The sequence below is a fragment of the Engystomops pustulosus genome, chromosome 5, assembly GCF_040894005.1.
Source record: "Engystomops pustulosus chromosome 5, aEngPut4.maternal, whole genome shotgun sequence".
NCBI lineage: Eukaryota > Metazoa > Chordata > Amphibia > Anura > Leptodactylidae > Engystomops > Engystomops pustulosus.
Genome location: NC_092415.1, coordinates 150,413,966 through 150,518,075, shown reverse-complemented (window position 1 = coordinate 150,518,075; position 104,110 = coordinate 150,413,966). Strand labels below are relative to the sequence as shown.

At 42.6% G+C, this 104,110-nt stretch overlaps 3 protein-coding genes across 7 annotated transcripts; 1 reads left to right on the top strand and 2 right to left on the bottom strand.

The window, feature by feature from the left end:
* Positions 1–628: 628 nt before the first annotated feature.
* On the top strand, positions 629–27,941 carry EZH2 (enhancer of zeste 2 polycomb repressive complex 2 subunit). 5 transcript variants are annotated; one of them, XM_072153389.1, is made up of 20 exons: positions 629–812; positions 10,570–10,693; positions 12,099–12,227; positions 13,435–13,551; positions 16,638–16,770; positions 18,508–18,654; positions 18,738–18,840; positions 18,939–19,102; positions 20,496–20,587; positions 20,670–20,910; positions 21,007–21,176; positions 21,258–21,352; positions 21,807–21,847; positions 21,972–22,109; positions 22,220–22,398; positions 24,739–24,834; positions 25,967–26,048; positions 26,420–26,500; positions 26,593–26,677; positions 27,625–27,941. In XM_072153389.1, exons 2-20 carry the CDS (start codon positions 10,577–10,579, stop codon positions 27,683–27,685), a joined length of 2,271 nt encoding a protein of 756 aa, XP_072009490.1. In that variant the 5' UTR covers positions 629–812; positions 10,570–10,576; the 3' UTR covers positions 27,686–27,941. The 5 variants fall into 5 exon arrangements, with proteins under 5 accessions (XP_072009490.1, XP_072009493.1, XP_072009492.1 ...); XM_072153392.1 differs by having other exon boundaries at positions 630–812; positions 16,638–16,758; XM_072153391.1 differs by having other exon boundaries at positions 630–812; positions 21,972–22,097.
* A 4,326-nt stretch (positions 27,942–32,267) lies between these two features.
* On the bottom strand, positions 32,268–88,923 carry CUL1 (cullin 1). Its single transcript, XM_072153388.1, has 22 exons — positions 88,770–88,923; positions 57,190–57,482; positions 53,092–53,266; positions 52,829–52,996; positions 52,385–52,435; positions 51,708–51,798; positions 49,640–49,803; positions 46,993–47,155; positions 46,398–46,528; positions 44,846–44,953; positions 44,454–44,560; positions 44,317–44,365; positions 44,043–44,174; positions 43,123–43,240; positions 41,362–41,438; positions 40,811–40,942; positions 40,641–40,733; positions 38,715–38,762; positions 38,437–38,519; positions 38,195–38,300; positions 33,383–33,496; positions 32,268–32,858 (listed from the first exon to the last, which is right to left on the bottom strand). Exons 2-22 carry the CDS (start codon positions 57,327–57,329, stop codon positions 32,778–32,780), a joined length of 2,331 nt encoding a protein of 776 aa, XP_072009489.1. The 5' UTR covers positions 57,330–57,482; positions 88,770–88,923; the 3' UTR covers positions 32,268–32,777.
* LOC140134209 (uncharacterized) lies at positions 75,774–77,763 on the bottom strand. Its single transcript, XM_072154815.1, has 2 exons — positions 77,071–77,763; positions 75,774–76,772 (listed from the first exon to the last, which is right to left on the bottom strand). The coding sequence occupies exons 1-2, from the start codon at positions 77,142–77,144 to the stop codon at positions 75,827–75,829; spliced, it is 1,020 nt and encodes a 339-aa protein (XP_072010916.1). The 5' UTR covers positions 77,145–77,763; the 3' UTR covers positions 75,774–75,826.
* Positions 88,924–104,110: the final 15,187 nt, after the last annotated feature.

Sequence of the window (104,110 nt, the reverse complement as noted above, 5' to 3'; positions counted from 1 at the left end):
TTAGACTAATGTAACAGCAGCGGCTCGAGGCTTCTTCTACCCAACAGCGGTCAATCTGCAGCTCTAAAGTACAACAGACACCGGTAGTAAACGTCACCACTGCGTATGGAGTCACGTGTCCGCTGCTGACCCGCCCACACTGTAACAGTAAACGTTAATGCGGTCAACGGCCAGGTCAGAAATTCAAACTTTTGCCGCCCGCCTCCTTCCTCCCGCCAACGGCGAGTCCGCGCCAAATCTTCACTGACTGAGAAAAAGGCGAAAGGAATCGCGCTCTATCCACTACTTAAAGTTTATTATGAGCTACGTGGCCGCTCCACACAGATATGCTGGAAACTCTGAGGAAAATTTCTCAGAGAAACATTGCCGCAACTCTGCAGCGGGCGGCTATAACCCGTTCATGAGCCATTTCATTGACCCGTGTGTAAGCGTAGACAACCGTGAGGTGTAAGGAGCCGGCATGAAAGAAGTAGTAACGCGCGCCCCCGCCGCACCCGACACAGGAAAAGCAGAACAAAGGATCCGGAGAGCGCGGCTGGGAGCGGGGGGAACTGCTGGCGCCGGCTTCGTTTCCCTCTCTGCGCTCTCATTGGCTCTTCTTACTTAGAGCGCCGCTCGCACGGCCAATGAGGAGAGGGTGGTTAGGCTCTGGAGTGGGCGTGGTTAGAGCCGGGGAGAGGAGGATCAGGGAGGTTAGTTTGGCGCCCGGGACCGGTGCTGCTCTGTGAGCGGGGTTGTCACATAGTCCTGTAGGGGGAAGGAGGAGAAGCGGCGGAAGAGTCGGACGGGCGGAGGAGACAGCCACTTATACGGTAATTCCCGCGTGTCCCGTGCGCTGGTGAGAGCGGCTTATACTATGGGCCCTGTGTGAGTGCAGGCGAGGACAAAGGGGCCGCCCCCAGCTTGTGAGAGGGAGGGGCTCCCGGCTATAGGGCGCTGGGGATATAGGTGCAGGGTCAGTATGGGCACAGGTGCTGCACAGGCTGATGGGAAGTTTCCTCAGAGTGCAGCGCTGTGCGGGGGAGGCGGCTGTACCGGTGCGGCAAGTTTCCTTGTGTGACTGTCACCCAATGAATGGAGAGCAGTGCGCGGTGTCTTCCTGACATATGTCTGACTCACTGCAGTAGTGAGTGGGAGCTGTGAAGGTGATGGCAGCTACATCACAACTTTACCGCATGTTATAAAAGTTCTCCCTGCAGGGATAAAGCGGGTGCGTTTGCTGCCTCTATAGCTTGTTGCTGTCACAAGGCTGCGGTATACCTACCGCTCCATACACACCATGGTAACACTATGTCATGTACTGACCGGCCCGGATGGCTGTGTACATATGCACAGAGCGGACATCTACCACACACTGTCCACACTTACATGCTGCTCTTCTGATTAGTTGTCCTTATCTTATTACCTGGTGCATATGCACAGCGTTTCCATATATATGGTTTTGAACAGACCTTTTCAAATAAAATACGAGAAATGATTGAGCCAAAATGTTATTGCTCATGTCATGTAGACTCAACCTAATGGAGAAAAATGTTCATGTGTCTGCCTTGTGGACAGTAAGCAAAACACTTTGGCAAGAAGGGATGCAATCACTGTTACTATTACATTAGCTCATTTATCTCTTTTTGGACATTATCTGCAAGACCCAGAGCTGTAGTACAGGTCCTTTGTCCCTGAATGGTTCTCGTACAGCTGATATCTTGGTCTATGTCTGACAGCAGTCTTGTAGAACTCATTGATGGCCTATTCTTCTCTTTGGTGAGGAAATCGCAGCACATCCACTCCGATCCCAGTCTAAACTTGCTCATTGAACTAAGGTGGTGTGTGGGAAAAAAGCCAGCATTCAGACATCATCCTAGTGCAGTTAGTTTCTCAGGCTTGTGTTGCTAGGTGCAATGAATGTACGACTACAAAAATGGGAAGACGGATAGTACTAGGACTGTATTCACATTAAAATTAGAGAACTAATGCTGATTGTTTGTCTAACAACTTCATGCGGCTCCTTATAATAATAGTAATTCCTTTATTCATACAGTGCAGCACAGAGCTTTCCAAATCAGTCCCTGTCCCCAATGAGGCTCACAATCTAATCAACTTGCCAGTATGTTTTGGAGTCAACCTTTTTATGGAGTCAGTAAAACTACATATTTGTTAAATGATTGGCCAGTCCCATCGATATCCGGGGGTTTTGTTGACATTCATAGTATCATAGTATATAAGGCTGGAAAAAGACGCAAGTCCATCAAGTCCAACCTTTAAGAATTAAATAAATGTTTTATCCCCATAACCCGTGATATTTTTGCTCGCCAGAAGGCATCCAGGCCTCTCTTGAACATGTACATAGAGTCCGCCATAACAACCTCCTGCGGCAGAGAGTTCCATAGTCTCACTGCTCTTACAGTAAAGAACCTTTGTCTATGTTGATGGTAAAATCGCCTCTCCTCTAGGCGTAGAGGATGCCCCCTTGTCCTGGTCACAGGCCTAGGTATAAAAAGATCTTTGGAGAGATCCTTGTACTGTCCATTCAGGTATTTGTACATTGTAATGAGGTCTCCCCTCAGTCGTCTTTTTTCTAAACTGAATAATCCCAAATTTTGTAATCTGTCATTGTATTCTAATCCCCCCATTCTCCTAATAATCCTGGTTGCTCTCCTCTGCACCCGTTCCAGCTCTACTATATCCTTTTTATACACTGGTGCCCAAAACTGTACACAATATTCCATGTGTGGTCTGACCAGCGATTTGTATAAGGGCAAAACTATGTCTTTATCATGAGAATCTATTCCTCTCTTGATACATCCCATAATTTTATTTGCTTTGGCAGCAGCCGCCTGGCTCTGGTCACTAAAATTAAGTTTACCATCCACCAATACCCCCAAGTCCTTTTCAGCTCCAGTTTTCCAAGTAATTGACCGTTTAGAACTTAATTATACTTTTTGTTTCCATGGCCCAAGTGCATAACTTTACATTTATCTACATTAAACCTCATCAACCATTTCTCTGCCCACTCCTCAAGCTTCCACAAATCCCTCTGTAATGCTAAACTATCGACCTCAGTATTTATTACTTTACACAGCTTAGTATCATCTGTAAATATTGAAACTTGACTGTGTAAACCCACTACAAGGTCATTAATAAAAATATTAAAAAGAAGTGGCCCCAATACTGACCCCTTTGGCACTACACTGGTAACCTCAACCCAATCTGAGAATGTGCCATTAATGACCACCCTCTGTTTTCTATCACTAAGCCAATTACTTACCCAAATACACAGATTTTCTCCTATTCCCAGCAGTCTCATTTTATATACCAACCTTTTATGTGGCACGGTGTCAAATGCCTTTGAAAAGTCCAGATATACAACATCCACAGCGTCCCCCAGATCCAGTCTTGAACTTACCTCCTCGTAGAAACCAATCAGATTAGTCTGACAGGACCGATCTCTCATAAACCCATGCTGACGCTGGGTTATAAGGTTGTGCACAGTGAGATACTCCAGGATAGCATCTCTAACAAACCCCTCAAATATTTTCCCCACCACAGCAGTTAGACTTACGGATCTTTAGTTTCCAGGATCGCTATTTGATCCTTTTTTGTATATTGGTACCACATTTGCTATGCGCCATTCCTGTGGAACATAACCAGTCCTCAGTGAATCTTCAAATATTAAAAATAACGGTCTGTTTATCACGGTACATAGTTCATGCAGAACCCGGGGTGTATGCCATCTGGCCCCGGTGATTTATCTATCTTAGTGGTTGCGAGGCGGCGCCGTACCTCTTCCTGGGTTAAACTGTTGACATTCCAAAAAGAATTTACATTATACCTCATTGTGTCTTCCACCAGGGGATTTTCCTGGGTAAAGACATTTGAGAAGGCGACATTCAGTAGACTGGCCCTTTCCTCATCTCCTTCCACCATGACCCCCATGTTATTTCTAAGGGGACATTTATGTAATGGAATCTGCGTAAGAAAAGGAAAAAGCGTAAGGCAATTTTAAAAGGGGTTGTCCACTTTTAGCAAATATTTGATATGATTTGTGTATGGAAAAGTTATTCAATTTTCCAATATACTTTCTGTATCAATTCCTCACGGTTTTCTAGATCTCTGCTTGCTGTCATTCTATAGGAAGTTTCTTTGTTTACTTTCAGTGAATAGAAATCTGTCTATGTGATGTGATGGACATGCAGGTGCACAAGCTGTTATTATCACAGAGAGTGACAAGAGCTGTGTCATACTACCTCCACCACATGGACAGGTTTCTATCCACTGGAAGTAAACATAGAAGCTTTTATAGCAGGACATCAAGCAGAGATCTAGAAAACCGTGAGGAATTGACACAGAAAGTATATTGCAAAATTGTATAACTTTTCTTTACACAAATAATATTAAATATTTGTTGAAAGTGGACAACCCCTTTAATAGAGTTAAAGACGGGTAGCATGTGCTAAAAAGGGCAAATTTTCATACATCCACATGATGTCAATGCTTTGACATACTTTTGACCTGGCACATTTTGCCTATTTGACAGGCTTTAAAGGTGGATGCATTATTGGACTGCGTGAAGCAGTATGGGTGGTCCAATGAATAGGCCACCATCTAAGCTGGCCGGACCTAGGTGTTAGGGGCTGGTTGATCAGATGACAAGCACAAGAGCTCTGTTATCCTCCACCCAGACACAAGTGGCACCTTCCTTCTGCTTGGGACTATTTCCAGGTACTCAACAGAAATGTGGGGTTTATGGCACCCATTTTTATATAAGCTGGCCACTTTCTTCAGTTATAATGTGAACAAGGATCTGTTTGCAATCTGATGACAGAACTGTTGTGTTAAAGGAAACTTACCATTAGGAATCTGCCATTAGAAATAGACCTGATGGCAGATTCCTCCTGCCTGCCTCTGCCCTAATTTGTAATTTAATAATCTTGGAACCTAACCTAATTTGTTAAAAACTTTATTTTAGTAATATGCAAATTAACTGCAGAGGCTACTGGGGTGTGGAGTAGCTTTGACTCCCAGTGCTAGGCCTGGCTAGTATATGCCCCAGTAGGCTCTGCAGTTAATTTACTAAAATAAGGTTTTTAACAGGTTAGTTTCCAGGATTATTACATTACAGATTAGGACAGAGGCAGGCAGGAGGAATCTACCATTAGATCTACTTCTGATGGTAGATTCCTCAAGGTAGGTTTCCTTTAAAGTTGTAGTGTCCTTGGGGTTGTGAGTGGTTGCTATGACAGCCTGGAGCCTATCAAAGGATCTTGGCCTTGCAGAAGTAAAACCTTTTGCAGTATATTTTATGAAAAATCATTTCAAACACCATATGGAGCCAATTATTATGAAAAGTGTAAAAATATATCTATCTTTCCCAAGAACAAAAAGAAAAAATGGGCATTTTGACCATTAGGTTTAATTAATTCAGTAAAATACAATACTGTACTAAAAAAAAGTATAAACTGTGCAGCTTTGATCTTCTGTGACTGCAGTGTATGAGCTATTAAACACATACATACCACAGAATCTGAATAAAGATGGTTATTTTCAGGCCTCTGGTCAGGCTTCTTTTTTTCATTAGAGGAGGAAACATAACTTAATTTTTAGAAGATCTTCATTTTAAAAATAAGACCTCAATAGTGCCTAAGAGATCCTATGGATCATCTCTTCGAGTTCTGTCATGGTGTCCAAGAAAGTTTTATTTTTCAGACCATATTCCTATGTGATAAAAAGGCAGAATATACAAAGGCAATATATAAAAATGGCTACATTGCCTTCTCTCAGTGCAGGTTGTCTGAAAACGGATCACATTGATAAGTGCCTCAGGTTGTATGATGCATCTGTGGTATAGAACGTATGTTCCAAAGATAATGCCACTGTTTTATCTTAGTTTATGCTAATTTGTGGCACCCTGAGGTCCTTATAGCTCTGGCACTATTGGAGAGTATAAACTTCTGAACATCCCCAAACTTCCCCAAATTTATTATAAGGGCTCAAGCCGCATAATAAGTCTGGTGCATCTTCTGACTGTCTATTTCTTAACCTTTTTTTTAACTGGGGCCATGGGGACGTGGGAGCCATGCAGTTACTCTCTCTCCTACCCATATAAAGCCCAATTCCCGCAGCTCCCGTCTAAAATGCCCCCTTTTTCTTCGGGAGCAAACAGAAACATGTTTATTGATCAATCATCAGTATACATAGATTAATTCAAACAAACAAAACAACGAATGCCCCCTTTTTCTAGCTGCACCTTTTCCTACAGCCTGCTCCTCATAGTGCTCACTTTTATGTAGCCCTCTCATTATTGTGCCTCCCTTTTTTATAGCCCACCTTTTGTAGTATCGGCTTAAGAACTGCTGCATGATACTTCTTTTTCTGTGATGTATAGTAATATAGAAAGAACATGGAGTTTCCTTCAGTAAGAGCTGACATACTTTCAGTATCTTTCTTTCATCCTGTAGCACATTTGAGTGACTGCAATAGTTGTGCTGGGAAATGGAATAAAATTAAAAAGTCCAAAACAAAGAAATCTGTCCAGTAACATTTTTAATGTATGGACTAGAATAGTATGAAAAACCCCCCAGTAATAGTCACTTCATGATCAACTTCAGGTCCTCACTGGTCTCACTTTCCACAGAGAGGTACAAATAAGTGAAAAATGAACATCCAGGCAATTTCTTTCTGATGCAAGTCTTTAGTTAACTGAATAATGATGACCCAACCTGCTGAAAACACATCCCAGGACTTTACATTTCATTGTATTATGACTTTCGTGTTTCAGCTGGAGACTGACAGGATGTTTAGTTATCTGACATCTTGGGCTCATTCTGCACACTGTATTGTAGATCGTTTTTAGGCACACATGCAAAATGCCGATTGACCTGCACAACTCTTCTTCAGAGACCCATGTGCGTTTCGGTAAAACAACCTCATTTAGATGATTTTCAATTGCTAAAACAAATCTGCCTCAAGTCTCTGTGACTCACTATACACAAAAAGCTCAGTGAGTCTTGTGAAAATGCAGTTTCTTTGTTCTCAGATATTATTTATATGTATCTGAACCTAAATCCTCACATGACCTTCCTGAGTGAACACACGGGCTTTTAATCTGTGGTTGGGGAAAGCTTCTTCTATTGTTTTATTAAATATTGTCTACAGGAAAGCAGCTGAGCGATATATCATGAGACAATCATGCCTCTCCTCAATTATCAGTGCTACTTAGGGGAATAAGAAGCGCTGACAGATGCATCTTTTTATGGCATGTGTAGTCTGCGTCCTTTGTGTCTAGGAAGGAAGATATCATTGATTATTTTCATGCTTGCTCACCAATTTATTCAGTGCTAACAGATATTAATAAGCTTTTCCAAATGATAATCGCTTCTGTACCATAACACTATAGTTTATGCTCCTAAATCGACATTATGCTGCCCGGTACTGGCAGGTATAACGCAATGGAATAAACTGATAAGCTATAGTTAGACTATATAATATACACTCCCCCAAGAATGCGGATACTTTAGTTTGGTTGTTGGCAGCATTGCTATCTGTCATGAAAGTTGGTATGATTTTTGCTCACAAGAATAAATTGGAAAATATTCATGAAGGAATGACCTGTATTTCCATCTATCTTCCATGCCGTTCTGTATTTTCAAAATAGGAATACTGTGATACAAGTGTGTTACATGCCTAATCCCCGGAGGTGTCCGCTTACATTTAATTGGTTAGCTGGTAACTCGGGACTGTAGATTAAAGAATCATTTTACCTTGCAGTGTTTACTTTCAGATTGTGTGTGTAACAGTTACAATACATGGTGCCTTTGTTTTCTTATACAGGATTTCTAGCTTCTATATATTTAATGACCTATTCAATGTGCTTTGCAAGGTGCCTCAGAATACCTAAGTTAAGTTGGGAGACACTTAAAGTTGGGAGATACATCTAAGGCCGGCTGGAAATGAACGTGCTGTGTCCGTGAAAATGGGCCCATTTGATGGTTGGATACAACAAGCACATTGAAGTGGAAGGGATCATATAGAGAGATAATGAATCCGTGTCTGTGGTCTGAACAGCAGTTGTCATAGTGTCTGTGCTGCTGCTTGGCAGACAGGGAGTCCTTGCCTCATATCTTTCTATCCACTGCACTGTGCTTGGTGGGAATCAGCGCAGTCCGAGTATGTTTGGGTGAAGGAAGCCATAGGTTGAGACTGCCAAGTCTAACTTAAGTCCTATTAATTGACTTGGTTTAGGATAGAAAATGCTGAACTCCTTTTTTTTATTTATTTATTTTTTTTTTTATTTTTTAAATCTCACTAGCAAAACAAAAAAAATACTGTTTATACAACCATTTATAGGGAACCTGCCATGAGAAATTGGCCTAATAAATCACTACCAGTATCTTGTCAAGCAGGTTAACATCTTTTATATCATGTTTCATTCATGGCCCAGCTTAGTGGCATCATCCAAAAAAAAAATCAACTTTTGAAGTGAGATGTAAATTGGATGTATAAAGTCAGGGAGGTGGAAGGTTATTTTGATAATGCCACAACACTAGACCATGAAAGAAACCTGCTCAGCTGCTTGACTTACTGCTAGGCCAATTTCTCATGACTGGTTTTCTTGGTTGCATATATGAGGAGATGGTAGTAGCTGCCCTTTAGCTAACTGGCACAGTCATCAAAGTTGGTGAGGGACCTGGTGGATACAGTTGGGGATTGGAGTGATAAACTTCTATGGGATGATACTTAGCAGTGCTGTACCTTCTTTTTTTATGGTTTCTAACCAACCTATTGAGCAGTTTCCTGGCAAGATACAAGTAGTAAAAGTTCCTAAAACCGTTGAAAAATGTATCAGAAAGCATCTCGGGGAGATTTTTGGTTCTTATGACACCACAATGGTGGCACATTTTTCTTAGTTTATTTTTCCCACAGTTAAGCTAGTGTCTATTTTACAGAAATGAAATGGGGGACTCAGGACCAAACTAGAAAAATTAATGGAAATCTTCATCGAAATCGAGCCTGGATAAATCAAGGGCACTTACTTATAGATCCAGGCACTGTGAGGGGCCTGCTCATTGCCTCCTTCCTTCTAAAATAAACTTTTACAATTATGCTAATGACCCTTGACAGGCTCTGAGGGAGTTATCAGTGCCCCCTCCATGCTGTAGTTTCTTAGGCTGTTACACTATCTTGCCCTCCTGCTCCCTCAGCACATCTTCCTCCCTATGTGTGCTGAAACTTTATCTGCTGCATGAGATTACAGCAGGCAGAGGCAGACAGAGTAACAGCCTGTGAAGACAGAGCACAGAGGATATCTGGTAACATCCCCCAAAGACCTTCTGGTTAATAATATAATTTCAAAGGTTGATATCAGAAGGAAGGAGGCCATGGATAACCAATGTAAGAAGATTACCACAGTGACAATGCCTGGATCTATGAGTAAGTATGCCCGGTTTATGATGCTTGATTTTGATGGCAAATTTCCTATCAGGTTGTGGTTACATATTAAAAGTGTTGCCAAGATGTGGGAGCTGCTACGAAGAGTAACAAGACACAGCAGGACTCTTTCATAGGTCTTGTAGGAAACATATTTATGGGGAAGCTAGAAGTAATGCCAGTCAGCCAATTGCTGTTGAAGGTCTATCGGCACCCTTATGTGACGCCGTTTAGATTTCTCAGATACTGGTTCCAAATTCTGAGCACAAGGCTGCAGAAACACATCCACATTGCCAGGTCAAAGGCAAAGACATTAGTTAGGAGAAGCTGCGGACTTTTGCCCCAAAAGTGAGATGATTCATTAGCAATAGGCTCCGTTTATGTTTTTCATTTTCTTATGGCTGTTTTCCCAAGAAGATAGATGAAGGCTGACTAATATGTTTGACTTGGGACATATGAAATATCAGTAGCTCATTTTCCACTCTTATTGAATTTGAAGTCTATGGGAAAATGGTTAATTTTTACTTTGTTGTTTTCTGCATATCTGTGAGAACTGAAAATATGTTGCTACATTTCTCTCTAGGTATACAATCTGTATTATGCTTTTGCTTTTTGGAATGTTGTTATTGTTGGACTATTTACTTACATCAAGTCCAGGTTATACACTGTATGTTTGTGAATGTATCTTGTTGCATGTTTTTGTATTTTCATTTTTGTTTTTTGTTTTTAGATTCCCTTGTATTGAAAACATGATCAGCTACTAAGCAAAACATTTAGTATTTTGTTATTAATTTTAGATGCCTACATAGTCAAACTTTAAAGTTTGCATTTACAATGTGACCATAGGGAATAAATTGATATTATTTCTAGAGGCATCCCACAACTTTTGGTTTACACTTTTTCTCACCCTTGTCCAGAGGTTCTGCATTTGTTAACATGTTAAAAATATCTTCAAATTAGCTTTTAAATGTTCTTCCTAAATCTCTACAGAGCTATTTTATGACAATATTTTGTACCAACTGATGAAAATCTAACTTGGGACCTTAGGACTGTGATAACAATACTGTAAATGCATTTTAATTAACTACAGTACAGCGGATAAATGTATTTGCAGCATCGGCAACTGAGACGTCTTTCTTATCTCCACAGCATAATCATGGGCCAGACGGGCAAAAAATCTGAGAAAGGACCAGTATGCTGGAGAAAGCGGGTGAAATCCGAATACATGCGTCTACGACAGCTCAAGCGCTTTAGACGAGCGGATGAAGTGAAGGTACATAGATAAGCCCGGAGGTTGTCTAGATGGAGTGATTTCACGTGGATGAGGTTTCATGAGAGAATATCACCTCTTTCACTGATCTGATCCACTGGTACTCCTTGCTTGATGATTTGTTTCTGGCCCAGAATGTTCTGTACTTGCAGGTACATGCTTAATGGCTCAGCTCAAGAAGTAACCTCCAACACACCCAATCATTTCTTGTCATGATCTCTGTCTCTGAGAAGTGGAAGTCTCATTTATTGGGCTCCAACCAGATCTGTCAGCCACCTTAATGTTTTCCAAACCATGTGATAAACCGCTATTTAAACCATTAAAGAGTATCTTAACCTATTGAATAACTTTTTTTTTTTTTTCATTTCAGAAATGAATAGTGTAGGTGATGGTAAATTTTGTAATATACTTTGTTAAAGGAAATCATTACCATCAAAATAAAGCGTGATAAACGAGGGACACTTGCTCATAGATAGGTCCAGGCACTGTGACTGTGGTATTCTTCTTATATTTGTTATTCATGGCCTCCTTCCTTCCCTTTATTCGCTCCGCTGCAGTTTTGACAGACAGTGGGAGGGAGAAGTGCTCCTGCACAATCTAACAGCCTGTGAATCTTCAGCACAGAGATTCTCTGGCAACACCCCAGGAGCCCTCCAGGCTCATTAGCTTAGTTATAAAAGTTAATTTTAGAAGGAAGGAGGCCAAGGATAACAAACATAAGAAGATTAACGCTATTTTTAAGTCCCTGGTTTGTTATGTTCATTTGGTGGTAAAACAGCTTCTGTGCTTTTTTCTTTATCTCGAGCAGTGAATCTGAAAGCCTTCTGAGCTCCGTCCATTTCAGACAGATAAGGAGGCTAATGATAAATATTTTTCCATGCCTAGAGAATATAGAAATATGTAAAATAACTTGATCTCTTTGAGGAGATTTGACTAGGAGATTAGTCTGTAAAGAGTTAAGTCATTACACTTTATCAGGATCTTGATTTTTAGTACTACTTGAAAAATAAGAAAGGAAGAGGTAAGAGATGGATACAGTAACATAGCTCTTAAATAAATCATATCTTTATTGTCCTTATTGGACATTGCTTTTTGATTTTTGTGAAAATACATGGTTCATAAAATGTGTCCAATAATCTGAATTGGTATATGAAATATACAACAACTCCACAGCCATCTTTGAGGTAAATAGACTCTCCGGGTGATTCTTTTCACCCACACTGAGAATCTTTAGCAAAACTGAGCTAGTTTGCAGAATTCTACTAAGTTTTTCCACATTTTCATGTAGGAATGTCTACCCTGACTCATTTTAGCAAACCCACAGCTGTGAGCAATATGCAATGACGTGTAAAACAGTACTAACGTTTCTCCTCTTTTCTTTTTTTTTTTGGTTCCCCTCTGTTTGCAGGGCATGTTCAATTCAAATCGTCAAAAAATTTTAGAAAGAACTGAGATTTTAAATCAAGAATGGAAACAACGAAGGATCCAGCCTGTCCACATCATGACCTCCGTGAGCTCTCTCCGGGGTACTAGAGAGGTATGAAGCAACTGCTTATTATGAACTTCCATGTATTCCATTTTATTTCCTTGTTTTAAAGGAATGTCACTACTAAATAATACCTTAAAGGGATTGTCAAGTGAATAAAATGATTCCGAAAGAAAGATTAATGCGTAATAGACACCATTTTCATAATATAAAGTGTCTGTAATAAATAAATAAAAATATATATACACTGGCAGGAAGCTGTCCCCATGGCACAGAAGGGAAATTCCTGCTGGGTCATAGATAAAGTTCCTGTCAACAAAAAAGAGTTTATTTGGCAGCCACCATTTACAAAAATATTCTTTCCCTGGAATCTCCTTTTAATGCTTAAATAAATCAATAAAGCCATATTAACAAAATGGCATTCTTTTTTAGCTCAAAATTGTTTCCCTAACCTACCATAAATTCAACTTTGTTATCTTACCCGACATACTACCTGCTCAGCCAAGTCTAGTGGGTCTTTCTCCTTCCCCCACTATCATTTGCAAAATGTACCTTATGTATGTATCAGATCACATGAAATCACAGCAGCATCCATGGACTTCTACACCTCCTCATCCTCCAGGGAGGCATGCTGTTATTTCAAAGTATCAGATACATACATGGGGTACATTTTGTAAATGTTAATGGATAAGGACCTTGGATAACATCACCTTGGTCACATGACATGAAGAGCTGAATGGAGGAAAGGAGGCATGGGACATGGAAAGGAGCTGCTCGGCTCTGCATAGCAGGACATTCCTCCTCTGACTCGCTCACTCTGGCTGTATGCCAGGTAAGATAACAAAGTTGATTTTATGGGGATGTGAAGGAAAACCTTTTTAGCTAGAAGAAGGGTGTCATTTAGTTACTAGGGCTTTATGGGCACCTGTCACTAGCTGTATTTGCGAAAAATATAGTGAAAGGTTGCTTTTAAGTAGAGCTGCCTGGCCAAAAACAGTGAGTTTACGGGCAAGTAAACAGTAAGAAGGTTTCAGGGCTCACCCGAGTGCTGCAACCTCTAGAAACTGCTGGTTGATGGGGATGATACTGGGAGTCAGACGCAACAAATCAAATATTCATGGCTTTAAGACATCAACATTAAAAGCTTTACCAATCATTGTATAATGTCCTTGCAGGATTCAAGAATCTGTTTCACTGTAATTCTTTGCTTTTTCAAATTTTGTAATATATTTAATATTTTCTTTTTTTAATATTTTAGTGCTCTGTGACAAGTGATTTTGATTTTCCAAAACAAGTCATCCCTCTAAAAACACTTAATGCTGTAGCCTCAGTGCCTATCATGTATTCTTGGTCTCCACTCCAGCAAAATTTTATGGTAAGTTGCCTTTCTTCTCCTAATGGAAAAAAACTGTCCCATTGTAGATATCTCCACACTAATTTTACATCATCTGTATTATGCCTTTATAAATAGTAGACTTAAAAAAAAGTTAACTAAAATTGTCAATATTTACAAGAGAATAAAGATGTGCCTGCATTTCTGCTATCCGACCGAAAACACACCCTCTCCTAATCCTAGTTAACTTCTCTTAACTGACTTAGACCAGACTATACCCATCTAATTTGAAAGCCGGGTAATGTAAAAGGCCCGGCCACAGTATACCCTGGGGAATAAACTCTGTGCCAGGGGGTGTAAAATGGCCTAGGCCAGACTATATCCCTACAGGCCATAATGTTATCACTTCACTGATTAAAGAGGTAGCGAGTTAGGCCCTATCTACAGGGATCTTTGTGATGGGAACCCCACTAATAACGAACCGGGTTCCGATGTACTGCGATGACCGGAGCAGTTGGTCGCAAATGCAAGGGATGCCTCATTCATCTCCACGTTGGATCCCTGTTTTTGTGATCTGTGGGGGTCTTCACCACGGTCATCACTGAGGCTTCCACTAATTGGCAAGTTAGGCACTATCCAATGGGGTGGTTGGCTGGCTATCTACTGGGGCAGGGAGGGGTTGGCTGGCTATCTACTATGGGGCAGGGGGTGGTGGCTGGCTATCTACTATGGGGCAGGGGGTGGTGGCTGGCTATCTATTATGGGGCAGGGGGTGGTGGCTGGCTATCTACTATGGGGCAGGGGGTGGTGGCTGGCTATCTACTATGGGGCAGGGGGGTGGTGGCTGGCTATCTACTATGGGGCAGGGGGGTGGTGGCTGGCTATCTACTATGGGGCAGGGGGGTGGTGGCTGGCTGGCTATCTACTATGGGGCAGGGGGGTGGTGGCTGGCTGGCTATCTACTATGGGGCAGGGGGGTGGTGGCTGGCTGGCTATCTACTATGGGGCAGGGGGGTGGTGGCTGGCTGGCTATCTACTATGGGGCGGGGGGGGGGGTGGCTGGCTGGCTATCTACTATGGGGCAGGGGGGGAGTGGCTGGCTGGCTATCTACTATGGGGCAGGGGGGGAGTGGCTGGCTGGTTATCTACTATGTGGCAGGGGGGGGTGGCTGGCTGGCTATCTACTGGGGATGGTGGCTCGCTATCTACTGGGGCTGGCTGGCTATCGACTGGGACAGGGGGCTGGCTCGCTCGCTGTCTACCAACTTTTTGAGGTAAAATTGGGTACCTTGGGTTATTTTCAGGTCTGCTTATATTTGAATATAAATAGTACTTTCTGTATCAATTCCACCCAGTTTTCTAGATCTCTGCTTGTTCTCATTCTATTGGAATCTTTATAGTTTAATACCAGTGGACTGAAGTCTGTACGTTATTAAACAGGTGCACAGCTTGTTATATCGCACAGCTCTGATAACTATCTGTAATGCTAACAAGCTGTGCACCTGTGTGACATCACATGAGCATGGGCAGAAATCCACTGGAAGTAAACAAAAAATTAGAAAACCTTGAGGGTACGTTCACACATTTTCAAATGGCTGAGAAGAGATTTGCCTAATGACATTGCTGTCAACATTGAGTTCACAAAATGTATGTGTCAACGCTACATGTGTACGCACCTTGAGAAATTGACAAAGAAATTATATTGGTAAATTGTAGAAGTTTTCATCGTACAACGCGTATATTCATTTGATGAAATGGGAACACCCCTTCCTTAATAACCAGTCACAAAGGTTAGTTTACACTCACTCCTACATAAAATGGAGGTCATTTATCTTTACTCTGAGAATTTGCACCCGAGTGTGTGTGTTTTTTAATTAACCGGTTCGCGACCGCCCGCCGTGTATTCACGGCGGCGGTCGCGTCGCGCTGCATGGAGAGGGCTCACGGGCTGAGCCCTCTCCATAGCCGGTAAGTCTTTGCTGCATATTGCAGCAAAGGCTTACCGGTAACATCCGTGCCGGCAGCCTCAAACAGATAGCGGCGCATGGGCACCGCCATCTTACCTGGGATCGCCGCTCCCCGTGACGTCAACGGGGGGCGGCGATCCGTCTCCATGGTAGGCTATTTCGTTTTAACCCCTTCATTACAATGTGCTGATAGCACATTGTAATGAATGAGGAAGAAAATCCCCATATACTGCCATACTGTAGTATGGCAGTATATGATAGGATCGATCTGACAACCTAGGGTTAAAGTACCCTAGGGAGTCTGAAAAATAGTATAAATAAAAATAAAAAAAAGTTTAAAAAAAAAAAATTATAATAAAAAAACCTAAAATTTCATATCACCCCCCTTTCCCTAGAACTGACATAAATATAAATAAACAGTAAAAATCATCAACACATCAGGTATCGACGCGTCCGAAAATGCCCGATCTATCAAAATATGATAACGGTTTTTCAATGCGTTTAACCCCGTAACGGAAAATAGCGCCCAAAGTCGAAAATGGCCCTTTTTTGCCATTTTGAAAAATCTAAAAAAATCTATAAAAAGTGATCAAAAGGTCGTACAGTCCTAAAAATGATATCATTGAAAATATTATAAAATTTCGCAAAAAATGACACCATGCACAGCTCCGTACACCAAAGTATAAAAAAGTTATTAGCGCCAGAAGTTGGCAAAATCAAAAAAAAATTTTTTGTACAGGAGGTTTTAATTTTTGTAAATGTATGAAAACATTATAAATCCTATACAAATTTGGTATCCCCTTAATCGTACCGACCCAAAGAATAAAGTAGACATGTCATTTGGGGCGCTCAGTGAAAGACGTAATATCCAAGCCCACAAGAAAATGGCGCAAATGCGTTTTTTCACCATTTTCATTGCATTTGGAATTTTTTTCCCGCTTCCGAGTACATGGCATGAAATATTTAATACCATCACTATGAAGTGCAATTTGTTACGCAGAAAACAAGCCATCACACAGCTCTTTACATGTAAAAATAAAAAAGTTATAGATTTTTGAAGGTGGGGAGTGAAAAATGGACATGAAAAAACAGGAAAGGGCCCGGTCCTTAACCGGTTAATTTACTTTTTTCAACATAAACTCTGTTTTTACTATTTTCCAGGTAGAAGATGAGACGGTGCTGCATAACATTCCTTACATGGGGGATGAGGTATTGGATCAAGACGGGACTTTTATTGAAGAACTAATTAAGAACTATGATGGAAAGGTCCATGGAGACAGGGGTAGGATAATAGGTGATGAGAATATGCTGCTGATATGATTGTTTCAAGTTTTTTTTTTTTTTTTTTTTTTTTACATCGAACTAGCTATCAATGGCCTATTTATATGATCTCAATGATATGAGATCTGTGGGGTGGGACACTTGGGAACACCTGTCGATTGAAGGCAGACTGCTCCATCTGTAGTGTAGTGAAATTGCACCCCTAGAGATCTTATAAATGACCTGTTCTATGGAAAGGGCTGCTTTTTACACTGAAATCCTTTCATGTGGATTAGGCTTTGAGCAATTGCCTAAAGCAGTTGGATCTGTATTGTCACAATAACGGTGGATTCTAATTTATCCCTCTATTTCTTTCTGGTGCAAGTTTCCCTTGCATGGGGGAGGGTACATTTTTGAATATCTGTGATATTTATGTCCTCGATGGAGAACTTTTGTTTGGCTGGTTGGTAATTACTAGTTAACAGCTGTTAGTGGACATGTTTTGTTTCCAGCCAAATCTTTTGGCAGGCATGCAAACCTCTGATTCTGCAGTGACCATGGGTCTGGCAGAGCTGGTGGGAAAACAGCAATGTTCAGCAAAGCCCTGCTCTTTTTATAGTTGTGTTTAATAAATGAATGTGCTTTATTTTTTTCTTTATCTAAGGAAGATGGGGCTTATCGGTGCTTTTTCTTTTGAAAGTCTTGCTGATGTGTTTTTTCAACTATGAAATGTACAGTATTTTGATCATTCAGTTTTTTCATTGCAGGAGTTCTGTGTGTTAGTAAGATACGAATGAGTGTGTATGTAAATGATTATTGAGACAGCCTCTTGAAATCGACTTTTGGCTATTAGTGATTACAAAAGTGTGATGCATGTGTGGGAAAAGGTAAAAACAAATGCCAAAGCTAGCCATACACAGTAGACTGACTGTATGTCTGATCCTGTTCTGATGGGCATAAACCTTAATGAGCACCTTTATTCCCTCTTTTCCTACACACTAAGGGAAAGTATTGTGATCACAATCTATAAATAATGGTCCCTGTGTAAGGCTACATTGACACCACTTTTTTTTATATGTTTAGCGTATACGCCAGGAACACTTCCGCTGTATATGCTGAGCATATCTATAGACATATACTAGAAGATCTAGGCATCCTTTTGCTTCTGTCTGCTCAGTATCATCTTAGGCTGGATTCACACAGATGTAGCACGGCGGCCACACGGCAGCACCGGGGAGAGGAGGAGTGCTGCTCACCCCCGCCCCTCTCCATAGGGATATATGGAAACAAAGGATGGAGAAATACAGCAAGCTACATCTTTCCAACCTGGTCCTTCCTGCTGAGCGATGCATGTGCAATGGAGGCCATAAAAGCCAGTAGGGGATGGATGCAACAGCATTGCATCCTCCTCAGACCTACACTGAGTGTATGCTCTGAAAAGTCCCCAGTGATGTCACTGTCCTAGTATAGACAGCAACACCTTAAACATTGTCAGCAGCCAATTACTGCCTGCTGCTGATTTTCACTGCTGCTGGTTTTTATACAGTGGGATATATCTGGACTCTCCAATTAAAGGGTATGAAATCCACCTGACAACAGAGGGCAATAGCTACATGTGACCGTAGCATTACCCTCCCAGTCATGTAAGCTGAGGGAGTGTAACAAGCGCAAACATTCTTCACATAGGACTTGCACAATTTTTTCTCCATACAACTTTTCAATGTATTTGTGTTTAATATAATAACATGATATATATATATTTTTTTACCAGAGTGTGGATTCATCAATGATGAGATATTTGTGGAGCTGGTGAATGCCCTCAGTCAGTATAGTGATTATGAAGATGATGACGATGTGGAGGACAATCAGGATGATGAACATGATGACAAAGAAAAGGATCATGAGGACACTATTGATGGTAAGTAGTATTCATATTTCTTTTACTCTTTTTGTACTTTCAGTCTTCCAAATAATTAGATCAAAATATCTCTTTCCATACAGACAAGGTGGCTCGCCTGCCGCGAAAATTTCCTTCGGACAAAATTTTTGAAGCAATATCATCCATGTTTCCTGACAAGGGAACAACCGAAGAATTAAAAGAAAAGTGAGACTTGTTAACGTTACTTAATATATTTATCTGACTCCAGTAATGATTACAGTTATTAGACCTTGCATCTTACGCTGCTTTCTTTGTCTCATCAGATATAAGGAATTAACAGAGCAACAGTTGCCAGGGGCTCTACCCCCAGAGTGTACCCCAAATATTGATGGACCAAATGCAAAGTCTGTGCAAAGGGAGCAAAGCCTCCATTCATTCCATACTTTGTTTTGTCGGCGGTGTTTCAAATACGACTGCTTTTTACATCGTAAGTTTGCATCTTCCTTTAGTTCTGTTTTATAGATGTACTTCTCATACTTTTCCAGATGGTAATTAAAGGGGATTTCCATAAGCAAAAAAATTAGATACATTACAGAGGATATATCCGCCGATGAGCGCAGTGACTTAGCGCTCTAATGCCGACTCAGCTCTGGATCGAAGCCGAACCTGCATCGGGATACACGGTTGTTTTACCCGTTAACTGCCGCAGTCAGCGCGACTTTGGCATTTAACCTGCCTTCCAGGGATTTTTCCCCCATGATCGACCCCACAGCTGCCTGCGGGCAGTGCCTGAAAGTTGGCATCTGACGTCATCTTAAAGGCACAGTGTCAGCCTATGCATGTGCATAGATAACGTGATTATTAGGCTATACGGTGAACAGTAAAAAAAAAAAAAAAAAGTAAAAAATCCAGTACAGAGTTTATGCTTTTCTACTCCTTCCCTCAAAACAAAAGTTCCTAAATTTTCAACAATAGGAGATACCAACCCCAAAATGGTAATGTTGGAAAAAGCATCTCATCCTGCAAAAAAAATGCCGTCACATGGCCCCAATAACGAAAAAGCGAAAATTTAATAGCCTACAAAAGGAGCCAATGAAGAAACTAAAATCCTGGCAGCTGCAGGACCCTCCTTCACTCCTGCGCCTCACTGTGCACCCATAAAACAAGTAACGGCCACATGTGGGGGGGTCTCTGTACTCTGGAGAAATTGCATAACAAATTGTATGGTGGTTTTCTCTTTTTTTATCTTTTGGAAATGTTAAATTTTAGGGCTAAATGAACGTATAACTGACACAATTTGACCATTCTAAATTTCACCTCCATTTTGATTCAATTACAATGAAGATCTCATAGTTAACAATCTTCATTAAAGCTGATAGTTTGAGGGGTGCAGATTTGAAAATGGGTTGATTATATAGGGGTTTTTTGATGTTAAATATGTAAAATTTCATTCAAAACAGTATTTATCCCCAAAATAGTCGCGCGACTTCAAAATAAATTATCCAAACATTTCAAAAATTATGAAAATGTAAAGTAGACAAATGGGAAATGTTATTCAGCAACTTATTTAGGTGGTAAATCTATCTGCCTGATAACACAATGATTATTTCTTTCTTTTGTAAATAAACGTAAAACTTATCAGCCAACATTTACCACTACAATGAAGCACAACATGTGAGAAAAAAACAATCTAAGAATCGTTTAGATAAGTGACAGTGTTCAAAAGTTATTACCATATAAAGCGACAAGTGTCAGAATACGAAAACTGAGGCTGAGCCTTAAGCTATAAACGGGTTGCGTCCTTAAGGGGTTAAGTGTTATTTACAAGGTTATTTCAATTTCCTGTTTGTTTTTTTTTTTTTTTTGTGTCACGTGTAAAGCTTTCCATGCCACTCCCAACACATACAAAAGAAAAAATAATGAAGGTGCAAATGATGGGAAACCTTGTGGACCCAACTGTTATCAACTTTTGGTAAGTTGACATTGTTATACTTAAAGGTAACTACTAAATGTTACAATTGAGCTCATAGTTAATAGATGCATCTCTTTTATAGGAAGGAGCAAGAGAATTTGCTGCTGCATTAACAGCAGAGAGGATAAAAACCCCACCCAAGCGGCCTGGTGGTCGCCGGAGAGGTAGACTTCCCAATAGCACCAGCAGACCTAGCACACCGACGGTTAATGTTTCAGAAGCAAAGGACACAGATAGTGACCGAGAAGCAGGAACTGAAACCAGTGGAGAGAGCAATGATAAAGAAGAGGAGGAAAAGAAAGATGAGACCTCAAGCTCATCTGGTAATTGATCATAACATGAGCAGCTTTGAGTTATGAGTATAAATAGTTCAATGTAACCTGGTAGAAAACTGCTTCTATTTTTCATTTCATCTGCAGAAGCAAATTCTCGCTGCCAAACTCCAGTCAAAATAAAGCCAAATATTGAGGCCCCCGAGAACGTGGAATGGAGCGGAGCTGAAGCCTCCCTGTTTCGAGTTCTCATTGGCACCTATTATGACAACTTCTGTGCAATTGCAAGGTTGATTGGCACAAAGACATGTCGACAGGTAATTCATCTTGTGGTGAGGCTTCTCAATATCGTGGGACTTATTAAACGTCATTTTAAACTTTAATATTGTGTGTTACAGGTGTATGAGTTCAGGGTAAAGGAATCGAATATCATTGCTCCAGTTCTAGCTGAGGATGTAGATACGCCGCCAAGGAAAAAGAAGCGGAAACACAGGTACCTTTTTTTTTTTTTTTCCCTCTGTTAATAGGTGGAGCATTTCCCAGATATGTGGAGCATGGTCAATTCACCCACCATTCACTCATATCTTGCAACCTAAAGATCTTTGAAAAATTGCCATGTAGAAGTGCTGTGAAAAATTTTCATTTTTATAGCTGACTTCAGCTGAGCCAATAGCTGGCTTAGTTTAGATGTATGTTAAAATTTTCCATCGTCCAGGGAATGAATGTCTTTTGAAATCTTTACTTGGCGGCTGGTGACCGCTCCTAAAGAATTATTTATATTTTTATAGATGGATAGAGAAATGTCTCATTTTGATTGTACATGTACCCCATAATTTGTACAACACTGTAAAATATGATGGTGCTATACAAAGATTTATCATTTCTCATCGATACCTTGCACCCTGGCTTGTTTTCTTTTGTGCTCATATAAAAATATTCTCTTTCAGGCTGTGGGCCGCACATTGCAGGAAAATTCAACTAAAGAAAGGTTTGTAAAGAAATCTTCCTGTGTATTATGAAATACACTTTCACACGATTTATGATCATTGCACCATTTTTTAAAATAAATGTAACTTTACATTATATACCATGTTTACTATCTCATTTTGCAGATGGCTCCTCTAATCATGTTTACAATTACCAGCCTTGTGACCATCCACGCCAGCCCTGCGATGGCTCTTGCCCCTGTGTTATTGCTCAGAATTTCTGTGAGAAGTTCTGTCAGTGCAGCTCCGAGTGTAAGTTAAAGGGTAAAAAAACAAGATTTTCATTCTGTTTTTCTTTTGTCTTTAGTTTCCCCCCCAGCCCCCCCCCCCTCCCCTCACACATCACACTAATTTGTCTTTCTCTATATACAAAGGCCAAAACCGCTTCCCTGGATGTCGGTGTAAAGCACAGTGTAACACCAAGCAGTGCCCATGTTACCTTGCTGTGCGGGAGTGTGACCCGGACTTGTGTCTCACATGTGGTGCTGCTGATCACTGGGACAGTAAAAATGTGTCATGCAAGAATTGCAGCATTCAGCGGGGATCCAAAAAGGTGAGAGTGATTTGTGTCATCTTGTAGTAATATGAGAGTAAATACACTGAGTGAAAGCTTCTGAGTAATATGAAAGTAGAAAATCTAGATTAGGATACATTCACACACATGTATGGGGGGCGTATGTACGGCCGATATATGTCCCCCATACACTTCTATGGGCTCACGGCCCTGTACGGGAGCGGTACTGTGCTGCACACGTGGACAGGTCCTATCTTTTCCCGTGATGCGGCACCGTGCGCTGTACTACGGTATGGCGGGCATGCATCGTGTGAATGTAGCCTTAGAAAGTAAAAAGACGATGGGAACCTTTCATCCAGTTCTCAACCAGTCGCCATTACTGAGACCCCACTCCTTGAGACTGTGCAAACCTGAAAAATAGCTGATAGTATAAAAAAGGACAAAAGGCAAAAGCACAGACACAACTGCCCCATTTCCATTTTTAGACTTTGGTTGAATACAGCGCAGCACATAACACTGTATTAGTTCTAAAAGGGGTTGTCTGGGATTCCTCCCCCTTGGCTCCAGGGGTATAACAAATGTGCTACTCTCTCTCCTGTGAAGCTTGTGCCCCATGTAGCAGGTATTCGGGCACACAGCTGTTGATGTAATGTCTTACCAGTAAATGGATCACGTGGAACAAATTAGTGCACAATGCTTGCACATGTAGTGTATGTGAGGTCTTCTGTGTCCATTCAGCAACTACACAGGCAGTGTTATCAATACACGTTTTCTGTATTTTCATATTGTTCAACAGATATACATTGCAGATTGTAGACTAGATATAAATAGATGTTCACCCTTGTATTGGGCAGCAGTAAGGTATGACAATATCTGAGTAACATGAAAATAGATGATCAAGATACTGATCACTGCTGCAGAAGACTGTAAGAACTATTTATCCAATTCTCAACCAAACAGTCCATAAGGCATATTATAGCCAACAGAGTCCATGTAAAAGAGTCCAACTGAAGAGGCACAGACGTTCCACTATGGACTGTTTGGCTATAACCTCTTACTGCTGCCCAACAAAAGGGTGAATATGTATTTGTATCTAGTCTACAATGGCTATTTATATTTCTTGAATTATATGAAAATATAGAACTGTTTATATTGAAAGTATCACATGTGTAGTTCCTGTTTATGTAATGGCACTGCTTTACTGCACAAGAGAAAGAAGAGTATAGCATGTTTGTTATTTCAATACCTCCTGTGTTCCATATTTTTTAAAAAACTTAGTTCCAGACGCTTTCCTTTAAAGCGGGAATGTCCATCTTCTCTCACACAGCTCCCTCCTCCCTTCCCGTGGAGTGGAGGAACAATGCATGAGGTTATGAGAAAGATGTATAGATTGCTCCTAATGAACCAGGACTCACAACATGCTGCTGGCAGGGAGCCTGAAGCTAAACTTGTATAAACTACTGAAATGTTTCAGAATGCTGGCAAAAAGCATGTTTAAAATCAGCACCTGTCACCAGCTAAAAATGACATTCCTGGAGACAGGTTCCCTTTAAGATTAAATAGTAGTAAATTCAAATTAAGAATATAGGTAGTGGTTGGTAGGTGAATGTGATGTATCCCTGGTAATAAGACATTGTCCTTGGAGTAAGGAAACATTTTCTTGTATCTTCTTGGGTCAAAATATTGACGTTCTCCTGTATGTAGCCCTAAACTCATATATTTATTTAAAGTTGTGCAGATATTTGTCACGTATGAGTAATGTTGCCCTTGGGTTAGAGGCATGTAATAAATACCCTGTCTTTGTTTGCCCCCCTCCATCCCTTTTCAATAACACTTGATTCTGCAGACTGATATGGTCCAATTTTGGCAAAGAGGCAGAATGGCTAGGTAAGGCCTCTTGAAGTTCTTGAATAGATGCACGCGAATGGCAGTATGGCTGCCCTGACATTGGGAATGGTGCAGAGCCGGAGCTAGCCATTTCACACTGCATTCTTCCCACTACAGCCATGAGACACAGCCATGTCCAAGCAGGTCTCATTTATCCTCTGCCTTTCATGTTTCCCATTTCTTTGTGATGTAGAAGGTCAGGGAATTACCATTGAATGAGTGCCTTGCAGTAGGTCCAGTGTTGTGACTTTTTTTTTTTTTGTTGTTTCCCCTTAATTTTTCTTTTTCGGCTTGTGCTTGCCATGTTCACACACTTGAATGTCTGTCTTGCGACTGTGAACTGCTTTGCCGCAGTGAGGTTCATACTGTGAACTGCAATGTCATTTATTTTTCATTAGCAAATTCACAGAAATCCTATTTTCCCTTTTTGATGCAATTTTTTTTCATGGCTTTACCTGTTTAACTAGTAACCTCTCTTATCCTGTTTCTTAGCATTTGCTTCTGGCTCCATCTGATGTGGCTGGATGGGGAATCTTTATCAAAGACCCTGTACAGAAGAATGAGTTTATCTCTGAGTACTGTGGAGAGGTAAGTCTTAACCTGTGCGTACACCATAGATACTTATCATCTAAATACTTTTTCATCCAACTTCTAGACATCCCCCAACAACTTAGACAATGTGCCCACCCTCAACAGAGGGTGGAACATATGCTTTACCTCCAGAGATACCAGAACATTTGTAATTCAACTTGCTGTTCACATGAGTTGTACATGTTGTATGTTTGTATAGACTCCCTTATTACAGTTCTGAATTTGGCCTTAAATTGTAAAGTCTCCCTAAGTAATTGTCACAAGTCTCTAACCAGTTCCCTACACTGTTCAGACAAGGTGCAAAGACATCGAAACATAGCGGTCTACTGTTGACTATCTGTTTCTTATTAAATTGATTTAATGTATGATTAAAGCTAAACCAGTATATCAATGCGCTTGTTGTACGTGATCACTCTGAGCTGTATGTTCACCTCGCTCTATCTGTGAAGATTAGAGATGGCTGTAAGCATGCTCACTCAACCACTCAGATTTTGACTCTGGTATCTATGTAGTTAGGCCTCCTACACATGAATCGGCAAGCAAACCCTCCACTGAAAGCCAGTGGACGACAACTAGGACAAGGTGCAGTGAGACACCATGTGCTTAGTACACTGTCATTGGGTGCCACAGGCCTCTACGTGGCCCCAAAATGTTCATTTTTATGAGGGTTTCCTTGCTTAAAGCTGTAGGGCTTTATGGGGTGTGGTGTAAAAACAGTAAAGAGCCAGTACTTGGCTCTTTCAGAGCTCCCGCTAAGCCACATCGCTACTGTAGCAGGTGCTTGGCTGTCAACACTTTGCCGGCCACCGTATACAAATAGAAGTTGGCAACAAGAGAGGTTAGTATCAGCTTCTTATTGTTTTTATACCACCGAACCATATTTAACATTTCTTTTAACCCAGACAACCCCTTTAAACTGTCAACCCCTCTCCCTCCCTGCACAGCACAGATCCTCAGCCTGGACATTGGCCTTCATAGCTGATATATTTGAATGCTTCATGGGCCCTATTCTTTTGGAGTTAAAGATTCAACCAGTCTATAAAGATTTGTTTTATAATAAAATTTTCGCTAGTTTATAGTAAAATTCGGTCTGGACTATTTTTTATTTTATTATTTTCCCCCCTCCCAGATCATATCTCAGGATGAAGCAGATCGAAGGGGGAAAGTTTATGATAAATACATGTGCAGCTTCCTCTTTAACTTGAACAATGGTAAGTTTATACTGTATGGAAAGGAACAGTATAGATTTATCAAAGTGGTGATTGTGCTTTTATTCTAGATCCTGCTTTTATAGACCTAGAGAGAATACAGACTGTGATAAATGAACATGTGACTTGTCGCTGAAGATCTGCTCTCTAGGGGGAGCTAACACCCTGCTCTATTTTAATGAGTTTTCCCTTTATAGACATGTATATCCTATCTACAGCTAGCTAAGGGGTAGATGCTGCCACCAAATCTATAGCCAATAATGTGATGAACCTACTGTAACCAGTCATATCACACAGAGTAGTTCAGAATTTCCAGATAATTTCATATTTGTTACTTTGTTTTATACAGTCTTGTGCTTTTTGTTCATTTTTAGACTTTGTAGTTGATGCAACTCGCAAAGGAAACAAAATCCGTTTTGCAAACCACTCTGTGAATCCAAACTGCTATGCAAAAGGTAAGGTGTTTTATTTAGTAGCACATGAAACTGTGCAGTCACATCTATGGTGAATGGTCATCTCTTAAGAGCCTCTTTTATTTCTGTTTCAGTAATGATGGTTAATGGAGACCACAGAATAGGCATATTTGCTAAAAGAGCCATCCAGACGGGTGAAGAACTCTTCTTTGATTACAGGTTGGCTTGAAATTCTAATGTTTCTCATGGTATTTTTAAGCTGTACATTGTACTTTGTAACTGTACATTACCTCTATGTAACAAGTCCTTGATAATAATCTGATAACGTGTTCTCCTGGTGCCCCATGAGCTCTTTATTGTCACAGTTCGACACAACCGTGTAAATGAAAATAAAACTACTTTTTATTTATTTTTAGGTATTGGAATTAAATATTTTACATAATAAAGGTGGCAATTACTGAAGTATACAAGGGCCAATGTTGATTGGCTTGATTTTACCATGTATTTAGGAAAACATTTTCTTTGTATTAATTTCCCATTATCTTTCAAAAGGCTAATAGAAATCTCAATTAGTTTTCATGGCATGGCTATTTAATATATATATACAGCTCTAGTTAAGGCCCTTTTCATACAGCTAGCATACAGCCACCGTAGAAGTGCATTGAGCATGGTACAGTGAGCACACGTGTGCCTTCCGTCCTGTTACCGGAAAAATAAAAATGGAGCATGCTATCTTTCACTGTATGTATGGCCCAACTGCACATCTCCCAATGTAAAGGGATAAAGAGCCCCCCCCCCCCTCCAGCGGAACATATGCTACGCCCAGGTATCTGCAGTGTTTGTAGCATACGAGTGTGTTAGAGAAAGCCGTTTAAACCCAACTTGGTCAGTACACCGTTCTGGGAGCTGCTGTAAATAGCTGATCAGTGGGGGTGTCCCCTCACATACCCCTCATATTAGTAAACTTTTCTAAGGATAGCTTTAGAAATAATTGATCCATCTGTCACAGAATTACTCTCTAGGTAGTTGCAGTTGACAAAGAGCCAAGTTCAGATTTTTGTTTGATTAAAAAAATGTATATTTTCTGCACCCTTAAATATCTAATATACATGGTTACGTTTTATACATACACCAATATCTAAAGAGGCTTCTGCTTTGTCTTGTAGATATAGCCAAGCTGATGCTCTGAAATATGTGGGAATTGAGCGAGAGATGGAAATCCCCTGATGGAGCAGCTACCTCTACCTGCAGCCCATGCCTTACCTTCTTCAGGAATTTGTAATATGGACACCATTTTTGATAAAAAGAATGAAACTAAATATGCGAGTGGAAGTTCTGAATTTACTGAGTACTGTATGACTAATTTATAGTGATGTCAAAAACAATTTCCTCAAGTTTTTTTTTTTTTTCTGTACCAGTGAATTTTTGGCAATAATGTATTGTGGTACATCTCCCACCTCAAATAAAATATACTTGAACTTCCCTATGTGCTTTACGTTGAACTCTTGAAATGTACTTCCCTAATATTCTATGTCAATATTCCATATGTTATTTACCTCAGTGTGTCTAATTCATTATATTCTAAGGTTATCCAGGAATCCTGTAAAAATCCTGTAGGGGATTTGACCACAAAGGGAAAGTCTTCTTACCCTGCTCCTTCATTGCTGTGATCTTCAGCACTGACAACCTAGTGTGACCACAGGACGTCACCTTTGATGGGTCCCATGACTTCCAGGCAACCCACTAATGCTAAAGAACGTTAGAACAAGGTCAGGGCTAGTACACTTTATTTTTGTGGTCACCTCAGTCCTCAGGGGGTAGTAAAGGACAGAAGGAGGATTCTGTGCAATAAGTACCATGTGCCGTTGCCCAAGCCAGTCACTGACCCTGAACCAGAGGCGAGTTGGTAGGTGTAATCTAATCAATGTACTTAGTGACAGGTCCTCTTTTGTAATAAGTACAAAATACTGGATGACTTGTCTCTGATTAGCAGAGCGCTTCAAATCATAAATATAAATACATTTTGCACAGACCACTGCTACTTAAAAGACACAGAGGTCTCCAGGGACAAAATAATGTCTGCCAATAATAGCCTCAAATTGTGGTGACTTGGACCCTACCAATCGAAACCTCATCTGCAATGTTAAGTCCCCACAGAATTTGGTCAATTAGAGTTCTAGCAGTTAGCGAAACCTTGTACTAGGGGTAAAACAAAATTGTATTTATTTTAGATAACGTTGGAGGTGGCCCACTTCAAACAGCTATAACTTATGAGTCATAAATACACAACCCCATTGTGTTTCTAGGTGCCACAGAACCGGAGATATTCACAGTTACAGTCAGAAGTGATATTTATATACAGCCCAAAGTGCCCAAACTGCAACCCAAAACCACCCTTATTTATCACAATGTGCCAACAAAAAATTAAAGCATTAACTTATTGCTCCCTGTTGTTCAACAACTTTCGTTTATATTGGCCTCCTGAGGACAAGATGGAAAATGTGCATCAATTTTAGCTTCTTTCCAGTGTCCCTCTGTGCACAGAGAATAGTAGGGCCGAATTATCTTTTGAAGGACCTTCTGCTGGCCCCATCTACTCCTTCTCCCTCTTCCTACAGTCCCAAGCAGCGAAGTAAGTATCACTTTAATATAGGACCGAAAGCAGCATCTTTTGGAACTGCAGGAAGATTCTTGGTGTGTGGTGTGCTGGGGCATTGGCCCGGGTGCCCACAGAAAGGGCTCCCCAGTGCCATAGGTTCGCCACCACTGGTTTAAAGGAAACCTACATCAGGGATCTACCAAACAAGGTAGATCCCACGGTAGGTTACTGCCATAACATCCATCCATCCTTATTGGTTTTTATTGAATCATTTAATAAAGTTTAACCCCTTATTTCCTTGGCAGGGAAAGGGTTATCTCATAGGTCCTCACAGGGTGGCATATGTATAGCCAAGGGCATACATCTTCACTATAACATTGGCTTTGTAGCATCTAGGAACATACTTATTTCATATGAAAGAGGAGAATCTTTTCTTTCAAATGAATCTAAAATTGTGTTTTATAGGTGTAAAGGAACTGGAGATATTCACATTTAAATTGAGAATTTCGGGTGCAATATGCAGCAAAGACTTACTGGCTATGAAGAGCCAAGCACCCGAAGTGCGCTGTACTATTATGGCACGCGTTTGGAAGGAGTAAACAAAAATTACAGCATTTCACAGAGACAGGTTGGAATTATTATCCAGGGACAACCAAAATTGTAAACACCAAGACTGATAGATATGACTGTAAATATTGTCTGTGGTCAATTTCTTCTCATGAATAGCTTCTCCCCAACTGTATTACAAGACCAGCTCAGATGAGAGAGTTCAAAACTAAGCAGAGATCCCAGGGGTCATTCTAGTGACATTCTTGTTGCGGCTTTAATGAATTTGGCTATCCAGTGATAGGAGGCTAGAAAATTTTAAAACCGGGAGCTGAGAGCAGCTCCAGACCCTAAAATAAATTTGAGATGTCAATACCCTATCTGAAAGCCCTTTTTTGGTTCGGATCCGCTTTTCAAGTTGCAGGTCGACAGATTTAGACTTCTTATCTGCGAGTGGAAGACTGGATCCTGGAATAGGTCTTGGGTCTCTGGAAGGATCCACGGGTCTGAAACTGATGAGTTAAATCAGTCTGATGTAGCCAGTAAGGGGGGGGCGGGGGGCATTAGTATGACTCTGGCCTGGTCTTGACATATTTTCCTCAGGACTCTTGGAGGAAGTGTTAGGGGAGGAAAGGCATATGAGAGGTTGAAGTCCCACTTTATTGATAATGCATCCCAGACGCTTGCTGAACTCTTGGATCCAAGGAGCTCAATTATCAGACTTGTTTTGCAACTCGAAAGAACAGACAGGTCAATGACTAGTGTTCCCCATAATTTTGTTATCATAAGGAAGATCTTCCTCTGAAGGCACCATTCTCACTGCTGTAGAGGGTAACAACTTCCTGATTTTCCTTTCCCCTATATGCACTGCCGAAAGAGTCGTAGATTTGGCTCTGTCAGTAGGTATATCTGGTAAGTGGGGTTTATAAGAGGGCCACTCCTTGTGCCCCATTGGCAATTTATGAAGGTTACCGCCTTCACATTGTCTAGGAATTGTTTGAGGAAACAGTTTGAAGATGCTCTCAGAGATGCCTTGATCGCTTCTAGGATGGCTCTTAACTCCCTGAAGTTTGACATTGAATGAATGTCCTTGTCCCAGGGTCCATCTCTGTGCTAATTCCATAAAAGAAATTAAAATTTTTACTTGCATTTAAGTGTAAAATGTTTCCAAATGTATTATTTAAAATAACAGAAGTGCAAAAATGGACTTGGACATTCAGGTACCAATGACCTTTGATCATGAAAGAGTTAGGGGTACTCGGTTACCAGAAGATTGGAGTGTAGCATTGCATACAATAGACATTTGGTGAAAGGAAGCACAGGCTTCAGTTTAATCCATGGCTAAAAAATGAAAAAAATCTTTATTGAAGCGTTTAAAAAGATGTAACCATCATGATAAAGTATATATACTGGTGACTCGTTTCAAGGCAGATACGGCTCATGTGAAGAGCCTAAACAATGTAGCAGCAGTAAGTTGTGTGGTGGGTGACAACAGATAGGACGCCCCCGGTGACATATGGAAGTTACGGAAATAGAGGCAAGATTGATGGATGTAATAGGGTATAACAGAAATGCTACATATCACTGGCAATATATTGGACATGTGCAAAAGTATACACAGGATGAATGTGTTGTAAGTATGCTATGATTGTTATGCTCGAAATACATTATAATACATATAACATAATAAAAACATATGTGCCTAGATAAAGACAATACAGATACACAAGATCACTTTTGACATTAACATCGGAGGCAGAGCTGTACTGGCATCATAAAACACTGGGTGTCAGCAGTAACTAAGCAGTGCCATATGAGCAGCACAGCATCCGCCTGGCCGAGGAGACACCAACCCCACCATCTATACCTGGAGGTAAGCAGCATGTTACCCTGTGTGCCCTGTAAATATGGATGAAACCCTGTATTGTGTAATGTATGTATGTATGTATGTATGTATGTATGTATGTATGTATATTTTTAGTAACAAGCATCAAGTAAGGAGGAAGTAATTTGTAGCAAGCAATTTGTAAATATCTGTTCTATAAATGTTCGGTATTGTTACTGTATGTAACTAGATGCTGGGCACTATGTACAAAATAAATTCTCCACCCCCTGATGATCAATAAAGTTGTATTGTAAATATCAACACAGATTTGTCCCATTTGATAGACACAGTTTCTGGGTCTAATTCCTTATGTCAATTTCCTTCTAAAAAGGGCCAATTTAACACTAAACCACAGTATTTGGTTACAAGCCACGTTAAAAGGGATTGTCCACTTCCAGCAAATAATTGAAATGGTTTGTGTAATGAGAAGTATGTAGGAAAATTGTATAAATTCCTCATGGTTTTCTAGATCTCTGCTTGCTGTAATTTTATAGGAAGCTCCTATGCAAGGCTGGTTATAACATACAGCTCTTATTACGCTGATATTGTTTGCGTAATGAAAAGGTTCTACACACAGGTGCACAATTTGCCAATAGTGGACAACCCCTTTAAGTGGTGAAAGGGGTTTTTCCCACCAATCAAGTTTTTTTCCCCACCAATCCTCGGGCGGGGGAACTTGATTGATGAGAAAACCCCTTTAAAGAGGCCAAAATACTTTCATGACCAAGGGGACTAAAACTTACAAGGGACCATATATTAAAAAAATATAGCATTCAGAATGTAACTATAAAAAAGCAAGGTTTTATGTATTTTATCTGTTTTATTCATACACACATAAAAAAAATTAAACACACTATACAAATGGTATTTCATAGCAGATTACATTAGGTCCATTCATACTCATTGTGCTGCCAATATAACTAGGAACTAGCTCCATTGACATCTGTTGCCCATTGTACAGCCAAAATGTACTGGTTTAAAAGGAAGGCGGTGGTAGCATGCAAACATCTCTTCTGTTTGGGTACAGGCTACCCTCAGTTCTTAAATTAAAGCGCACTGGTGTCCATATATTCATATTTACATGCTTGAAACGGTGTCAGTCCCGAGGCTGGCATTGGGGCATCCTTTTTCTGTGTGATTAAAAAGTGTTGGACCAGGTGGCAGCGTATCAGCTCCTATGAAGTTCCTGTGTCACCATTCTTTCCATCACACAACTATCTGCAGTGTCACACAATGACATTTAACCAATCAGGCAATTTCTAAATATACGTATAAAATTTTATTTTCATTCAAGCCAAGTAACTGTATGTGTCCTTTTCTCCATCCACGCGCTCTAGATACTCTTTTTCTATTAGGATGTCAATACATTTCTGGGGGAAGAGAGGGAGAAAAAAAAAAAAAAAAAAAAAAAAGGAAATAGTGAGCGACAATATGGCCAATGAAAGGAGTAACACAGCGGCACCACCACAAGGTGGCACTGTCTGCACATAGTGTGTATATATATTATACATATATGCATTACATATCATATATAAATACATATATATAGTGTGTGAGTGGGTGTGTTATATTTTCTCTTTACTTTGATGCATCTTACAATATGCAGATTTTGTCATCATAGTCCAAAATAATACAGTATATAGCCACCACACTAGATCATAATTAACCTCTTTATAAAAAAAAAATGTAACTTGTGCAGCTTAAGTCCTATACCTTATTTCTACCACAGCCCTTCTCAACTTTTGCATATGCATTTTTAGCAGCGCTGTTTCATCTATCAGACAGGTACCTGGTGATATGCTCCACATGAGGCCACAGGAAAGGGCATATTCAGCTCATGCTCATTTCTGCCTTACATTTACAATCTCCCTGCCAGTCATGCAACACAACTCACTTTGATAACTGGAACACGAGGCTTGAATCTTGAGGACAGCTGGGTCAAAACTTCTCCGAGAAGCTGCTGGTGTTTTAGGACTTTCCTCATTTTCATGATTCTTACAATTGCAGCCTTCAAAAGAAAGTAAAGCACAGATACGGTAAATAACAAGGTGTGCAAGTTTCTACCATGAACCTGGATGCTCAGTTTAAAAAAAAAAAAAAAAAAAAAAAAAAGAAAAAATGCCACCAAGAATGTGATTTTTGACTAGTTACAATAGCCTATGCCAGTGGTGGCGAACCTATGGCACGCGTGCCAGAGAGGGCACGCCGAGCCCTCTCTGTGGGCACGCGGACCATCTCCCCTGCTGTCCATATATAAATCATTAGAACTCCCGGCAGGCAGGAAAAGCTGCCGATCGCCGAGAGCTCCAGTGATCTCTTTCACAGACGGCTGCGTCTGACCTGCTCTGTGCTCATTAATGCTGCCTAGAGACACAGCAGCAGGTCTGTGCCCGCCCCTCCACCCCCTCCCCCTCCCCCTTCAGCCGAGGAACATGAGGAGAAGAGAGAGAACTGCCGGAGCACGCAGCCGGTGCACAGTGAGTACAGAGGAGTGCAGCAGGAGGGCAGGAGCTGCTCTGTGTGCATTACACAGGCAGCAGGCAGGCAGCTTTGGGACACTGAACAACTGTATGTGCTTATTGTTTAGTGTCCCAAACTGCCCTGTATGACACATGTCTGTGGCCACATGTATACTGCCCCTGGTCCAGTGCTCCTGTCACTGTGCCATGCTGCCAGTGACCCTGGGGTGCACTACACTGCCCTCACTGACAGCATGGCACAGATGCCCAGAGCTCCAGACCAAGGGCAGTATATATATATATATATATATATATATATATGTATGTGTGTGTGGCCACAGACATGTGTCATGTGGTGATTTGATGGTAAATTCACCTGCCTGATTCCATGTAGATTTGCTGTTCAGTGCACCCACCCTACAACATACACATTACCCTACACACCCCCTCCCGAATTCAACAATCCTTCATATTGCCACTGGATGGGGGTAGTGCTCCTCACTGGATGGGGGTAGTGCTCCTCACTGGATGGGGGTAGTGCTCCTCACTGGATGGGGGTAGTGCTCCTCACTGGATGGGGGTAGTGCTCCTCACTGGATGGGGGTAGTGCTCCTCACTGGATGGGGGTAGTGCTCCTCACTGGATGGGGGTAGTGCTCCTCACTGGATGGGGGTAGTGCTCCTCACTGGATGGGGGTAGTGCTCCTCACTGGATGGGGGTAGTGCTCCTCACTGGATGGGGGTAGTGCTCCTCACTGGATGGGGGTAGTGCTCCTCACTGGATGGGGGTAGTGCTCCTCACTGGATGGGGGTAGTGCTCCTCACTGGATGGGGGTAGTGCTCCTCACTGGATGGGGGTAGTGCTCCTCACTGGATGGGGGTAGTGCTCCTCTCTGGATGGGGGTAGTGCTCCTCTCTGGATGGGGGTAGTGCTCCTCTCTGGATGGGGGTAGTGCTCCTCTCTGGATGGGGGTAGTGCTCCTCTCTGGATGGGGGTAGTGCTCCTCTCTGGATGGGGGTAGTGCTCCTCACTGGATGGGGGTAGTGCTCCTCACTGGATGGGGGTAGTGTTCCTCACTGGATGGGGGTAGTGTTCCTCACTGGATGGGGGTAGTGTTCCTCTCTGGATGGGGGTAGTGTTCCTCTCTGGATGGGGGTAGTGTTCCTCTCTGGATGGGGGTAGTGTTCCTCACTGGATGGGGGTAGTGTTCCTCACTGGATGGGGGTAGTGTTCCTCACTGGATGGGGGTAGTGTTCCTCACTGGATGGGGGTAGTGTTCCCTCTCTGGATGGGGGTAGTGTTCCCTCTCTGGATGGGGGTAGTGTTCCCTCTCTGGATGGGGGTAGTGTTCCCTCTCTGGATGGGGGTAGTGTTCCCTCTCTGGATGGGGGTAGTGTTCCCTCTCTGGATGGGGGTAGTGTTCCCTCTCTGGATGGGGGTAGTGTTCCCTCTCTGGATGGGGGTAGTGTTCCCTCTCTGGATGGGGGTAGTGTTCCCTCTCTGGATGGGGGTAGTGTCCCTCTCTGGATGGGGGTAGTGTCCCTCTCTGGATGGGGGTAGTGTCCCTCTCTGGATGGGGGTAGTGTCCCTCGCTGTATGGCGGTAGTGTTTCTCGCTGGATGGGGGTAGTGATCCTCGCTGGATGGGGGTAGTGTCCCTCGCTGGATGGGGGTAGTGTCCCTCGCTGGATGGGGGTAGTGTCCCTCGCTGGATGGGGGTAGTGTCCCTCGCTGGATGGGGGTAGTGTCCCTCGCTGGATGGGGGTAGTGTCCCTCGCTGGATGGGGGTAGTGTCCCTCGCTGGATGGGGGTAGTGTCCCTCGCTGGATGGGGGTAGTGTCCCTCGCTGGATGGGGGTAGTGTCCCTCGCTGGATGGGGGTAGTGTCCCTCGCTGGATGGGGGTAGTGTCCCTCGCTGGATGGGGGTAGTGTCCCTCGCTGGATGGGGGTAGTGTCCCTCGCTGGATGGGGGTAGTGTCCCTCGCTGGATGGGGGTAGTGTCCCTCGCTGGATGGGGGTAGTGATCCTCGCTGGATGGGGGTAGTGATCCTCGCTGGATGGGGGTAGTGATCCTCGCTGGATGGGGGTAGTGATCCTCGCTGGATGGGGGTAGTGATCCTCGCTGGATGGGGGTAGTGATCCTCGCTGGATGGGGGTAGTGATCCTCGCTGGATGGGGGTAGTGATCCTCGCTGGATGGGGGTAGTGATCCTCGCTGGATGGGGGTAGTGATCCTCGCTGGATGGGGGTAGTGCTCCTCGCTGGATGGGGGTAGTGCTCCTCGCTGGATGGGGGTAGTGCTCCTCACTGGATGGGGGTAGTGCTCCTCACTGGATGGGGGTAGTGCTCCTCACTGGATGGGGGTAGTGCTCCTCACTGGATGGGGGTAGTGCTCCTCACTGGATGGGGGTAGTGCTCCTCTCTGGATGGGGGTAGTGTTCCTCTCTGGATGGGGGTAGTGTTCCTCACTGGATGGGGGTAGTGTTCCTCACTGGATGGGGGTAGTGTTCCTCACTGGATGGGGGTAGTGTTCCTCACTGGATGGGGGTAGTGTTCCTCTCTGGATGGGGGTAGTGTTCCTCTCTGGATGGGGGTAGTGTTCCTCTCTGGATGGGGGTAGTGTTCCTCGCTGGATGGGGGTAGTGTTCCTCGCTGGATGGGGGTAGTGTTCCTCACTGTATTTGCTCCTGCTTAGTGATATTATTAGTGATATTGGTCTGTTTATTATCAGTATGGTGGTATTTATCTTGTTGTACTGGTAATGGTCATCATGTAGCAGTATTATAAGCCCCTTATAGAGTGGTATAGTGTGATTTTAGGCTAAATAGACGTGTTGGCACTTTGCGATGATTACATGGACTTTGGTTTGGAGTTTGGGCACTCGGTCTCTAAAAGGTTCGCCATCACTGGCCTATGCTATGCAGGTTTTTTTTTTTTTTTTTAAATGTCAGTATCCAGAATAATTTCAGTAATTTCAGTGCAGGAGCATTTAGCAAGTTGCGGTGGGGGTGTGTAGGAGAGGAGACAGACACATCCAGCTCCCTCCTCCCCACTTCCTAACGTGCTCTGATCAGGCAGGGAAAGAAGAGGGATGGTGTGGAGGAGAGGAAGAATGCACAAGGAAACCAAAACAGACTGCAGCATATAGACACACCACATGCGGCTATTTGTGAAATAAAGTTCTATAAAAATACTGAAATGATTCAGAAAGCTGACAAAGCATTTTAAAAACATCACCGTAGGATATTGGAACCTGTCACCAGCTAAAAATGACATTCCTAGTAACGCTTTAGTACTACATTGTAGAGAGCCAAAAGAGCACAGGCACCATTCAAATGAATGGCGTCCAGGTTGTAGTCATGGCAGGACACATTGCCACCCCATGTCCTCGTACACAATCTCTTGCTCAGTTTCACCCTTGCTGCTGTTCAGCATGTATTTTGACATGGATATTCACATTTCTGTGTTCAGACCATATTGTATCTGTTTTTTCATGTCCGTAAGCCATCAATTATTTTCACATGTGAAAAAAAAAACCCTGGATGGGTTTCTAATCTACTTCTTGCCCTGCCTAGTTGGTTGCCTAGCAACATTTGATTAAAAAAATAAATAAATCTGCGGATCATACATGCCCCGTACATTTTTTTGCAGATCCATTGACTTTTATGGATGTGTGTTGTCCGCATGCAAGATGCAATTTTTTCCTCAACGTCTGCAAATCCGTGAAAAAAACGGGAGATGTGAAAAGACCCATAGGAAACATTTAGGAAACTATTTAGTATACTTACTGACATTACTAGGACAACCTTTACATCACATATACTACACTGTCATAAAGCACTAAAGCTTCGCCTCGCAATCACTGGCTGACCCTTACTGATCACGTGTTTCCAAGGAAATGTGTATGCGATCACTGAGCCCCTACCCGAGACGTTTCCGTTTCTAAACACAATGTAAACACTCCATGTGACCGCACCCTAAACATTCAGATACTTTTTTTTTCTTGATAATATCGTATTGGTATTGAGCATCGTGATACTTTGCCAGGTAACGTATCGCACTCAAAACTCTAGTATCGGTGCAACCCTAAATTTGTTGTTGTAGTGTTTGGAGGCGTAGAGTACAAATACTTTACTGAACCCTGGAAACAAACTGAAATTGCTGGGAGTCGGACCCCACAATATTATGCTAATGTCGTATCCTATTGATAAGTAGATGAAATAATATATAGACTTAGACTGGACATTACCTGGATGAGCAGTTTGCGATCTTCCTCAATGTTTTTGTGCGTCGTTTCCTGTTCCTGTTTCTGCTCAGTCTTCATGGGGACATTAATGTTCACTCTTAGCTTTTTGCTGTGGAAACACAAAATAGAAATAAGACATGAAATACGAAAGTCAAGATAAATGAGTAATTGATACTTTATTTACTTCTATTAAAGTTTAAGAACCTTTCAAAAATCAGTGAAAGGGGTAAGTGGTATGAACATACTTTTTATAGCCCAGGTACAACTTTATTAATATGTCCGGCCTCAGCTCCACGTCATCCACATTTGCGTTTTCATCTTCCAACACCTACAGTTTCATACACAAAATAATCAGATCTCATCATTTTTTGTGGTAGAACTTGCACAATTGGTGGCTGACTAAATACTTTTTACCCCACTGTACATGTTCTCTCTTCATGGGATATGTGCAATTATGACACATAGCTGTATGGCAGCCTAATAACTGCCTAATATGCTGCCTAATAACAAGTAAATGACTCACCAATAACTTTGACTTCAATAATATCTGTAGAACCTGCACCAAAATATCCTGTAAAAAGAAAAACTCAATGTTATAATCTCAACAAGTCAAACTCAGGACTATGAAACGTACTTTGGAAAGCAAAATAAAATTACATAAAAGTTAGAAGAGCCTTAATGTTTAGTTCCCTGGTCCCTGCACACCTTTTCTGAGTCATTTTCACTTTTTTTTTTTCCTTTAACAAGTTTTCCCCAGTAAAACAAACAAAGTGAAAATGTCCCCCAGGGGTCTTTTATGACCTCGTGGGGCACAAATAAAGTAAAAATACACACACAAAAATATATAAAATATTTAGAAAAATAAATGTACATTTCCGAATATATAAAAAAAAAAATATATTGAAACAAAATAGGGAATTCATAAAAGTAAAAAGTTTTTTAATTTCAAAGTTTATAGATTTTAACAGCCCCGAGTGTCCTGAAAAAAACCGCAGCAAATAATTTCTAGATATTACAGCCCTTAAACCACAGGACCTCTCCTGTTTTTTTAATTTTTCACTCCCCACCTTCAAGAATCTATAACTTTTTTATTTTTACACATTAAAAGCTGTGTGATGGCTTGTTTTCCTGCATAACAAATTGTACTTCATAATGATGTTATTGAATATTCCACGCCATGTACTGGGAAGCGGGAAAACCTTTCACTGAGCGCCCAAATGACATGTCTATTTTATTCTCTGGGTCGGTACAATCACGGGGATACCAAATTTGTATAGGTTTTATAATTTTTTCATACATTTACAAAAATGAAAACATCCTGTACAAAAAGTTTTTTTTTTTTTTTTTTTAATTTTGCCATCTTCTGGCACTAATAACTTTTTTTATACTTTGTTGAACGGAGCTGTGGGTGGTGTCATTTTTTGCGACATTTGATAATATTTTCAATTATATCATTTTTAGGACTGTGTGACCTTTTCATCACTTTTTATACATTTCTTTTTATATTTTTCAAAATGGCAAAAAAGTGCCATCTTCGAATTTGGGCGCTATTTTCCGTTACGGGGTTAAACGCAGTGAAAAAACGTTAGTATATTTTGATAGAGCTGACATTTTGGGACACGTTGATACCAAATCTGTTGATGATTTTTACTGTTTATTTATATTTATGTCAGTTCTAGGGAAAGGGGGGTGATTTGAATTTTTAGGGTTTTTTTTTTTAATTATAATATTTTTTTTAACTTTCTATTTACTATTTTTCAGACTCCCAAGGGTACTTTAACCGTAGGTTGTCTGATCGATACTACCATATACTCCCATACTGGATTTTCCTCCCCATTCATAACAATGTGCTGATAGCACATTGTAATGAAGGAGTTAAAACAAGAGGCTGTCCTGGCGACGGATCGCCGCTCCCCAATATACCGGCTATGGAGAGTGCTCAGCCCGTGAGCCCTCTCCATGCACTGGAAACCGTCGCCTGCCGTGTATTCACGGTCGTGAACCAGTTAAAGCCTTTTCAGGCCACATCATTAAGGGGTTAATCATGGTGTAGAAACATCTCATAGATGATCCATAGATATGGGAGGCTCCAGGGCTTTATTTTCCAATGCTATAGAAAAAGGTCTTTTTTTTAATGAAATCTAAAATCCTGCTTTCTGATTCATTGTGATTCAAGTATTGGGTTCAGAATATTGGGGAAATACTTTTTTTTAGCACAACACCTTAATATAATATTTGAAATGTATCGTAAGGACATAACTGCTTTTATAGGTGGATATTTGCAGCCCTCTTCATAAGTAAAAGAGGAGAAGCATCTCTAATCACAAATTCTTTGTAAGGAGCTTCCTGGATTATACAGCTGCAGTCCCCCCATTACTGTACATAAGGCTTTCCCTGTGTATAATAAGCTTCCATCAACTTTCTATACAGAATTCAAAGTCTTTGATACCATTTTAATCTGCGTGCTGTCCGTCAGCTGCTGTACTGTGTAGGCATCTTCTGTATTATACTGAAGGAGGATGGCCATCTGGAACGTGGAGGCCTAAAAGCCAAACAGAGGCAACGTAAGACAGAATAGTGGCTGAACCTCCAGGAGATGTGCATGGTGTGAGCACCAACCTGCAAGGTATATCTGTTTTTAAAACAGTTGGTAACCAACTCTCCTTTGGACAACTGATATAACCAGGTCAGTTTCCTCCCACTGTGCCGGCTGGCGTAGAAAGCTGTAAACCTCTGATAACTTCTTTCCAGCTATATTAAAGGGAAACACAAATCATTAGTCCATGCAGATAACCCGGACACTTCTCTAGACAATTAGGAGTTAAAGGGATTAGGCCACTGACCACAAGACTCATCCTAGTTATCTACATGTCCAGATGCTAGAGCTCATCAACCAGCATGCACATCACAATATAAGAATGACCTTGACACCCTTATCCTAACACTGAATCTGATAAAAGATTGAAACAGTCTTACGGCCCTCAAAAGGACCATGGTGATACAATAGTCAGTGCAGTAAAATATTGTGTGAATTATGCCGCAATGTGAATATTTTGTGGCACATTTTGTCCTGAAATGACTAGTTTACACTAAAAGCAACATGTCTTATGGTAAAATAACCAGCAGGGCCTGAAGAGACCTGGCTACAAATCACAACACAAGATAAGTACCTCAGAAGGTAAAGCAAATGTGCAGAACTGCTGAAAAGGCCACGATCCAGAGCTGAGAACCTGTATGCTGAAATCCACTGTGCAGGAGGAAACAAAGACATAATATTGTATACAGATTACACAGATACAGGGGAAAGCTACATAAGAGAACCTACTACAGCTATACAACTAAATAAAATGTATAGGCTACAAAGAAATACAGCCTCACCCCAATGCATCACCGGAAATCTCAAAATATTCTCTGGCTATAAACGTTAAAAAAAAAAAAACAGACCAGTCCTGCATGGAGGAAGGGCACTAGATGGTGAAATTACTTATACAGATTTGCTATTCAGAATTTCTTCAGTTACTCTGTGGGAACTGTTAAAGGGGTTGTCCACTTTCAGCAAATATTTGATATGGTTTATGTAAGGAAAAGTTATACAATTTTCCAATATACTTTTTATATCAATTCCTTGCAGTTTTCTAGATCTTTGCTTGTTGTTTTGCTATAAAAGCTTCTATTCTTACATCCAGTGGATAGAATCTGTCCTTGGTGATGTGATGATTATTCACTGAGCAAAAACAGATATATAGGATAAAACATAACTTTTATTGTGGCGTCTAAAACAAAATTGGGAGGGACAAACCAATCTAAAATCCAGCCACAGTCATATATTTCTCTTGACTTGGCTCTATAGAGTTAATGGAGTCTAAGCTCGGTGTAGAACACTGTCGAGGTAACACCTAAATTTGCAATATAACAGAATTGATGATCCACTGTGATGTAGATTGGTTTGTCCCTCCCAGTTTTGTTTTAGACGCCACAATAAAAGTTATGTTTTATCCTATATATCCGTTTTTGCTCAGTGAATAATTGTTTAAAATTCTAAAACGGCATTTGACATCGATTTATTCTGTGACACACTTGGTGATGTGATGGACATGTATGTGCACGAGCCGCTATTATCACAGAGATCTAGAAAACTATACAGAATTGATACAGAAAGTATATTGGAAAATTGGATAACTTTCCCTTACACAAACCATATCAATTATTTGCTGAAAGTGGACAACCCCTTTAAGTTGATTTAAAAAAAATTATCAAAATTAGATCATTTTTATTGAAGGGATTTTCCCAATTTAAAAAGGAAAGCTTTCAGCAGTTTTGACCATATAAAGCATGCAGACAGTCAGGAGAGCTGTGTAACCTTATCTTTGAGTATGTAATAAGTAGCGATAGGACTGTGAAAAGTGAAGCTCTGCTGCTCTTGCAAGGGCTCTGGGCGGGACTTTCAGTCAAATGCTTTCCGCTCTGTGCTGCTCCACAGCCCCTCAGGCTGAAATACATGCACAGAGCACTTGCAGGAGTCTTTTTTTCGCAGTCCTGCTGCACGCACACGCGCACGCACACAACTAGCTCAGCTGGCAATTTATTATGGTCAAAATGGATGACAGATTCCCTTTAAAGCATAGAAGGGGGCCTGACTGTGACGAGAAGGAGTTACCCTGTGTGAATGGAGCAGCAGTATGGGAGTGACTGCCATGTTTACTGGTCTACACCAGGGAGTCAGTCAGGCAGGCTGATACTAAGGGGAACAAAGAACTTTAATCATTTTAAATCTAATATTTGTGACGTCACAATTTTCTATTTATTGCATGAATCGAACATTCCTTATAAAAGAACTGCTAAAATGACAGTGAATGAGGCTAATAGAAGGATCCGGCCAGCATGTTGCCGTTTCCAATACTTGCATGTGTCAGCAATCTGGGTGAACTTACAGTCGAGTGGTTCCGAATTAGTCAGGTGCTTTTTAAACTGCTCATTTAGGTCTTTGCTGACACCGATGTCTTGAAACATTCGCTGCAGTTTTGAGGTATATTCAAAACCACACGCTTGCTGTGAGAACGGGAGATAAAGGGACGTTAGCTCATAACTAATATCCAAGCTGAATATTCTAAAATGCCACATTTATATTGTATAGATAAAGGAAATGCTCTATAGGTGTAATCTCCAGAAATATATTTTTGAAAGCACATCAACACTTGAGGCAAACCAGGATCTTTAGCCACTTCAATAAAAAGTCACTAGCTATGGCCAGTCATCCATGTACCAATGAACTTAACGTCTTGAAAACCTAGAGTTTTGACAACATGGCAGACATTTTGCTTTTCCTCTTTTCCCCAGACACTTTCCAATCCAAAGTATAGGGAATAAACTTCCTAATCGTCGAGAGCCCGACAGCTGGGACCCCCACCGATCATGAGAACGGGGCAGTGATCCATCAGCTCATGGCCCCATAGAGGTCTTTTGTGCACAGTCATGGTGTAGTGAGCAAACCATGACTGCATTGTGACCCAAAGCAGGTCCTATTCCCTCCACTATTGCAACGCAGCGGTCACGCACCCCCTCCCAATCTCCACTCGGCCTATGCAGGCTGCAAAATGTACCCTGTTTTTGCACACAGTCATTTTTGCCCAATTGATAAAGGCAGCCAACCAAGTAATGGCCACTAGAATAAAATTACAATTTCTATAAATTTACCTTCATTCTTAGGATAGAATAAGAATTGTACACCAGTGCAGCGGTCCCATAGCCTCCTGATGTATACGGCTCAGTACTACATCATATATAAGCATACGATAAAGCTCCCACAATGATTCTATAACAGCCATAAAGCCACTGAAACCAAACGTCTTACCTTAAGTTTAGATATCATACTTGCTTCTGCATCATCGCTTGCACTGTTCTGATGAACAAGCCGTTTTGCAAGCATCTTTGCATAGAATTTCTGAAACACATCCTTGTCTTCAATATATTTAAAAACCACCATCTGCAAAGAAAAAAAAAAGTTCAGTTTCCACTGAACTACATAGCAAGAAAGTCTTTCTTGAGAAAGGCATTTAATACTCAGTCCAGAAAACTGCAGTGCAGACACAGTACACGTATAAAATGGAAGATTGTAAGATTCTTACAACTTGATTGAGAGTATCTTCCAATTCTGCCTCTTCAGGGTTCTTAGAGCTATGATAGAAAAGGAATTTCATATGAATATAAATATAGACAGAGTAGAGCACTAACATGAACAGGATATCATCTTGTTGATACTCGCCTCTTCTTCAGTAGTGAGTCACAATAGCGGGCGAGCAGCTCTGGAGACTTGCTGGAAGACTGGGCCATTTTTGTCACTGCGTTGTTATTTATAAATCGGCCACAAGCCTGAAGTGAAACATAGGAATCTTTAAGTATAATGTTATATAGGTTTCTCATGTATAAAGTGGTTCTGCTACTCCCCTATCAAGTAGTCTGTGTACACTCCAGGCAGAGCAGTTCTCGGAGGCAGTAGAGACTTGCCCAGTGATACTTTAGGCCCAGCTGGGAATGTGCCACAGAGGTCATGGGAAGCAGATACTTTATGTTATATTCCCCTTGCCACAGTCCATGTCCACCCCAGGGGCTTTCCAGTGAACCCTGCACAGATACACGTAACGTATATGAACTTACCTTATCTAGTGCAGCCACAAATCCAGCATCATTGTTAAAAGCCGACATAACTAGTGCATTGTACTTCTTATGGACATCCAAAACGGTCTGTACATACATTTTGGGATCCTGTACAAAAGGCGACAGAATTTACAAGTTTGTATGGTATAAAACAGGAATGCGCAATGTAATGGGGTAGGGCCACTTTTACCAGAGAGATCTTCTCACAGTTGTCTAGTTTAGAAGGTAAGAGGTGAAGTGTTGCCCTCTAAGGATCCCTTCATTTGTGAACTTGTGTTAGGGGACACTTATAACATATACAATTTATTTGTCCTAAATGTCCCAATTAGGGAGAACTTTAACTGCAGAACAATCTGGCCCTTTAGCAACCAGATCTAGAGGTAGAAACCCTGAAATAGAACTGTCTGAGGCTTTCGTTGTCCTGGGGTAAATAATGTTACCCAAGTGATGATGAGATTCAGTGCATCAGCTCAGGTATAGCGCCAACATACACTGGAGGTTATTCCCTTTACTTCAGTTTAATTTTAGCTGCACAGTTGAAAACGTTTCAAGGCTTTGCCATGTGCCATTAACAATAGTCTAAGCACAATGGCAAAACCTGCCTATTACTTCACATTTACGGGCAGCTTATCAGGTACAGGATGCCCATTTGTAGGTTTCACTTTAAAGATTAGCCAAAGGCAGAGTAGCCCCACACACATGGCCCATAGCATTTCTTCTAGAAATTTTTTACTATAATCCTGAATAGATCGTTTTCTTTCCATAATTTTGAAAACTTTTTATTTTCAGATCACTCTGAGGCACTCCGCCATATAGTGTATTCACTCCACATCACTCGTCCAGTCCCGTAACTGGAGGAGTGAGGGGGATGGAATACATTTTAAGCCAAGGCACTAAGTCACTCCAGTGTTATAAACCAGAGCACCTCAGACTAAATTAGCATAATTTTTTACATCTTTTTTTGGCGAAATTGTGCCATTCTGGATTATAATAAAATAATTTCCTAGAAGAAGAAATCTTAAGAAGGATGGCGAGTAGAATTAGTCTACCATTACTCGTTCTAATGGTAGATGTTCTTCAAGGAAAAGCACATATACATATTACAGGCAATCCCCGGGTTACGTACAGGATAGGTTCTGTAGGTTTGTTTTTAAGTTGAATTTGTATGCAAGTCGGAACCGTATACTTTATCATTGTAACTCCAGACAAATTTTTTTTGGTCTCTGTGACAATTGGATTTTAAAAATGTTGGGTTAATAATAAAGCTTCATTACAGACACCTTTGATAACTGTTATAGCTGTTTATTGTAGCCTAAAGCTACAGTACAGTAAATTACCAACATCCAGAGGTCCGTTTGTAACTAGGGGTCGTCTGTAAGTCAGGTGTTCTTAAGTAGGGGTCCGTCTGTATATATCAAAGTCTGTCCCATTGGTGCACTGATTGATAAGATGGGTCCATTGCGCCTATGGCATTGCTAGTTTAATAAAGATATACTGTGGTGCCAGCCTTTAAGCCTTATAAATCACAACAGAAGTGGAGGCAAATACTTGCATTTTGTGCTGCTTCGCCACATTTCTCTATGGCAGCAAGTCCCTGATTGTGGATATGCGTTTCTAAAAGCTTTTTCAGTTCTCCCAAGCCATCTTGAATTCTTGATACAAGATTGTACATTCTCCCCAAATCTGCAATACAAAGGATTCATGAGTAATATTCCCCAGAAGTATATGAGGGCGAGTATACATAGCCAGCCAGTGCCTCCCCCGCCCCCAGTATATATAGCCAGCCAGTGCCTCCCACGCCCCCAGTATATATAGCCAGTGCCTCCCCTCCCCCCTGTATATAGCACCCTATGGTATTCGGATCCCCGCACAGTCCCATCGCATACACCATGACTTCAGCGGCTTGCTGACATCATAGTGTGTCCCAATGGCGGTGCACCCACCATGACATCAGGAAGTGGCTGACGTCATAGAGTATGCATGCAGGGACCAAAGGCAGAGCTTCAAAAGAGGACCTGCAGGGGAGGGGGTGGAGGGAAGGAGACTACAAAGGTTTTTTTAATGGACTCAAGTACAGGCAGAGTTTTATACGGTACTTTTATGCCACTTCAGCAATTACAGGAACAGCCCATTCACAAGAAAATTACCTTCATTTTTGTCTGCATCTAGCAAATTCTGGAACTCTGTGTGGAAAATCTCTAGGTGTTTTTCGATCAGAACTTGTTCACATTTGCGTGCTAGCTCATCCTGTGTGCTCTCATGAAGGTACACCTGCACCCGTCTCTGCTCCTCCAGAAGTCGAGCTTCTGCCTGTAAGAAGAAGTGTGCCAATTGTCACATTCAAACTGGTGTCTGGCAGGGAAGCAGCCAAAATTATAATAATTAAAAAAAAAAAAAAATCATATTTGCATTCAGCAATCCAGAAGCAGCCAATTGGCTACAGTTGTTTCAAAAATAAGAGGCAAACATTTCATAGTAATCTAAGCAGTTAGATGACCTCAAAACCAGATAGGCAAGAGGCAAAAGTTGCTTAAAAACATATGATGGTGCCAGAAAATGACCTTTTTTGTAACCATGTTTCCTATTGAAAGGGATGGCCAGGGTTGAGTATAGATGACCTTACCCTCCAGGCAAGCCATTAAAACTTGATTGGTGAAGCCCAAAAAGCATCCTCCACCGCACCAATCAAATTTCTGCCATCCTGGAAGCACAGCGAGAGCTGTAACTACATCTGTAGTTACCATTCACTCAGATTTCTAACTAGGAGACTACTAGATAAGGTCACAAGAGAAGAAGGGAGGGGATAGGGCCGTCTACTGGAAAGAGCCTGGCATACTGAAAATGCAAGCGTCAGCTGATAATACCCGACACAGAAGTGCACCAGTCACCTTAGCATCTAAATAATGTCATATGATCACTGGACAATCACTGGCTGGAATAGCAGCAGTAGCATGGAAATCCATCATGATATACCAGGGAAACTTAAATATATGAACATTACCAGCATCAGTGCCTGGAGCAGTGCTTTCCATGATCTCCTTACTCCTAAAATCAACTTTTTAACATTACAATGAGCTGGATTAGATGCACCTACTTGTTGCTTCAATGAAGCCGATGCAATACACCCGCAGCTTCAGCAGATATGGACCATAAAGCAAGTACAGGGACGCAAAGGTGAACTGCGCATTTAACCCCTTAAAGGACATCTACCACCAGGAAGAATTGTAAACCAAGCACACTTACATGCAGGTGTGTGCCCCTCCTGGAAAGCTCCTAGGCTCTTGTTTTTAAGTATAAAAGGCTTTAACAATTATGCAAATGAGCCTGAGGGGCTCTAGGCTCCATTAAAACCTATAGAGCCCCTCAGGCTTATTTGCAAAATCTTAAAATTCCTTTTATTGTAAAAACCAGAGAATAGGAAGCTAAAAGAAAAGCAGATCCTTCCAGAGGGGGCACAAACAAGTATGGTTTACAACCCTACATCCTGGTGGTAGATGTCCTTTAACGCTTTAAATTTTGAACTTTAGATGTGATTTCTCATATTTTCATTAACACACAAAACCTGTGACCTGCTGGCCTTACAAGTCACTTTCAAGGCCTAAATAAGTAATATCAATTAAACCAAGTTTGTTAAAGGAAACCTACCACTTCGGATAGGGCTTATAAGCAGCACATGCCGTGATCCAGCTCAGGGTGAGCCGGTGCCGGCACTTATCTTCGTTATGTTTTTAAACCGTTTTAAAGAGTTTTAACACTTTATTAATGTTTATATTTCTGAATTAGCTTCTGCGCACCGTGGTCCGCGCTCGACGCACCATGCACGCGTGCGTACGCCTGAATAGGAAGTGGTAGCGCGCATGGTGCGCCGAGCACGGACCTCGGTGCGGGGAAGCTAGTTCGGATATAAACATTAATAAAGTGTTAAAACTGTTTAAAAATATAACAAAGATAAGCGCCGGTACCAGCACACCCTGATCTGGTGCAAGGCATGTGCTGCTTAGAAGCCCTATCCGAAGTGGTAGGTTTCCTTTAAGATTTTAGGTGTTTCAGAGGGATAAAAACCACACACACACACACACACCTTGAAGAAGTGATCCTCTGATCGCTTGTTCAAGCTCTTATAGAGCTAACACACTAACACAAATGTATGGCATTGTGTATATGCAACGCAATGAGCATGCTGTGCTTGCTCATTAGGTTACAGCTGAGCCCGGCACGCATAGGCATCTCACAGACCCAATGCACTCGTCAGATCCAGGGCTGCCATCGGAGGATTAGACTCCCCTCCCAAGCCCTAATATGCGTGGCTTGTGAGCCAGTGCCAGTAGCAGGACGTAACAGTACGGCATGGGTCAGGAAGTTACCTTGTCTGGTGCCATACTATTACATCCTACCTTGGGAAGGGGTTAACTGAATCACTGCGCAGACATCAGGACCAAGGCAAGTATAAATGTTTATCACTTCTGTCCCTGAGCCACAGCACAAAAAAAAATGTAAGGGAAAGTTGGAACACCAAACATCTGATTTCATAAGAGGCGTGAGTGGTTTAGTGTCCCAAATTCAATTTCTAGGTGTTTGGCGCATATTATAAATTCCTAGAGTGAGATTTGTCTGTTATAGAATACACATTAACCAGTATTTTAAGTAACATCCCATAGAACAAGGGAAAAAAAAAACAGAGGGCTTTATAAATTCTGATAGGTCTACAAAGCGGGCGTCTTGTGTTTGAGAGATGCTCTACACCAAACAGACCAGAGAAGCAGCCCCCCACACAGGGTCAGCAAAAAAACTCACCTTCTTCATGTATTCTGTGACTGGGTTTTGCTGTAAAAACTCTGTGCTCTCTCTTGTGTAGAACCGCTCTGTGTCAGCCAAAAATTGGGACTCAAAAGATTCTTTGTACACAGTCAACGTTGGACCTTTGGCAAAAGCATCATCTTCATTCAAGCCCAGCTCAACTGCAAACAGAAAAGGAGAGCGTCAGCCCATGGTTCCAAGTCAGCTTTGTGCACAATGTCCACATTCTCTGACCACTGCTAGGGATCAATGGTGAATATCACGTCTGTCCAGGAAAGTATTATGTGAAAGTCCACCTTGCACCTCGAACATAATGACAGTTGTTGTAATTCACTGAAATGCTCAACAATTAAGGAAAAAACCCAAAAAGGGAAGAAAAAATTGATTTCATCTGTAAATTAAACAAACAATGTTCCCCGAAAACACGACCTATCCTGAAAGCATCCATATCAATATTTTTCAGACTGGAGGCAAACAACTATAACGTCTGAGCCACGGAAAAAGAAACCGTTCTGGCCTCATTTTAAAAAGGAGAATCTTTGTAGAAACATTGCTGCAAGTTCCATCGCCAAAATACTTGTTCAAATTGCAGAGGCTGAGCCTTGGATTCCTGCCATGGATCTACAAGCCCACTAGCCATAGTCAGTGGAGCCAACCACTGTGTGACAACCACTGGACAAATCATTTTAGCACAGAAAACAATGGAAGATTCAAGGGTTTTTCCCCACGGAAATAAATAAATACAGTCATACACTCACCGGCCACTTTATTAGGTACACCATGCTAGTAACGGGTTGGACCCCCTTTTGCCTTCAGAATTGCCTCAATTCTTCATGGCATAGATTCAACAAGGTGCTGGAAGCATTCCTCAGAGATTTTGGTCCATATTGACATGATGGCATCACACAGTTGCCGCAGATTTGTCGGCTGCACATCCATGATGCGAATCTCCCGTTCCACCACATCCCAAAGATGCTCTATTGGATTGAGATCTGGTGACTGTGGAGGCCATTTGAGTACAGTGAACTCATTGTCATGTTCAAGAAACCAGTCTGAGATGATTCCAGCTTTATGACATGGCGCATTATCCTGCTGAAAGTAGCCATCAGATGTTGGGTACATTGTGCTCATAAAGGGATGGACATGGTCAGCAACAATACTCAGGTAGGCTGTGGCGATGCAACGATGCTCAATTGGTACCAAGGGGCCCAAAGAGTGCCAAGAAAATATTCCCCACACCATGACACCACCACCACCAGCCTGAACCGTTGATACAAGGCAGGATGGATCCATGCTTTCATGTTGTTGACGCCAAATTCTGACCCTACCATCCGAATGTCGCAGCAGAAATCGAGACTCATCAGACCAGGCAACGTTTTTCCAATTTTCTACCGTCCAATTTCGATGAGCTTGTGCAAATTGTAGCCTCAATTTCCTGTTCTTAGCTGAAAGGAGTGGCACCCGGTGTGGTCTTCTGCTGCTGTAGCCCATCTGCCTCAAAGTTTGACGTACTGTGCGTTCAGAGATGCTCTTCTGCCTTGGTTGTAACGGGTGGCGATTTGAGTCACTGGTTCAGCTCAAACCAGTCTGCCCATTCTCCTCTGACCTCAACAAGGCATTTCCGCCCACAGAACTGCCGCTCACTGGATTTTTTTTCCTTTTCGGACCATTCTCTGTAAACCCTAGAGATGGTTGTGCATGAAAATCCCAGTAGATCAGCAGTTTCTGAAATACTCAGACCAGCCCTTCTGGCACCAACAACCATGCCACGTTCAAAGGCACTCAAATCCCCTTTCTTCCCCATACTGATGCTCGGTTTGAACTGCAGGAGATTGTCTTGACCATGTCTACATTCCTAAATGCACTGAGTTGCCGCCATGTGATTGGCTAATTAGAAATTAAGTGTTAACGAGCAGTTGGACAGGTGTACCTAATAAAGTGGCCGGTGAGTGTATATAAAAGATGAATATCCCTTTAATTTGCAAGGTTCTTCCACAATCATACAATGGAATCTTTTACGAGAAAAACATTTGGTCTTACAGATCCCATGATCTCTCTGTCTTACCATAAGACTGTACAACTCCACTTATGAGCCTGGTGTTGATGGTTTCTCCATTCCGCTCCTTTTCAATGAGTTTCAGCACTGCATTTGTCACCTAGACAGTCAGACATAATGAACAGATAGACCTGTGTCCTGAATGAAATTCTTTATCAAAAAGTGTATGTGTGCAATAAAGCAGGTCAGAGTACTGACTAACGTTATTGTAATGAAGAGGCTTAATTTCGGGTTACATTTGGCACATATGATTCAGACATCGGTCTCTTGGTTACACACTGAGGGGAAAGGACGGATGCAATTGTATAATTGCGGCCTTTGCTCGAAGCTTTAATGTGAAGGAATCTAAGTGTCTGAATCATACAAGACAACTCTACATAATAACCATATCCAGGCTTGTTACCCTGCGCCAGCTGTACTCCATGCACAATGCTGTATTTAACCCCTTGATGACCAAGCCATTTTACCATTTTTTTCATGCCATTGCAAGAAAAAAAAAAAAAACCACACACACGTCTGGTTGGGCCCAGGGCCTGTAGTAACAGTTTAACGCAGGAACTGGAGTTGTGAAGTTATGTGCTCCCCCCCCCCCCCCCCAACTAGCTAGTGCATGGCAGTAATTGGAACTTTCCTGATTTTCACTTAAAAAACCATGCACAAGAATTGGCAAAACCTACTGCCATTACCTGTTTGTTCAGAGGACGGAAGAGGCAATCCCTCCAGGTGACTAAGGCAAGCTGCACAAAAAAAAAAAAATATATATATATAAATTGAAGTGAAGAAAATAATCAGCTGCTTCTATGAAATACTGATAAATTAACGCATATAATGTATGAATTTGTTGGTCATTAGACCAGTGCAGATGAGAACTAGAAAGTTCTATGCTGCGCCAGATTAATCCCTGGGTCGGTTTAGTTGCTGCTCCACAATATTGAAATTTCTGTCAAACAGCCCATTTCCTGTCCGGTCACACCCCTTTTTCAGACGAGCGTGAGAATTTCTTAAAAATGGTCTAAGACCTTCAATAAAATGTGGCGCACGGCATTTCAGGTGCAGTTTACTCCGGTATTCTGGCGTAGACACATTGGTACATCTCCCCCAATGACTGTTTTGTAAGCAATTTTACTTACTGAGTAAATTTCATATATTCCTTTACGTCCTTCATCACATTCGCGCCGGACCCAATGTCGATTGAGATATGCACAGATGCCATTCAAAACTTTGCTAGAAAACCGATAATCTTCCCACTGCTGTGTGTAAAACTTAAGAACACTCTCATCCATTAAATCTTCACCATCCTACAAGAGAGAAAAAAAATAAATCAAATATTGTCATGTTCAGGACAACAGGAATAATAACTTCACATCCCATTATATCATATGCGAGAATGTACCTTAAGGAGATTTGTCAAATAACTTTTCAAAAACTCTTTAAGCCTTTTGTACAGCTCAAGTCCCACAAACTGGGCCCCTCCAGGGGTCTGGCCTTTTTTGGATTTGGATGGTGGTACTCCAGCACCTCGTGTCTGGTTAGACTGGTGTACACTGGTACAGTAGTTATAAACATGACTGACAGCGGAGTTAAGGAACAGAACGAGTAGAACTATAGCAGACCACCAAGGACAAAGAGACAATTACATACATGCAGCATTTCTAGAAAGAACCTCAAAAGGGTACATTCAAAGTCTGGCTTACATTACGGCATATAGTAGCCACGTGTATTGGCTGTGTCTGGGTCACTTTTGGGTAAAAGTTGGAAGGTAGGTTTTCTACACATGTAGCTACCATACGCTTTCTACAATTGATTCTATGGTGTATGCAGAACTAGCTCCCTTTCATTGTGCCCAATTGAAGGGTGGATGTCCATCAGCGCAGAGAACAGAGTTTTATGTCAGTACTATTAGGGGGACGATTAGAAACTGGAATAGAATTGGAATGTAGACACTTCCCTGTATAGTTAAGAACCAAACTTCATTTGTAACACTGCAGATGGCAATGCCAGGTATTTACCCCAACAGTCACCGTTAACTGAGAAAAAAGTAACTTTTTTTATTTGTAGATTTTGAATTTACAGAAAATCAAGTAAATAAAGCTAATAGTTTGTACATAACCGAGTTTTGCTGCATTAAACTATGAACCCCCTAGGGTAGGGTATGAAACGTCCTTTCTAGAATTCCCTCTGTTGTAGGAAATCTCACCATTTTACTTAGAAATATCATCTAAAGTCTTTTTAATGAGCAGAAAAGAGTCATATTGTGTCAGAGGAGAGTCTTTAGAGTTTATAGGCTGCCGGGTGAGTGAGCGTCACTTCAGATGTCCCCATCTCTGGTTCTGTAGCACCTAGAAGACTGCTTTAAGTGTCATATTAAAGGGATTATCCAAGTTTACTAATAATTTAGGGCCATTATTATTATACTATAATTATTAGTAAACTTGGATAACCCCTTTAAAATGACGAATGAGGCTTGTGGTTCTATGATCTGAAGAATCTAGAGATGCAGGCAGCTGAATACATCACTGGAAAGATTTATAGATGGAAAGTGCTCTGAAAGATGGGATTCTCATCTTAAATATGATACCAAAGGCAGGGGCATTTGCTCATAGATCCAGGCACCGTGACTGTAGTAGTCTTTCAATCCCCTTGTGATGTTAACACAAAGATAATTAACCCTTTACTTTACAATTTCACTCAGTTTTTTTTGCAGTTTCAGCTCCTATCACTCTTCTGTGCAAAATCCCAGGCTGTGGGCAGGCACCCTCTAAGCAGACACATTATAAACCATCTAGTTCTGTGGGGTGACAATGTGGTTAGATTATCAGGGTACAGGTGTATATACACTTTCATCTGGCTTCTGTACTAACACACTGACACAGAGAGAGGAGACAGATCAGAGATGCATGAGATTACACATAGGCTGACAGACTCTAGGGCTCTACTACATCTCACATATGTGCCTGCCAACCCCTTCCCCTGGATCACTTATCTCCTTGTAGCCCATCTGGGAATGATCTCCTGGCAGGAAGTGATGAGTGGCTCAGAGCAGGGGGCGGAGCTACAGCCACAGAGCATAGAGACAGAAATCTCAGCTCCAGCATCGCATCCCATATAAAAAAAAAACCCCACACAGCTTAGGGTCACTGTGAAGAAATAGAATAAGCAGCAGGTAAACAAAATGTTACAACTGTATGAAGTGGAAGCCAGGGAACCTTTATAACACACCCATCTGTGCCCAGTCCGTAAGAAGCCTAGTGTAATACAGGCAAAGCGGAGGCGGCAGCCCCACTGGCAGAGATTACACCTGTAGCTCCAAGCATCGGCTGATGCTCTAACTAGAGATCACACATCAATAATAAATAAACACAAAACTGTGTAGGGATACATCAAAATTTCAATACTTTTTCGGTTTTCAAAAAGGCTAAACGGTTCAACGCCAGGATTTCTTGCGGTTTTATAACGCACATGATTACTGCTCCCCCAGTTACAAGAGAAATTACATGCTGAGTGAGCGTGGGCAAAGGACAAAGCAGGGAGATCTAATACCTTCTCGCAATTTCCATCACTAAGCACATCCCTCGATCTCCCTTCACACTAAGCGACGGATATAAGCCATCACTGAGCTAATGCTGCCAATATAAATAGTATTAGAAGCATCTTCTCCTGAGTGGTACTGGTGTAAACTACAGCATGTCCCGCAAAAAAAAAAAAAAAAAAAAATCAAAAATTGTTTTAGATATTTCCCCTCAGGTTATATTCTGTAGAATTTATAAAACGTATCGCCGTGTGGGGTGCACTATAATTACACTTTTCATGATAAGAATTGTATCAGTATCAGGAATCGTAATACTTTTTCAGGTATCGTAACACATCACAATTCTAGTATTGCAGCAACTCTAATGCAGTGTGTTCTGAGCCCCAAAATAATCAACAAGGATTTCAAGACTTAAATGGGACAATGGCAGATTGCAGGAGAGGAAAGAGCAGCTAACAGGGGAACATAGTAGGGTCACTACAGTAATACCCATAACTAGAAGAGTGTTTGAGCAGGTACCACGTGCTGAACTAGTCCCAACAAATGGGGCAAAACCCCAATAATAGCAGAAGAAATCCACCATCCGTAGAAGATCTGACTGGAGAGTCAGAATATTTCCCTGCATGTCAAAGCAATGTTTCTAGGGCACGATTGGATGATTTCAGCTAATTTGTCTGCTTGCTGATCAGGTTAGTGCCCGGCCTCATGACCACTGTGGACAATTAGGAGCGCAGTGCATGGATTTTCTCATTTGATGCTATGAGGTGCCTACTATAAACTCACAATTATGTCTTTGTCTCTTATCACATCCTTTCAAAGGATATTGTGGAGGCATAACCAAAGCTGCATGTCCATTCCTCCATAAAGGAAGTTGTTCAGCCTCCTCTCTGGCAGTGCCCCCATCTGCACAGAACTCCACATCCCTCCCATGCACTTGTGTCTATGACCAACTATCACCAACTAGAAAATGGAACTACCAGGTAAGTTTGGGCAGTTTATCATCAGTAAATCTGGTGGTGGATGCCCTTTAAGGATTAAACTCTATACTTCCCCTAACGGTATGGACATTAACCCATTTCACTGCCTCCAGATCTCCAATTACCCTAGTAGCATCCAATTCTCTGCTTTGGACCAGTAGGGATGCAGACATAAAAATACTAATTAATTAAAAGGGGGTTGCAAGGCTTAACATACCCAGAGTCACTGCAATGCACAATCGAGTACAGCAACAAAGACCCAAGAACAGTCATCGCTGCAGACAATGACCTACTCCAATACTGCCACAGTGGGGGACATTTTACTGTGGGGTTTCCGCTTATTTTGTGGTGCTCCCACCACCTTTTCTCCTTTATGAACCATTTATTAGTGGTCACCGCCAGAAAAATTTGATTTAACGCATCCTCCGATTCCAATCCGAAAAGGGGGTGGAATTCATGGTGTTGAAACCCAGACACTGTCCTTTTTTAATTTTTTGGCGCTAAAAAGTGGAGGAGAGTAGACCATAACAAAAATGGTCTAGCAGAATAGAGAAGGGTGCTTGGGACAGAAACATTAAATGTGCTATGGGGATGTATTAACCTTTATTTACTCTTCCAATGTCGGCCAGTATTACATCATTGTCCTCAATCCCCAGTCGCAAACCTACTTTGTATATCATACCACCAAGGAAGCAGATATTAATGACTTTCAAAACTAGATCACCAGGGATGATGTCATTTAACTCTTCACCATTGTGTACCACAGATTACCAGGGGATGACTAGACACATAGGCAACATGTGCGCATTGTTCCTGTAACAACTCCCCTTTATTCTGTATAGAAGTATACAAGATTGTCATCTTACCATCTCTCATTTTAATATCTCTTATATTCACTATATGCACTATAAATCACAAGCCTTCATAAGGCTGGAAAATCCCTTCAGATAAAGAATGACTTAAGGTTAGATCACAGTAAGGATACGTGTAGAGTTCCATGTATCTAGATTTCGCCATGCTCTGTCGAGTGTAAACTTGTTGGATCCCGGCCCGCAGGTCATCCCAGATCTGGTCCAAGCCGATCTGTTTAAGTCCATGAGGATTTTGACTTCTGTTGGATGACATTTTCTCTTTTTTCGGTTTGTGTGTTGCGCCTTCTTTAAAGTCCTTTAGTGCAAATACTTCTTAAAGTGAACCAATTAATCCTCCATAAGATGTCAAATAATGGCACATTCCAAATTATTACCGTGAAGTAATAAATGGTCTCTGTCAGAAAACCTAGAAAAATTACACAAAAGAAAAGATTAGACATTTTGAGGGGAAGCTATCCAGGCAGAAATTAGAATAATATAAGAATATCAAAGAGTACCGTATTTCTTTTACACTCAAGAGACAATATAGAGCCATGCATTAAATATAGCCAAAAAAAAAACAAGTCAATCCATTTTGGAGCTTTGTGTATAATGGTTATAGAGATGCAGGATTAAGGAGTTTGTGTACCCCATCGAGTACATGCTGAGGTCTTATCCTTTAGAGAAACCCCTTCTGTCTATGGGCAGCTTTCAGCTAATTAAAACTCCATTCCTCACAATGTTGGCAACAAATAAAAGATGTAAGGGGTCATGCTGCCCTTTATCTTTCCAGGAGAGGCCTTCATTTTGCGTAAAGCTTCAGAGACCCCAATGTATCTGCCAGGCAAGTGGCAAAATGTTCCCATTTCACAGTTTTCAGTAATATAGCAGCCACTTAATGAAACTTGAGCCATTGTCCTCCTTGAGTTGGAAATACCACGCATTAAAATGTACAAGATTTCCCCAAAATTAAATAGGGTAAAAACTATTCCAGAGCCAAAACATTTAGAAACATTTATGCAGCTACCCATTCATAAATATTCTTTAGGGATAAAGACACCATTAAAATGCTAAAAAAAAAACACAATTGAAAATCATACAAGGTGATTTTCTGGATTTTAATTTAGATTCTGTCTCCCACAGTTAAAGTGTCCCTACAATAAAAATTACAGACTTGTAGGTGGGAACACTTGTAAAATCAGTATCTGGATCAAATACTTATTTCCCCCCAACTGTACTACTGCTGTATATAGAACAATGTTCTCTGGAGAGTGAGCTTAGGACTTGGTCATTCTGTAGATGTTTTACAATAGATAACATAATAATATAGAAAACCCCATCATTACACCCACCACTGACTACAGCTTATGTACACCTCTTGTATACACAGCATAGTTATAAGTGCTGGAAAAACCCTTTGAGGCACTCAGAAGAATTTGTCAAGCTGTCTGCACCAGAACTGCAGAGTGGACCAATGTCTTATGCAAGGAGTTCCTGATTTTTTTTTTTTCAGGACTTCCTTATATCATAAACCACCATCATGTAAGCAGTTCTTATCCCCATCAGTAATGTTGGTCCATACCACAGGACACTGTATGGTCCGTGGTTCACATTTGGCACAACAAACTAGACCAACCAAAAGATTGTCCAGTGCACCATCTTTTTTCTCATGCTTGCTGTAGAAGACTAGTCTAGTCCTACTCTGCGCAGGCCTAATTTCAGACACTTTGATACATCTCCCCCATTGTGCTCCAATATTAACGGGTCCATATGACAGGCACAAGCAGTCCATATTTCAGAAATGCATTCATGGGGACTGGGAGAAGATTAAGGTTGCCGCTATAGGCAGTATCAGTTCTGTGCAAGAACCTTGTAAACTTTCAATTCTTCTATCTTTACCAGTGGATCTCTCTGCTTTTAAGTGCCACGGTCCTCCTGCCAGCTGAAGGGCTGGCAGAAGACTAAAGAACATGCAACCTCTGCCTCCGAACCAGGGAAAGGGTGACTGGTTAATGCTGTAGATATTTACATATTATATTGGTAACAGTTTATAGAAAGGGAAAAATTAAGGACATTTTTGAAATGCTTTGTCTGTCTAATACTGTAAACAAAGAAGAACAAGTTCATGATACAATACTTCTTCCAAACTAAAGTCTCAAGTGTCATGAAAGAAAAAAAAAGCAAAAAGCGTTCCAAAAGTATTGTCATATAAAGAAGAGCAGAACTGAACTGCAAAGATTGACCTGGACAATGGTACCAATGACCCTCAGTCATGAAGGAGTTAAAGGGAACCAACTGAAGTAACACCTTCCCATAAAGATCGGATACTAGGAAGTACAGTACAACCTCTGACCCGCAAGACACGTGTATTCCACACCTACAAGGAGGAATGTAATCTACAAAAACAGAAACGTCACAAGGTGCGTCACTACTCACACATCCAAGCCAGAGGAAATGGAGAAACACTTTGTGGGCATTTCTATAGGCATGCAATGTCATTTCTGCATCATAATACTGTCCGCACATGGGGCTGTGAGGAAACACTGTCACCCCTATGCACAAGCTTAAAGGGTCACTTTCATGATAATTTATGACAAATTCCCTTCACCCTCTGGTAAACCTGACAAGCTGCACTACCACTTCAGGGTACAGCAGCAATGATGAATTGAGGAATACAGCAAATGACTTATTGAAGAACCTCGAAGATGGGTCTACATTCTATGCACAAATAATTGTCAGATCTACGGCTCAGTACAACATCTATACACGGAGCTTTTCCTGTTCCAGTTTGCCACCACTTTCCCACGAATTACTTATTTACCCAAGTTTTAACCCAACTTATATAAGGAAATATCAGCGAATGGTACATAGTACAGCCTGATGCGGCTTCTTTTGTCTGACATTGTACTGTAAGCTCTATGGACAAGCATACAGCAAATACACCTGAATAAAGCCATCTGCCCCAGAAAAAAAAAAAAAGCTGTAAACTGATCGTCATTGTATTCTATATAAACTAAGCACCACACAGAAGTATTTCCCAGAACACAGGGTTAATCACGAGGATTGACAACACAGAATATAGACAAGACCCTGGTAAAGTGATCATATATAGTAGCCACTAGTGTCAGTTACCGGCAAGTGATCCCAGTCACATGATAGATGTCACAACACATGTTTATTTCTCAGACATCATGACATGATCAGTGGCCAAGTGGCTTTTCAATGTGATCAGTGCTTTGGAGGGAGAAATTGGAAACATTAACCAATTTTAAAAGGAGTTGAACCCCCACTGATCACAATAATAGGGGTCCTGTTCTCATTAAAGGTATAAAGTGGCAGGTCAAGCATGGCTCCCTACCACCAGTGCTCGGGTATCTCATAGACAGTGAATAGGTGTCCCAGAGATAGCAGTGTCATGCTCAGCATTTCCCACAGTACTGAATAGACAGACCGGGCACATGTTTGTCAGTCAGAACAGGACCTCAGATTTCATGATTGGTGGGGGTCTGTTCTCAGGGTTGGTGAGGGTCATAGCAGTTGTTCACTACCCCACATTCTCATGATCAGAGGGTTTCCTAGCCCCTTGGCATATTCCAATAGTGTGGATAGATGGACCATTTCTAGTCTTGAACCAGGATTAATGGAACAGCAGAGAGGTGCTTGACATGTAAGTGTCTGTATGTCTGGACTCTAAATGGCTGGGGGAGACTGACAGGACCTGGAGGTGAATGTAGCAGTTATGTAAAACAGGTTCTGTGCTCACATTCGCATCATGAAAAAAAGCATCAAATAATAAACAACTCCCCACTGGACAGCATATGGTAATATGGTAACAGCTTCCAGCAATGTCCAATGCTCCACAAAATAAAATGGGGTAGGAAACGGTCTGGTCTACACTGTGAATATGAAATCACAGAATTCACTATAATTCACTTCTGGAAAGTTATGTATTTTCAGTGTAATCCTCACAATATGGAAGAGGTTATAGGACACGCATTACTCGTCATTGCGACTATGAAAATATAGCTTATTGTAAGGCAATAACTCTCTCAAGCAGGGGAGGAGATGAAGACAAACCAATACTACACAATTATATACAGAGACTGTTCATCGGGGTCTCCTACTGGGGAGAAAATCTGCCTCACTGTCCAGTCTTTACACCTATTTTTTGCTGGCTCCGGCCTAATTCATAGCGTAATTCAGGCCGGTCAGTGACACTTAAATTAGTGCCAAGCTTTCCATCTCAAATAATGAAACCCAATGGTGGAGGTCCAGACGGTTGGGAGCTGGGTCTTACTTCATGCCACAATGAGACAAAGATTTGGATCACAGCAGGACACAACTACCTGCAGCCAGAGCCCCCTTCTGTACAAGTTTTAAAGGGGGCCAGAGAACTTAGTAAATCCTCCCACAATTTATCCCGAAGTGGAGAGATTGTTACTTAGGATACAAATAACAGGAGGAGCAGAGAGTATAAGAGAAATAACAAGTACTACCTGCCTGACAATGTAAGAGAAATCTGCCCTTGTAAGGAAATAATGATATCATATAGACCCATTATCTGTGATAAAGGATTACAACAGTCAACAATCGCACTATACACCAATGCTACCTGCACGTTATCACTGGTAAGAACCAATAACATCTGCAAATGCTGGAAAGCCTTCAAAGATACAACATAAACTACACTGGAGCCCTCTCCCTACCCCCGCCAGTGACATGGGCTCACAGCTGGCAGTGGGCACCAGATGAGAGATATCAGCCAGGTGATAGAATAACTGTAATCAGATCAGACAGACATAAAGCCTCATTCACACACAGTCCGGGTGACAGCGGTACCACTGCTACATCCTGATGACACGTACAGTCGCTAGACGTGAGGCAGCAGCCTTTGACGTTGGTTAACTGAAGGCTGGGGTGACATCACCGGAACACTGAGGAGCACAGGGCCGGTAACCGGATCCTGGCCCCAGCCGCCAGTCTACACCTCACAGAGAGCAAATCCCGCCCCAACCCTCCTCCTCCGGCCGCCGCTGCCTCCTCCATCCCTCACCTGTCTTTCGGCGGCAGGCACAGAGAACCCCCTGGGAGAGCCCGGACAGTCAGCCGGAAGTCCCTCCCTATTCTGCTTACAGCCACTCAGTAACCACGAAACAGAACCCTACACTTCCGCTCTGACAGCCCGCCTTTCCTCTCCCATCAACCAATGAGAGTAAAGAATAAGGTCACGCAACGACCTGAAAAACAAAGGGTGGAGTTATGTAAAGAGGCCGATTACGTAAGCTTAAGGGTGTACCCCAATGTTCATCCGACAGCCAATCAGATTCAGCATACAAGTAGGCACCATGGAAACAGCACGCAAATGTTCAGTGTGTCCTGCGCGTCCAGGACTCCCCTGAACAATGGTCCTCGCGAACTAGTGCCGGCCCCGGTGCCTGCTGCTCTCATACACGGGGGCCGCAATGCAACAAGACCCTCCATTCCAGAGCAGTTGTAAGCAAGGGAATAGTATAAGTAGCTCAAGACTCAGTGACTTCAGCCAATAACTGACGCCCCGGACATTACAGGAGCCTTTGGCCTGAAGTACCACTAGGGACCACAGAGGGGGAGCCACAGCAGGTTATACACTTTTCTTGTAATCCCTGCCACAGCCTATGGCAGTGATGGCGAACCTTTTAGCGACCGAGTGCCCAAACTGCAACCCAAACCCCCCTTATTTATCACAAGGTGCCAACCAAAAATTAAAGCAGTAACTTACTGCTCCCTGTTCAACAACTTTCAATCATATTGGCCTCCTGAGGACAGTAGAAAGATGGAAAATTTTCATCATTTTAGCTTCTTTCCAGTGTCCCTCTGTACACAGAGAATCCTCCAAAGATAATTCGGCCCTGTCTACTCATTCTCCCTCTTCCTAAAGTTTGAAGTAGCAAAGTCAGTATCAATATATGACTGAAAGCAGCATCTTTTAAGTGGCTTGCAACTGCAGGAAGATTCTTTGAGTTCTGTCTGGTGTGCTGGGGCGATGGCTCTGGGTGCCCACAGAGAGGGCTCTGAGTGCCGCCTCTGGCACCCGTGCCATAGGTTCGCCACCACTGGCCTATGGGGTTCCAAATACATAAGAAAAGAACCGGCCTATCTCATCTGCTCTGGCTCCCTGTCTTTTTGGTCCAAGTGTCTTTGGTATCCACAGGATAGATGATGACAATATGATTGCTTGTGATCAGACTACTGGGACCCACTCCAATCCCAAGGACCAGGGTTCAATTCTCAATAAATGATTGAGTGTCTATGGAAGCCCCGTAAATAGCTGTGCCACAGGATGTATTGCGGCCATGTGAATGAGGCCTTATACTTCCAGTGTACTATGATAAGTGTGCAACATTCTATTATACAAGTAATCAAAACTAAATAAACAGCAAAAACAAAACCATATTAAAAAACCATATTGGGTATTGCTATATATGCGGTTTCATAGTGCGAAAGAAAATAACAGGTCTTATTCTTAAAGGTTTTTGAATGTTTATCTCTCTACTGATGTTTTTATATTGTCATATTTCCTAGGAGCACACAGTGACTGCCTAAGTTTTGCCAAGACTCAATGCATAGCATCAGTTTGTAGAAATAAGAGCCAAATAAAACTCCCCATTAGATTTCCAGACACAACTGGATGAAATATGTAACAGGCACAGACTTGTGTAAACAGCTGTGAGGACACAAACTACCAGCAGAAATCACAGACCACCATCATTGTTAACCGGGTTCCCATCAGGCACATTTTCATGTGATACAGTTGTCTATAGTATCATTTCTTAGGATTTAAGAGAACCAGCCATTAAAATGAACCCATCCAAAATAAAGACTTCATTAAAAAAAAAAAAAAATCTATGATTAAGGCTGCATTAACAAAAACAAATGGGGGACATATTTGCGGCCAGTCGCCGTGCGGGCATACGCTCGTCTAAGGCCCGTTCCACACTTGCAAGTGCGATGCAAGTTCATCATGTGCTGCCTGCATCTCCCGTCCCGAATGCTGCAAACCGGAACGGAACTCAGCATGTCAGTTTAGTTCTGGTTTGCAGCGTTCGGGCTGGGAGATGAATTGCAATTGTGAAATGGGCCTAATTGCATCCTAAAAAGCATTTCCCTCATCTTTAAGGCCGCGGTCACACGTTCCACTAGCAGTCCGTTCATAATGCGACGCTAGCGCACAGAGGGCGAGCCTCTGGAAACACATATGCAATCGGGCCGAAGCACGCCCCCTGTGCGCTAGCGTCGCTTTATGAACGGACTGCTAGTGAAACGTGTGACCATGGCCTACAATGCTACAAAATCAGTTTGTAAACTTATATTCAACTGAAGTGAGTCCAATGATAAAATTGGAGTCCTGCATATGCAGTGTACACTTCACTGCCCTGCCTCCTTAGTCCGGATTGACAGGTCTCACTGCTACCTGTAATTAAAGGGGTATTCTAATTCACTGTTATTAACAAAAACACAGCATTTCACAGATAGAATTCCAACCAGTCTTTATCAGTCCTGCTGTACACAATTTCAGTTGACCCTGGTTTCCGATTCTGACTTTAGGGTCGGCAGCCATCTTGTCTTTTTGGAGCTGAGCTATTTTCTGCTTCTGGCCCCCTCCCCCCTGCATTACAGGACAAGCTTAGGCCGCGGTCACACGTACCGCTAAGCGTCCGTCATAACGCGACGCTAGCGCACAGGGGGAGGTCCTCGCCCCGAATGGACAGGGGCCGAGGACATTCCCCATGTGCGCTAGCGTCCCGTTATGAACGGACGTTTGGCGGTACGTGTGACCGCGGCCTTACACAGATACACAGTGACTTCCTGCCGGCAAACAACAGCACAGCGTGAGGAAAGCTACAAGCAGCTAAGAATGTCATTGTGTGTAATATGCATCTCATGGATCTCATCTCTGATCTGTCTCTTCTCTATGTGTCAGATATTAATAAATGTTCAGAAGTTAAAAGAAATTGTATTTAAACCTTGTACCCTGATAATCTTAACCATACTGTCAGCGCACAGCATCTGACAGTATAGAGAAATCATGAAGCGTCTGCTTAGAGAGGCCCCGCCCACACTCTGGGATTTTAGACTGACCGTCACTCAGTTATAGGAGCTAAAACAGCAATAAAACTAAGTAAAATTGTAAAATTAGGGGTTAAAATGATCTTTATTGTGTAAACATCACTAGGGGATTTAAATTTGAAAATTTTCTTTCATGGGCAAAGCCGTCTAACCATATTCAACGACAGACATATACAACTCTGTATATGTGTTTTACGCTGTGCCTTGCTGGAATGTTGAGAGAAAGCTCTGTTACATAATTCATCACTTCATCTCAATGTGACCAGGTTGATGTCATCCAGAGGTCGCACTAACATTTTTCCCAAAGGGTAAAAATACTCCTCTTACTATTTTTGAGGAGTATTTTTAGTCGAGGAGGAGTATGAAAATTCCCGGTAATACATATAACTAAATAATATATAATAGCCGTATATAATGTTAATAGACGCTATTTATAAAAAAAAAAGAAATCATCTGTCTGCTCACCGTGCACAGCACACACACAGCGCATGTACTCGCACGCACAGCGCATACTCACTCCCTCCCTCAGCGCACACTCACTCCCTCCCGCACACTCACTCACTCACTCACTCCCGCACACTCACTCCCTCGCTCAGCGCACACTCACTCACTCGCTCAGCGCACAGCGCACACACACTCCCGCGCACAGCGCACACACACTCCCGCGCACAGCGCACACACACTCCCGCGCACAGCGCACACACACTCCCGCGCACAGCGCACACACACTCCCGCGCACAGCGCACACACACTCCCGCGCACAGCGCACACACACTCCCGCGCACAGCGCACACACACTCCCTCGCACAGCGCACACACACTCCCTCGCTCAGCGCACACACACTCCCTCGCTCAGCGCACACACACTCCCTCGCTCAGCGCACACACACTCCCTCGCACAGCGCACACACACTCCCTCGCTCAGCGCACACACACTCCCTCGCTCAGCGCACACACACTCCCTCGCTCAGCGCACACACACTCCCTCGCTCAGCGCACACACACTCACTCGCTCAGCGCACAGCGCACACACACTCCCGCGCACAGCGCACACACACTCACTCGCTCAGCGCACACACACTCACTCGCTCAGCGCACACACACTCACTCGCTCAGCGCACAGCGCACACACACTCCCGCGCACAGCGCACACACACTCCCGCGCACAGCGCACACACACTCCCTCACTCAGCGCACACACACTCACTCCCTCACTCAGCGCACACACACTCACTCCCTCACTCAGCGCACACACACTCACTCCCTCACTCAGCGCACACACACTCACTCCCTCACTCAGCGCACACACACTCACTCCCTCACTCAGCGCACACACACTCACTCCCTCACTCAGCGCACACACACTCACTCCCTCACTCAGCGCACACACACTCACTCCCTCACTCAGCGCACACACACTCACTCCCTCACTCAGCGCACACACACTCACTCCCTCACTCAGCGCACACACACTCACTCCCTCACTCAGCGCACACACACTCACTCCCTCACTCAGCGCACACACACTCACTCCCTCACTCAGCGCACACACACTCACTCCCTCACTCAGCGCACACACACTCACTCCCTCACTCAGCGCACACACACTCACTCCCTCACTCAGCGCACACACACTCACTCCCTCACTCAGCGCACACACACTCACTCCCTCACTCAGCGCACACACACTCACTCCCTCACTCAGCGCACACACACTCACTCCCTCACTCAGCGCACACACACTCACTCCCTCACTCAGCGCACACACACTCACTCCCTCACTCAGCGCACACACACTCACTCCCTCACTCAGCGCACACACACTCACTCCCTCACTCAGCGCACACACACTCACTCCCTCACTCAGCGCACACACACTCACTCCCTCACTCAGCGCACACACACTCACTCCCTCACTCAGCGCACACACACTCACTCCCTCACTCAGCGCACACACACTCACTCCCTCACTCAGCGCACACACACTCACTCCCTCACTCAGCGCACACACACTCACTCCCTCACTCAGCGCACACACACTCACTCCCTCACTCAGCGCACACACACTCACTCCCTCACTCAGCGCACACACACTCACTCCCTCACTCAGCGCACACACACTCACTCCCTCACTCAGCGCACACACACTCACTCCCTCACTCAGCGCACACACACTCACTCCCTCACTCAGCGCACACACACTCACTCCCTCACTCAGCGCACACACACTCACTCCCTCACTCAGCGCACACACACTCACTCCCTCACTCAGCGCACACACACTCACTCCCTCACTCAGCGCACACACACTCACTCCCTCACTCAGCGCACACACACTCACTCCCTCACTCAGCGCACACACACTCACTCCCTCACTCAGCGCACACACACTCACTCCCTCACTCAGCGCACACACACTCACTCCCTCACTCAGCGCACACACACTCACTCCCTCACTCAGCGCACACACACTCACTCCCTCACTCAGCGCACACACACTCACTCCCTCACTCAGCGCACACACACTCACTCCCTCACTCAGCGCACACACACTCACTCCCTCACTCAGCGCACACACACTCACTCCCTCACTCAGCGCACACACACACTCACTCCCTCCCACAGCGCACACACACTCACTCACACAGCAGCCTCACCACACACTCACTCACTCGCACGGCACACACTCGCACACGCACAGCGCACGGCACACACTCACCACACACACTCACAGTGCACATCACACACTCACTCACAGTGCACAGCGCACACTCACTCACAGTGCACAGCGCACACTCACTCACAGTGCACAGCGCACACTCACGCCGCGCACACTCACGCCGCGCACACTCACGCCGCGCACACTCACGCCGCGCACACTCACGCCGCGCACACTCACGCCGCGCACACTCACGCCGCGCACACTCACGCCGCGCACACTCACGCCGCGCACACTCACGCCGCGCACACTCACGCCGCGCACACTCACGCCGCGCACACTCACGCCGCGCACACTCACGCCGCGCACACTCACGCCGCGCACACTCACGCCGCGCACACTCACGCCGCGCACACTCACGCCGCGCACACTCACAGCGCACAGCACACACTCACAGCGCACAGCACACACTCACAGCGCACAGCACACACTCACAGCGCACAGCACACACTCACAGCACACACTCACAGCGCACAGCACACAGCACACACTCACAGCGCACACTCCCCCAGCACATACACAGAGTGCAGTGTACGGCTGCCGCGGCTCACACTCACCCGGCATTTCTCTCAGGACCACATAACCGCTCGCCGCTGCTGCGGGCATTGAGGGCTGGAGCAGCAGCATCGCGGCCCACATGTCTCCCCCGGGGGCGGCGCTCACAAATCCCACACATCTCCGCATCCTGCTGAGCGGCCCGGCGCGCGCTGCGATCGCGCTACTGACATTCCCCTCCTTTGCAGCGTGCGCTGGGCCGCTCAGCCTGCGCGCTACACTGAATAATTGCCAAGCGTATCTTTACGCATGGCAATTATTTTGGGGGGTAATGGCGCCTCATCACGCGTCTATGACGCGTGGTGAGGCGTTAATGCGACCTCTGATGTCATCTATAGTCCTTTACCCCCTTATATTTGCAAAATCTACCCCATGTATTTTATCTGATTACATTAACCCCTTAACGCTCTGCGCCGTAGCTCTGGGGGGGTTTTTTGCATAATGCATAAAACCCCCACCGCTAATAACCGCGGTCGGTGCTAGCACCGATCGCGGCTATTAACCCCCCCGTTGCCACCGGCAAAGTCGCCAGCGGCATTTAAAAGACGGCGGCGCGCGGGCGATCGGTTGTCATGGTAGCCTCGTGTCTTCTTTTGACACGAGGCTATCTGGCAGATGCAGATTCGTTACAATGAGCCAGTGGCTCATTGTAATGAATGTGCTGCAAAAATGCCATATATTGCAATACAGAAGTATTGCAGTATATGGTAGCAGCGATCTGACCATCTAGGGTTAATGTACCCTAGATGGTCTAAAAGATAGTGAAAAAAAAAAAAAAAAAGTTTAAAAAATAAAAAAAAAATTAATAAAATATTAAAAATTCAAATCACCCCCCCTTTCCCTAGAACTGATATAAAACATAATAAAAACTAAAAATCACAGACATATTAGGTATCGCCGCGTCCCAAAATGCCCGATCTATCAAAATATAAAAATGGTTACGGGCGGCGGTGACCTCCGAGGCGGGAAATGGCGCCCAAATGTCCGAAATGCGACTTTTACACCTTTTTACATAACATAAAAAATGATCAAAATGTCGCACAGACCTCAAAATGGTAGCAATGAAAACGTTGCTTCATTTCGCAAAAAATGACACCTCACACATCTCCGTGCGCCAAAGTATGAAAAAGTTATTAGCGTCAGAAGATGGCAAAAATTTTTTTTCTTTTTTGTACACATTCGTTTAATTTTTGAAAATGTATTAAAACACAATAAAACCTATATAAATTTGGTATCACCGCGATCGCACCGAACCAAAGAATAAAGTAGGCGTGTTATTTGGAGCGAAGAGTGAAAGTCGTAAAAACTGAGCCCACAAGAACGTGATGCACGTGCGTTTTTTTTTCAATTTTTCCACATTTGGAATTTTTTTTCAGCTTCGCAGTACACGGCATGTTAAAATAAATAACATTACGGGAAAGTAAAATTTGTTACGCACAAAATAAGCCCTCACACAGGTCTGTACACGGAAAAATGAAAAAGTTATGGATTTTTGAAGTTGGAGAGCGAGAAATTAGCCGAAAAACCCTCCGTCCTTAAGGGGTTAAATTCACAGCATGTCTTCATGGAGCATGGGGAGAACTAGAAGTCCATGGAGACATACTGTGATTTCATGTGATAATATATATACATGGGGTACATTTTGCAAATTTTAGGGGTTTATGGAACTTAGATGACTTGAAGTGCTGAATGGTGGAAAGAGACATGGGAAGGAGCTGCTGGTGTAGTTTATTTTATGGGGAGGTGAGGGAAACAATTTTTAGCTAAAAGTAGGTTGGCATTTAGTTCATAGGGCTCTGTGTGGACCTGTCACTAGCTGTATTTGTGAAAATGTGATGACAAGTTCCCTTTAAACCGTCGGTGACCAAACCAGATGTATTGCGAATGCAGCTCTAAGTCTGTTAAAGGAGTTGTCAAGTGAAAATCCAGTCCCTATCCAGAGTGGGGATCTCAGTAAATAGGGGCCTGTTGTTCACCATACAAGAATGGAGCGACACGTTGGACATGTGCACCGCTGCTCAGCTATATCTGTAAGCGCCACAGAGATGAATACTAATTTGTTGCCAGTGGATAACCCCTTTAAAGGGCACCTACCACCACAAATCTACCTATAAAGGTAGATCGGGTGGTAGGTGAATCAATGGGACGTGAGGATAGCCCTTTTAAGGGCTAATCCTCACGTCCCCGCACTGTTTTATAAACTTTTATTACATTAATATGTTAATTTACTTATGCGGCTACTGGGGCGTGGAGTAGCCGCATCTGAGGTTACACGAGGCGGCTACTCCACGCCCCGGTAGCCACATTACCCCTCCTACTCACCATGTTCGGCGCGCAGCTGCTCGTAGCTGCGCGCCCTCGTCCGCCGATCCTGCCGTCTGCGCATGCGCAGAACAGCAGGCCCGCGCCTGCGCAGCCCCGGCTTCAGAGCAGTGACCGCGCAGGCGCGGGCCTGCTGTTCTGCGCATGCGCAGACGTCAGGATCGGCGGACGAGGGCGCGCAGCTACGAGCAGCTGCGCGCCGAACATTGTGAGTAGGAGGGGTAATGTGGCTACCGGGGCGTGGAGTAGCCGCCTCGTGTAACCTCAGATGCGGCTACTCCACGCCCCAGTAGCCGCATAAGTAAATTAACATATTGATGTAATAAAAGTTTATAAAACAGTGCGGGGACGTGAGGATTAGCCCTTAAAAGGGCTATCCTCACGTCCCATTGATTCACCTACCACCCGATCTACCTTTATAGGTAGATTTGTGGTGGTAGGTTTCCTTTAAGTACATTCTATGCTCCATACTCGATATTACATGCTCAGATATCAGCGAGGGAAGACATCATCTAATTTAATAAAAGAGGGCACCTTGCGTAGCCTTTAAGGATGTGGCACATCAATTGTACACATCTCATACACACAGTGTATGACAAAAGGATATTCGGTTGTCTTACTGTATGTGGCATTTTCTTTTAATAAAAAAGCTCACATCCTATCACAGGCTGAGACCTTCTGTCAATGATAAGGAGTGTTACAGGTGGAATCTGTCTACACTTTGGCCATATATAAAGTAGCAATCCTGAAGATCTGTAGAACCACACTTTTGTTTGCGTTGTTAGTAGCAGCAAGACTGTGAAATCTGGATTTATATTCCAGAATTGTAGCTGTTCAACAGTATACCAATAACCCCTGTCCCACAGCACAGCTCCTCCCAATTGATCTGAGTAAGAGTAGCACCAGCCTCTGGTTAGATACTAGAGTAGAGGGGAGGGGCTGGGGAATGCATAGCTCAATGTACACAGCAGTTGGGGGAGACCTCCCCAATGCGCCAAGTCCAGCTACAATGTTGGAATATAAATTCAGGTTTCCATAAGGAACCATTGGACCCACTTTATATTTTCTTCTGCCCTGACGAGTGCCTTTGTATTTTCTAAAGCACTGGTGCTACATGTTATATTGTACCTTTCATTAGCATCTGCTGTGTGATTAGGCAGTTGCCCAATGGGAGGGGCTGGAAAGGAGCAGCCCCCCCCCCCACCTTTGGGAAACCTGTGACCTTTTCAAATATGAAAAACTCCCCACACTCGGGTTTGGCTGTAGAGGAGCAGGGGGCGTAGCTAAGCCAAGTGATGGGTGGGAACTGCTCCTTTCCAGCCCCTCCCATTTGGCAACTGCCTAGTCACACAGCAGATGCTAATGAAAGGTACAATATAACATATCTTTTTTTATGTAAAACCAATTTTTAATACAAAAACATTTTGGCAGTGTATGTACTATGCTCTGTGGGGACTGGAGGAGTGCTAAAAATGGGTCTCCTGGTGACAGGTTCCCTTTAACTAGTCACTGCATACACATCAGAGCTACACAATTTACATTAACACAACTTATAAGGCACATGTAGCGTTTGGGGGAGATTTATCTGGTGTAGAAGCAGTGAAATAATTGCAAATTCTTGAGCAGTGCAAGAATTCGCGATTAAAATAGCGAATACGCTACCTCCATGCCAAGTGGTATCCCTCTCCTAACATATCCTTACAACCAAGAGCAATAACAAGGTCTGATCGTAACCTTACTCTGCCCACCCTTATCAGAGGGGATGTTGTAAAATAAGCTATGCTATGCGGTGTACCATTCCAGCTCTGAGAAAAGATGGGCACTATGGGCACAGTTAATTTACCGTAGCCTGTGCAGGTTATACACCAGACAGGACCTGCTGCAGAATTGAATTCGGGTTCAAGTCCCATCCAGGTCAATGCCTGCAAAGAGTTTGTATGTTCTTTCCGGCATTTAACATGCCTTCCGGGGGTCTTTACCCCACGATCGCCCCCCCCCCCCCCTCCCCCGCGCCGTTTTCGGGGGGGGCTGATCGCTGCTATGGCTTCTGCATAGGCTGGCACTGCTAATACCCTGCAATACATTAGTATTGCAGAGTATTATCAAGAACAAGCAATCAGATGATTGCTTGTTCATATCCCATGGTGGATCAAGTAAAAAATGTAAAAAAAAATGTTTTTCAATAAAAAATAACTTTATAAATCACTAAAAATGCCCATAAGCCCCAAAACATATAAAGAGACATATAACGCTCAAAAAAGTCTAAATCATAACACAAACCCCACATATATAGTATCACCGCGTCCGTAACAATCCATAGATTAAAACTAAATAACAATTGAACCCATATGATGAACGCCGTAAAAAAAAAAAAAAAAAAAAACGTTAAAAACCCGCCTAAAATTATGATTTTTACCTATTATATCCCACTAAAAATGCAATAAAAAGTGATCAACAAAACATATGTACTCCAGAATGATACTGTTGCAAAGAACAATATGTCCCGCAAAAAACAAGCCATCAACCAGCTCTGTAGCCAAAAACGTAACAATGTTATGCCACTTGGAAAACGGCAATACATAAATGATAGATTTTTCCCCACATTAGGGTTTTATTTGGCAAATTTAGTAAAACATAAGAAAAAATATTCATGTCTGGTATCCCCGTAATCGTATCGACCCATAGAATAAAGATAACAGGATTATTAGGATATACGGTGAACACGAAAAAGAAAAAAAGTAAAAACTCCAGTACAGAATTGATGCTTTTCTACTCATGACCTCAAAAAAAGTTCCTAAATTTTCAACAATAGGTGATACCAACCTCAAAATGGTAACACTGGAAAAAGCATCTCATCGCGCAAAAAAAATGCCGTCACATGACCCAAATAACGGAAAAGCGAAAATTTTATAGCCTTCAAAAGGGGGCAACCAGAAAACTAAAATCCTGGCAGCTGCAGGGTGCTCCTTCCATTCTGCGCCTCGCTGTGACCCCATAACACAAGTAATGTCCACATGTGGGGAACAAATTTATGGTGGGTTTTTTCTTTTTATCTTTTGGAAATGTGCAAATTTTAGGGCTAAATGAACGTATAACTGACAAAATTTGACCATTCTAAATTTCACTGCCATTTTGATTCAATTACTATGAAGATCTCAAGGGGTTAACAATCTTTGTAAATGCTGTTCCTGATAGTTTGTGGGGTGCAGATTTGAAAATGGGTTGGTTATATAGGGGTTTTTTGATGCTAAATATGTAAAATTTAATTTCAAACAGTATTTATCCCCAAAATAGTCAATTCTATTCAATTTCCATAAGTCCACCATGACGGCCCCACTGGAGGTTGCTTCCCCTTCCTCTGTAGGGACAGGAAATTGAGAGCATTAAATAGCCCCTCCCTCAACCTCCCACCAGTGTTTATCAAATAACTACACCAGTATAGGTTGCAACATAATTTTATTTAGTATGTTAAATTTCACATACATAGGCAAAGATCCAAAAAAAAAATACTTTTATATATATATGGGAGGGAAATAACAGGGCCGTCATGGTGGACTTATGGAAATTGAATTACCGGTAAGGACTAATTCCTTTTTTCCATTTCGTCACCATGACGGCCCCACTGGAGACATACCAAATTTATGCCCAGTTTAGGGAGGGACTACAGCCTGAAGCACCTTTCGGCCAAATGCCAGATCTTTGGCGGCTAAGACATTTAGCCTATAGTGCTTTGCAAATGTGACATTTGTACTCCATGTAGCGGCTTTGCAGATTTCTTCAATGGATGCTCCTCCTCTCTCAGCCCAAGATGTAGACAAGGCCCTAGTGGAATGGGCTTTGACGGAGAGAGGTAGTGGAACACCTTTGATTTTATAACATTCCTTAATGGTATCTGTAATCCAGCGTCCAATAGTGGCTTTTGAAGCTTTCTTGCCTTTATTTCTTCCTGCAAATTGAACAAATAAATTTAAATCTTTTCTCCAAGGATTGGATGCTTCAAGATATTTAAGAACGGTACGTCTTACATCCAGTAGATGCCACTTTTCTTCCACAGGATTTTTTGGATGATGGCAAAACGTGGGTAAGATTATTTCCTGGTTCCTATGGAAATTTGAGACAATTTTTGGTAAAAAATTTCTGTCAAGTCTGAGCGTGATCCTATCTTCTGACACAGATAAATAGGGTTCACAGATGGACAAGGCCTGTAACTCGCCCAGTCTTCTAGCAGATGTAATGGCGATTAAAAAGGCAGTTTTTTGTGTCAAAAAACGCATTTGGCTCGGGTCGATTGGCTCGAAAGGCCCCATAGTTAACGCGTCTAGGACTAGAGATAGATCCCACTGAGGGGATGAATCTTTGATAGTAGGACGTAAGCGTGAGCAGGCCTGAAAGAACCTCTTTACCCACCTGTGTTCTGCTAGCGCTGTGTCGAAGTAGGCGCTCAAGGCTGAGACCTGGACTCTCAAGGTGCTAGGTCGTAGTCCCTTCTCGAACCCCTCCTGCAGAAAATCAAGAATCTGACAGATATTTGGGGAACCCTGGTTAGGCATATCTTTTGACCAGAAACAAAACTTTTTCCATATTTTAAAGTATATGGCATGGGTTACAGGTTTTCTACTATTCTTTAAGGTTTTTATTACCTTATATGATAAACCTTTTGATCTTAAGAAGGTGCTTTCAGGATCCAGGCTGCTAGGTTTAGGAACCCTGGGTTCTGGTGAAGGACTGGTCCCTGATGTAGAAGGTCCGGCCTCCTGGGTAGGATAAACGGAAGGTCTATCGCCAACTTTTGTAGACTTGGGAACCAATTTTTCTTTGGCCAAAAGGGTGCTACTAAGATGAGCTTGATTGGACTGACTAGTAGTTTTTGCAACACCTTGCTTATCAATGGAATCGGAGGGAAAGCATATACAAGGTCCTGATTCCAGGTCTGTGAGAAAGCATCTAGTCCCCAGGGGACTTCTTTTGGGTTCAAGGAGAAGAACTTTTCCACTTTGGAATTTTTCCTGGAGGCAAACAAGTCGATGTCCGGCAGTCCCCATCTTAGAACAATCTCTTGGAAGACTTCCTCATTCAGGCTCCATTCGTGGGGAAGGATTTGGGACCGGCTGAGGTAATCTGCTACTATATTTTCTGAGCCCCTCAGATGGATGGCCGAGATCGACTGGATATTTTCTTCTGCCCAGGAAAATATTTGTTGTGATATTTTCAGTAGCCTTTTTGATCTGGTACCTCCTTGTCTCCTTAGATAGGCAACCGTGGTAGTGTTGTCCGACATAATTTTCACATGGTGACCTTTCAGCTCGCTGGTACAGGATTTTAGAGTGTTCAGGACCGCTCTTAGCTCTCTCTCGTTCGACGAGGTATGTGCCGTTTCCCGGGTCCAACAACCCTGGATATATTTGCCTGGAAGGAGAGCCCCCCATCCGGAGCTGCTGGCGTCTGTTTGGATCTGGGTTAACGGCCATTGGACCCAATTTACACCTTTCCGTAGATTCCCGGGATTCTTCCACCATCTTAGTGATTCCTTCACTTTTGAGGGGATTATCAATGGTAAATGAAGATGATGATGATTTCTGTCCCATTTTGTAAGAATCCATGACTGTAGTGTTCTTGAGTGATTTTGGCACCAGGCCACACTCTGGATGCATGATGTCATGGTCCCCAGAAGACTCATAGCTGTCCTTACTGAGACAGACTTCCTCTTCTCGAATCTCTTTATTTTCCCAAGAAGATTTTCCCTCTTTTCCTGTGGAAGATACGAGGTCTGGGTTAGAGAATTTAAAGACACTCCTAAAAATTCTTTTATGTGACTCGGAATTAAGTCTGATTTGTCTAAATTTATGATCCATCCCAGAGTTTGTAAAACTTCTATTGTTGTATCCTTTTGGTTTTCTAAATGACTTACTGAGTCTCCTATTATTAGGAAGTCGTCTAAGTACGGAATCACGCTGATTTCTTCCGTTCGGAGATATTTTACTGCTTCTGCCATGACCTTGGTGAAAACCCGGGGGGCTGAGGAGAGACCAAAGGGTAATGCAGTAAATTGAAAATGAAATTCTTCCCCAGAGGGAGATAATACGGCAAATCTTAAGTATTTTTGTGATTTCGTATGGATAGGTACGTGATAATAGGCATCCTTGAGATCCAAGGTACATAAACAAGCTTTGTAAGGTATCAAGGGCGTAGTGGATTTGATTGATTCCATTTTGAATTTGGCATAGGTTACCCATTTGTTCAAATATTTCAAGTTTGTATCTGAAAGTCCCATTTGGCTTTTTTATCAAAAACAAAGGTGAGTAATGACCCGTACCTCTTTCTTCTGGACGGACTGGACAGATGACATTCAATTTTAGCAGGTCGGAAACTTCCTTCCAAAGGTGACATGTTAGTCTGTTCGATGGTTGCCTGGATAGGATAAACCGGTGAGGAGGAGGTGACACAAAATCTATAAAATAGCCATCTTCTATTATAGAGAGTACCCACCTGTTGGATGTTATATTTTTCCAATGGGGGAGAAAATTTTTCAATCTTCCCCCCACTCTGGCGTCATTGTTTCTTCTCTTGTTTACTTGAGGCACCAAAAAGAAAGGATTTGTTCTTTCCTCCTTTGGCTGTATTCCAGTACCCCTGTTTCCAGGTCTGCTTGCTCCTGAATCTTGGTTGTTCTTTAGTGGGGCGAAAGCTCCGAAAAAATTGTTTCTTGGGTTGTTGTTTGGCTTCCGGAAACCCTTTCTTTTTATCCGCTGCTTTAGCTAGGATTTCATCCAATTCTGGTCCAAATAAAAAATCACCCGAAAAAGGCAGGCTACACAGTTTGGCTTTTGAACGCACATCTCCAGACCATTGCCTTAACCAAAGGGCTCTTCTGGTTGCATTAGATAATGCAGCTTCTCTTGCTGAAAACCGGATGGTTTCGGCTGAGGCATCTGCCAGAAAGGCTGCTGCTGATCTTAATAGCGGGATGGAGTCTAGCATTTCTTCTCTGGACGTGCCTTCTCTAAGATGATCCTCCAGCTGTCCTAGCCAAAAAAAACAGAGTACGTGATACAGAGGTAGTGGTAATATTTGTTTTTAGGATTGCCATGGAAGCTTCCCAAGCTTTTTTGAGCAAACAATCTGATTTACGGTCCATGGCATCTTTTAGTTGGGTGGAATCTTCAAAGGGTAAATCGGTTTTTTTAACTACTTTGGCTATAGGGATGTCAACTTTTGGAACACTATCCCAGACCTTTGTTTCTTCTGGATCAAATAACATACGGTTTTTAAATTCCTTAGGCATTGTTATACGCTTCTCCGGTTCTTTCCATTCATCCTGCATAAGATCCTTCAAGTTTTCAATAACGGGAAAAACTCTAACTTTCCTTCTTCTTAATCCACCAAATAATTCATCTACTACCGACCTTTCTTCTATGGTGTCTTCAATATTTAAGGTATCCCTTAATGCTTTTATCAGCCCATCCAAATCCTCATTAGGAAATAAATATTTGGGGTCATTTGGTATTGATTGATGCGTCACCATATCCTGTTCTTCCATGTCTAGCTCATAAGAACAAGAGGGCTGTTCATCATCTGAATCCAGACATATAGGGTTCTGTCTGACTTTTTTATGCGGTGGGCTTTTTGATGCCCTAATCTCTTCACGCATAACAACACGCAATTCATCCAAGAATGATGACTTTTCCTCTTTTAACACTTTATCCAAACAATCTTTGCATAAACTTTTCTTATAATTAATATCCAATTTTGTATTACAAATGTGGCAACGTTTGGATGGTGCCTTCTTAGGTTTTTCTTTATCACACACTTTGGTTTTTTCTTTTTCTTTTACAGGGATATCCTTCTCCTGTTGTTTTTAGAAAAAGAAAAAGGAGTATTGCTTATTAGAAGCTAACTCCCCACAGCATATAGTGCCAAAACCTATTGGCGTTCAGCAAATGTCCTACTTACAGAGCCCAGGGTTAAGGAACAGAATTCAGCCTCATCCATGCTGGGATATTCGCTGCTCCACATAGACCTCAGCAGACCTGCAGACTTGGTGGAAGCTTCTCCTTACTTACCTTCCGGCGTCTGACGTCATCTTTAATGGCCTGTCTCCTAGGCCGAGACGCTGAGGTCTCTGACGTCACTTCCGGTTCGCGCTCCATAACCCGGAAGTGACCGAGCGCTTCAAAATGCGCTATGTGCCGGCAGCCGCGGACCCCCGAGAGGGCCGTAAAAAGCTGCCAGTACTGCCCGCTGCCTCCTGCACGCCGCAGGAGATCCCATTTTGGCAATCCGGGACCTGGAGACCCCAAGTAGGACTCACGAGGAGGCCGGACGAGGGAAGCCCCGGGGAAACAAGCACCCACGAGAGGTACGAGGTTCTACCTCCCCCCCCCCCAAGAGGAGAGAGAGGTTTACTCTCAACCTTTCCCTGTAGGGACAGGAAAAAACACTGGTGGGAGGTTGAGGGAGGGGCTATTTAATGCTCTCAATTTCCTGTCCCTACAGAGGAAGGGGAAGCAACCTCCAGTGGGGCCGTCATGGTGACGAAATGGAAAATCGCTATTAGATTTGTAGGCCGCGTGACGTCAAAATAAATTAATTTTTTCAGTTTGGATTAAGATAATTGCTCAAACCTGTCAAAAACGCATGCGTTTTTAACTATCTGAAAACGCACTAAATAAAAACGGCCCAAAAACGGCCTAAAAACGCCATGTGTGTCTTCACCCTTAGGCCGGTGCCACACGCACCGCTTTGTCTGCGTTTAAAACCGCAAAAGCAGACAAAGCCGTGCCCACACGGCATAAATTAACGCAAAACACCGGCGGCTCGTTCCCGATCGCAGGCGTTTCCATAGAAGTCCATTCATAGTCCAAACCTGAATCCTATCAATAATTAGCGGAAAAATTCTGTTCAAGAAAACTCTACATCCAACCTCACAAAGCTCCAGCTGTTTTCCAGAGAAGAATGGGCAATAATTTCAGTCTCTCTATGTGCAAAACTGATAAGAGACTAAGAGAGCTGTAATCATAACAAAAGGTGGCGCTACAAAGCCAAATAATGTTGCACGCCACTTTTCAGTTTATTATTTTTTACAAAAGTTTAAATTTATCCAATAAATTTTGTTTTACTTCACAATTGTGTCCCACTTGTTGTTGATTCTTCACCCAAAAAAAACAAACAAAAATAAACATCACAATTTTATATTTTTAATGTTTGAAGCCTGAAATGCAGCAAAAAGTAGAAAAGTTCAAGGGGGCGGAATACTTTTGCAAGGCACTGTACTAAGAGCTCATTCACAAAAACGTAATAGGGACCATTTGCGGCCGCATATCAGTCCCCATTGACATTTATGATGCCTGGTCGCTGGTCAGCATGTTCACCCGGGCTAACATACGTTGTGCGAATGTACCCTAAGGCCCCTTCCACACTAGCGAGTGTGATGCGATGAACTCGCATCACACTCGCAACGCAAGCTGCCGGGAACGCACGGCCCGAACGCTGCACCGCGGGAGTGAACTGACATGCTGAGTTCACTCCCGCGGTGCAGCGTTCGGGCCGTGCGTTCCCGGCAGCTTGCGTTGCGAGTGTGATGCGAGTTCATCGCATCACACTCGCTAGTGTGGAAGGGGCCTAAGGGTTGGGAGTATCAGTGACCCAGCTATTTAAATAATTCCCAAGTCACTTACTATTTCACATCTATTTAGAAGACCAAGATAACAGAAAATTAAGAAGTTTATCACAGTAAATAAGGCTGAAAAAAACAGAAGTCCATCAAGTCCAACTAAAGTTTTTCCCCATAACCTGTGATATTTTTGCTCTCCAGAAAGGCATCCAGGCCTCTCTTGAACATGTACATAGAGTCCGCCATAACAACCTCCTGCGGCAGAGAGTTCCATAGTCTCACTGCTCTTACAGTAAAGAATCCCTGGCTATGGTGATGGTAGAACAGCATCTCCTCTTGGCGTAGAGCAGTGATTTTCAACCAGTGTGCTGCGGGGGGAAAGTTCCCCAAACTATGGTGCCCCCTGTGTTTTGTTTACTGGCAATGCGCAGTCACGGCTTCTTACAATGTAGGAGACGTGTACAATAACACATGCACAAGCTTTGAACCTCGCGCGACAAAATAACATCACCGAGGCCGGCGCATCATCCTGAGAGCGGAGAGGCTCTCGCATTTGCCCACCACCAAGGTAATGCCCACCAATAATGCTGACTATATGAGCTTTTGCCTGAGTATATGAACTGTTGGCAGAATACTCAGCATATGAGCTGGTACTTTTAGTACTCCAGCAGTATACTGCATATAACAATGAGAAATGTAAAATGAGAAATACTATAGTCATGAGGCTGGAGCACTACAAGTACCAGCTCATATGCTGAGTATATGAGCTGGCACTTGTACTCTGGCCTCATGGCCATAGTACTTCTCATTTTACCCCTTTATTTTGCAGTATATGAGCCACATAATAATCAGCACCATATACTAAAAACAGGGAGAAACTGAGAACTGTTGAGGAAGAGCTTTGTGTGCGTCTTTCCACCATTCCTGCCAGGATATCCCTTTTGTGTTTATCGAAACAGGCCCACGTTTCACACTGAGTGAGTAAAATAAATTTAGAATCTATATTATTAGCTATATGTATAATATGACTGTTTTAGTGACATTTTGTGCTATTTTGGTTGATGGTGTGCCCCAGGATTTTCTAAGTATAAAAAGTGTGCCGCGGCTCAAAAAAGGTTGAAAATCACTGGCGTAGAGGATGCCCCCTTATCTTACCCATAGGTCTAGATATAAAAAAGATCTTTGGAGAGATCCTTGTACTGTCCGTTCAGGTATTTGTACATTGTAATGAGTTCTCCCCTCAGTCGTCTTTTTTCTACACTAAATAACCCTAAATTTTGTAATCTGTCATTGTATTCTAGCCCCCCCCATTCCCCTAATAATCCTGGTTGCTCTCCTCTGCACCTTGTATAAGGGCAAAACTATGTCTTTATCATGAGAATCTATTCCTCTCTTGATACATCCCATAATTTTTTTGCGTTATCATGAAACATATTTATAAGAGGAAAGTCATTTGTCTGTGCTCATTACCATACAAGTAAAAAAAGTAGGTTTTCCAGATAAACTGCTTTTCACACTGTTCTGTAGAGCGTTTAGGTGTCACTCCTAATTACCACCGCGCTCCATGAGCTAGATTCCTGACAGTCACGCTTTCAGGCCGCCATGTGATGATGTGCCTATCATTGCATAGTATCACGGAATAAATAGGAAACAACCACAACCTACCATACCAACACACAACAGCCTTTATAAGGAAGTGAAAGCACATTGTACAGATTGCACTCAGTTCCCCCGGAATGGGACAGTGAAAGCAGAAGTCCAAGCATTTTTGCGAATGTATTGCAAAGGAAAAAAATCCATAAAAGTCCATAAAAGGATGCCCTGGAGCTGGAGAGGGTACAGCGAAAAGCCACAAAACTGACAAGGGGTATGGAGGGTCTCAGTTATGAGGAAAGATTAAAACAACTAGATTTATTTAGCCTGGAAAAGAGACGACTAAGAGGAGACGTGATAATAAGGTGGCACTGTCTCCGTCTGGAGAAAACAAGGTTTAATCATCAGAGGCAACAGGGCTTCTTTACTGCAAGAACTGTGAATCTGTAGAAGAGCCTGGCTCAGGCGCTGGTCACAGTAGGGACAGCAGAGAGCTTCAAGGAGGGTCTAGATGCCTTTTTACATCAAAATAACATTGATTATTCTGTTAGAGTATAGAATAGTTTCCCTTAAATCTCTTCCTCATACAGTCTCTTCACTGGTTGATGGACATATGTCTTTTTTCAACCGTATAAACGATGTAATTATGACACCGGGTGCTGGTTAACGATCATATTTCATAGAAACGCATATGCGATTGGCCTTGGCATGCCCCGTGCGCTATGATGCTGTTTCTAAACAGAATCAATGTGCTAAAATCACTCTGAGGTTATTACTTTGGTTATGGGACAGAAGTCACAGACAAAAATTGCTTTGTAGCCCTAGATTGCATCAGACAAGCATGTGCTGACCGCAAACACAGCCTTATACAAGATACAGAGTCCCTACATCCTCATAGGTCTACAATGGGGTACTACAGTTATGTTTTTGCTGAAGCACGGCCTCCTGGTAGGCAGGGATATCTTTTTTTTTTTGCTTGTTTTGTCCTTTTTTTGCGACAATCTTAGGCACAGCATTATTTTTTTTTTTTTTTAAAGGTAGAAATTCGCAATATACAATAACACTACAAATACCAGATGTATCAAAATCCCCTACACTACATCTGACCAATAGGCAAAATAAAAAATAAAAAAAACAGGTGCACAATTCCGGAGCAGTGATACATGATTCCTTGGATCTCGTCCCTATGGTGGTATACAGTCCCCACAAACAAAACACAACCGGGTAAAACTTGTGTAACTGTCATTGAGAATTCCAGGAAGTCACAATTCTAGATCTTCACTCAGACGTCTGCAATGTGCCGTCTATTCTTTATTCCCCTACAGGCAGTGATGGTGAACCTTTTAGCAGTCAAGTGCCCAAAAAGCAACCCAAAACCCCCCTTATTTATTGCGAGGTGCCAACCAAAATTTAAAGGAGTAACTTATTGCTCCCTGTTCTTCAACAACTTTCAATCATATTGGCCTCCTGAGGACAGCAACCAGTGTCCCTCTGTACACAGAGAATAGTGGGGTCAGCAGGAGGTCCTCCGAAGATAATTCGGCCCTGTCAATTCATTTTCCCTCTTCCTACAGTCCCAAGTAGCGAAGTAAGTATAAAAATATGACCGAAAACAGCATCTTTTAAGTTTCTTTGAACTTGGAAAATTCTTTGAGTCCTGTCTAGTGTTCTGGGACAATGGCCCGGGTGCCCACAGAAAGAGCTTGGAGTGCCGCCTCTGGCACCAGTGCCATAGGTTCGCCACCACTGGACTAGAGGATATAGGAGACCTGTACGTCTGTGGAGGGTATAGAAAGCATATACCAGTACTCCTGCAGGCTTCACTGTTCCATCAAAATATTTAGTGCATTAGGAGAAAACATGAAAGGCCACGTAAGAAAGAGGCTGTATGCAACCATTAAAGGACATCTACCACAAGGATCAAGGGTTGTAAACCAAGCACACTGACATACTGGTCTGGTCTTGGCAAGATCCGCTCTTCTTCTAGCATCTTATGCCCTTGTTTTTACAAAAAAAGCTTTAAAGATTATGTATATGAGCCTGAGGGGCTCCGGGTCCCATTAACCTCTATAGATACAGGAGCCCCTCAGGCTCATTTGCATAACTTGTAAAGCCTTTAAAAAAAAAAAAACAGCATAAGAAGCGGATCATGCCAGAGGGGGCACACACCAGAATGCCAGTGGGCTTGGTTTACAATCCTTCCTCCTGGTGGTAGATTTCCTTTAAAGTATCGGAGGGTCATTGTATCCCAGTGATGCACTTTACATCATTGTAAACTCCAGGTACTTAAAGCATATACAACGCTGGAGCCGGGGCAGGGTAAGTATTTTTTTCTTTTGCTTACACCTGCCCAGGTTTTACTTTTAGGCTAGATTCTTCTGTATTTTATTAACCGGGAGTAGAAGCTTTATAGGAATCATCAGACCAGCAGGATGAGGTTTGTTACTGTAGTATGATCATCTGCCTAAACCACAGTGTTTATGTTCTAAATAACCAGGCACTTTTTAGCAATTTTGCGCGCACTGTAGTCTATGGTTGACAAAAATGGGGGAGACCATTTTTAACACTTTTCTGGCATCTTTATTAATGCAATAATAACTGTGTAAGACAGCCGGAGGATCTCAGGCTGTTGACCCTTGAGCGCCTCTCGGCCTCCCTGGCTTTTAATTTGTGCAAGCTCCTGCTGCTATCGGCCAGGGAACTAGGAGAGATCACAGCCCTGTTCTCTTCTCACCCCTGCTATGACGCCGGATCGTGTTAAAGACACCTCCCATCCCCTAGATCAGTGGTGGCGAACCTATGGCACTGGTGCCAGAGATGGCACTCTGAGGCATCTCTGTGGGCTCACGGGCTGTCTCCCAGGCACAGAGTTTGACCAGCGCCTGAGTCAGGCTCTTCTACAGATTCACAGTTCTTCCTGCAGTCTCAGGCAGTCCAAGTAGTGCCCTACTATTTTAAAGTGACCCATCTTGTGCTGCTTGGTCCTGTCCGAAGAGTGAAAAGGTGTTGGATTGGAGGTCAAAGATTCTGGTAGCAATAAGTTTGTTACTGCCTAAATTGCCATGTTGGCACTTTGGGAAAAGCGAATGGTTTTTGGGTCTCATTTTGGGCACTCGATCTCTAAAAGGTTTGCTCTAGTCAAATATATGGCACATGGTCTGAACTAGCATGCACTCAACAGTTGGCAAACTAAGGTACAGAAGGAAGGGCATGATGTAGCCATGTGTGGTAGGTTTACAGCTCGCCCACCTGGATTGGTATAGTAATGCTATAATGCAGTAACAGCTTGTATCATTTATACCTATAAGATTATACTACCATTGTGATACATAGTAAATAACTACAAATTATATGGACACTTTACAATCCTTTGCTCCAATCCACTTAAAATAGAAGAGAAATAAATTAGAAAATAGTCTTGAATAATTGCACTCATGCTGAAAAATGTGTCTCCATAATTACAGCCACAAACTACCCCGCCCTGGAGCTATGCGGGTACTAGCGCTGCATGGATACCAGACTTTTGAGTGCGATATAATATCTGGAAAAGTATAAAAGTATTCAACACACATACTTCTCAAGGAAAAAAGAAAACAAGTAAAGAAAAAAGCGTCACAGTGAAAAGCACAAGTTCCTGGCACCAGGTGCAGAAGAGAAGAGGGTCATGCAGTAGCCACTCTCGCCCTATAAGAAGGAACGGTTTTAAGTAAGCTATAGAATATTTGTTTTTCCATTAATAAGGCCATGTGAGGGTTTATTTTTTGTGGGAAGAGTTGCTTTTTTCAGTGATACTTTGTTGGAGTGACTATGCACTGTTTATGGACAAAATTTATTAACTCTTTATGTGGGGGTAGGGGTAAGGAAATGTAGGTTTCTTTTTGTTCACCATATATACTAATAAACATGTTACTTTCATTCTATGGGCCTCCACGATTACGGTGATACCATATTTCGATATTTTTTTGTTACATTTGCAAAACAAAGCCTGTAAGGCAAAAAAATCTATAGTTTTTGCATTGCCGTCTTCCAAGAGGCATTAAACTTTTGATCGGGGGCTTACTTTTTAGTGGGACATTGTGTACGTTACACCAGTACCATTCTGGAGTAGAGTAGGTTTTTTTTATCACTTTTTATTGCATTTTTGTGGCATTAGGCACATTTTTTTTTTTTTTAGCGTTCGTTGTGCAGGTTCCACAAAGATACAGTTTTACTGTATGGGTCGTTTACTGTCCCCGCGGATGCAGCCTGCCAGCCCCTGCCCCACAGGATGCAGCCTGCCAGCCCCTGCCCCACAGGATGCAGCCTGCCAGCCCCTGCCCCACAGGATGCAGCCTGCCAGCCCCTGCCCCACAGGATGCAGCCTGCCAGCCCCTGCCCCACAGGATGCAGCCTGCCAGCCCCTGCAGCCTATAAGAAAAAAAAAAAAAAAAAAAGTGTACTCACCTTCCGACGCCCACCCGGGAGGTCCTCTTTTGTCCAACGATGCTTCGGCTCCCTCTCTCTCGGACGCCAGCGACTCCCTGACATCCTTAAGCACACACTGATGTCAGCGAGCCGCTGACGTCAAAACTCAAGCGACAGCAGCGCACGGAGAGAGGGATCTCGAGCATTGTTGGCAGAAGAGGAGGGGGGAGGGCCTCGAGAGGCGAGTACACTTTTTTTTTTTAATATAGACTCGAGTATAATTTAAGGTTTTCCAGCACATTTTTTGTGCTAAAAAAAAAATCAGCTTATACTCGAGAATATACGATATGCTTTGTTTGTGTAATGATTTGCACTTTTTACCAATTATATGTGGCTTTTATATGTAATGGGGCTTTGGGGAATTTGTATTATTTTATTGATTTATTTTAATTAAAAAAACTTTTTTTTTTTTTTAACTGTCCCACTAGGGGAAATGAACAAGCAATCATCCGATTGCTTATTCATTATAATACCCTGACACAGTAAGGGACCCCCAGAAGAAACTATCCTCTTTACCTTGTCAGCGGTGTAGCTCAGGTGTCTTATGGGAAGGCTAACCCCTTCCTGCTCCGCTCCTCTAGTGAAAGCTTCTCCTTCGCTGGTTCTAGCGGCTGCAGTCTCCGGGCTAGGCATCTGCATCAGGAACTTTACTGGCCTCCTGCACGGCACTGTAGGAGGCAGCATGTGTGCTCCGGTGTGACCACATCATTTGGCATGTTCACTTCAATGAGGAGCTGAACTGGCATCAACTGTGCAGCAGACTTATCTGTCACTGAGCGCTAACTAGTAGAGCTATATATCAGTTGCTGAGCACAAAGGGGCTTACCTTCCCAGAGGACACCACAAGCTCCACCGCTGAACAGAATAGTTTACACAGATTAGGGCAGTGCACTGAGGATACTATTATACACAGCGGTACAAATCCTAGCAAAACCAATCTTACACGGTGGCTGAGTGGGTAGCACTTCTGCCTTGCAGCGCTGGGGTCCTGGTTTCGAATCCCACCCAGGTCAACATCTGCAAAGAGTTTGTATGTTCTCTCCGTGTTTGCGTGGGTTTCCTCTGGGTACTTTGGTTTCCTCCCACACTCCAAAACATACTGTTAGGTTGTTTAGATTGTGAGCCCCATGGGGACAGGGAACAATTTGACATGCTTTGTGCAGCGCTGCATAATCTGTAGGTGCTATATAAATAAAGAATTATTATTATCTCACAGCACCATTAGCAGTAGTGGATTATATAATATGGGTGTTTTGGGGTGGGCAGCCCAGGGCCCAAGGCTTCTAGGGGTCCCATGGCTACCTAAAGTACACATAAAGTTTGATACTGCCTTGGGATCTCAAGTCCTGAAATAAATAAGAGTTGTAAAAAGGACCATTCCAGGACCTTTGAAAGTGTGAAGATATTTAAACTGCATAACTGAGAGCCGCCCCCTCCTTTCCCAAAAAGCTTGGTTTTAATATTGTAGGTAGACAGGTAAATGTCAATCCATTAAAAAAAAACACTTTTTTGGACTTGTATGGGCCCAAAATTTCATAAGCCCAGGGCCTGTGGCAGTCTTCATACCCCCCTACATTGTGAGCAGTAGAGTCATGGTCATTCTCTATTACAGCTCTCAGAAAGGTCAATTTCAAGCCATGTATTGTGGCTGACACTGAACATGACTGAACATCTGAATGGGCCCTTATATTACAGAGGTTCTGAACCCAAATACTGAGCAGTATGCACTCCATGAGGAGTTAAATAGAGGATGCACCTGGCCACTACACTCAGTACACGGCTAGAACTTGCCACCATCAGAATTGTACCGTGTCCATTCAGGTAGAAGCCGTGTAGCAGATCTGCCATACTGATTCTTAGAATAAGTGTCGTCCAGGTCCAGAACTGCCCCTGTCCTGGGCTGGAATGTTCTAGAAGAGGTCATTCACATGTGGACACTATTACATCATCACAAAGCTGCCATAAGTTGTGACAGGGCGATACTCTGTGCCCATGTCTTACTGATACATCACTCAGACTGAAGGTTCTCAGACTCATGCACTTTCATCATAACTGAGCCCCAGCAATAATAACAATGGGGGTGCCCACAAGTTACCTGCACCACAAATACCACAACCCTACATCCCCAGCAGATTACATCCATGTACAGAGCTGTTTCTCCTGCCACTACTATCATTCAACCCCACCAACACTGATGGATAAAATAACGCAGCATGTGAATAGGCCTTGATCTGAGACTAATAATGCAGTGGATTACACACTGTACACTACATACAGAGTATAGCGGCCACCTAGTCAGGCGTGTACATGATCACACACACAGGTATATAGAGCCTCGCACTTACCAGCATTCTGCCCCAGGCTGCTCGGCTCTATTCTCCTCTATGACGCCGCTAGAACTGCGTTACGAAGACATGACGTCATCGTCATGTGACAAGCCAGTGTGAGAGGGCGTGGAGCAGGCGGGGCCTGTGCAGCACATGGCTAGTGACAGGAAGTAGGGCTAGGTACAAGGTGTGGGTGTACCAACATGAAGGGTGATGCAGAAAGAGGGCGCATTACAGAAAGACACATACGAGCAGTAGTAGAAAAACAGCCGTCACATGTTCATCCCCCCTGACCCCGCAGCAATGATGATAGGTGGCGATTCCAGTATGAGAGACATAGGACTAGTCACCTGAATGTACATGACCTCACCCGTGCAGGACCTATAAACACCAGGGAACCTGACCTGGGAGATCCACAGCTTCTTATTGAGTGGTGGTTTTATGTTCCAAATCTCCCTGTATCGTTTCTTTAACCCCTTAATGCCGAGGCCCTTTTTTCTTTTTTTCTTTTTCATTTTTCACTCTCCACCTTCAAAAATATATAACTTTTTTTTTTCCAGATAAAGAGCTGTGTGGTGGCTTGTTTTCTGTGTAACAAATTGCACTTCATAGTGACATTATTTAATATTCCTTGCCTTGTAGTGGGAAGAGGGAAAAAAATTCTAAATGCAGTGAAAATGGTGAAAAAACGCATTTGTGCCGTTTTCTTGTAGGCTTGGATTTCACAGCTTTCACTGTGCGCCCCAAACGAGATGTCTACTTCATTCTTTGGGTCAGTATGATCACGAAGATAACACATTTATATAGGTTTTCATGCGTTTACCAAAATTAAAACCTCATATACAAAAGTAATTTCTTCATTTTGCCATCTTCTGCCGCTAATAACTTTTTTTATACTTTGTTGTACAGAGCTGTGGGCGGTGTAATTTTTTGTGACTATTGATGATGTGCTTTCCCACTGCTACCATTTTGAGGACTTGTACAGCCTTTTGATCACTTTTTTTGAATTTCTTATATTTTGCAAAATGGCAAAAAAGTGGCACCTACGACTTTGGGCGTTATATGCCTTCATTTACATATTTGTTACAATTTGATTTTCTTTGGAATTCAGAAGACCTATAACTAATAAAAACACTTCCAGCATCCGCTAGAGCAGGGGTCAGGAACCTTTTTGGCTGAGAGAGCCATAAGCGCCACATATTTTAAAATATAATTTGGCGAGAGCCGTACAATATGTTTAAAGGGACACTGACTAGTACTGCTGTACTAAGCCACAACTGGACTGAAACAATGGTTATTTGCTGTAAAATAAAAACTAGAGAATTTACATTCGAGCTTGCAATCCATAACATCTCGTCCAGCACTCTGGCTTCTTTTTAATGTGCATGACTGGATCTGTCTTCTTCCCACCCGATGATGAGAGAGGGGCAGCTATCAGGCCTGCGCAGAAGAAACATGCATCACAAGCTCCAATATAAATTATCTAGTTTTTATTTTACAGGGAATTACCATTGTTTCAGTCCAGTGGTGGCTTAGTACAGCATGGAGAGACACTGTTACACACAAGCCGCAGCTTCTGCAGAACCTCCTCATACATGCAAAGACGACAGGAGTAAGACCTGCCATCTTTGTATCCCGCACAGTCATTTACTATGGACATTTACGAGAATACTACCACTCAACCCGCCGTTATCAGATGGGTCGTAGACAATGGGACAAAGCCCATTGTTTGTGGCCTGCAAAATGCCCCCATGTTAATGTGCATGTTGCCTAATATTGCACACACACACACACAGTACAATACACATGACACACTGATACTACACACAGTACAATACACATGACACACTGATACTGCACACACATACATACATACATACAGTACAATACATATGACCCACTGATACTGCACACACAAACATACATACATACAGTACAATACATATGACCCACTGATACTGCACACACAAACATACATACATACAGTACAATACATATGACCCACTGATACTGCACACACAAACATACATACATACATACAGTACAATACATATGACCCACTGATACTGCACACACAAACATACATACATACATACAGTACAATACATATGACCCACTGATACTGCACACACAAACATACATACATACAGTACAATACATATGACCCACTGATACTGCACACACACACATACATACATACAGTACAATACATATGACCCACTGATACTGCACACACACATACATACATACAGTACAATACATATGACCCACTGATACTGCACACACAAACATACATACAGTACAATACATATGACCCACTGATACTGCACACACACACATACATACAGTACAATACATATGACCCACTGATACTGCACACACACACACATACATACATACAGTACAATACATATGACCCACTGATACTACACACACACACACATACATACATACATACATACATACAGTACAATACATATGACCCACTGATACTGCACACACAAACATACATACATACATACATACAGTACAATACATATGACCCACTGATACTGCACACACACATACATACATACAGTACAATACATATGACCCACTGATACTGCACACACACACATACATACATACATACAGTACAATACATATGACCCACTGATACTGCACACACAAACATACATACATACAGTACAATACATATGACCCACTGATACTGCACACACACACATACATACATACATACAGTACAATACATATGACCCACTGATACTGCACACACACACATACATACATACAGTACAATACATATGACCCACTGATACTGCACACACAAACATACATACATACATACAGTACAATACATATGACCCACTGATACTGCACACACACACATACATACATACATACAGTACAATACATATGACCCACTGATACTGCACACACACACATACATACATACAGTACAATACATATGACCCACTGATACTGCACACACAAACATACATACAGTACAATACATATGACCCACTGATACTGCACACACAAACATACATACATACAGTACAATACATATGACCCACTGATACTGCACACACACACATACATACATACAGTACAATACATATGACCCACTGATACTGCACACACACACATACATACATACAGTACAATACATATGACCCACTAACAGTTAATTTTATACACTTACAGCCTGTGGTGGAGATCCCCCAGGATATCAGTGCAGGGGTCTGTACAGAGGCTGCACAGGAAGCTCAGTGTCTGCTCTCTGAGCTGGATCCCGGCAGACATGAGCTGCAGCCCCTCCCCCCTCCTCACACAGTCGGATGCTGCAGGAGAGGGTCAGGCACAGCTCCAGCAGCACGAGGTCCCGGCAGACTTAGTGTTTGGTCATGTGACCAGAGCGTCATTGGTATGTACGCAGTTACTGGGCTCCGGTCACATGACCATGCATCGGGCCATCAGCTGCAGTAATGTTATGTCTGCAGCGCGAGAGGGAGGGGGGAAGCGAGGCTTTTTTAAAAATCCAAGTTCTAGATGCGGCCCTGGCCCTGGCTGCGAGCCAGATGCGGCCATCAAAAGAGCCACATCTGGCTCGCGAGCCATAGGTTCCCGACCCCTGCGCTAGAGGTAACGAGCATGTGAATTAGGACAGGCTACCATCAGTATCTGTAAGTAGTATACAGAGCTGTGTAAGGTGTCATTTGTTGCGCTGTAATGTGATGTTTTCATTGCTACCATTTTGGGGACTGTACAACCTTTTGATCACTTTTTATTACAATTTTTATATATTACAAAAAAGTTTTTCCTATGGGGTTTACCGTCGGGAATAAGCGTTTTTATATTTTGATGGACCAGACTTTTTTGGGACGCAATAATATGATTTCTTTTCTTTGTTTTTAGATTAATTTTAAAGAAAAGGGGGTGCTTTGATCTTTTAGGTTTTTATACATTTTAGTAAATACAGGGAGTACTATTTTGGATTCATTGAATCACTAGGTATTTATAAATATTTTGTTATGTTATGGCGTCCATAGACATGGATCGTCCACCACAAATCTAAAACACAAATGGTCCTGACTGGTTCCCTTTAAGGCCGTAATCACACATGGCGTTTTAATTGCGTCTTTAAGTGCATTTAAAACGCCCAACCTTCGAACACACATTGGAGCAGATTTACTTACCCGTCCCTGCGCGATCCCCGAGGTGTGTTCCCCAACTCCAATCCAATGCACAGCTGCCGCAATTCGCTAAGATCGTGCTCCCGATATCCTGCATCTGTCGCTTCCATGATCAGGGGAAGCGTCACGAGTTAACCTTCTTCTTCTCGCTGAATTTAAGTGCTTGATCTTGCAACACAAATTCAAAGTTAAATCCCGCGGTTTGTCCGAATCTGTTGGATTGTCCGACAGCCTGCTCCCCCCCCCCCCCCCGATATCTGTCGAATGAAAGCCGGCGACGATGGGGCAAAATCCGATCGCATGCTACACAATCCCCGTTGCGATCCCTGATAAGTCGGAAAACCCGACAAAAATGCGGTGGCGGGACCCTTAGTAAATAAGCCCCATTGAGTTAATATTGCATTTACTATATGCTCAGGTAACGCAATGTTAACTCAATGTCTGATTGTGGGTGTTGCCTTTCAATTGCATTTAAAAACACAATCGTGTGAAATGTGGTCTAACGTTGGCGCCCATTTCCTTTTTTTTTTGCCGCCCATTTCAGTTAAAAAAACCACAACTTTTTAAGTTTTCCATGTAGGATCTGTACTTCCTAGTGGCAGCAGTGTACTGAAAAGCTGAACGAAATGCATCACCTCACAAGGGTGCAGATGTCCCAGACTTTGTTCTCTTGGGGCTTTCGCTATGTGTTCAAAATGTTGAACACAAGGAATTACGTTTTTTGCAACATTTTCATGCCCTCAACATTTTGTAATCTACTATGTGTGTCATTTATCACTAGAATCCAGATGTTTAAGTCTGATTTATGACATAGCAATTCAAAAAGTTGCAGATTTTGGCAAAAAACCATTTTGTGGGAATGTCATTATAAATTACTACCAATTGCTGTTGGAATCCCTCCTGTCAGTGGCACTGTGGAGGTTATGGAAAATCCAATTAGCAATAAGCGTAAATTTCATCTTTCTCAAGACATTGGCAACAGTAAGGCAGGGATCAAGCACTAGTCCTTTAAAGTTTGTTGAACTTGGATATAAAAAGCAAGGATTACCCTGTGCTTAAGCTTGTATGGCATCTGATAAAGGTATTGGAAAGTAGATGTGGAAACCACAGACTTATGGGTTCCCTTTTATAGACTGGTCTTGTGATCAAGCATTGGACTACTTACTAAAATTGTCATCAGGGCTATGGGTTGTCTCAAGACTGCATTTAGACAATGGTTTTTGTAGAATTTGTCAAATGTGTATCTGCAGCTCCAAAACACTGCACCCAAGTGTGTTATATGGGTTTTCTCCAGGTAAAAGTAAAGCAGTGTTGCCAATAGAAATTATTAATAATCTGACACAGTTTTTAATATAATTGCACCATCTATTCTAAGGGCTCAATCAGACAGGTATGTCTTCCGCGCATTTGCAAAGAATAATTTTGTGTGATGTCTGCATTCAGTCCGTATTGTATCTGCATCCACCTATCAAACTCACTAACTGCATGAAATGTCAACTCTCTCTTTACTAATCCATCCTGTGTCATCCTCCCGTTGGTTATCCAACAAACACCAGATATATGCCAAGCTCCAGGCTTCTCTGCAGTCACTTTCACCTTGGACTTTGTATATAAGATGGCGGCTCATGGCTGGTTCAAGCAGCAGAATACAAGCTCTTACACCTCTTGTGTCACCCCTCATCCTCATAGACTGTAAGCTCTTGTGAGCAGGGCCCTCACTACTATTGTTCCTATGACTGTTTGTACTCTGTAATGTAGTATTATAATTGTTTATGTCCCCTATGATATGTAAAGCGCTGAAAAATTTCTATTATTATTATTCACGTCCCTATGTCATTGTTTTTTTCACATCTGCAAAAAAAAAAAACAGATGGGTTTCTAATCTACTTTTTGCCCTTACCAGTGGATTGAGTATATTTTTTTCTCACTGTCTGCACATCCATGATAAAAACAGTGCAAACAGACCCATAGGAATCAATGGGTCAGTATGCCATCCGTAAAAAAAGCGGATAAGATACGGACCTTAAAAATGCTGGTCTTTACATGTGTGGTAGAATAAAGTTTACTTGTTATATTTAATTTAGAAACAAAATAAAAAGTAAATAAAACTTAAAGGAAACCTACCATGAGGAATCAGAAGTAGATCTGATGGTAGATTCCTCCTGCCTGACTCTTCCCTAATCTGTAATTCAATAATCCTGGAATCTAACCTGATGGTTTAAAAAAAGTTATTTTAGTAATATGTAAATTAACTGCAGAGGCTACTGGGGCGTGTACTAGCATTAGCTCCCAGTGCCCGGCCAGGCTAGTACACGACCCAGTAGCCTTTTCTCTTAATTTACATGTTACTAAAATAACATTTTTAACAAATTAGATTGGGTTCCAGGATTATTAAATGACAGAATAGGGCAGAGGCAGGCAGGAGGAATCTACAATCAGATCTACTTACTAGATTCCTCATGGTAGGTTTCCTTTTAATTTGGGAATTGCTAAGTTAAATGAGTTAAATCTACCATCAACAGGCATCGACAGACGGCTGATGACGTAGGGGTAACACCGGAGGGCTAACTTACATATGTGAATTTATAGTTGTTTTAGCTAAACTAAAGATCGTTGTGCCTAACCAAAGTATTTGCCGAACTTCAGGATTAAATAGCCTACAGGGTGGTATACTCGCTTGATTTCATATGGCTCATATGGTCTTTTGACTTCCTACCATGTATACCACTGCACATAATACAGCGACTGTGGTTAATATTGCAGATCAGCACTCTTCATGTGATGTGATGTCTCTGGCCTGTGAATTGAAAGCAGCCCAAAGAGCGCCCCCCTAGTTTCAGTAACTAATGAAGGAGGGGCGTGGAAATAGCCTGGAATACGACTTTAAATCTAAAAATGGGGCAGTATTAAAGCGCTTGCCTGGAGGTTAAAAGACAAATATATCAAACTTTTCACTACAGAATTAAGTAATATGTTGCAATCTTAAATGACTTTGCCATGTTTATAAAGGGTTTAATTGAAGACAAAAGTGGCATGGCTTCACTGTTAGAGTGTGTACCACACATGCAAATACACAATAACACTTGACACCGTTTTCTGACCTAAACTCTTAACTATTTTTGCATTTTCAGTAAGCAGAACTGTAAAAAGGTCTGTGTTTTACACGCTTATTGGCCCTTCCAATGGTATCCCTTGGGGCCCCACATCCAGGGATGAACCTAAACTTTCTGCCGCCTGAGGCAATCTATGGAATGGTGCCCCCCTCTGCCCTGTCCAGTAGATATATATCAGGTTATTTTTTTAGTTAGCGGATTCTCCATGGAGTGTCTTATATCCATGCTTAGATAAGGTGTAAGCCACTTCTAATTTTAAGGGTCATGTTCTGCTTTGTAGCAGCCCTCCCCCATCTTGCTGTAGGTGGCGCTGCCTGAGACAAGGGGCTCAACGCACCTCATGGCTAGTGCACCCCTGCCCACAGGGGTAACAATCATTTTTCTCTGGATTACAGGGAAGATGTTTGGCAGTTATAAGACTCTTACAGAAGACAAAATGCTGAGTGGTTCCCATTTTCTCAGAAGAGGCCATTATCATGGTGGTCCCAAGTTAATCTTTCAGGGAGGAAACAAGCTTGGCAGTTCAACATAGCTAGTCGCCCTTAGAAAGAAATGCACTGTTAAAGGTATGATCAGAGTTATCATTTGAAGTCCACTCATTAACCCATGGCACAGTACCTGCCTCACACTCTGTTCCCAATGACTGAACATAGGGTGTGCGTTGGCACCTTCTTATGTAGCTCCACTATTCTGTGGGTCGGGGTATGTATTTTAGAAGAAAAAACACTTTCAGGAAAAGTAATCCTCTAAGTCGGACCAGCTCAAGTTAATTTCATTATATGAAATTATTGGAGTAAAACGCTATGTAAAACAAAAAAAACCCTGCTTTTTCCATTACCATTCTTAATGGCACCTTATCTCCTAGAATCCTGCCATTGCATATCCCATACATAAAGATCATGGGGGAGATTCATCAGGGCTTGTATGCGAGTTTTTTGGCATTATTAGGATTCCAGAAAGTCATACTTGATGTTTAGGGTGCTGCCTTACAAGGTTGCCAGGAGAAGCATTGTTTTCCTTATTCCATCCTGGAAAACGTATTTGCTTATTTAAACTGCATCATTTTATATGCCAGGAAAAGATTTTAATAGTAGTTTAGTGCCACCTAGTGGTATGTATATTATAGTACAGGAAGAACTGTCTGTGTGTCATAAAAACATCAGTTCAGTTTTTTATAACATTTTCTTTTAATAGAAAAACATATTTTTGCATCACAACAACCCCCAGATGACTACAAACATTTTTCCAGGCACTGAATGACGAGGAAGTGTGTGTGTGTGTGTGTGTGTGTGGGGTGGGGTGGGGGGGGGGGATGGTTCATGCTTTTACCATCTACCAAACTCAACCACATTTGTACCTATAATGTATAGGTACATTACTGACCCCTCACTATATAACCTTTCCTGCACTCCCCCTTGTAATGTTCCCTGCCGTGCAGCCCCCCTTAAAGTGCCCACTTTCCCGCAGCAGCCCACCCTATAATGGCCACTTTCTTACATCAGTCCCTCTTATAATACCCCCATTCCTGCAGCAGCCCCTACTTATAACAACCCCCTTTCAAGCAGCCCCCCCCCCTTATATACACCACTGACCCATTTCCTGATACAATTCTTCATTCCCTTGCAGCAGCTGTCCCCTCTTCACTGAGTGTCCCTAAAGCCTTCAGACGCAGCAGAGAAGAGAGGACTGCTGCAGGGGAAGGGGTAATGCTGAAAATTCCTTTGCGGGTATTTCCATTGAGTATTTTTTTTTACATGAAGGTATCGTTTTTTCTTTCGCCTGCGGCCCACCACTGATTTTAGTATTCTTTAAAAAAATGTCTTTGCATCTTGTTTATTAATTGAAATAAACTATTCGCATTGCTATTTTTGTAAACTGTCTAACTTCAATTTAAATTTTCTGTATAATTTTTTGAGCCTCTAACATGGTCCTGGAGAAATTTTGGATGACAGTCAAGCATTATGACATTTATTTATGCCCAGCTCTATCAATATCACTATGCCACTGATTCTTTTCCTTTTCTAGCCACTGTTTTGTAGATCAGTTGTTATGCCTTGGATATTTGTCTGGTTGCAAGGCCAAGCTTGAGTTATTGGAAAAATGGGCATTAAATACTTTTATGGTTATGCTCCTCACGCCTCTTGTATTAAGATGCCTTACTGGGGAAGGAGATGTAATTTATCAATTCTATATGTAAGTACTGAATTAATTCTCTTACTGAATTAAGTGCATGTTCACACAGGAGATCAAGCCAGTTTTGATAAATCATGCAACTTTGTAAACCTTATTTGTGTATCTGTTTTAATTTTATTCTTTTTAAATAAGAGGCTCCTGTGAATCCCTCTCCACTGGTCATCTTTTTCTAATCTTTTTTGATTTAATGATTATAGATTTCTTTGTTTGTGATTATTAGGCCAGTGGGGGAGATTTATCAGAAATGTCTAATGTGAAACTGTCCTAATTCCCCATGACAACCAATTAGACCTCAGCTGTCATTTTATAAACAGCTGTGGGAAATTGAAAGCTAATCTCTGATTGGTTTGCCAAAGTCAGCTAGAACAGTTCGGCTCTCAGACACTTCTGATAAATTTCCCCCATTAATGCCTTTAAAGAGAACCTACCACCACGAATCTACCTATAAAGGTAGATCGGGTGGTAGGTGGATGTAAGGGACGTGAGGATAGCTCTTTTTAGAGCTAATCCTCACGTCCCCGCTAACTTTTGGGAAACTTTATTGACCTAATATGTAAATTTCGTTATGCGGCTACTGGGGCATGGAGTAGCCGGCACGAGGCTACACAGCGCGGCTATTCCACGCCCCAGTAGCCACATTACTCCTCCTACCCTGTTGTGTGAGGCGCGCAGCATGCGCAGTAGCTCCAGCCTCGGAGCTGGGACTGCTCAGCCGGCGTTCTGCGCATGCGCAGAACGCCATCATGACGGACGAGGGCGCGCAGCTACGAGGAGCTGCGCGCCGCACGCAACCGGGTAGGAGGAGTAATGTGGCTACTGAGTAATGTGGCTACTGATCTATCCTCACGTCCCTTACATCCACCTACCACCCGATCTACCTTTATAGGTAGATTTGTGGTGGTAGGTTCCCTTTAAGGACTATTTATGAACCATAGCTGTGTCATCTGAAGATGTCTTTTATCTTATTAGCTCTGTGTTTGTTTTCAGATTTTACTCCATCTTTTGCTGCTGCTGTGTAAAAAAAAAACTAAAATATTTTTAGTTTTTGAGTTTCAATTTTTCATTCTCGACCTTCAAAACTCCATAGCTTTTTATTTTTTAGTAAACAGCTTTATGAGGGCTTATTTTCTGCGTAACTAAATGTACTTCCTTGGCCATGGTCTTGGTGCCCACATTAGTGTTCCCTCCTCCTGGACTTTACCTGTAAACCTCCCTACTTCAACACAGTGGTAACAACCATCCAGTTTGTTCTTCCTTGTTATACTGAGGATTACACTAAGAGGTGGTCACAGTCTTGTGCAATATGTATATGGCCTTAGATTTTTTTAATTTATCCAACTTCTAGAAAAAGTTATGTTTTATTTTTGGGCCTCCTGCTCCTGCTGTGTTGCCATTATCTGGCACTAATAACTTTTATATACTTCAGTGTATACAGGCGTCTAAGGTGTCTTTGGTGTCTCTCATCTTCCTCTTAGCAATACTCCATAGGTTTTCTAAGGGGTTATGGTCAGACGGATTTGCTGGTCATTCTTTTGGCTGTGTGGACAGGTCCTGTTAGAAAATGAAATTTCCATCTTCAAAAAGTTGGTCAGCAGGAAAAAAATTAAGTGCTCTAAAATTTCCTGGTAAACGGCTGCACTGACTCCCCAAACTATAATTGATTATGGACACCTCACACTAGACCTCAAGCAGATTGGATTGTGCCTCTTCACACTACTTTTTTATTTTTTTCTCTTCACACTTCTCCAGACTCTGGGTCCTTGATTTCCAAATGAAATACAAAATTTTCATTCATCTGAAAACAACATCTGAGAAACAGTCTAGTTCTTATTTTCCTTGGCCCAGGTAAGACTCTTCTGGCATTGTCTATTGGAATGCAAGACTTGTTGGTCCATGTCCTAGACACCTCTGTATGTGGTGGCTCTTGAAGCACTGATTTCAGCAGAAGTCCACTCCTTCTGAATCCCCTCCAAGTTTTTGAATGCCCTTTTTTTAAAGGACATCTAACATCAGATTTAATGATGGTAGACTGCCAAAACGTACATGCGTGTTCTGGGGGATGTCAACATCTTTCTGAACTCCAGGAACGGCCGGAGTCTCCTAAAAAATATCTATATAATATTATGCAGATGAGCCGGAGTTCCATGGGCCTACGTCCAAGGAGCACCTCTTGGCTCCGGAGTCTGATTATTTTTACATGCCCCCACTCTGTGCTTTTCAGCCTGGTCCCGTCCATCCATTGTGATGTCACAGGCTGTCTGCGCAAGTGATGGCTGGATCAGGTTGCAATGGACAAAGTGGGGACTTGCATTAAATAGTTATTTGGCGGAGCCGAGGGGTGCTTCTGTCTCATCTGCATATTTTTATAAAGACAATTTTTAAGATTAATTTGGCTGTTCCTGGACATAAGAAAGAAGTTGCCATCCTCTAGAGCAGCGGTTCTCAACCTGTAGGTCACAACCAAAACACAGGGGTCGCCTAAAGCGGATTGCGGCAAAAACTTTATAAAACAAGTGTGCATTATGCACACACTAGTTGGTGCGGAACCTTGAATGACATCATTCAAAGTCTCGCTGCAGGGGTCGCTATAGCAGCTGTATTTCTATATAGAAATACAGCTCCTACAGCCTGCCGGCTAAAGGACCTGTGATGATGTAATCATCACTTGACCCTCCCGCTTCTCAATCACATACAACAGGGCTGCTGACAGTGAAGAGGGGGATAAGGATAGAGGACTAGACCTGTGGGGATCCTGGGCAAGAAATTCTTTGTTGTGGAGGTCAGATTTTGGAGGGGTTTGTTCTGAGGGGGCAAGATAAGACCTGGGGGGGAGCAGTGTTATAGTAATTATATTGTTTTACATACAGGGGAGAATTATAGTAGTTATATTCTTGTACATAGGGGGCAGTATTATAGTAGTTGTATTCTTGTACATAGCGGGCAGTATTATAGTAGTTATATCATTGTACATAGGGAGCAGTATTATAGTAGTTATATTCTTGTGCATAGGGGGCAGTATTATAGTACAGTGATTTTCAACCTTTTTTGAGCCGCGGCACACTTTTTATACTTAGAAAATCCTGGGGCACACCACCAACCAAAATTACACTAAAACAGTCATAAAAGGCCTCCCTTTACTAATAAAAAACCCCTAGCGGCCTCCCTTTACTAATAAAAACCTCTAGCGGCCTTCCTTTACTAATTAAAAGACCCGAGCGGCCTCCCTTTACTAATTAAGAGCCCCTAGCGGCCTCCCTTTACTAATTAAGAGCCCCTAGCGGCCTCCCTTTACTAATTAAGAGCCCCTAGCAGCCTCCCTTTACTAATAAAAAGTCCCTAGCTGCCTCACTTTACTAATAAAATGCCCCTAGCGGCCTCCCTTTACTAATAAAAAGTCCCTAGCGACCTCCCTTTACTAATAAAATGCCCCTAGCAGCCTCCCTTTACTAATAAAAAGTCCCTAGCGACCTCCCTTCACTAATAAAAAGTCCCTAGCTGCCTCCCTTTACTAATAAAATGCCCCTAGAGGCCTCCCTTTACTAATAAAAAGTCCCTAGCGGCCTCCCTTCACTAATAAAAAGTCCCTAGCGGCCTCCCTTTACTTATAAAAAGCCCCTAGCGGCCTCCCTTTACTAATAAAAAGCCCCTAGCGGCCTCCCTTTACTAATAAAAAGCCCCTAGCGGCCTCCCTTTACTAATAAAAAGCCCCTAGCGGCCTCCCTTTACTAATAAAAAGCCCCTAGCGGCCTCCCTTTACTAATAAAAAGCCCCTAGCGGCCTCCCTTTACTAATAAAAAGCCCCTAGCGGCCTCCCTTTACTAATAAAAAGCCCCTAGCGGCCTCCCTTTACTAATAAAAAGCCCCTAGCGGCCTCCCTTTACTAACAAAAAGGCCCTAGCGGCCTCCCTTTACTAATTAAGAGCCCCTAGCGGCCTCCCTTTACTAATTAAGAGCCCTGAGCGGCCTCCCTTTACTAATAAAAAGGCCCTATCTGCCTCCCTTTACTAATAAAAAGGCCCTAGCGGCCTCCCTTTACTAATAAAAAGGCCCTAGCTGCCTCCCTTTACTAATAAAAACCTCTAGCGGCCTCCCCTTACTAATTAAGAGCCCCTAGAGGCCTCCCTTTACAAATTAAGAGCCCGTAGCGGCCTCTCTTTACTAGTTAAAAGGCCCTAGAGCCCCCCACAGGTTGAAAATCACTGTTATAGTAGTTATGAAAAAACTGAAAAAAGAGAAAGTGTCAGCTCACCAGGTCAGCAGCTCCGGGTAGAGGCCGTGCAGTGATGGAGAAGAACCCGGTCTAATCCCGGGGACTGAAGGTAATGGTGTAAAAAGGAAGGTTCCATCGGCACCAGGCAAAAAGTAGGTAAAAATGCAAAAGTTTATTTAGACAGAAAACATGTTAAAATGTGATCACAGGAAGAAAAAAACGGTAACGCGTTTCAGACCCCCACATGGGTCCTTAGTCATACCTAAAGGATAAGAAAATGCAGAGACAGGTATATAGGGAAAAGGAAACACGTGATTAACAAAGGGTTCCGCCCCTAAACACACTTGTATCAGCAGGTGCAGGTTAATGACAAGGTAAGAAATGCAACTAGTAGATGGCAAATGGATACAAACATGAAAAACAATGTAAAAAATATAGTGGGTAGACAAAAGAAGTCTATAAATAACGGTATATAATCAAATAGTCAGTATCCACAGTAGATGATGAAAAACAATTGAATAACCACTGCAATAGTATAAAACACATGGCAGGTAGTGTGAATACATGTCTAAATAGCAGAGCAAAAAACAGGGAGAAAATGGAATGAGCTACATGGATATTATTGATAGATATAAAAGAGGTCGCTTTTATAGTTCAGACCTCAAGGATGTCTAGTGCCCAGTAGCCAAATCCATTTAGCTTCCTTGGTGTGTAAATTTTTAATTCTGTCACCGCCTCTTTTATTAACTGGAATGTGATCTATAGCAATGATCTTGAGGTAAACAACGAAGGTACTCTCACAGTTCAAGTGGCGAGTGATTTTGAAAGTTTTGTTATTCACAGTGGAGCAAAAGGAGGATGATTTACACATGAATTTACAAATATTACAGCGGGAGCCGCCACAACAAAAGCTCCCTTTGTATGCTAGCCAAGTAGAAGCAGGATTGGTATTCGTGAAAAAATTGGGTGATATGGTGGAGGATAAGGTGGGGGCACGTCTGGACACACAGGTGATGCCATTAGATAATATAGTTTTAAGGGTTGCATCTGTTTCCAGAATAGGTACGGTAAGTGTTTTCTTATAATGGCAGTAACCTGGGAAAACTGGGTAGAAAATTGAGTGCTGAAAACAGAACGACTGGCATAAATGGATGAATTGGTATGCGTTTTGGCTTTTAGGTAGTGTGAACGCGGTTGAAGGTTAACAATACGTTTGGCGCGATCACAGATGGCAGAGGAATAGCCTCTTTGTAATAGCCTAGAGGTCATGGTATGGCATTCAGATTGGTAGGCAGTGTCAGTAGATGATGCTCTTTTGGCACGGATGTATTCCCCAATGGGGAGATTTCTGATGGTGTGGCGGGGGTGACAGCTTTCTGCTCTCAGGGTAGTGTTGCCACTATTAGGCTTACGATATAAGCTAGTCTGAATAACTCCCTGGGAAATGTCGCCCAATAGATACACATCCAAAAATGAAATAGAGACATCGTTAAATTCATGTGTAAAATGCAAGTTGAAGGAATTACAGTTGATATATGAAATGAACTGAATGACTGCCTCCCGTGTGCCTGTCCACACTAGGAGACAGTCATCTATATATCTGCCTTACCATTTGATATTATGAATAAAAGGATTAGTGTCATTAAA

Excerpts from the sequence above, each read along its gene's own strand:
- EZH2 (XM_072153389.1), top strand. The coding sequence starts at position 10,577 with ATGGGCCAGACGGGCAAAAAATCTGAGAAAGGACCAGTATGCTGGAGA. Across the intron at positions 22,399-24,738 it reads TTCAGCGGGGATCCAAAAAG|CATTTGCTTCTGGCTCCATC; the intron begins GTGAGAGTGATT and ends CCTGTTTCTTAG. Across the intron at positions 24,835-25,966 it reads TCTCTGAGTACTGTGGAGAG|ATCATATCTCAGGATGAAGC; the intron begins GTAAGTCTTAAC and ends CCCCCCTCCCAG.
- CUL1 (XM_072153388.1), bottom strand. The coding sequence starts at position 57,329 with ATGTCATCCAACAGAAGTCAAAATCCTCATGGACTTAAACAGATCGGC. Across the intron at positions 53,267-57,189 it reads AGATACATGGAACTCTACAC|TCATGTTTATAACTACTGTA; the intron begins GTATCCTTACTG and ends CTCCGCTGTCAG. Across the intron at positions 40,734-40,810 it reads AAAACAGATATACCTTGCAG|GCCTCCACGTTCCAGATGGC; the intron begins GTTGGTGCTCAC and ends TTTGGCTTTTAG.
- LOC140134209 (XM_072154815.1), bottom strand. The coding sequence starts at position 77,144 with ATGTCACCTTTGGAAGGAAGTTTCCGACCTGCTAAAATTGAATGTCAT. Across the intron at positions 76,773-77,070 it reads AGTCCGTCCAGAAGAAAGAG|CCCCCCGGGTTTTCACCAAG; the intron begins GTACGGGTCATT and ends GTCTCTCCTCAG.